The sequence below is a fragment of the Sciurus vulgaris genome, assembly GCF_902686455.1.
Source record: "Sciurus vulgaris genome assembly, chromosome: X".
NCBI lineage: Eukaryota > Metazoa > Chordata > Mammalia > Rodentia > Sciuridae > Sciurus > Sciurus vulgaris.
The window spans coordinates 10,974,223-11,118,401 of record NC_136471.1 but is presented as its reverse complement, the minus strand read 5'-3'; positions in this window follow the sequence as shown (position 1 = coordinate 11,118,401).

The window sequence follows — 144,179 nt, the reverse complement described above, 5'->3', positions numbered from 1 at the left end:
CGTTCATCAAATGCCATTATTATTATTAAATAAGAACATCTTTTTATATTGTTAAGGTATCAAGTTAACTGTGATCTAATGTGTAAGAGGATGTTGCTTTTCCCCAATGGAAGAGATGTGGCTGTAATGGCCAATGGTGTTAAAGCTCCCTAGACTATTATTAACATATACATTTTGAGCTTTTTATTTAACTATGACTACTGCCTATCTATCCAAGCTATTTGGCTTTGGGAACTAAATTTTTGTGAGACTCCCTATGAATTTAAGCAGAATTCTTCCCGTATAGTCTGCTTTTCCAACTCTGCCCTTTCTAAACACAGAGAAGCAGCAGTGCATAACAATGGCAGTATTGTTGCACTTACACAGCAATTGGAGACAAAGTGACTTTCTCCAAGTTTGGTGCCTACCTAGTGTCAGAATATAGTTCAGTTTCTCTATTGTACTGACTCTCAGACTTTAATATGCATACAAATATCACTGAGATCAGAATATAGTGCAGATTCTGACTCATTAAGTCTGGGGTAAAACCTAATAATCTGCATCGCTGGTTAGCTCCCAGATTCTACTGGTGCTGTTGGTCCATGTGCAACATCTCACCTACTTATTATCTCCTATTTTATGACTTTATTCCTGGACTCTGTGTGGGTTCCCAAATTTCTCAGGCAGTTCAAGTTTTGCAAGTACTTGTTTTCTCAACACGTTTTTTTATGTGTACAGGCTCAGGCTGTATGATAGTCACTTTAAGTGTCTCGTAAGTGACTGGTTTTGTAAAAAGAAAAAATGTTTTGTTTTTTGTTTTACATTTACTTTGTGCCACATAATATGGTTAAGTGCTTTGCATACAGTTTCTTGTTCAATGTTCCAGTACATCCTGCTGATCACATAATTTTATTGTTTTACTTTTTATAGATAAGAGAGTAAGATTCCAAGACGTAAAAATTGAAGTATTTGGTAGACAGATCAGTAGTAAATTTGAACTGGCAGAAGAAATAACCAGCAAATTTAGAGATCGATCAATAGAAAATATACAATCTAAAGAACATAGAGGAAAAATAATTAAGACAATGTAATTCAGCCAGAGAGAAATATGGGACACCAATAAACACAACAAATATAGGATGGCGGTATAAGAAGTGTGCAGAGAGAATGGACAAACATTTGAAAAGCATTGGACTTAAAATGTCAGAAATTTGATGAAAAGTATTAATTTAATGTATATTTAAAAACTCAGCAAACTCTAATTAGATCCACATATAGACACATCATAGGAAAAATGCTGAAAGGCAAAAAGATTTGAAGGCAACAAGAGACAGTGAGTCATTATGTAAAAGGGAACCTCAACTTGATTTTCACCTAACTTCTTATTGGAAACAACAAAGACCAGAAAACAGTGGGATGGTATTCAAAATGATGAAACAAAAATTATCTGTCACCTAAGGCATTTTACAGCCAAAAAAATTATCTTCCAAAAAGGAAGATGGAATATGAGCAAGCCCGTATGAAAACAATATGTTGCTAGAAGACCCAACTTAAAGAAATGCTAAAGGAGGTTCTGTGCTGAAAGCAAGTGATCCCAGATGGTGAATGAAATTGGTTCAATCATGTTAAAATAGAATTCTAGTAAACAAAAAAGTGTCATTATGTAACTATAAAACACAATACAAATATACATTTCTTCTTATCATAACTGGTTTAAAGTGTGTGTGCATATATGTGTGTGTGTGTGTGTGTGTGTGTGTGTGTGTGTATCTCCACACAAAAACTTGTGCTTTGATGGTTACAGAAACTTTTTCACAATAGTCAAATAGCTGAAATCATCTATCATAATATCACTTAACAATAAGATGAAATAGTGAAAACATTATAGTAAATGAAAGAAGAAAATCATGAGTATGAAAGGTCCCAACAATACAAATCATAAACGTTGAGGATATGGAAGTATTTATTACTTATTTTATCATTACACACTGTATACATGTATAGGATTATCTGTACTCCATAAGGATACACAAGTATTATATGTCACTAAAAGAACTGAATCTAGGTAACCCGTGAAGTTCTCAGTTTCAGGGGCATGCACACTACACTTTTTTTATAACCCCCAAACTTTACCTTCATTTTTCAGAGGAATTCTATTCTGTTCTGTTCAAGCTCATGTCATGAATGGGTTTAGAAAGACTAAGAAGGACTAGGAAGGGCTAGCTTGTGACATCAGGAGATACAGTGGTAGGTGGTAGCAACTAGGGAATAGGGTTTAGTAGAGTCAAGATTAAATTATGTATTATGTACAAGACATTAGGTTTTTACAGGAGAAAATGCACTGGATTTGCTGTTCATAATGGTTGGGGAGATGAAAGTATCCTAGGTTTAAATCAATGTCCTTGGTTTAAATTTAAATGCCTATCCTGACTTGCTATGAAACAAAGGATGTAATTGTGTTTTGATTAGAAGAGAAGGATCTGGAACAGACTACTTAAAGTGAAAATGTTTGCTGTATAAATTGTTGATTTGGTCAAGTTACATGGGTATATGGGCCTCTATCACTCCATCTGTCAAAGGGGAATGATGATTGTAATTGGACTTAATTTTAATAATGTTAGGAGGAATATATGGGATAACATACCCAGAACATAAAGATCAGTGCTCAGAAAATTCTTAATCATTGTTAGCTCTAATTATTACTACATTCCTTTAGAACTGGAATAAGATCTACCCTATTCATAGATTGTTGTCAGGATTAAATGATTTGATGCTTACACTTTCACATGTCTATATCTATTATGCAACTAGTATCAAGAATATGTGAAGCTTCTAAACTAATAGCAGAAATTAAAACAAGTATATAAAATAAACTAGTAGAATGCATGGTAGAAAGTGACCATGTGCTAAAACAGGAACAGATAAAATACTTAAAGAGTTCAAGGAAGCAATGATCATTTTACAATAGAGTCTTAAAAGGGACTGGGTGGACATAGTAACATTCACTTCAGGGTCTTAAAAGGAAGCTAGAATTTGGAACTGAAACATCTGGAGGGAAGGGTAAGGTCATTCAGGGTGTTCAGGTAAGGTGAGAAAACAAATCTGAAGGTACAAAAAACAGACTGCCCCTAAAACCATCACATAAAGCACTCACTGCCACATTGTAAAGACTTGGAACGCTTGGATCTCAAAGGGGGACATTCATGAACATGACTGCTTTCTAAGACAAATAGGAAATGAGGATATTGCATACTGATTTTGTAAGACAGCTTAGACTTGTGGTTCATGAAGCATACTCAAATAGTAACACTATTTTGTCAACCCAGACCTTAACCCAGTTTGCCTTTGTTAACTGGGCCAATTCCCACAGTAGAGAGCGGGAGGAGAATCTGCTGACCTGCATGCTACCCATCGCCCACTCAGGCACATTAAAGGATGGGCATCCATTTTCAGTATTCCTAGCTGAGCTGCAGTTCACATTAAAGAGGAGAGAAAACTGCAGCCACTGTATTTCTTGGCAAGCTGCTTGAATAAAAATAGAGATCTGCTGACTAAGTATTTGCTATATCTGCAGACATTTCCCAGCTGGGGAGTTAGACTTTCTTCCCCTAATTTTTTCCCTTTGTATGTTTACCTAAATTAGCCCCTCAACCTTATCCCCTCCATCAAAAAAGATAATGTTTTGGAAATGGTATTTTTAAAATACTTTCAAACTTATATTTTTAAAATTCTGTATTTGTTCCAACTGTTCTTAACTGGTAATCCTAAAATATCTGCTTTCTCTTTTGAGATAAAATAAGGCATCCATGTATTAGTCCTTGAATCTACATGTCAAATCACTTTTTATTGGAGAAAGAGAATCTGAGCCCATAACATCATTACTTAATAAATGCATGCTGGAACCTTGAAGATTTAGAAACATCTAGGGGGATTTTTGAGAGCAGGTATATTTTATTCATTCAACAAACACTGCTTAAGCACTTGCTCCATTCAAGCTCCTTCTAAGCACTCTGAATATATTAAATTCCTTCATCCTCAAAACAGTTGTAGGTGAAATTGGAGAATATCATGCTAAGTGAGATAAGCCAATCTCAAAAAGCCAAAGGAAGAATGATATCGCTAATAAGTGGATGATGACACATAATGGGGGGAGGGAAGGGTTAGAGTTAGGGCTAGGGAGGGGGCCAAGTATGGAGGAAGGAAGCTCTGTATAGAAGGAAAAGAGGGGTGGGAAGGGTGGGGGGAAGGGAAAAAATAACAGAATGAATCAAACAACATTACCCTATGTAAATTTATGATTACACAAATGGTATGCCTTTACGCCATGTACAAACAGAGAAACAACATGTATCCCATTTGTTTACAATAAAATAAAAATAAATAAATAAAAAAAAAACAGTTGTAGGAAGCTGGTGCTATTATCATCCTTATTTTGCTCCTAAGGAAATTGAGGCACAGAGTGAGTACATAACTTTCCCAAGGTTACACAGCTAGTAAAGGCAAGGAGAGTGTCACACCTAGGGAAAGTACAGGTCCAGGTGCTGTGCTCTTAACCAACATACTAAGCTACTTCTCTGTACAATATTGGTTTTAAGAACTGATATATTTTCACACATTTGAAAAAAAAAGAAACATCCAATTCTAAACGGGACCATAATCTTAGATTTTCTACATTTTTTTCCTGTCCTAATTCATGAAAAATCCACTGACCTTTCTGCTTAGTGATAATATCATGCCCCAAAGGAGAAATATGAAATGGCCTTGCTTCCATGTGACAGCACTATTAACACACTCGAGGGTAACATATGTCCCCAAACTGATGTAGCTAAGGCATGGGGTTGTTGAACACATCGAATGAGCTAGTACAAGTGGACTTTCTTCTCATAAAGAAAGCAATCCATTCACATTAGCTCAATTGAAAGAAATTACAATACATGGTTTTCAAGTCCCTTCCATCTAAAATATTCTTTATTTGCTTTAAAAAAAAATAAGCAACCAACAAACAAAACATACCTTCTTTCATCCAAACACATATACTTGAATGTAATATGTTTAAGTTACTTTTTTTAGGAATGGTAGAATACTGGCCATATTGAGCTCATTAATTACAAATATACTTCATTTGTTGATCAATGAGAACTGTTATGATTATAGCTTGCAGAAAAATTATAATCTAGTACTTAAAGTGCATGGAGTCTTGAACTCAATGGCGTAGGTCCAAATCCAATTTTTATACACTGTGGAATCTAGGAAAAATTACTCAACTCTTTGTACCTCAGGTCCCTTGTTTGTATAATGGAAATGATAATAACGCCTACTTCATTGGTTTGTCTTAAAGATTAAGTGTCCTAGTTCATGTGAAATGCTTAGAACATTGTCTGGTATATAGTAGCCCTTTTTATCTAGTACAATTGCTATACACATATGGTGTCTATTTCCCGAAATAAATGTGAAGAGCATGATTCTATAAACCATACTCAACTGAAAGAATAATATTTGATTTTGTGCTGATATATGCCAGGCATGGTCCTAAGCAGTGAGACAAAAAATAAAAAATAAAAATGGAGTACAATTTATATTCTTTGGTAGTCTATAACCCTTGAGGGTGGTGAGGAAGTAAAATGGAGGGGGAGACTATTTACTGTTGTTTTAAGAAAACAGGACTTTAAAAAATGAAATTTCTTTACATAAAGCCACTAATGGGGTATATTACAGTCGATTGAAAGGAGAGTGTATAATTAAAGCTGATGAAAACTTTCTTATTCTATACTACACAGAAGGAAAGATGTGTGGATCTAAGGAATGCAAGAGGGAAATCAAGGGGAGAAGACAGAACTCAAGTTAAGGATGATAGATTGGGCCTGGAGCTGTGGCTCAGTGGCAGAGCACTTGCCTAGCATGTGTGAGGCGTTGGGTTCAATTCTCAGTACCACATATAAATAAATAAAAAGAAAGGTCCATCAACATCTACAAAAAAATATTTTAAAAAAAGAATGGTGGATGAACTTTTCTTAAGAACACTGATAAATAATATTTTAGGTTATCTCCATACCTGAAAGGTAAATATTTTCACCTTTCACAACCTTCAGTAAAGATTGGCATGCACACCCAAATGCTGTGAATGAGAGTGTGTGAGAATGTATTTTCATTGCTCATTTTGAAGAAATTATGGAAAGGGCTGTCCTCCATATCCACGATGCTTTGTCATGGGACAGAGACAACAAAGCAACCCTGGGTTGAATTAATTCAGTGGAAAGAAGGTGGCAAAACCAAGATATAGCCCAGGAGTTTGTAGAAATATGGAGAATATATTGAACTTTCCTCAATCGTGGAAGTAAATTTTATTCATTCTTCACAACCACCCTGAGAGTTGGTAATATTTTTATTTTACAGAGGCAGAAACTAACACAAGTGAGGCTAAATAACTTGCCCAAAGTTACGTAGATTATTATTCAGCCTCTTCATTTTATATTTGATGAAAATGAGAGCCAGAAAAAAATAAGGGTAGCACAGCTAATGTGTTAGCTGTTAATAGACTAAGTAGTGGTCTTAAAGTTCTTGACACTTCTCAGTGCCCCATAGTGTGTCCTCTTGGAGAAAAACTTTTCATAATGAATGAGGTTCTCAAAATAAAAGTTTTGGGGCCAATTCTGAACATTGTGAAATGCATAAGGTTGTTCATAGATTTCTTAAAACACATAATAGAAAAAGTTATGGGAAAATAATGTGCATTCATTTATAGCACAACCTTCCCCAAAGTCCAGCTAGCTAACTTATAGATAATTCTATAATGATATAGATATTTGTTTCTTTGCTTTCCTTAACAATAACAGAAGTTCATCTAACTGCAATTTTTCAAGGTAACCAGTCAGTCAGGTTACCTTTTTAAATTTTTATTTATTTTGACACACACTCACATACCACACACACATGCACATGCACGCAGTTATTTGTTAAAACTCAAGTAAATATCACTTTGTTGGAGATGTATATATACATATAAAACTAAAATTGTGTATATATATATATTATATATATATAACTAAAATTGCATGCCTGATGTGTATATGAAAAATTGTACTTTATGCCTCACTTCATAGATTGTTTCATGAAATATGTGGACACATTTTCTGCAGGATTAGAACAATAAAACCATTGTTTATAGGTGAATCATACAGTGTGGACCGTCAATTTCCTGTTCCATGTCCTTCCTTAACACAGACATTAAGTCAGAAAGACAATGAAATTCTTGACCATACATAGTAGGCCCTGAATAGATTTTTAATTGCCTGGCTGAATGAATGAGTCAATAAATAAAATTTATTTGGCAAGCAGAATCCTGAATCAAGTATTGTCTACTATTTTAGATACTTAAACAAAATATCTAGAGACGGCGAATCAGAAACATGACTCTAGAACACAAATGTGAATTCTGCTTTAGGAAACATTTGGCAATTTTCCAATACAAGAACATCTTATTTTCAGTTTATATTTCAAGAATAAAAAATGTCTTCAAGCAGTTTATAAATTCTAACATTTTCTTGGGTGTTCTCACACACACATGCATACAACAACAAAAAGGAAGCTGAAACACATTTCTCCAAGCCATCATGCTGGGGTTGTCTACCCTTGAAAGTTGCCAAACCAACACAGAATAGTGAATTACTTGGGTCAGGTCACAGTAAAAACTCAGCAGGGGGCTGAAATGGTAGTTTAAGTATTTAAGTGTTTGGCAACTGTTTTAGTTAGTTTTTGCATTTTTTGATCAAAATAACTGACACAAACAACTTAAAGGGAAAGTTTATCTTGGGCTCATGGTTTCAGAGGTCTCAGTCCATAGACAGCCGGCTCCATTGGTCTAGGCCAAAGGTGAGGCAGCATAATATGGGCAAAGGCCACTGTGGAAGGAAGCAGCTCCTCTCATGGCAGAGTCAAAAAGGGTGGGGTCAGGGGCTGGGAAGTCCTCAGAGAAGATGTGCCCTTCCAGGACACACCCCCAGAGATCCCCCTTTGCTCCCTATACCCTGCCTGCCTACAATTACCTCCAAGTCAGTCCATTCTAACTAGAATAGACTGATTTGAGTATAGTTCTCACCATCCAATCACTTCACTTCTGAACATTCCTGTATTAACACAGGAGTTTTTTGGGGGGATGCCTCATATCCAAACCATAATAGCAACCAATTTAGATGGGTGTAGATCTGAATATGACTTTTATTCTGAATTCATGAAAGCAGATTGGGTTAACGAAGATTCCAAACTGATTAATTCACTGAATAAATAAATCAGGCAAATAAGGTATTTTACTAAGCTATTGAAATGTGTCAAAATATGAGATCCATGAAGACATGGCAACATGTACTAATAGAAAAGGCACTAAATTGAAATTGGACAAGCCAGAGTTAACATCCTGATTCTACTACCTACTAGCTGCATAAACTCTGGAGAAATACTTCAATACCTTCTTCATTTCTTTATCTGATAAAAGTACAAATTCATAAACATGTCTCAGAGGTTATGATGCTTCTATCATGCTCTGCTTTACCTAAAATGACATAAGAAAAGACTAAGAAGTATTGAATTGAGAAGCTTTCAGAGAATGGGTTTGTATCCTCAGTTCAACACATGCTAACCCTATCACTGTGAATAATATACGCAAAGTAAAAAAAAAATTTTTTGGAAAGGGATCAGTGAATTTCTATGTATCATTCATATTATATATATGTGTGTGAATTTTTAATTTTAGAAAATCCTTATTACCTACTTCTTCAAGCTGCAGTAGCAGTAAAATGATGTTTTGTTTTATATTTCACTTATTTTATTATTTTTTAAAATTTTTATTTATTTTATTTTTTTTATTATTTAAACAGATGGGATACATGTTGTTTCTCTATTTGTACATGGAGTCAAGGCATACCATTTGTGTAATCATAAATTTACATAGGGCAATGTTGTTTGATTCATTCTGTTATTTTTTTCCCTTTCCCCCCACCTCTCCCACCCTTCTTTTCCCTCTATACAGTCCTTCCTTCATCCATTCTTACCACCCTCCTTATCCCTAACCATAAACCTAACCCTAACCCTAACGCTAACCCCTCCTACCCCCATTATATGTCATCATCCACTTATCAGTGAGATCATTCATCCTTTAGTTTTTTGAGATTGGCTTATCTTACTTAGCATGATATTCTCCAATTTCATCCATTTGCCTGCAAATGCCATAATTTTATCATTCTTTATGGTGGACAAATATTCCATTGTATATATATGCCACAGTTTCTTTATCCATTCATCAATACGGCATCTAGGTTGGTTCCACAATCTGGCTATGGTGAATTGAGCAGCTATGAACATTGATGTGGCTGTATCTCTGTAGTATGCTGATTTTAAGTCCTTTGGGTATAGGCCAAGGAGTGGGATAGCTGGGTCAAATGGTGGTTCCATTCCAAGCTTTCTGAGGAATCTCCATACTGCTTTCCAGAGTGGCTGCACTAATTTGCAACCCCACCAACAATGTATGAGCGTACCTTGTTCCCCATATCCTCGCCAACATCTATTGTTGCTTATGCTCTTGATAATCGCCATTGTAATTGGGGTGAGATGAAATCTTAGGGTAGTTTTGATTTGCATTTCTCTTATTACTAGAGATGTTGAACATTTTTTCATATATCTGTTGATTGCTTGTATATCTTCTTCTGTGAAGTGTCTGTTCATTTCCTTAGCCCATTTGTTGATTGGATTATTTGTATTCTTGGTGTAGAGTTTTTTGAGTTCTTTATAGATTCTGGAAATTAGGGCTGTATCTGAAGTATGAGTGCCAAAGATATTCTCCTATTCCATAGGCTCTCTCTTCACATTACTGAGTTTCCTTTGCTGAGAGAAAGCTTTTTAGTTTGAATCTATTCCACTTGTTGATTCTTGCTTTTATTTCTTGTGCTATGGGAGTCCTGTTAAGGAAGTCTGATCCTAAGCCAACAAGTTGAAGGTTTGGGCCTACTTTTTCTCCTATAAGATGCAGAGTCTCTGATCTGATTTGGAGGTCCTTGATCCATTTTGAGTTGAGTTTTGTGCAGGGTGAGAGATACGGGGTTTAATTTCATTCTGTTGCATATGGATTTCCAGTTTTCCCAGCACCATTTGTTGAAGAGGCTATCGTTTCTCCATTGCATATTTTTGGCACCTTTGCCTAGTATTAGAAAATTGTATTTATTTGGGATTGTGTCCATGTCCTCTATTCTGAAACATTGATCTACCTGTCTATTTTGGTACCAATACCATGCCGTTTTTGTTACTATTGCTTTGTAATAGTGTTGAAGATCTGGTATTGCGATACCCCCTGCTTCGCTCTATCTACTGAGGATTGCTTTAGCTATTCTGGGTTTTTTTATTCTTCCAGATGAATTTCATAATTGATTGTGCTATTTCTGTAAGGTACATCATTGGGATTTTAATTGGAATTGCATTGAATCTGTATAGTACTTTTGGTAGTATGGCCATTTTGACAATATTAATTCTGCCTATCCAAGAATATGGGAGATCTTTCCATCTTCTAAGGTTTTCTTTAATTTCTTTCTTTAGTGTTCTGTAGTTCTCATTGTAGAGGTCTTTCACCTCTTTTGTGAGATTGATTCCCAAGTATTTAATTTTTTTCGATGCTATTGTGAATGGGGTAGATTTCCTAGTTTCTCTTTCTGAAGATTCATCACTTATGTATAAAAATGCATTGGATTTATGAGCATTGATCTTGTAACCTGCTACTTTACTGAATTCACTTATGAGTTCTAAGAGTTTTCTGGTAGAATTTCCAGGTTCCTCTAAATATATGATCATGTCATCAGTGAACAGGGATACTTTGAATTCTTCTTTTCCAATTCGTTTCCCTTTAATTTCTTTGGTTTGTCTAATTGCTCTGGCTAGTGTCTCAAGGATGATGTTGAATAGAAGTGGTGAAAGAGGGCATCCCTGCCTTGTTCCAGGTTTTAGGTGGAATGCTTTCAGTTTTTCACCATTTAGAATGATATTGGCCATGGGCTTAGTGTAGATGGCCTTTTCAATGGTAAGGAATGTTCCCACTACCCCAATTTTTTCTAGTGTTTTGAGCATGAAGGGATGCTGTATTTTATCAAATGCTTTTTCTGTATCTATTGAAATAATCATGTGATTCTTAACTTTAAGTCTGTTTATATGGTGAATGACATTTATTGATTTCCAGATGCTGAACCAAACTTGCATCCCTGGGATAAAACCCACTTGATCGTGGTGCACTATCTTTTCAATATATTTTTGGATGTGATTTGCTAAAATTTTGTTGAGAATATTTGCATTGATGTTCATTAAGGATTTTGTTCTGAATTTTTCTTTCCCCGATGTGTCTCTGTGTGGTTTAGCTATCAGAGTGATATTGGCTTCATAGAATGAGTTTGGGAAGGTTCCCTCCTCTTCTATTTCATGGAATACTTTGAGGAGTATTGGAATGAGCTCTTCTTTAAAGGTTTTGTAGAACTCAGCTGAGAACCCATCTGGTCCTGGACTTTTCTTTGTTGGTAGGCTTCTGATGACCTCTTCTATTTCATTGCTTGAAACTGATTTATTTAATTTGTGTATGTCCTCCTCGTTCAGTTTAGGTAATTCATATGTCTCTAGAAACTTGTTGATGTCTTCGAGGTTTTCTATTATGTTGGAGTATAGATTTTCAAAATAGATTCTAATTATGTTTTGTATTTCACTCCTGTCTGTTGTGATATTTCCTTGTTCATTCCAAATTTTAGTAATTTGAGTTTTCTCCCTCTTTCTCCTTGTTAGTGTGGCTAAAGGTTTATCAATTTTGTTTATTTTTTCAAGAACCAACTATTTATTTTGTTAATTTTTCCGATTGTTTCTTTTGTTTCAATTTCGTTGATTTTGGCTCTGATTTGAACTATTTTGTGTCTTCTACTACTTTTGGTGTTGGTCTCCTCTTCTTTTTCTAGGGCTTTGAGCTGTAGTGTTAAGTCGTTTATTTGCTGATTTCTACTTCTTTTGTTAAATGCGCCCCATGAAATAAATCTTCCTCTAAGTACTGCTTTCATAGTGTCCCAGAGATTTTGATATGATGTGTATTTGTTCTCGTTTACTTCTAAGAATTTTTTTATTTCCCTCCTGATATCTTCTGTTATCCATTCATCATATAATAGTGTATTTTTTTATCTCCAGGTATTGGAGAAGTTTCTGTTTTTTTATTCTGTCATTTATTTCTAATTTCAATCCATTATGATCTGATAGAGTACAAGGTAGTATCTCTATCTTCTTGTATTTGCTAACAGTAGCTTTCTGGCATAAAATATGGTCTCTTTTAGAGAAGGATCCATGTGCTGCTGAGAATAAAGTGTATTTCTTCTTTGTTGGATGGTATATTCTATATACGTCCGTTCAGTCTAAATTGTTGATTGTGTTATTGAGATCTATGGTTTCTTTATTCAATTTTTGCTTGGAAGATCTATCCAGTGGTAAGAGAGGTGTGTTAAAATCACCTAGTATTATTTTGTTGTGGTCTATTTGATTTCTGGAATTGAGAAGGATTTGTTTGACGTACATTGATGAGCCAATGTTTGGGGCATAGATATTTATGATTGTTATGTCTTGCTGATTTTAAGCAGTATGTAATGTCCTTCTTTATCCCTTCTGACTAGTTTTGGCTTGAAGTCCACATTACCTGAAATGAGGATGGATACTCCAGCTTTTTTGCTGTGTCCGTGTGCATGGTATGTTTTTTCCCATCCTTTCACCTTTAGTCTATGGGTATCTCTTTCTATGAGATGAGTCTCTTGCAGGCAGCAAATTGTTGGATTTTTCTTTTTAATCCAATCTGCCAGTCTATGTCTTTTGATTGATGAGTTCAGGCCATTAACATTCAGGGTTATAATTGTGATACGATTTGTATTCCCAGTCATTTGACTCATTTTTGTTTTTTGACATGATTTGGTTTCTCCTTTATTTGGCTATTCCTTTAGGCTATTGCTGATTTGCATCGTTGTTTTTCATCTTTTCCTCATGAAATATTTTGCTGAGAATGTTCTGTAATGCCGGCTTTCTTTTTGTAAATTCCTTTAGCTTTTGTTTATCATGGAAGGATCTTATTTTTTTGTCAAATCTGAAAATAAGTTTTGCTGGGTATAAGATTTTTGGTTGGCATCCGTTTTCATTCAGAGCTTGGTAAATGTTGTTCCAGGCCCTTCTAGCTTTTAGGGTCTGGATTGAAAAATCTGCTGATATTTTTATTGGTTTCCCCCTGAATGTAATTTGATTCTTTTCTCTCGCAGTCTTTAAAATTCTGTCTTTATTTTGTATGTTAGGTATTTTCATAATAATGTGCCTTGGTGGGGGTCTGTTGTAATTTTGTATATTTGGAGTCCTATAAGCCTCTTGAACCTGGTTTTACATTTCATTCTTCAGATTTGGGAAATTTTCTGATATTATTTCATTGAATAGATTTATTCATTCCTTTGATTTGTTTCTCTAAGCCTTCCTCAACCCCAATAATTCTTAAATTTGGCCTTTTCATGATATCCCATAGTTCTTGTAGATTCTGTTCATGATTTCTTACCATCTTCTCTGTTTGGTCAACTTTGATTTCAAGGTTAAATATTTTGTCTTCAATATCTGAGGTTCTGTCTTCCAGGTGTTCTATCCTATTGGTTATGCTTTCTATGGGGTTTGTAACTTGGTTTATTGTTTCCTTCATTTCAAGGATTTCTGTTTTTTTTTTTTTTTCAGTATCTCTAACTCTTTATCGAAATGATCTCTTGCTTCCCGTATTTGCTCTTTTAACTGTTGATTGGTGCGATCATTTAATGCCTGCATTTACTCTTTCATCTCCTCCTTCAATGCCTGCATTTTCTCTTTCATCCTCTCGCTTGCTTCCCTGATTGTTTTAATTATGTACATTCTGAACTCCCTTTCTGACATTTCTTCTGCTGTGCTGTCATTGGATTTTATTGATATAGTGTCTAGGTTTGTTTGGGACATTTTCTTCCCTTGTTTTCTCATATTGGTCAGATGTCAGTGGGACATTTTGATATTGCAGAATTCTTCTATTGGCTTATAGTGTCCCTGTAGATTTCCAGTGTATCACGTCCCAGCCTTCAGTAGCCTGAAATCTTGGAGTAACTTGATAATGCAGTGCTTCCGAAGAAAGCTGCCCCTAGCCCACTACTGGTTTCAGGACTTGGAGCTGGCTCTGTGTGGAAAGGCTCTCACTGGGGGGCCTGCTCCGAAAATCTGGCCGTGTGGGAGGAGCCCACCGCCGGAGTGTGCAGGGCTACCTGGGGAAGACTCTAGCTGCCCTGCCCTGTCTGATAAGCCACCCCTATCCAGGCCTGCCATCCAGCCCGAGCTTCACCGGGTGGGGGAGACTCACCCCGTGGCTCTATTTTAGTCCGAGTCTCTCAATGCCTCCCCTTCATGAATCCTGGGTTCTGGACCAACTGGAGATGCAGTCACCCTCTGGTCCGCCATCTTGAATCGCCCTGTGGAAAGAGTCTGCAGCCGGAGGAGTCAGGGCCACCTGGAGAGGTCTCTGGCTGCCCTGCCCTGGTCCTAGAGGCTGCTTGCGGGTCGGAGGTCTCCGCTGGCTTGGGGACTTGTGGCTGGCTCTGTGTCGAAAGGCTCTCACTGGGCGGTCTGCTCTGAGAAGCTAGCCTTGAAAGGCGCTTCCCACCGGAGGGGGCTGGGCTGCTTGGGGAAGTCTCTGGCTGCCCTGTCCTAGTCCCTGAAGCTACCTGAGGGCCGGAGCTCGCCGCACTGGCTCAGGGACTTGGAGCTAGTAAAATGATTTTGATTCTGTATCTTTTGACTTGCATGCAAGGCATACAACATGCTGTCAATTGATTCCATTAATAGCTAATGACAGGTAGACATTAGCCAAAGTTTACTTTATAGCCTTATGAGGCAAAAATTATAAACAGTAAAGGAACTACTGAAATGATTTAATTATAAACAATTTATAGCACATTATTTTTCAAACTTGACTTTGTTCACCTTCTTTCCAAGTTTTCTGTTTTGCTTTCCAAATAGAAAACCAAAACCAGTTCCTACATGCTGCATTTGGAAATAAGTATAAATCAGCCCCAGGAACTGCATGAAAATTAAATTTCTTGCATATTAATTTCTCTCATTCAGTTTAAATATTTGGTATCTATGCAAAATTATTTTAATATTGTTAGTTTTCATGATTTTTCTATTCACTTTCCAATTAATCAAACATCATGATATGAAATGATGCAATAATTATATAATTAGATAGCATATAAGTTGGGGATCTCATATATGTATGGTCTAACTTAAGGCCTCTGATTTCTAACAAGGACACCAGATGATGTTAGTTTCTTGACCATCTGGTTTTATCTGAAGACCATCGTTGTTTTTCTTCTTTCTCAGAATGCAACTCAAGGAACTAAAACCATTCTCACTTTATACTTAATTCCAAACACTAACATATCATAGCTTTGATAACTTATATAAGATACTACCATGGACAAGGTTATCAAGCAAAAATATAACAATTTGTATACACCAACACATAGTATACAGATAACATTCAGATTATTTTTTAAGGATTATTCCAGTGTAATTCACAGAGAAATTTTGCCCATGTTAAATTCTCCATTACAATACACATAAAGAAGAAGAAAAGAAGAAAAGAACCTGAAAGATCTATTTCAACTCTTTTGTTTTGCCATTCAATAAACTTTGGCCAGGAGCTACAACTGGTCTTCTTTTCAGCAAAACCACCAGTGCTAATTTCCACGTTGGTTTGTAGAAAAAGTACTCCAGAAACACTGGGCATAAGAAATCTTCAATGAAATATTTTTGAACTTTCAAATATAAAGAAAGAAGCGCTGACTAAAACAAACAATTCTCTTCATTTTTAAGTCATTGTTTGAAGCTATCTTATACCCTGCCATGTCCTCCCAAGAATGTTGGTTCTGAGAAGCAAATATAAAGACCTGAGAACAAACTATTTTTTCCTGTGGAATTTGCAAAACAAAAGGAGATCTACACAGTAAAAGTGTCTCATGGGTGTGGTTTTTAGAGTCAAATCCATGTGTAACAGTTCATTTTCCATTGCTATAACAAAATATCAGAGGCTGAGTACTTATAATGAAAAGAGGTTCATTTAGCTCACAGTTTTGGAGGCTGCCAATCCGAGGTCAGGTGCCTTTTCAGTTTAGCCTCTGGTAAATTCCCCACTTGGCTGCTGTCGGCACATGGCAGATGACATTATGGCAGGAGCATGTTCATTAAGGACAGATCACATGGTGAAACAGGAAGCCAGAAAGTGGGGAGGTGCCAGCCTTAGTCTTTTGTAATAGCCCTTTTAAGAGAACTAACAAGGGTACCAGGATAACTGCAGTAATCCTTTCCGAGTGCAATGCCTTTAATGTCTTAATTACCTTGCCTAAGCCACACCTTTTAAAAGCTTAACCTTTTCTTAACATTGCCCTACTGAAGACCAAGTTCCCCACACATGAATCTTTTGTGTATACACTCAAACCATATCCAAACAATAGCCCCATATTTTAAAAATATAGAAAAGCACTCCTACATCTTCTTGATTCATGTCAATCAGCCTCACTGTAGGCACACAAATTTCACACTAATGTCCAACAGCCTTTCCTATAGTAAGAGAAAACCTGTGGCTGATTGTGGATTAGTGCAAATAAGCAAAAGATGAAATCTATATAGAATATTTTACAGGTAAGAACTTTAGAGGTTAGGGAAAATTTCACTCAGGGAATATCTGATCTAAAATTAATTGTTGAGCCCTGAATTGCTGGCAGTACTTTAAAGTTCTGTTAATTTCAGTAAATTTTATCTGCATTTGGCAGAGTTACTGTTGCTACCCAGTTGATGGTTATAGTTGCTGTGGGTGATGCTAGCCCATTGCCACCATAACAGCTGTTCAGCTGCCTGAGTATGTTGTCATTTTATTGGAAACAGATCCCTCATTACAAAGCAAGGAAGAAAACATAGATTTTGCTCTATTCAGCTTCTGATTATGAGAGACTAACATTCCCCAGAGTGCTAACAGAACAGCCAACACAGAGGCTTCATAGTACTTCTGCAGAGGAAGTATTAAAATCCATCTGAAGGAGGAGAATGTCCACCCACAGTGGTCTATGACCATGCCTGCCAGGTTGCAGCAGGAAGTCTAATTGTTGCTCCTACGTCGGAGTTTTGGGTTCACTGACAGAAAGTCATGAATAATGTAGATCAATACAAGGATCTATAGTGTTTTTTGCCCTTGGGAATATTATGACCTTGGAAATAAATAATCAAAACTGGTGAGTAATAGAATTAAGTTCTCCATGAGCAAATAAAATAAGAGGAATCTCTAAGGGTTAGGTTAGTTAGGGAAAATTTCCCAGAAATGCTGATATTTTGAGGACAAGTAGGAATTCCATAAGCCTAGCAGAACAGGAAAGAGTCCAAGGTAGGGAAAGCAGCATAAGCAAGGGCAGTGATGATGGGCATGTGCTATGTATCTAAGCCTACAGTGAGTGTACTTGGTTATCAGAAATGGAGGATTCATAAGGAGAACAGTGGGAACCAGCTGAAGAAAGGAGCTTCATGCTGGATTACGGGAGGTCTGAATTGTGAGACAGTTTTGGAATAAGGAATTGTGGAAATATATTTCACAGCTATGGGTTCTGCATGCATAGTATTTCTTTAGTCCCATCAGAAGGATGAATTAGAGGTGAGAATAAAGAGAACACCTCTAAAGGCAGAAATTATGTTAACTCTGTTTAGAAGGGTTCCTTTTTTTGAGGGCGGGGGGGGGGGGGTGGCAGGTAGCAGGGATTGAACTCAGGGGCACTCAACCACTGAGTCACATCCCCAGCTGTATTTCATATTTTATTTAGAGACAGGGTCTCAAAGTTGCTTAGCTCCTCACTGTTGCTGAGGCTGGCTTTGAACTCTTGATCCTCCTGCCTCAGCCTCCTGAGCTGCTGGGATTACAGGCATGTGCCACTGTACCAGGTCAGAAGGGATTTTATTAACTCTGAAAATGTGACTAGCTATTGACCTAACAATTTTTTTTTTCCAGAATGAATTCATCTAGCTTGTGTAACATGTTTTCTTCAAACACTTACTAAATCATCATTTGTTTTAAGAAACCAGCCAAAGTACAAACACTGAAGGAAAAGTTGGTAGGTGTTTAGATTCTCAGTAAAACCATTCAAAAGTTTCTTTAAGTGGGTGTACTTAGGGACAAAACAGCCAATTAGAAAGTGGAAAAATCCGTCATTTTAAAAAATAGTTTCAGGGCTGGGGCTGGGGCTCAGTGGTAGAGCACTTGCCTGGCATGTGTGAGGCACTGGTTCAATTCTCAGCACCACATGTAAATAAATAAAATAAAGGTCCATTGACAACTAAAACAAATATTAAAAAAAGATAAAAAAAATACAAAATAGTTTTAGAGACTGGGAAAATGGAAACATGATATAAATGTATATGAAAATGCAGCAATGAAAATGATACATTTAAAATAGTGTACAAATTTTGACATAACAAATACAAGAAAGAAGGACAAGTTTTGTTGTAAACATAGGTTTTTGTTACCCTTTATATAATTTAAAATGATGAATCAAGAAAAATAGGGTGATTATTTCAATCACATTGGAAAATGGAAAAAGGGGCTGGACTAGCTTTGAGCATAGACAGTAGATTGAGAAAATTCAGCTGCTCTGGCAGGTACCTGGTCTGTGAGCCATGATTCCTAAGGATCTGCAGGACAGACATCAATATACAAACTTGGCCTTCTTTCCTTATCTTCAGAGTATTCCCAGGAGCCACTATCAATAACTCAGAATCTTCACACAATATGCCATCCACAGTGAATAAACAGCTCTTTGTAGCAGATACTTGCTGCAGAAAATCTCCCCTAAAAAAAATAAAGGCAGCAGATATCAAAATTCCATTTCTCTCTGAACCCAGAACTTCATTTCCTTTAGGCCATGGCTCTTCTGAAATGTATCTGTTAAGTTCAAATCTGGGCATAATTAAGCTGAGCAAGATTTTGGCAACTACAAGTCTATTTTCATTTTAACCATTTTGAAGTAAATATAAAAATATAGAAAGCAGAATTAAGACTGCTCAATAAATTCTATATTTCATTTGCTTTCTCTGTATAGCTTCCACGACTTTGGTGGCCAATTCATTGAGATAAAATATGTATTTATAGTTAGCATAGACATGTATTTAAGGAGCATTTGAAAATTGTTCCCAATGTCAAAACAACTACTAATGTGCTCTCCTTCAATGTAGGATTAGAGAAACCTTCTCTTTTGAAATGTGTACATGTGTGTGTGCATGTGTGTGTGTGCATGTGGGGTGTGTTTTAATCTTAAAACACTGTGGTGGGGGCTAGGGCTGTGACTCAGGGGCAGAGTACTTGCCTGGCATGTTTGAGGCACTGGGTTCAATTCTCAGCACCACATATAAACAAACATATAAATAAAAATAAATTTCCAGTGACAACTAAAAAATATTTTAAAAAATAAACACTGAGGCATATTTTCTATTTTTTAACCCCTTGAGTTGATTTTCTATCCTAGAGCTGAAAACCTCATCTAGGAACACAGGAGATGAAGGTTTTCTTATTTCATGGCCAAGACACATATTTTTTAGTAAAAATGTGTTGATTATGCTCTGATCATTGCCACCTCCACACTCATACCCACTCCACCGTGTAGTCATGTTCTAGCACCGTGCCTGGATATTCTGTTCTCCATCAACAAGCATAAAGGCAAGGAGTACCTGCAGACCAACGGAAAGCAGATCAACTTGGACAGCAATCCTTGATGAATTTAAATGTCTCTTTACAACTGAAATACTGAATGAAAAAAACAGTCAGTGCTGAAAAGTGACATCATCTTTCTAAACCTCAAACCTGCCTTTGTATCTGTGTATTGGTTCTTCTCAAGGCCTGAGATGAGTGGCCATGTTGGGTAGGTTAATCAGACATGAACAGGGGAGAAGGGCAAGGACCATGAAGAGCAGTACCTTGAAGAGAGTCCATAGGTCACAGGAATGGGGACAATAGAGAATTTTATCAAAGCAAGCAAGAACGACAACAACAACAAAAAACACCTATTACCTAGAAGCTCTAATACTGACTTGGGGATAAGCAATAATTCTCTCTAGAGATATTTAAAGTCCATTTGGTAGGAAAGTAGGATTTATTCAAAACCAGCTTTGGAAGAAGATGGAAAAAAACCTTCACTGTTTCAAAAGTTCTGTCTCTAAAAGGTCCAGAAGGAAGAGAGCTTTTAAAAGGGGGAGGGGATTATTAGGGCAAAACAGAAAATGTCACAGGTTTCAAACAAGTTTTCGCTTCTAGGAATTTCATTATCATGTCAAAGGGTGCAGGATTTTCTTGGGCTCTGTCGGTATCTTCCAATTTCAGAGGGAGAGGGCCTCCAAGTTCAGTCTTTAAAAAACCTGGACTTTATAAGGCCCACATCAAACTCGAAACACAAATAGTTCTGTTCTTTAATCTCTTCACATGTTGGTGTTTACCTCTGATATAACACTTATTTCATTTCATAAATCACTACTATGCTGATTCCTTGAGGTTATACAATGTTTTTTTAGTAATTATTATAATCCCAGCATACTCAATAATGCTTAGGGTATATTACATATTCAACATATTTTTTCATATTGGTTAAATAATTACAATCCTGGGTCATATTTAAAAATTGGCAGGGCTCCTTGAGTAAGATACAGTGAAAGAATGGACATTTTTTTAAGCTGTCTGTTTTATCTTAACTCCCTAAGGTCACCCTCCCAGTTATCTTAACTCCCTAAGGTCGCCCTCCCAGTAATGGGAACAAAGCCCCTAAAGCTGTTCCAAGAAACAGCCCCAAACAGAGAGTAAAAGAGTAATTGGAGCAAGATAGTATTCAGGCAGTTAAGACACCAGAATCTACACCCTGTTGTGAAACATTGTGAAACATGTTCTATGTTGTCAGCAAACCCAGACCCCCTTTGAAATTTCCTGGCAGCTTTGTTCCCCTTTTCCCTTTCATGTGCGACCCCTCCCGATGTGTGGTCTCTGCCTTTATAAACCTACAAGATTTTCTGCTAGGGACTCGACTCCTCGAGTTGGGTCCCAGCGCACTAGAATAAACACCTCTTGCGGTTTGCATCAAGTGACGCCTCCTGCGGTTGATTGGGGTTGCCATCCATCCATGGGACAGAGTTGGGGTTTCCTTTTGGGGGGACTTACAACAGGTTCCAGTATATATTAGGCCATGTTTCTCCAAATATTTGTGTTCAGGTGAAATCAAAACTATTGAGGAATATCAAGGCAATAAGTAGTGACACAGACTTCCTCTGAAATTAAGGGCAGCTTCCTTATACTGCAAATTAAAGCTTCAAATTGCCTTAACTTCTAAAATTTCTTTTGCTGAAAATAGAAACTACCCTTGCCCCTGCCAGTACTACCGACATGTTCACTAACACAGCCTACCTAAACCCATATGTCTATTTCCTGCTATTTGTCCCCCTATGCATTCTCTTCTCTTATAAAATCTTTCCTTGCCCTTGAGATTTTGAAGATGATAATTTGAAACAAGCAAAAAATGTTTCCTTTAGTTTTCCTCACAGCTGGCTTGGAATAAAGCTTATTTTCATACCTCAAGTATCTGTGTATCATTACAAACAGTAGAATCTAACCTCTTGCTCCTGTGTGGTAACAGTTCTGTCCAGTAACAGTAGTAGACACTGTTTTTCAAAAAGTATTGAGATATACATTTGACCAGTTAGACATATAGGATACAGAAAGAGGGTGTGATGATACTTGTAACAAGCTGCTATGATTTTGTGTGTGTGTGTGTGTGTGTGTGTGTGTGTGTGTGTGTGTGTGTGTACAAGTGCCTGTAAGACTGGGGATGAAGGGGGAAATTGGATACCAAATTAAGAAACTTATAATTATTTTTATGGATAATGAAGGCATATGAAAATTTTTGATTTGGAGAGTAATAGGCCCAGGTTACACTTCAGACCACTGGAGATGATTTCCTCCTCTTATCCAGGGACACTTGAAAAGTCTACAGATATTTTTGATTGTCTCAAGTAGGGACCTTTATTCTATTGGCAACTAGAAAGTACAGGGCAACAAGGTTGCTAACCGATGTTTCATAGAAAATACCTCAACACACACTGTTCCTTTGAGTTATAATTTGATTAAAAAAACTCATATTTAAGTAAAAGTGGATAAGACTGTTCACAGTATACCTATCTTTCATTCATTCATTTATTTAAAATGTATTTTTGAGCATCTACTACTTTATGAACACCATGTCCCTATTCCAGAGATATAACAATGAGAGAGACAAAAAAAATTCTTGCCTTCATGGGATTAAAATTTATATGGAAGTTTCATAATATAATTAACATGCTACAGGCTCTGAAAAGTCCTGCAACAAAGGAATGTGATTTAGTTTGTTTTGCTCAGCATTTCCTACTAAAATTTGATAACACCCTTTGAAAAACATGTTCCCTATTAACATTGCTTACAGTGTTCAATATTTGAAACAGATTTAAGGCTCTGCGGTATCAGTGGACAGGATGATGGGACACCTTGAAGTCTAGATTTGGAGATGTAAGCTAGAGTATTGTAGTAGTCATAAAAAATAATGGCAATGACCTGCAACAAGGCATTAGTGGTGGAAATGAAAAGGAGAAGATGGATAGAAAAAATATTTCAGAAGTAGAAGCAACAGAATTGAAGAGATGGGAGGCAAGGTAGGGGGATGAATAAAAGATGACTCTGACACTTTGAGCCTGGGAAGATGAGTTCTCTTTTCAACATTTTGAAATTAAAAAAATACACAGGCAGTGAAAATACAGGCCTAGAGATTAGGACTGGAGATGGGAATATTAAGCACTGGCTTTAAATCTGATTTTTCAGGGTAGCCAAGCAGAGGATTAGAGACAAGTCAGAACTTTGTGGGGCCCTGATATTTGGGGAGTAGGTGAATGAAAAAAAATGTCCCCGAAGAAACAGAAACAGGAGGGAGAGATGGGGAAAGTTGATCCATCATAGTCAAAGGAGCCTGTTGGCAGATTTCTGACCATTAGTTCAACATGATGATATCATAGGAGAAAGGCACATGGCGAATTATATCAGTTGAACAAAGTAGTCACTGAGGCCATACACTGTTTTCAAAATACACCCCTCAGTCCCACATGGCTCTTCACCATGCTATTTGCCTATCACTCTTTATTCAGATTTGTCTTTTATTTATTTAAAAAATCAGCTTTTATATTAATAGTATTTTTAATCAAAAAAATCACAAGCATATACATTTAGGATACAGTGTGATGTTTTCATAAACGTACACAATATGGAATGACTAAATTCAGCTAACTGATGTATGCATTACCTAATACATCTATCATTTTTATAGTGACAACTATTAAAATCTGCTCTCTTCACAACTGTCAAGACCATAATGCATTGTTATTAACTATAGTCATTATGTTGTATAATATATTGAACTTTTTCCTCTTATCTAACTGAAATTTTGTTTTTTTTGGCAAACATTTTGCCCACCCAACCCTACCTCGTAGCCACTATTCTATTCTTCTATGAGTTCAACTTTTTCGTTTCCCCATATGAGATCACGCAGTATTTGTTTTTCTGTGTTTAACTAATTTTAACATAATTCTCTCCAATTTCTTCTATGTTATTCCAAATAAAAGAATTTCCTTTTTAAAGGCTGAATAATATTTCATTGTACATAATACCACCTTTGCTTTATCCATTCCTTTAAGATGAACACTTAGGGTCTTCTTTTTTCTTGATGTGTCAATACGAGCTGCCCCACTTGACTTCAGCCTGCTGACACACGCTCAGGCACTCATAATTTCCCTCACTGTGCTATACTTTTGAGATCTTATTTCATTCCCTCTTTCATTGTCTGCAATTTTGGACCTTCAATTTTCCCCTAGTCAATTCCGTTCTAAAGGAATTATCTCTGGTTTATCAGATTAAAGCATAATCTATCATCTCAGCCTACATCTAGGAACAAAAATTAAGTACAAATATTAGCTTTGGCCTCTGTTGAAAGGTTATAATTATCTAGGTCTTGCTAGAGCTCTCAAGGCCAGTCGTTTGATTTTATAGAAATTCTTGGTAGTTATCGTCATTGCTGAGGTCCTGGGTCACATCTACACTTCTTTTAAAGTAGGTTATTATTGTTGCTACTCTTTTAAAAATATCAAATTTAAATTTGTATTTGACCATCTAAGAACCCCAATGACCTCCTCTGTAAAATGCAGACGGGGTTTGATATAAGCACCTACTTCCAAGAGTTGTGGGAGGATCAAACCAAACAACACATGACAAAATGTTTTACAAACAGAAAAGTATCGTGAGGCATCACTCAGTGATAGCATGGTCATTATTATTATTGCCATCATCACCCATTTTTCTTAACTGTGATCAATTCAAATACTGATTATAGCTCCATAAGTGAAAAGCCATTTCAGGAAGTTCACGCAGCACTTATTGTGTAAACATCTGGCAAACCTGGTTATTTGGTTAATGAATACTCTATTTTTGGTAGAGTGCCCCAATAGCAAATGGTATGCTGTTACTCCATGTACAAACAGAAACGACATGTATCCCATTTGTTTACAATAAAAATAAATTAAAATTAAAAAAAAACTCAAAATGAATTAATGATAAACTATAGGACCTAAAACTATGAACTTCTAAAGGAAGTCCAGAGGAAAAGCTTCATGACATTTGATATGGCAGTTATTTTTTGGATATGACACAAAAAGTATGGGAAAGAAATGCTAAGATAAGCAAACAGGATTGCTTCAAAGTGCAAAGCTTCCATATGACAAAGGAAAGAATCCACAAAGTGAAAGGGCAACCTATGAGATGGGAGATCATATTTGCAAACAATAAATCTGGTAAAGGGCTAAAATTCAGAATATATAAAGAACTCCTATTACTCAAAACAACAATGATCAGAACAAAAATATTATATAACCCAATCAAAAATAGGCAAAGGACTTTGATGGACATTTGTCCAAACAAAAGATACCAAAATCCAGCAAAGAACTTGAAAAGTTACTCAACATCACTAAGTACCTGGGAAATGCAAATCAAAATAACGAGATTATCACCTCATACCCATTAGGATGGTTACTCACAAAAAATAAATTAAATAAAAAGTGCTGGCAAGGATGGGCAGAAATTACAGCTCTTGAAAAAAAAAAAAAAAAAGCCAAAAAAACAAAAACAAATCAATGTGTGCTTACTGACTTGCACCTTATCACCAAGGACTGCTACATAGCTGCAAACTAGTTCTGGCCTCCTAGGAAACTAAGAGAATGTTTTCTTTCTGTTTAATCTATGAATTTCTCATCTTCTAAATACAAAATAAGCACATACTTGTTCTTTATCCCTCAGTCCCAAATTTGGGGAACCAGAGACCAGGATTAGAAATGAAAGAGAAAGTATTCTTCCAAAGGTCAGGCGTGATGAAACATGCCTGTAATCCCTGTGGCTCTGGAGGCTGAGGCACGAGGATCAAGAGTTCAAAACCAGCCTCAGCTTTGAACTTAATGAGTCCCTAAGCAATTCAGTGAGACCCTGTCTCTAAATAAAATACAAAAAAGGGCTGGGGATGGGGCTCAGTGGTTGAGTGCACCTGTGTTCAATCCCTGGTACGCTCCCCAAAAAAGAAAAAAATTCTACCATATACTGGTTGAGTGACCTTAAACAAATATCTTAAATTCTGTCCCCTTCAATTTCCTCATCTATATCATGAGCATGAATCCATATCTCCACGGGTCATTGGGAAGACCAAATCCTTCTCTATCAAGCATGTAGCACGATTTCTAGCCAGTGTTGACAATTTTATACTTGGTCATAATGATGATTACCATTATTTAAAACTATATTTGACTGAAAGCCCCCTTCTCTCATTACTAGGTTAAAAATACTTAAAAGAGTTTTATTTTTATCTTTGTCACATTCACTTTCCCTTTCCTTCTACCATTTATCAAATCCTTCCAGGCTGAGTCTCCATCATTATATACATACTTGATTCATATCTGACCCACAGCCTGTCTCCCTACCTTATTAATAAGCACAGCATACTTCCTGGATAAAAGTGTCTAAACTTTTGATCTATTGTACACAACTTTCTCAAATGTTTTGCTTCTCTCAAATAGAGTTAAGATTATTTTTCTTTTTTATTCTTTCACCAATTTATTGGTACCCATCAACAGAAAGGGCATATATTACAAAAAGGCAACTTCAGTATTGGAATGAAATTGATATTTCTGCCCACTAACTTTGTGAGTATGATCACAAAAGACAAGTTAGCAAGACTTTTATTTAGTAACTGTCACTCTAAGAACTAGAAGCACATTTTACACCTTCAGAAATATTCACCACTGGGAACTGCATGGGGTGTATCCAAGAGGAGAATTTTTGTGTGTTTTAAATGTTCTCCTGAGGCTGAAGAAAGAGAAAGATTCTTTTCTGAATTCAGTTTTTATACAAAGGAATAAACAGCTAAAGACATTGAATGTACCTTACAGAAAAGTCAAAATGTTAAATAAAAAGCCAACAATGGATAAAATATTAAAGCACATCATTGCAAGATAGTCAACCATACAATTCTGATATGTTTTTCCAAAATAAGAAAAGGGATATATAACCATAACATTTTCATTTCTGTATCCTATAGGCATCTTCTGAATTGTCAGTGGTAAACTAAGTACTAAAATCAAGTTTATCTATTTAATGAATAAGTCACCTGCTATATATTATCATTTGATAACTCAAGGAAAATGTCCTTTAAGATATACATATTTGAATGTACCAAGCTGCAGTATGGTAATGCAATGAATGAATGCCTAACTTTTAAATAAGAAGGTGAATAGTTGATTTTATAGATGTTTATGTATATGAAATAGTAGCCACCCATAAAAGCGAATTGCAACAGAATCCACAAGTATTATATTCACAATTCAAAGTATACTTTTTCACTTGAGTAAAGATTGGAAGATTATGCAGGAGAAGTTTTGCATCTGATACTAGCAGTTCTTTTGATAGACTGCTGTTTCGCCACACAGTGTATAAGTGAAAAAAATAGTTTATCTTTGTATAAAAGTGTAAAATCACTATGTTAAAAGGAACTTATAAGTACATCAACTCAGATATAACTTTATCCTTAACACTATTGACTTTCCATTCTAATATCTCAAGTGGCTTGGGTTGTCACTGCATGTAAGCGAAGAGATACATATACTACATGAAAAAATTCATTTGGACTCCTATGACAGTAGATGGAATCATTTATGTAATATTCTCAGCAAAAAGGAGATACAGGTTCATTTGAGGGGCGATACAAGAAAAAAGAATCCCTAAAATCAGGGACATTGTGTGGCTGCAGGAATTTACTTAAGAGATCAAAGAAGAGATAATAGGTGCATTTGACTAAATAATGACTGAGGAGTTGCTGTGCAAACTGTCTATAGGTATTTGAAAATCGTAGTAAGAGATGGAAATTATAGGGGTGATTTGAATGGTATAATTATCAATAATGGGATTAAATTGAGAAAAGGGAAATGTAGTTGGAATAGAGAATAAGCCCCCAATTTTCACTGGATGAAATCTATTAGACTGTGAAGTAATCTTTTTAGGGAAGCAGTAAAATCTTTTAATGACCAGCACATAGTCACACCATAGAGGTCAAAGTCCCAGAAAGAAGCAGCACTATTCAGATTCAAGTGTGAAAATATGGCCCAGGATGGATTTGATATCCCTTTTCTCGAATTTTCTCTCTCGAATGACCCATTTGTCCAAAGTCATCAGAGCTATTTTTCCTTCTTTTCTTTCATTTCATAACCTTTATGGAAAGGGCTAATGCTCTTCTCTGAGTAAATAAGAGGAAACAGAAAACAGAGGTGAAAATATATCATAGAAATCAAAGGATAATTTAAATAAAGCTTTGAATTCTTTCTAAATCTGATTGTTCCTTACTCTGCTCTAGGAGTTATTTTCTTCATGCCATCTAAAGAAAATGCTGTTATATTATATCATCCTTATTCAAAGCAAATGGGGACAATAACCCAAAGAATAGGAAAAGGCAGAAAATTAAAGGAACAATTTTCCTTTTCCTCAGAGGCAATCATGTATGTATATATGTGTATATATGTATGAGTGTATATGTGTATATATATATAGTGTATATATATATCAATATCATGTATACATATATTTTAGTTATAGATGGACATAACACCTTTATTTTATTTATTTCTTTATTTTTATGCCATGCTGAAGATCAAACCCAGTGCCTCACACATACTAGGCAAGTGCTCTACGGCTGAGCCACAACCCCAGCTCCAGAGGTAACCATATTTTAACCATTTATGGTTTTAGATGGTGGTTGTCTCTAAAACTCTAAGTGATTTTCTCATCCCTGTATTTTTGGACTAACAAAATTTAAACAGAAGTGAAGTAACTGCTAACTTTCCTTCAGTATCCATTCCCCTCTTCCACAGTGAAAGCATTTTCAACTGATGTAGGGCTGCTTACTGAAGATTACATTTTCCAGTTTTTCCTAAAGAGACCTGTGGTCATGAGACTTGTACTGTGATTAATAGAATGTGAAGAGTGATGTGCAAATACTTTCATGCTATAATCTTAGAATTGGTGAATATGTCTTCTCCTTTCTGCTTTTCCTTTTTCCATGGACTGGTATGAATTTATGATAATTTTGAGGCTTTTCTTCAAACTTTATATTGATTTTTTTTTTATTTTAGTGATCTTGTCTTTGATTATTCTTTCAACCTAGATGCCTGTTTTTAAATTGTAGGAACATAGCCAATCTCTCTGAAAGAACAAACTAGATATTTTTGAGTTATTTTGTTCCCCGAAATATATGTTTCATCTAGAATCAGATGACATGTTTATCTTGGTCCCTCTCATCTGTTAGTTACCTAAACTTTTGATGATTCTTTGTTTTCTGTTTGTTTTCCAAAGACAAGTTGGTTAATTCAGAAGATATGGACCCTCTCGACTGTCATCAGTCATCACGATGAATGAATGAACTAATGTCCAACTCTACCAAAGTATATGTGCCGACTAGTTCTCTGGCCTGGAAGCAGAGTGGATTAGACAAACAGGTTGTTTCCACTGGCAACCGCTCTCCACTGAGACCCTGAGCTTCTGCCAAGCCAGCTGAAGGACATCCTTGGGGAGTACTTCAGCTTTACCTGAGGGCAAATGTCATCACTTGGGAAGGCGGAAGGTGCTGAGAAAAGGTTTAATAGATTAAAAAGCAGTTCTTGAATCAAAATCTTTGGTTTATACTCCTCTCCTCACCTCTGTTTTACACACCTGCTGATTCTGGAGAATTCCACTGGGTAGAAGAGTCTCCTCCTTTCCTGGAATCTTCTTTTGTGGGTGTTCTCAGCTGTGGCTCTTCCTGTTCAGAATCATCTGTCAATATGACCCTCTGACTTTTCTACCTTCCAGAGATTAAACACATATCTGTCTACTGATTCCTCATCTCTATTCAAATGCCTTCCATCATGTGCTTACCTTTTTATGCTTTTGTTACTTTTTCCTGTCATTTCAAACTGTTTAAGGGAGGGAGAGTGCCAGTAAAGATGTCTTCCATCTTGAATTGGAAGTCACATGTATCTGCTTTAATACATTTTCTTAATATTATCTTTTTTTGGGGGGGTGGGTACCAGGGATTGAACTTGGGGTGCTTAACCACTGAGCCACATCCCCAGCCTTTTTAAATTTTTTATTTAGAGACAGGGTCACACTCAGTTGTTTAGGGCCTCACTAAGTTGCTGAGGCTGGCTTTGAATTGGCAGTCCTCTTGCCTCAGCCTCCTGAGCTCCTGGGATTTCAGGCATGTGCTACCACACCCAGCTTAATATTATCGTACTTTTAGACTTAATACGATAGACAAAATCTATAATTTTCAAATATATCAGAAAACATATCTGAGTGAATTTTATGATTCTATTAAAGAAATTCAAATGTTACATTATATTAGATCTAGATATTTATTTAAAATATCAATATTTGTATAAATCTTTGTATGAAACACAATATTTTTAAGTTTTATATTACATTTAAATATTCATTCCCACAGAAACATTTTGACATAGCTTTTCAAGAGTGACCAACAAATTCTCTACACAGCAGCCTACATAAAATCTCAAAAATAGCAGAAAAGCTGAAAATCAGACTGAATGCTAAAATTGACAGAGGCATTTTCTCTAACATTTCCCTTGTTAGCTCTAAACTTCATTGAAGAATAAATCAGTCTAGAAACCTCAGTGAACAGCTATTAAAGCTGCTGCCATGGACACATTAATTGGTCAGGTTAGCCCTCTGAACTTAAATGTCAAACAGAAAAAGGAATTTTTTAATTGTAGCTACCACATATTTAGTGAGCGAGGCAACAGGTAATCATTTCCTGGTTTCCAGAATTCAGGATCCTGTAAGAAAAACTTAAAACTATCCTATTCTTTCATTCTTGAAATGAAGAATTTTCCTAAATGACAGGTGGTTCTGAAAAAACCCTAGCTGAATTCAGTGAGATGTCCGTGTGTTTTTATGATGCCATATATTCCATCTTTACCTTGAGTGATGATTCTATCACCTTGCATAGGTTAAGGTTAGATCCTGTCCTAAAAGCCAATTATCTGGAGAATGATGCATTAACAATGTGAATATTAGGAAGGAAGGAAGACACCAAATCCCATAAATCATCAGATATTATCGAAATATGACTTTTACTTTAATGTGTTTAGTAAAAGAAGGAAGATGGATCTTTGAAAATGTCATGGTTCAGGTGAATACGGTTAAATTCTAAGAATAGTGAGAGTGAGTCTGAACCACTTAGAAATACAGGAGAGAAAACTGAAATATGAACATTTCAAGGAGTAGTTTTAAGGACATCTTGGGTATGCTGCAAGCATTCTATTCTTATCTCATAAAAGAGGAGGGAGCCTAAAGACTAGCCACATTAACCTTTACTACAAGCAAACCTGATTGCCTGGGTTTGTATCTTATTGTGATGTTCCCTGGCTCTGGGTGAAGGCTTTAAAGTTTTAAATATCAGCATACCTACAGGAAGAGGATATTGTTTTTAGTCATTTTCTTTCTCATAAATGTGTAGCAATTACCAGTAAAGTGAATCGATTCATCATACTGTTATATTAAATTAATTAGACACCACGGAAGAACTTCAGATCCATTTCCATTATTGAAAGAAAATCTAATCTTAAGTTATATATTCCAATCATATTCTCTTTGGGGGTCTACTCAGTATACCTAATAAGACAGCAATTATCGCTGATGATAATAGCCAAAACACTTCCAATAATCATGAAATATACCAAATGCATTGACACATATGGCATTTAGAAAATTTTCTGTTAAAGATTACTATAGCTCCATTAATCAACTGCCATGTAAATAAGGTTAATGAGAAAAAGCAAAAATGACAACAACAAAAACATTTTTTAGCCTAGACAAAGCAATTCTGTGAAAGAAGACAACAAAGATTAAATATCAGATCTCAAAGAAAGGAAAGGATTCTATTTGTGGAATCATATTCTCCATTCATTGATACTGAAAGAAAGTGAAATGTTTTGAAATATAAGAACAAATTTAGGTGAGATGTTATTCAATTCCATTGATATTTGGTAGGTCCCATGTAGGAAAGACAAGTAATCTTGTCTCTGAGGTACTTGGTATTTTCAGTGTAGAAGAACAAACCAAAGCACCTTTGCTTGACATACTTAAATAATGAAGGAAGATAATTTGTGTGTGTGTGTGTGTGTGTGTGTGTGTGTGTGCCAAACACTAAGGAATTGTCAGACAAAACTTACACAGTTAAATGGGCATAATGAAACTTACATTTGTGAAGAGAAGAATGAACAATTCAGGAAGAATATACATAACTATAAGAAAAGGTCTTGATGGAGGATTGATTACAACCTAAATGGGGATTCTTCTTGGGGTATAATGGAAGGCATGATATTGTAGTAAAACTCCTTATATTTTTGCAGGATCTTCATTGCTTATGGAAACAGTTTCACATAAGTAGTCTCATTTTGCCTTCAAACTAGAATAATTTCTACTGGGTAGATGAGGAAGAGATATTTCAGAGAAGATAAATTTGTCAGAGGCCTCATGGTCAGAATGTGACAGAACTAAGATTCAAACTCATCCTTCTCTAATAGGATATAATTCTGTTATGGAAGTTCTAAAACATAGGGATAGGAAATTGATCTGCATAATCATGTATATCTTTTCACAAATGCAAAATGATTATGTAGGAAAATGAAGACTTAATGGCATCCGTAATCTGTCTCATCTACTTGCCTAGAGATATTTAACCATTAGCCAACTTTTTTAATTGCAACTTTTGGAAGTCAGATTATTGGAAAATTAAATCTTTTGGGAATTGAACTTGTTATCTTTTCTCTAAATTCTTACCCTTCCAAAAGAATCCAATCCAGTCCAATCCATAATACTGCAATCTTGTTGCTCACTCAGTTACCTAGAGTCACTTTGATTCTTTTGCCTATGCCCAATGCATCTATTCCATTATGGGATTTCATTGTCTATCCTACCATAGGTCACATACATCTGCAAACATCTATCTTTAGACCTGCAGCTATTACAGTAGCCCAGGGTTCTCACAAACAAGTGCTTGAAATATCCTACTGCTTCTGACTGGTTTTTGTTTATTTTCAGTCTATATTTCTTCCAGCTGTTACATCTACAGTGGGAAGTAAATCTTCCTAGAGAATAATTAAATCCTCTACCTTACCTCTGAATGTTGTGTTAAATAATAGTAATGATAATGGAATCTTGTAACTCAACATTACTTTTGAATTTCCAATTGGGAAACAGTTAATTGTGGTGATTAACAACATGGTTCTGTAGCCAAACAGACCTAAAAAGTTTTGATATTGTCATTTTATTAGCTATATAATCTGGGGCAAGTTAGTTAACCTTTCTAAAACTCACCCTTATCATGAATAAAATTAAAGTATTAATATTTTATATGCTGGACTGCTGGGTGGATTAACTGAGATAATGAAGGTAAAGCATCTACCCTAATATTATTGTATTAAATTTTCAAAGGACACACAATATAACTTGATCTTCATAAAACTATGAGATAGGCTGCTTATTATTATTATCTTAGTTTGAAAGATGAACAATAAGAAAAACAGAGATGTTTAGTGTCTTGCCAAGGGTTTTTTGGAAAGTACTGGATAATGGAGTAGGATGAAAAAGCTGTTTTTGAGCAAAAATCCCAGGCTTACCAAATGGAGAAAAGAGTATGAGCTGTGAAGAACTGTGTACAGCCAGGCACAGTGGCACACGCCTGTAATGTTAGTGACTCAGAAGGTTGAGGTAGGAGGATCATGAGTTCAAAGCCAACCTCAGCAACTTAGTGAGGCCCTAAACACCTCAGTGAGATCCTGTCTCTAAATAAAATAGAAAAAAGGGCTGGGGATGTGGCTCAGTGGTTAAGCACCACAGGGTTCAATCCCTGTTATCAAAAAAATAAATAAATAAAATAAATTTTAAAAACCTGTGTATATAATAGTTTATCATTACTCTGAAAATGGCAGTTCTTATTTAGCATTAATTGTAGTCAATCTGCACACATATATCATTAAATCCTCTAACTGATGTTTTCAATGTGGGATTATTTGTCTATTTTTTAATGGGAAACTGAACTTCAGAAACATTGATAAGTTTGGCCAATGCACACAGCTTTTAAGTTGTAGAAGTAGATTTGAGCTCGGGTTTTCTCAGCTATGGACCATAAACAAATACTAAAGCATGAAGTGTTGATATATTCTGTGGTGCCACATGCTTATGGTATAATTCTCATATATAGAATTATTTGTTCAAAACTCTTTGTGCTGATATAAATGAGGATGTACTAATAAACTGTGGCCATGAAACTTATGAAGAAGCTCCTAAAGAAGTTATTATAGGGCTTGGGTTGTGGCTCAGTGGCAGAGCACTCACCTAGCACACATGAGGCACTGAGTTTGATTTTCAGCACCACATAAAAATAAATAAAATAAACATATTGTGTCCATCTGTAACTAAAAAAAAAAATACTTAAAAAAAGTTGTTATATCCAAAGTGTTCTCATACAAGGAGGCAAAGATCCACAAATCAAGAATTCCTCATCCCTCAAATTGCTGCTGAAAACATAGACAAAAGGCAATCTAATAAGTAATATATTGGCCATACCACTCCTACAGGCTTAAACAAACCAACTGAAATAGATAAATATTTGTCCAAATGATATTGCTTTACCAAAAAGAAAAAAAAAGTGAAGAGTCATTTTCTGTAATCCAAAAGTCCCTTAACTAGTGGACTAAGAACTCCCCAACATGAGGTTTTATCCTATGACACTGCTACAAACTTGAGACCCACATGAAAAGGTGTATCTTTCATTATCCTCAAATGTCCTTTTTACGAGGACAGAGAAACTTATTTAAGACGTTACCCTTACTGAAGTATCCCTTCACACTTGAGAGTATGCATCGCATAAGTGGTGGTTTATTCCTCAATTTCCTGTGCATGCATGATTTTATAGAAGAGTCGTTTCTGTACTAAAACTGTGCTTTCTGTACAAAACGTCCAAACAGAAGGTGTAAGCTGCTACCAAAAGTCCTTGATGGCTTGGATAAGTAATCCCATCTCAAGTGGTACTTGTCCTCATGTCCTCACAATGTCCCTGTGAAGAATTACAGCTACAAGATCAGGAAGTAATTTGTCTCTAAACTGTATCTGTACATATGATATGACTTGAAAACACTAAATGAGGACTTATTTATACTCTTAATTTTTGTGTAACTTGGTAAAGCAACCAAAACTAAGATCAAGATTATCCTCATGTCACTCAATCCTTGAAAAATGTACTTGAAATCCATAACTGTTGTGCCCCAATCACGTGATCATAGTCTTCTACAAACAACACCATGTACTACCATAATTTCCCCCAGAACATCCCTGTTCAAATGAAAAAAATGACCTAAGTAAGGGCTTATACATCCTATATTAGTAAATCCCTAGAGAATTCATTAATCCCAAATGAGTAATCTGCCCACAAACATACCTACCTACACAGAGAAACCTTTTTAAAGAAATGCCAATATTTAAAACATTGCCATACACATAGCCAGGGAAATCAGCATGAGTAATATTTTATTTCCTAAGTTCATCCTAAACAGGCAGATTTAAGAGTTATTAGTCTCTGCAAATCCACACATTTGCAGTCATCTGATCCTAGACAAAGGTGCCAAAAAATGTACATTGGAGAAAAGGCATTCTTTTAAATAAATGGTGCTGGACAAGCTGGTTAAACCCCATAGAGAAGAATGAAACTGGACCCTTACCTCTTGCTCTGCACAAAAATCAAATCAAAATGGATCAAAGACCTGGGAATTAGAACAGAAAATATGCAACCCTAGAAAAAGTGGGGTCAACACTCCAGCATATACACACAGGCAATGATTTCCCCAATAGAACACTTAAAGCTTCAGAAATAATGTCTCAAGTTAATAAATGGGATGATGGCAAATTAAAAAGCTTCTGCACAGCAAAGGAAACAATTAGGAATATGAAGAGAGAACCTACAGAACAGGAGAAAATTTTTGCTAGCTACTCTTCTGTTTTAGTCAGGTTTTTCACTGCTGTGACTAAAAGACCCAATCAGAACAACTACAGAGGAGGAAAAGTTTGAGAACTCACAGTTTTAAAGATCTCAGTCCATAGAAGGCCAGCTCTATTCCTCAGGGCTCAAGGTGAGGCAGAACATCATGGTGGAAGAGTGTGGCAGAGGGAAGCAGCTCACATGAGGATCAGCAAGCAGAGAGAGAGAGACTCCACTCTCCGAATACAAATATATACCCCATAGCCATGCCCCCAATGCCCCACCTCCTCCAGCCACGCCCCACCTGCCTCCAATTACCAGTTAATCCCATCAGGGACTAATTCACTGCTTAGGTTAAGGCTCTTACAACCTAGTTATTTCTTCTCCAAACCTTCTTGCATCATCTCACATGCGAGCTTTAGGGGGACATCTCACAAACCATAACATCTTCTGACAGAAGATTAATATCTAGAATATCTAAACAACTCAAAAATTTAACACCAACCCCCCCCAATAACCCAATTAAATGGGCAAATGAATTAAACAACCACTCCTCAAAAGAAGTACAAATGCCAACAAAAACATGAAAAATGTTCCTCATTAGCAATTAGGAAAATATAAATCAAAGCTATACTGAGAGTTCATCCCACAATAGTTAGAATGGTAGTCATCAAGAATATAAATAATAATAAATGCTGGAGAGAACGTGGGTAAAAGGAACACTTTTACACTCTTGGTGGGACCATGAATTGGTACAACCACTATGGAAATCAGTATGGAGGTTCCTCAAAAGACTAGGCATGGAACCACCATATGACCCAGCTATACCCCTCCTCAGTATTTACCTTAAAGAATTAAAGTTATCATACTATAGTGTTATATGCACACCCATGTATATAGCAGCACAATTCATAAGAGCGGAACTATAAAACTAGCCTAGGTTTTCATCAGTGGATGAATGGATAAAGAAAACGTGTTATATATACACAATGGAGTTTTTATTCATCCATAAAGAAAAATGAAATTATGTAATTTGCAGGAAAACAAATGGAACTCAAGACTATTATGTTAAGTAAAATAAACCAAGCTCAGAAGGTCAAGGACCCAAGGGATGTATGTTTTCTCATATGTGGAAGCTAGAGAGGAAAAAGGGAAAGAAAGGTGGGAGGGAGCAGGGATCTAATGAAAAATCAAAGGGAGATTAATAGAGGAAAGGGATGAGGTGGAAAGAATGAAGGGAGGGGAACTGCTGGGGAGTGATATTGGCCACATTATATTCTTATATTGTGTACATGTATGAATAAGTAACAACAAACCCCATCAGTATGTACAATTATAATGCACCAATAAAAAATGTAGAAGAAAAAAACCAGAATTATTATTCTCTAGAACGTCAAATTCTGGATTAGCAAAATCCCAATTAAGATCAACTCATTTACAAATTATCTCTGAACATGTAGAAATGTATGGCTTCATAATATTTTTTTCTTGGGCTGGGGTTGTGGCTGAGTGGTAGAGTGCTTGCCTAGCATGTGTGAGACACTGGGTTCAATTCTCAGCACCACATAAAAATAAATAAAAATAAAGGTCCATTGACAACTAAAACAATATTTTTAACAAAGATTTTTTTCTTGAGAAGCATAGACTTTCAAACTGCTCTCATAGTCTAGGAAAAAGTACCCTAAATAAGAAACTATCCCCCCAAAATTCTTTATGCAATAGCAAATTGCCAGAGAGTCCATTTTCCATAAAGCACAACAATAAGGCTCAAAATAGGACACTTCTATCCATGATGTGTATTGGTTGACATACATGCATTTATTTGTTACTCCTATCCATCTAAATTATTTTTCCTTGTCCATATAAAAGCTTGTTTTTCTTCTGCATTTTGATTCATTGTACACAAATGGAGTACATCTTTGTGTTTCTATGGTTGTGCACAATGTAGATTTACACCATTCATGTAATCATACATGTACATAGGGTAATGATGTCTGTCTCATTCCACCATTTTTCATACTCCCCCTCATTTCCCTCTACATAATCTAAAGTTCCTCCATTCTTCTCTGAACCCCCATCCCCAACTTCATTATATATCATCATCCACTTATCAGGGAAAACATTTGGCCTTTCATTTTTTTGGACTGGCCACATCGATGTGGCTGTATCACTGTAGTATTCTAATTTTAAGTCCTTTGGGTATAACTCAAGGAGTGGGATAACTGGGTCAAAAGGTGGGTCCATTCCAAGTGGCTGCAACAATTTGCAACTCCACCAGCAATGTAAAAGTATGCCTTTTTCCCCACATCCATGCCAACATCTATTTCAATTCTTTAAAGTTAGTTATTACTTCTGAAGTTCGAGGTGGAGGGTCAAGATCCTCCCTCAAGACTTTTATAACAAAATTTTCTTTCAACATAATATTCTCATAAAACCTCCCCAGGATGATGTTATATAACCTACTTACATAATGTATATTGCATAAATCCATCTATTTTAAACATGAGTCAAGAATCATCCCAATTAATATAATATCTGATACCTACTGATTTAACTTGTCTGCCATGAAAATTCCTACTCCAATGATCAAAGAAATATCAAATTAAGAGAATTATGTATTTTCTATAACATATTTTATAGGTGCAACTAGGCTACAGGATGGGCTACATTGCAACCCCAAACTCTGCCTAAGGAGTAAGTAGAGAAACAGTCCACCAACACCCCCAGATTCTAATTGGCAAATACTGTGACCAAAAGTAAGATGAGGAACTGTTGTGGCAGGCAAAATCCTAGACCCATAAGCATGTCACAAAGTGTAAATGTGTGATATTGAGAGAAGAAAGTTACAAGGCTTACTCATATCTTGGGATCTTTGCTAGTATCCCAAATAAAGCTAGGGACAATTTCATTGCTGCTCTTTGGCAGGTCACTGTTGGTTGAAGGCTAAAGGCAAATTAAATGAAGAAACTCTTTAACCAAAACAGAAAGCATAATGCTTCATGACTTCCTTTAACCTTCAGTTGCCTTTCCTCTTTGGTGAAAGGCCTGTGTTTTATTCAGTAGTTTTGCTGCTGTGACTAAAAGATCCAACCAGAGCAATTGTAGAGGAGGAAGAGTTTATTTGGTGCTCACGTTTCAGAGGTGTTAGTCCATAGAAGGCTGGCTCCATTCCTCTGGGCTCCAGGTGAGGCAGAACATCATGGCTGGAGAGTGTGGCAGAGGAAGCAGTTCACATGATGATCAGAAAGCAGTGAGAGAGAGACTCCACTCTCCAGATACAAAATATATACCCCAAAGCCACGCCCCCAATGAACCACCTCCTCCAGCCACACCCCACCTGCCTCCAGTTACCACTCAGTTAATCCCATCAGGGATTAATTCACTTATTAGGTTAAGTCTATGACCCAGTCATTTCTCCTCCAAACCTTGTACTGTCTCACCTGTGCACTTTTGGTGGTCACCTCACAGCCAAATCATAATAGCCTGGAACCAAATTCTTACTTTTTCACTTTCCAATTCTGGAATTTGGGCAAGTAACTTTACTTTCCTATGCCTCAGTCTCCTCCGCTGTAAAAGTGGTATAATCATAGTTTTTTTTTTTATTTCATATGGTTCTTATGAGAATTCAACAAGATAAAATGTTTGAAACATTCCAAATGTTGTGTTTAATGTGTCAGTAATAATTACTCTCCACTGAAAATGAAGACAGAAATCGTCAAAATCGAACTTAAAAACTGATGGTCAAGGAGAAAGAATTTTCTAAGGACCTACAATGACACATAGTTTTAGTGGGAGTTTCTGTATTCTGGAGATTTGGATGTCACTTCCAGTGTTAAATTGGGCACAATGGCACATGACTGTAATCCCTGGGACTTCAGAGGCTGAGGCAGGAGAATTACAAGTTCAAGGCTAGTTTCAGCAACTAACTTAGTGAGATCCTTCCTCAAAATAAAAGATAAATAGGGTTGGGGTTGTAGCTCAGTAGTAGAGTGCCCCTGGGTTCAATTCCCAGTACCAAAACAAAACAAAAAGAAGCAGAAAATCAAAAAACCTTCTAACCTTAAGCAACGGAGATCCCGTTCTTATATTTGCTCCTTGGTCTTCCCATTGTGAACTTACTTGTGATCCCTGCACCTCTCCCCTCTTATTTATGTCATCATATCATAAAAAATATGAAGTAAAATATACCCACAATGTATTACTTAAGATGTGAATAGTTACAATAAAGAAAACCCTAACTCATTTTACAAATGTTCCTTCTCACAATTAAGAAGTCTCCAGATAATGTGATTACATATTGCTTAGTTTGTCAACTCAACATAATAAATAACTTAATATCTTACATATTATGCTATAACATCTTCAGTTTACCAACTTGTCCACAGTTTAGTATCCTAAAACTCCAAGATTGCTGCTACAATTCCAAGTGTCACATGCAGATATAACACACAGTGAATGAGGAGAAATCGTATCTTATTTCTTAAGTGGAGCAAAACTTTTCCCAGAAGTCCTTCCTTTCATGGGGCATACCTTCAATTCTTGTTGTTAGGAAACAGATGTGAGTGGTGGGAACTTGAGGTTAAGGGAATAATCCTATAAACTGGGCCCACTCTGCTGCCCCCCATATGCTTTCTTTTCCAAGAAGCAATTTACCTGCAGCTCTTCCTGAACTAAGTGGACAGGACGTGTCACATCCCTCAGCAAACTTCCTGTTCACTGCGGAAATAATACAGACCCCAAATAATATTGATAAGAGGTACCCAAGCTACCCAAAGGAGGAGACTTTTGTGACCAGATCTTGAAACCCTGGAGGTAAGGATAGTTCCTCCTAACCATAAAACCTGTAAGAATGTTGGTTAAGAATCCAATTAGAACCGGTCAGCATGGGCTAAGGTGACCTAGAGTTTCCATGGCAGTGGGCACTTGAAAGTCTGATGTCACCCTGTTGTCAGTCAAAAGTCAAGAGGTGGACCTGGTCAGGACCCTCTGGAAACTTCTCTGGGATCCCCAAAAAAACTGGACTGCAGGGCTGGGGTTGTGGCTCAGTGGCAGAGCACTTGCCTAGCATGTGTGAGGCAGTGGGTTTGATCCTCAGCACCACATGGAAATAAATAAAGGCATTGTGTCCATCTAAAACTAAAAAAAAAAAAAAAAAAAAAAAAACTTTTTTTTTTTTTTAAACTGGAGTGCAGGAGAGGCACACTGTCCCTTTCCTCTCTGAGAGGACCCATTCTCTCCCTTGAGAGTGTCCCCTTTCTCTTTTCCTATCCCTTCAATAAACTCATGCCTGTTACTCAGAGCAACATGTCTGAAAATTTTCTGACTTGATCACAAGAATTGGGGTTTGAAGGGCGGGTCTTCACACTGCCTCGGTTTCCCAGAAGGCCCAGCTCTGTGACATTATTTTCTGTAATTGGATAAAATATTTATGCCTAGATAAGTTTCTGGCAAGGGAAATGGAACTGCCACAATTGACTTAATTCAAGCAGGAATTATCTTCTAAGGCTGAAAATGGGTTCCTCTGGCCTCTTGTGAAGCATATGGCTACAAGGAAGAAGTTGGCAAAGTGAAAAAAAAAAAAATACATTGGGGAAACACACTTGAAAATTACTTATCAGATAAAATACGTATATCTGGAAAGCATAAAGGAAAACCTCAATACTAAGAAAACAAATTTTAAAGTGGGCATAAGATTTGAACAGATACTTCACCAAAGTAGATGCAAATGACTAGTAAGCAATTGACAAACTCCCAACTAAATGAGTCATCAGGGAAATGCAAATAAAAACCACAGTGATATGCCATTGCACAACTTTAGGAATAGCCCAATTTTTTCGACTGACTCTGTTGCCAAAAGCTTGGTCCTTGTCCCTGATGCCAATTCAATAATGAGGACATGGTTTTGAGAAAAATGAAAAAGATTTATTGCTTTGCAAGCAAAGGAGAAACACAGGGGACTCCTGTCCCAAAGGCTCTGATTCTGCCCATCAGCAGGAACAGGGGGATTTCAAAGAAGCCCTTTGAAGGCTACATTCCAGAGGTGTGCCCTCAAAGGGTGTCCCAGGGCACTCTGAAGGTGTGTTAACTTGTTAACTTGGGACATAGTCATCTCCCAGATCCTCAGCAGGCATCTCCTTCCTGTGGAGCACAGATAATTTTGTTCCCTGCCCCCAGGTAAGGGAGGGAGAGGGAGAAGAGAAAAAGGAAAATTCGTCCCTTTTAAAAATAAGCCTCAGAGCTCTATTCAAAAGGAGAAGTGGACCACTGTTAGAACTTGGCCAAGGTTGAAAAGCACGTGAAAGGTGTGAACTGATGCACGGGCTAGAGGGACCTAGAATGCTATAACTATTTTGGAAAACAGTTTGAGAACTGTAATGTACAAAGCTGTTCTCCCCACCCTCTCCATTGCAGCCATTTCCCCGCCTCCCAACTACTGTCAATCTGTGAACATCCTAGCTAGCTATTGGTTCATCGGTCAGCTTGCAAGTATCCTTCTCCGTTATTGGTCCCTGTTAGCCGGGTGGGATTCAACTGCTTCACGGTAGCTACCCCGCCATCTTTTCTCTTGCTTTTCTCTCCTACACACTTGCTTACTTTCTCCTCCTCGCTTTTCACACTCTTTCTTGCGCATGTCCTTTCTCTTTCCCTTTCTTTTCCTCTCATTTTCTCTCTTACCCTGCAGGGAGACTCTGCTTGCTTAATAAACACCCTTATATGATTTCCCGTGTCCTGCGTGGTTTTTGTGGGATTCCTTACAACAACTTTAAAAACTAAACATAAACCAACCATATGCCCCAGACATCCTACTCCTTGGTATTTATCTAGGAGAAAAGTAAGCATACTTCACACAGTCTTGTGCAGAGTTCACAGCAGCTTAATTGGTAATAATCCAAACTAAAAACCACTCAATTGTCCATAAATGGGTGAATGGGTAAACTGAGTATGATAAGATACTAAAGAATAACAATACTGCTCAATTTATATTTGTTTCCAACTTCTCTACTATTGAAAATTATGCCACCTTAAAAAATAGCAATATTTTATTGACAGAAAAGGGTAAACATGGATACCACCATTTACCAGTGACGAGTTCTGCTCCTTCTAATGTTAAAGATTGAACACTAGAGAAGCACACCAAGGCAAGCAGATGAAGGAGGTTTTATTTAAAGGTAATAATACAGACTTCTCCCTGGAGGGAGAAGGGGGCCGTGGCTGATGTTCTAGAATCCCAAGAAGTGAGCGCACCCTCCATCTTTTATAGGTTAAAGTCTCTTTTGTTCTCCAGTTCTCTCCCCACTTATCTCTCCTTCCTGCCTATGTGACTAGGCTTAGTTTTGCAGATGAGATGCATAAAGTGAGAAGGGAATGGGCAAGGGAAGAGCCAAAGTGATTCAGCCAGGTAAGAGCCCAGGGGGCATTAATTAGCAGCTCCTTGCCTGCAGGCCTTGATAAAGGCAGGTAAATGTGGTAATCAACAGGCTCTGGAGATCCTTGACATTCCATTCTCCCAGGGGCAGATGGCTTCATTTCCTCAATTTGACCCAATCCCCTATTTCTACATTAACTACATGTCCTTAATTCTGGCTTCAACATGACAATCGTTAGGTAGAAATGTGCTTCGAATTCTACTCTGTGGACACACACACACACACATACACACTTGGAACATCTGCATGGGTACAGACACTTCACAGAAGATGTACAAGCAATCAACAGATATATGAAAAAATGTTCGACATCTCTAGTAATACGAGGAATGCAAATCAAAACTACCCTAAGATTTCATCTCACCCCAATTAGAATGGCGATTATCAAGAACATAAGCAACAATAGGTGTTGGCGAGGATGTGGGGAAAAAGGTACACTCATACATTGCTGGTGGGGTTGCAAATTAGTGCAGCCACTCTGGAAAGCAGTATGGAGATTCCTCAGAAAGCTTGGAATGGAACCACCATTTGACCCAGCTATCCTACTCCTTGGCCTATACCCAAAGGACTTAAAATCAGCATACTACAGAGATACAGCCACATCAATGTTCACAGCTGCTCAATTCACCATAGCCAGATTGGGGAACCAACCTAGATGCCCTTCAGTTGATGAATGGATAAAGAAACTGTGGCATATATATACAATGGAATATTACTCCGCCATGAAGAATGATAAAATTATGGCATTTGCAGGCAAATGGATGAAATTGGAGGATATCATGCTAAGTGAGATAAGCCAATCTCAAAAAACTAAAGGACGAATGATCTCGCTGATAATCGGATGAAGACATATAAGGGGGGGGTAGGAGGGGTTAGTGTTAGGGTTAGGGTTAGGTTTAGGGTTAGGGATAAGGAGGGTGGTAAGACTGGAGGAAGAAAAGACTGTATAGAGGGAAAAGAGGGGTGGGGGGGAAGGGGAAAAATAACAGAATGAATCAAACAACACTGCCCTATGTAAATTTATGATTTTTAATTAAAATAAAAAAAAAAGAAGGAACCCATGGAAAAGGCTTTGAATTTACCATTTCCTCTACGGTGTCATTTGTTTGTGATCTTCCTTTACTAACACAGCTCTAATCTCATTGATCTCCTTGTTTTATGTCAGTCATATTGAAACCAGTGTTTTGAGATGAGACTAGATTCCCAGCTTTGCCAGATCTGGGTTTTTGTCTCGCAAATTTGAAGAATAATATCCATGGACAATAACGAACGGAAGGGAAAAGTAAAGGGAGTAGGATTTATTTAAGCTAGGAGAGAACTCCTGCCATGCGGGAAGGGGTCTGATAGCAGAAAAACCCATGGAATTGTAGCCAGAATTGGGAACAAGCAGTTCTTGTGGAAATAGGAGATCGGTTAAATTGAGGAAATGGAGGCCATGAAAGCCATCTGCCTCTAGAAGTTGGAGACCACCCTGGGAGAATGGAATGTCAAGGACCTGCAGAGCCCATTGACTACCAGGTTTACCTGCCCTTATCAAGGACTTCAGGCAAGGAGCTGCTAATTAATGCCCCCTGGGCCCTTGCCTGGCTGAATCACTTTGGCCCTCCCCCTGCCCCATCTGCTTCTCACTTTTTGCATCTCACCTGCAAAATCAGGCCTAGTCACATAGGCAGGAAGGAGAGATAAGGAGGGAGAGAGCTGGAGAACAAAAGAGACCTTAACCTATAAAAGATGGAGGGTGCGCTCACTTCTTGGGATTCTAGAACATCAGCCACGGCCCCCTTCTCCCTCCAGGGAGAAGTCTGTATTATTACTTTTAAATAAAACCTGCTTAATATGCTTGCCTTGGCGTGCTTCTCTAGTGTTCAAACTTCAACATTAGAGGGAGCAGAACTCGCCACTAGTAAGTGGAGGTATCAGTATTTGGTTCTGGGTAGAGCATGAGCAAAATCTATGTTAAACAGGCATTGAAAAGGTATTGAGGCTTATGTCCTTTAGCCTGAATTTTAATCCTTCCTAAAACTCCCATCCTGGTTCATTGCCACCTCCCATTTTCTTGCTTCTGGAACACAGAAGCTGGTCAGGAATGTTGCCACAGGTGAGCCTCAAGGTCTTTTACATTTGAAATAAGCTTTGGCGGTGCCATTAATATTTTCAAAGATTAGCCTGCAGGTGTGGTTTCTGCATTTGAACAAAACCTCAATTGGGACCCATCACTTCTGATTGCTGACCACTGGCTATTATTATTCAATATTTGCATCTCAAAGCATTTGCAATTGCAGTTCCCACTGTTTGGAATTTTCTTCCCTCATAAATCTATCTGGCTTATTCCATATTTTTCTTCAATTATTTGTCCATATATTATTACCTAACTAGAGAAATCTTCCCTGACCATGTAAAGTAAAATAGCAGCCTGTCTTTTCTTACTCCCTTTACTCTGCCCCGTTTTTCTGTGTAGCATTTATCACCACCTGTCTCAGCATGTATTTTATTTATTTCTCTGTTTCTATCCACTCTCTCTCCTGCTAAAATGTAATTTTCAAAAGGGCAAGGACTTTATGGATAGTGTTCACTGCTAGAATATTGGCTGGTATACCATAAGTGCTCTACATTTTTAAGATAAAAACAAAGTTTCCATTTTATCATAGAAGATATAAGTATGGAGATATATGGTTATAAGAAAAAAAGACTAAGATATTAACAGTGATCATTCTCTGGATAGTAAAATTAATTGTGTTTTTTCTTTTCTCATTTTTGCTTATCTATCTTTTCTAAGTTATCTACACCATGTGTCCTATTTTGGAAACAGGAGGAAACAGTAAATTATAATTGTGAAAGAAACATTACTGAATTGTGTCTGATTGTATTCCACCACACTGCATCTTGCAAAGAACAAAAATGTTATTCTTGTCACAACTCTTCGGATTTTTTACATATGTTGAGAAAAAGGACACTTCGTTATCATGTCTTTTTTTTCAACTGTCAAATAAAAGCCAGAGCTGGACAGTAGTTAAAATGGTAAAAATAGATATATTCAGGAACCATAGCAAAAGGTGAAGAGAGATCTCAGTTTAGAACTGGGCTCAAATCCAAATACAAAATGGACAAATGGGATTTACAGCCAAGCACAGGTTGGTGGGAGAGGTCACTGGGATGGAAAATTACAAAGAGGAAACTTCAGGGGTTGGAGGAGTGGGATTCTGGCCAAACATACCTAACAGGATTCTTGCTAAGGGCAGGACAGTGTGATCAGATGTAACTCAGGAGATGGTAGGGGTTGAGGATATAATCTTATCAGATATTCAGAGTGATCAGATGTTGAGGGTGGTGAATTCTCACCAAACTGACTTAGCAAGGTTTTTGCTACAACTTAGTGATGCAGACCTAGCAAAAATAGATGCCAAGATCTTATAGGGGACTTAGAGGGGCCCAAGTAGAGGTTTGTCATGGAGCACATCTTTATCAAACCCCAGTATCTCATTTTTTCCACAGAAGTGATGGAAAGAGGAATGTGCAATGCATTAAGGAGTCATGTCTGTGGAATATATCAATTTTGTATTTCTTTTCAGCAAATTGCCACAAACTTAGAGATAAAAAAGAACACAAATTATCTCATGGTTTCTATGAGCTGAGTCCAGAAGGCTTTAGCTTAGTTCTCTACACAGGACCTCACAAGGCTAAAATCAAATGTTAACCAGTATGTCTTCCTCTTGAGACTTGAGTGGAGAAATACAAGCTTCCAGTTATTTCCAGAGTAGCCATTTAACTGAATTAACAGTATTCTTGCTGGTGGTAGGTTAGAGTCTACCCTTAGTTCCTGGTACACTCAACGATCTTTTCTATGTGGTACCTTCAGTATGCTCTCTCACTTCCAGTCTCTCACCAGGAAGAGGCCAGAACATTTTAAGAATGCTTGTGATTAGATCGGACCCATCTAGATAAGATCCACGTCTTAAGTAATTCTGTACTTACATTTTATCTGTAAATTAAATTTATAGCAGTATCGATATTGTTAGTGTCTGACCAAATAACTGCAAGAAAGTATTTTTACAACAGAAGACCGACTCTTGCAACTCATTTAAAAATTCTTCTAATTTCCCCAAAGTAAGGTCATGGTCAGGGCCTACTCTTGTGAAGAGTGGCTCAAACTAAAGTACTATCTTTTTTTTGTTTCTGTTACCAGGGATTGAACTCAGGGGCATTCGACCACTGAGCCACATCCCCACTCCTTTTTTGTATTTTATTTACAGACAGGGTCTCGCTGAGTTGCTTAGCACCTTGTTGTTGCTGAGGCTGGCTTTGAACTTGTGATCCTCCTGCCTCAGCTGCTGGGATTACAGGTGTGTGCCACCAAACTCGACCTAAAATACTACTTTTGAAAGTGAGTGGGTATTCCTTTTTCACTATTATATATGCTTTCTCAATGGAAGCAATATTACCCCTCAGAGGGGAAAGATTACATTTAGGGTGCAGGGGGAAAATCTTAGATATTCCAATGGTCTGGGCCCTCCAAACCACTACCTGACAAAATTGTATTCTTTAGTGTTTAATTTCACTCATTGGTGGAAATGAAATTTAATTTAAATATATTCCATTAATTAATTAGTTTTATTAGTTTAGGTTGAATTAAAATTTGATTGATTTTTCTCTGGGTTGGCAGAATAGTGAAGGAAAGGTTGAGAAACAGCCTTTAAGGATCCCCCAGAATCCGTATATTTAGATGACTCTGGATACTGATTTCTTAAATTTTCACAGTTGCTTCTATATTTGTAATGGGGGAAAGTCAGTTGCTGCTATGATTATGAAAAGTAGGTATCATTATAAACTCAAATAATATTCTGTTAGCTTTCTGATCAGCTGAAATCTTCAATTATAGTATCAGCAGAAGAATCTCATAATGTATATCGATACTACTAGAAGCCAAAAGCATCTGATATATCTTTCAGTAGTCAATAAAGCAAAAACATTTCCTTAACCTCCAAATAATAAACTGTTTGACTAGGAAGACTAAGATTTAGGTGCCGCATACATATGTATCATGAAACTTAAAATTGGATATTTCTTTAACCAGTCCAGTAAGTTTGATTCTGATAATTTATTTTAACAAAATTTTCAGACCCCAAAAGATTTTTGAAAAAGGATATTTATTTCAACCTCACGATAGAAAAATATACAGCAATGAGGAAATGGTTCAATAAATTATTCTATATCCATACTATGATACATAATACTAAAAATGGTGTTTATAACAATACATAAAGATAGGGGAAAATGCTCAAATGCTAAGGTTTGGATGCGACTTGAATGTGTACCCCAAAGGTTTGAGCGTTGAAACTTAATCCCATTTGTGAGGTATTAAGAGAGTAGAAACTTAATCCAACAATGGCGTTTAGAGATACTTTGGAAGGCAATTAAGATAAGGTCTTTGGGGTGGAACTCCATATGGTTGAATCCTGGTGGTTTTATGAGAAAAGGGAGAAAGATAAGAAGATACACACATATACGCACAAGCTCCCTGTCTTTTGCAGTGCGATGGCCTGAAGGATCTCAGGACTCTGCCAGTGAGAAGACCATCCCTAGATGTGGTCATTAACCTTGAGCCTCCAGAACTGCAAGCCAAAATAAACCTCAATAATGGTAGGATTATGAAAAAATTTCATTTTCATTCATTTATTGTGTATATTTGTAGTTTTGAAATTTCTTATAATCCAAATATCTTACTTATATACTTAGTAACAAAAACCTGAGCAAAATATGAGAAGACCTAAGAACCAATATATCTTCAGCACTCCAGTTAAATATAAAAGCTCATGTTCCCTGTCACCATCTTCTGCTCTTCAGGGCTGTCATTAACCAACTCCTATTTGGTCATAGAAACTTATGGCTCCTGGGTCACTATCTCCCTCTTCTTTCAAAAGAAAGAAAGTGTCAAGAAAATGCAATCAATATTCAAGATGATAATCATGCAGTGTCTTAGACTCTCAGTTCTTTTACCTCCTTAGCTCCAGCTATCTTTACCTCGGACCTCCTGCAGTGGTCCCCTCTCATGACCATATTCTGAGTTCAGTTATACCTGGGAACTGCCCCACTTTTGGAAATGCAATTTCAAGAACCCCCTCCTTGACTTCCAGTACTTTCTGAACTCTTATTCTAAGTAACCCAGTGTGATGATACGTTTTACTTAATCTAAACCTCAAAATTATTGATGCCATACATTTTTGCTCAAATCTTATTTATGGATGAAGCCAAAAATGTCTCTTCATACTTGTACTTAGCTAGATAAATGGTACTGAAGAAAATTGCACATATTTATGGACTGTTTCATATAAATTTCACATTTAAAATGTCAAAATGACATTTAGCAGTGCCTAGAAATCCTAGTTTTTTTCTTTCCTAAGTTCACTTTGTCATCCTCTTCAACAAATACATGCTTTCTTCCCAAATCACTCCACCCGACCCCCCACTCTCAACGGATATTCTTCCCTCCTTGAAAAAATAGATATCATCAGATATAAACTCCCTCTTCTTACCAATATTTAATTCACAAAACTACTTGCATCTAATTCCTGGCTACTTGCCTCCCACCAAGCTTAGGCTCTGACTCCCATCTCCTTATATCTCATCAGCTTTATTCTGTCTGTGTACCATCATTGACCTCTACTTCTTTACTGCGTATTTTCATTATGATTTAAAGACATTTTAGTATTTCCCATGTTAGAAAAAATAGCAGCCATCATTCTTGAGGCCACCAGTACCTCAAGTTGTGGCAGAATTTCTCTGTTCCTATCCATAGCCAAATTGGTTTAAAAAAGGTTTTCTCATAATTAAAAAAAAAAAAAAATTCCCTAACATCATACTGCAGTTTGTTCAGACCAAAGGTTTTCAAAACACATTCCAGTACCCTCTGGAGGTCACTGAGCATTTTAAAGAAGATCTGATTGGTCAAACAATTTTCATAATAATACTAAGATTTTATACATATCTTTTCCATTGTGTTGAAATTTAGCACTGATGTTGAAAAAGCAATTATGAAAATAAACTGTACTAATAAGCATTGCGTTCTCTACTAGTACACACACAGTAAAAAGAAAGAAAAGAAGAGGAAAAAGAAGAGGAGCCAGTTTCACTTCAGATTTTTAAATGGTATTGATTGTTGGACTTGACCCTTGAATACATGGCTTTTTAAATCATATATAACAATGTGGGAACTCTCCATAGAATCTATCTTCTATATTCTGAAGAGTAATGGCTATCCGGAGGAAAAGTACTGAGCAATTGAGTTCTGTGAACTAAATTAAGTCAGTTTTTTTCATGAAAATCTATTTTCACTTGAAACAACGACTGATAGACAAGCTATGACCTCTGGAATTTAGCAGATATTGCCCTGAAAATGAGCAAAGTGAGTTTATCATGTCCAGGAAAACAAATGACAGGGTTCCAACAATAAGAATCCAGTTTTCGAGCAAAAATTAGAATGTTGGAAAACTTTATCTGACATCATGATCTTGACAGCTTCTCAATTTGCAAAAATTTTCTTCATGGAATTGATGTTGATGTAAATGAATATGCTTTTTGTTATCATGTAATAAAGTGAATATCTACAAAACTTTGCAAACCATTACTTCCCAAATGAACACCAGTACATGATGGTCAAAATCATGTGCATGTGTAAAAGATTGATTCAAAGTGAAAACACGGATTTTAGTATAATCAAATGTAAAGAATTATCAACATTTCAAATTCCACATTGCAACTAATCCATTAGAAATTACCCCTTGTCAAATTTTGGTGTACTATTAAAGAAAATAACCAGTTGCTTGAAAATGCTTTTTATATGCTCTTTCCCAAAATGAAACTATGATATTTGCTGGTATATGTATGGAACTAGAGACTATCATGGTAAGTGAAATAAACTAGGCTCAGAAAGTCAAGGTCAAATGTTTTCTCTGAGATGTGGAAGCTAAAAGATTCGTAGACTAGATGAAGTAGATTGAGGGTAAAGGAAAAGGGTCCAGATAAGGGAAAGGGCAGAACAGTAGAATAAACTGACCTAACTTTACTGTGTACATATATGAATATAGCATACATATCTCACCATCATGTACATCCACAAGACACTAACTAAAAAAAAAAACAAAACAAAACCCTTTCTTCATATAGTTTAGTCAACTAATATGTTAAATGCAGAAGCAGATCTGAAAATTCAACTGCATTCTAGTAAGCCATACATTAAAGATACTTGAAAAAATACAAAATAAAACCAATTTTATCCCTAAATATTTTCCCTGGAAAATAAATTTTCATTAAATACATTATTTATATAAGCATGCAATAGAGTTCATTATTGTTATTCTAAAATGAATTTATAAATCTTTAAAAATTATCACATGTTTAAGTTTTAATAGGGTAAATACCTGTAGATAAAACTCACCAACAAAAGCCCATTGGGGTCTTTGAGAATTTTTAAGAATGTGAAGTGGGAGCGAGATCAAAGTGTTGGAGACTACCATGTAGTCTTCCCCTTGTCTATAGTTTCATTTTTCACAGTTTCAGTAACTCATAGTCAATCATGGTCTGAAAATATGAAGTGGGAAACTCCAGAAATAAAATCAAATGTTTGAAATTGTATGTGAGTCTGAATAGAATGATGAATCTTATGCTGTCTCACCATCCTGCCTGGGATATGAATTGTCCCTTTGTCAGTATATTCACACCCTACCTGTCCCTTCGTAGCCATCTCAGTTGTCAGATCAACTCCCACAATATCACAGTGTTTTAAGAAACCCTTATTTTACTTAATTATGGCCCCCAAAGCATAAGAGTAATATTGCTAGCAATGTTATAGTATATTTCTATTATTTTTCTATTTTATCATTAGTTATTTTTGTTAATCTCTTATAATATCTAATAAACTGAACATCATGTTTGTATAGGAAAAACATAGTATACATAGAATTTGTCACTCTCTGTGGTTTCAGGCATCTACTAGGAATCTTGGAACATGTCCCTCATGGATAAGGGGGTACTACTTTACTGGGTTAAATAAACCCATAAACTCTCCACCCAAATACATCAGAGTGCAGCCTTGTTCTGCAGAGGAAGAAGAATGATTGTTGAAGAAGCAAGCAAGAGTGTCTAATACACCTGGGTCTTTCCAGATACTTTCTAAAACCCATTCTCCCCATGCCCATTCTTTTTTAGCCTCTATCCCCACCCGGTTCTCCACATATCAGCCAGAAATGCCATCTTAAAATAGGTTAGATGTTGCCATTAAGAACTATTTAATGGGCATATCTTACATTGATAATCCAATTCAAATCCTATATGGTAGCCTATGCCATCTGACCATTGCCTGTGAGGTCACAATGTGTTTTTATTTAAAACTTGTACTCTGAAGTCAAACTACAAGGATTAGTGTCTTGAGAATACTTTCTGTTGTTGGTGTTTCTGGGGATTGAACCCAGGGTGCTTAACTACTGAGCCACATCCCCAGCCCTTTTTATTCTTTTCTTTTGAGACAGGGTCTCACTAAATTGCTTCTGGCCTCACTAAGTTGCTGAGGCTGGCTCTGAATTTGCAATCCTCTTGCCTCAGCCTCCAGAGCTGCTGGGATTTTAAGTACATGCTCCTGCATCTGGCTCAAGGTCATTCATTACCAACTGTGTGTTCTCCTGCAAGTTACTCACACTCTTTATTCCTTTCTTTATCTGTAAAGTGAGGAATAGTAATACTGGATTCAATAGGTTGAGTATCTGTGGAGATGATCTATATTAAGTGCTAAGAAGCTTTTGGTCAATGCTAACTGCTGCCTATTTCTCCAACCTTATCTTATGCTACTTGCCCCTTTAGTTGCTATTTTCTAATCATACCTATGCATTGCAAATTCTTTCCTATTTCAAAAACTCTTCACATACTTTTCCCTCTCTAATAACATTCCCACTGTCTCACGCATAACTGGCTTCTCCTTTCATGTCAGTTCTTAGGAATGCTTTCAACTACCACTCTTTCTCAATCAGTTCTCTTCTCATCCCCTTCCCACCTATATATTACAATAGTCTGTTTCTCCCCGGCATTCATCATGGTTTTTAATATTTATTGTTCACTTATTTTCTGCCTCCACCATTGGACTCTCTGCTCCATGATGGCAGCCTATCTTTAGTGTCTTGATTAGAGGCTGGTGGGTCATAGATACTATGAAAACATTGGCTGAATGAATGAATGAACGTATGGATTAATGAATGAGAAATTAGCAATAAGATGCAGTTCATAGGCTTGATTAGATGGATTGCTGATTATAAGAGTCCTGAAAACTGAGAACAAATCTAATCAATGTAAAACTAACAAAAAATACATATAAATTCTTGCCAGATGTGATGGCACACACCTGTAATTCCAGCAGCTCGGGAGGCTGAGGCAGGAGGATTGAAAGTTCAAAGTCAGCCTCAGCAACTTAGTGAGGACCTAAGCAGCTTGGTAAGACCCTGACTCTATATAATATGTAAAAAATGGCTGGGGATGTGGTTCAGTGAATAAGGGCCCCTGGGTTCAATCCCAGGTACCCAAAAAAAAAAAAAAAAAAAAAAAAAAAATCCCGAAAAATCTAAATGCCAGTGTTCATGATCCATAACAAGGCATAATGAAAATGAAAGCATGAACTATGACGACTATATTCTTTCTTTCTTCAAGTAAACTCATACATTATTTATATATGAGTACTTGAGAGTGTTGATGCATTTTATTTGTTGCTTGTTTGAGAGGCAGGATATATCAAATTCAAATGTCTGCAAATTTGGAAATTTATAACCATAGAATTTTCGACCTGGATAGAGCCTTTATATCATTCAATCCAATGCTTCATTTTGTAAGAAACAATTTCTAGATGGGTAAAGTATAACTTGTCCAAAAGAATACCAATAGTATTGGAACCCTATTCTCCTGAACCTTAATCCAGGTTCAGAAATTCTCTAATTACTATCCCTAGGTAAATGCAAATTTTCATGTAATGCCCAGTAAAAGTCATTAACAAGGAGATAAATTTATTAGAAGAAATAATTTTTGAATAAATGCTGAAATAGGAACATAATTTGTGATTCCAGCTGTGCACTGAAAGAAAGCTAAGGATTATCCCAGTATTATGAAATATGGGCAGTAGTTACAGATAAAGTTTCCTGGTATAAATGAATTTTACATTTTTAGTTTTTTTTCTATGAAGATTAATCTGGCAATAGTTTGAATGTAAGCCTTTGAGGAATAAAATACAACATTAGCTTGGTATTAAAGGTTGTACATCAAATCAATACATGTTTTATAGCTAAATGGAGACTTCAGGATAACTGTATGGATCTTAGAAGAAGAAAAAACTGTGCCTTCTTTCTGAACATGTCAGTATTTCAGTACTTAAAAGGGTAAATCAAAACTGATTGTTGAAAACTAGAGGAAATTGACATCTTCTGAACCTCCGAGTTACTGTGTGAGAGATGTTTGGTTGTATTTGTGCATGTATTTCACATATTTCAGTCTGGTGCCAGTTCTCGGTTCTATATGTGTGTACAGATTTTCACTCTCTCGTCTTTAAGAGTAATTTTAATTCTTTTTTTTCCTTACAGACTACATTTTGGTTCATCTTACACAAATAGGGTACATCTTTCATTTTTATGGTTGTGCACAATGTGGATTCATACCGTTCATGTATGATTACATAGGGTAATGAAGAAATTATATGTCAGAAATTACAAAAGTACAATTGGAGTTTACCAGTTTAAGAAGAAACAGCATTATTGGTACTAGGAATGATAATGCTTTTGGTTCTAGACTTTTATTATTCCTTCATTCTATTATACTTGATTTTATGGCATGTTTTTCTCTATGGAAAAATGCTACCATAATTAAATCACAAATTTCACACATGGACAACTTCTTAGTTTTTGTCCCTTTTTAAAATTTCATTTGAAAAAATATGCAATGATATTATCACTTATATTCAATAGGTCTATTATAAAGATTTTATGAGGAGATATTCATAAGTGTTGAGTACAATGCCAAGCATACAGAAAGTGTCCAATAAATATCATCTGTTACACTACTGGTAATGGTAGTAGTAATAGACAATTGCAAGACTAGCAAGTCACTGGTTATCTCTTCTTCCCTACACATGTGGGCTGAGGACATTTCTTTGTATTCAGGAACAGAAATGGACACAGGGCAAACTTGCTTATGCTCTGTTCGTCGAAACATGTAAAAGGCAGAAGATGATTAGATTCTGACTGTTCTGAGACAGGTGGATGAAGCCAAAGCCTCTCTTGCTTTTCAGTATAATGAATCAAAAGAACCAAATTCCCTAAAAAGTTAATGTGACAGGAGGTTATCAGCTTCTATTCATTTTCACTAAAGCTTTCATCTGGAGGGCTGAAGCTCAAACTATTTTGTGGGTCTAATGCCTGGGCAAAGCTAATGTGTAGTGGGCACAATCTATGACCCTCTGCCAGATTTCCAGGGTAGATATCAAATTAGGAGAAAAACACCTCCCTTTTGTGACTAACAAAAAATTATTTTTAGAAGGATGAAGGTGAGAAATCTTCAAAGCTACTGCTGTGTCTCAAATTTGGGATGCTGAGAGCCTTGAATTAATACAGTGAGACTTCAGGATATGAACAGCTTTATCGAGTACGTCCTGTTGAGCTAAATGTCTACATAGGCCTAAGTCAAACTCTCCCCGAGTCCTTTTTCAAGTAATGCAGGAATAAGCATGTGCAAAACTTGGTGTGTATTCCAGGTAATGTGTCATGCTTCAGTAGGGAGCAGTGAGATTGCAGACCTTGTGTGAGCAGAGGATAGATATTGGACAGGCAGGACGAGAGTGCTGGAAGAAAAAGGGGAAAGATAGGAAGACTTAGAAGGAAGAGTGCATAAGAGCCTAAGAAAGCTATTCTTGCCATCTCAACATAGGAAAATTGGTGGGGGATGCCATTTAGTAATACTTCCTATGAAAAAAACAAGTGTTTTGTCAAATCTGTTAGTTTACTAACATCAGTAAGAGGTAAATTTAAAAAATACCCCGATGCTGATCTTGCAGAATATTAATGCTGCTAAAGGGGTTCTGCTGGGCTAGAAATTTTGCTTTTTTAATATTCTTCATCCTGGAAAAAATTAATTGCATTCTGAGTCCGACTTTATAGTTGGAGGGATTTGAATAAGATAAGGGTACAAGTGTCTCCAGAAGAGGGGTGCTGTAAGATTTTTTTGAAAGAGAATTTAGTCAAAAATGCCTCTTGACAACACATAAGACTTCAAAAACCCACTTGCTTTTCTGAATTACTCCATTAACAATTAACTAAGTCAGTTTGCAGGAAGGTAAGCCTTATTCCAAGAGAAGACTATATCAATTCCATTATACATCTTGTAAATATTCCATTATAAATCTTGTAAAGGAAAAAAAAAAGAGACCTTCTTTGGTCTTATATTTCTTTCAGTGGCTTTCCATGTGATTCATTAAAGATATTTTTAACTTTTTTTTCCCTCAGTTGAAAAATTACATATATAAATCCTGACTTTCAAATTGCACAAACATGCACAGCTGCTGGTTTAAACTTATAAAAACACCAAACAAAACAAAACACAACTTGGCACAGAGCCATGTTTAAACCTTTTGTAACTGAATTTGAGGGGGATGGAGAGAGAAACCCATTTCACACAGAAGAAACAATTTTATTGTAGTAATATAGAAAAATGTTATATTCCATGTCATACTGAGAGAGCATGTTATTAGTCTCATATGACAGGATAGAAGTTTGATACATTTTTAGAACCCATAGCCTCCATGTAGGTATTTGCTACTCAAAAAATTATCTTCTTCACATTGATCAGTGATACTTTGGGAGGTTCTTTGTTGTTTGTATTCTGGTACGTCTTCAAATTTATTAATCAGTTGTCTTGTAAAAGACCAACTAGCTAGATCAAACTTTGGAAAGAGAAAAATAATTGTCTAAAGTTCTAGATAGAGACAAGTAGAAACATCAAGTTTCTGAATTATAACTTAGTAATAGGCTATAGCATGACACATTCATTCATCATGGGTAAGGCACCAACATCTGGTTTTCTTTTCAATTAGATTTGCTGAAGCAATTTAGTTTCATCTGTTATGGTGGGGGGTCAATGATCTAAATGTCCCACATGTATCTATATAAAAGAAGGCAAGAATTTTGTGTGGGGTTGAGTGGACAAGTGGCATAAGAGGGGTCTAATAGAAATGATTGCCCCCCAAAATTTTTAGCAAGCACTCCTACATTTATTATATATCTGTTCATAATAGGACAGTCATACTTTTCGAAACGTTTAAAAGGTATTTTCCAGTCACATGGAAAAAAAAATACATTAAGACGTGCAGTTCAATGCTTTCTACCACTTACAAACCCTGGCAAAAAGGGTGGGGGTTAGGGACTGGGAATTTTCATCAAAGAAATTTACTTTGGAAATTACAAAGGGAAACATATGTAGCAAATCACAAGTGTGATAAGATATCTGTAATTATTAGATTCAATCATGTCTCAGCATTCATGCAAAATTTCCAATGGGCAAACTCTTAGATTCCACATAAGTTTTAATCTTAGTCCTTTTTCTTAAACCTAATTCACAGTGACTCATCACTGCTCTCATCCTTAAATTGTTGTTTAGTATGCACCATTGTATGTCATATTTATTTGTACATGAGCCTCTTCTCTTCTCTAGAAAACAAAGTTCCTTGAAGTAGGCACCTTCTCTAAGTAGTCAGCAAGTAGAACAATAAACTATTTTATTTTCTTTCTGGTATCAAGCTTTTTTATCATCTCAGTCTTTCACATACTGTTACTACTCTTTGGAATGTCCTTGTCGATCAATTTTTACTTTCCAAACCTGACCTTATACTTTAGGACACAGCTCAACTGTTACCTTCTCATGGCACTAGCTGTGTGCCTCCATCTTAGCACCCGTCATAGGGTAATATATTTCATGGTTAACTAACCCTGTCTCCCAACTCTACAAGGAACTCCTTGGGGACCATGTTTTATTTTAATGGGTTCCTCCAGTTTCCATGTCACAGATGCTGCTGTTATCAACTTTATCATCTTCCATTAAGTTGGTCTTTGTATAACAGCAAAGACATTATTTTTTTCCACTTTGAAAAAATGTACTAAAGACCATTTGGCCTACATCAAGAGGATAATTTTGATGCTTACAGATAAAACTTTTTCATGTCCCTATAAAAGTTATTTTTAAGGACAAAAGGAATTTAAAGAGGTGAATAAAACTCTTTCAGGATCCCCTAACATAAGCCAAGCATCACCTACTTGTACATGTCATCACAAAGTACACAGGAACACATGCACACAACCAAGGTAACAACAAAAATGCAATGTTTATCCTATTAACTGCCATTTACAGATATAAAAAATAAGATGTAGAAGACTCAGGATCACTTGACTAATGAGTGGTGAAGCATTTGAGCCCATCTCTGATTCTAATGGCCATGGTCATTTCGATTTGCTGGAAATAGCAAGTAGGGAAAGAAGAAGGCACAAAAGGCAAAGCGCTCAACTAAATAAAAGAGAAATGAAAAGAGGATAAATAGATATATTGTTTGTCAAGTCAAAGAAAAATAAGAGAAGACATACTCAGTGGAAAGTGGAAAACACAAATCGGAATAAATACCTTCCATCATCATTACCACCTTTCAGAACCAGACCAAACCAAACAAGCAAACAAATTCATACAGAGGAAACAAAGATTAAGAACCATCAGATTTTGAAGCTAGAAGCTACCTTAAAGGATATTTAGTGACCTAGCTCACTTTCTCAGTGGTAGAAAAGCCTTAGAGAAAGAGACCAAAGAGTGAAACCAGTTGGTGCCACCACGGTACCCAAATTCCAGTGAGCCTGGAAAGCACTGCAGACCTTGCTAAGCATGCATAGTCATGGACTATCTTCCCAGAAATTCATACTTGACAGGTGTAAGAGTTGGGACCTGGGCATCTGCTTTTTTCATAAGCTATTCATGTCTTCTGATTAAGATGATATTAAAATGGTCCTTTTTCATGTCACCTATTTGTGAACGTGAGTACCATTGCACAAATGGATGGAGGGAAACACGAAAGTTAACCTACCACAATATGCACACTCTCACACAATCATAATTAGATCTTCCTAGGAAACAGTCACTGTCAGGGACTATACATAAATATGTTCGCACACACACAAACACACATATGGACAGAGAGAGAGAGATCATTTTCAAGGAATTGGCTTACATAGTGTAGGGCTGGCAGTTCTTCTAAGTCTGAAATCTACAGGGAGTGCTGGCAAGCCAGAGACTCAGGGAAGAGTTGATGTGGCCAGTCAAGCCTGAAGGCAGTCTGGAGGCAAAGTTCCTTCTTCCTCAGGGGATCTCAATCTTTTTCTCTTAAGGCCTTCAACTGAATGGATAAGTCCTATTCCCATTATGTAAGCCAATCTACTTGACTCAAAGTTCAATGACTGAAAAGTTATTCTCATCTAAAACATCCCTTCACAACAACATTTATGTGCCGAGCATCTGGGTACCTTGACTTAGCCAAGTAGAAACATAAAATTAACCACTATACTGAGAAAGATCAAAGGTTCAATCTCAAAATCCTGTTTTTAATACATTTTTTTCGGTACCATGTTTATTTTCTGACTTTACAAAAAAAAATTTTGTGAAATGAACATACAGAATTTTTATCTTCCCTGGCACTAAGACAAGGGATCTCTCACTCACGATAAGAAGAGGAAAAGAGACACAAGATGAGACCTCCATGTCTTGGAGTTAGCCATGGGACGGGATAGCACTTCATACACACACACATATACATGAATGCCTACAAATTCCTCTTTTCTGGGCCTCTTCCTCCTCGCTTTCCTTGCCCTGCCCAAGGGTCAACTGAACTTCCCTAGTAGTGTGTGTTTTGAATGCCCCTTAATAGCAAATATCTAATGGCTGCAGAATTGTCTAACAGTTCCATAATCTGTCTAGTCATCACAAAACTTTTTTTGTACATGGACATAAATTTATTTTTATGTGGCACTGAGGATAGAACCCAGTGCCTCCCATGTGCTAGGCAAGCGCTCCACCTCAGCCCCGCCAAACTTTTAAATTACGTACTTGTTTTGTCCTCCCTGTCAGAATTCTGATTCATCTTCTGCTCCTATCAATTGGGCTAAGAGAAAGTAACGTTGTTCCTAAAGAGCATTAAAATACCCCTACTATCCTTCTCTCCCTCCAATGCCACGGTTTACCATTTGGATAGATCTTTTATATTCATCATCTCATGTGGTACTCAAAAATTTAGATAGGCAATGTAAGGTTTACTGCTATTCTTTTCTTTAACACTTCATATAACTTTAACACTTCAAACTTTTAAGAGAAAGTTGAATATATCATATACATATGTACACCTATATTCATTTTATTCCATTTTATATTTAAAGAAGGAGGCATAGTTTTTGTTTTGCTTTTGTGGTGCTGGGGATTGAACCCAGGGCGCTGTGCATGCAAGGCATGCTCTCTGCCAACTGAGCTATATTCTCAGCCCATAATGTTTTGGTATATGTACACATGGTGAAATGATTGCTCCAGGTAAGCAAATTAGCATATTCATTATCTTCCACACACACTTTTCTCATGTGTGGTAAGACCATCTAAGAGATACTATCTTAGAATATTATCCAGTATATTATTAACTATAAACCACTTGCTGTACATTATGGGTTTAGACTAATTCATCCGACGTGAAATACACGTCGTAGGCCTCTGACCTACATCTTCCAATTTTCCCCCCATCTGCCCTGCTAACCACTCCTCTATTGTTTCTATGTATTTCAGCTGTCTCTGAAGTTCTACATATAGGTGAGATCATGTAGTATTTTTCTTTCAAGTTTTGACTTCTGTTGCTTGACATAATGCCCTCCAGGGTTATCCATGTTGTTACAAATGGTAGTGTCTCCTTTAATTAAAACTGAATAATATTCAGTATATATGTATATTATATATACATGTATATGTGTGTGTGTGTGTGTGTGTGTGATTTTTACCCATTCATCCATCAAGGGGCCGTTACAATGTTTCCACATCTTTCCTGACTCTTGTGAATAATACAACAAACAGGGGACTTTGGTTATCTTTGATTTTCTTTCCTTTGGACATATGCTCAGTACATAGTAGAGAGCGTGATTGCTGTGTCCCATGGTTCTATAGTTCTATTTTTAGTTTTGTTGGGAACCTCCCTGTCATTTTCTATAATGACTGTGCCAGTTTAAATTTCCACTAATAGTGTACAAGGATTAACTTATCCACATTTTGTTCTACTCTTATTATTTCATATTTTTATAATATGCATTTAAAAAGATGCGATATAATTCATTTTGGTTTTGATGTTGAGAATCTTTTAATATACCTATTGACTAGTTTTATACATTCATTAGGAAATATAACTGTAGAAATCTTTTGTCCATTTTTTTTTTTTCTTGGTACCAAAGATTGAACCAAGGAGCGCTGAACCACTGAGCAATGTCCCCAATCCTTTTATTTTAAACAGGACCTCACTAAGTTACTGAGGCTGACTTTGAATTTGCAATCCTCTTGCCTCAGTCTCCCAAGCCACTGGGATTATAGGCATGCGCCACCATGCCTGGTTTTGCCCATTTTATTTATTTATTTTAAATTTGAATAATGTATTTTATTTAATCCAATATATCTAAAATTTTATTCTTTCAGCTTGTAATTGGCATTTTTTTTTCTTGCACTACTGGGATAGAACCCAGGGCCTTACACACGCTAGGCAAGTGCTCTACCACAGAGCGACATCCCCAACACTACGTAACAATTTTATTAGAGCTTTATAGTTATACATAGTAGTTGTGTTCATCCAACAAACTCATACATGCACAGAAATCTATTTCAATTCATGATCTTCCCTTTCCCTCCATTCTCCCTCTCCTCTTCCATCTCCTTCCTCTACCTTCCTTGACTTCCTTTCACTTGTCTATTAATTTACTTCTGATTGACTCTTTGTGTCATTCTATCCTTCTCTCTGTTTCCTTTATTTTGCTTTACCTTCCACATTTTAAATTGAGTTATTTGGTTACTCTTTCTTTTGTTTTGCTTTTGAGTTCTTTATATAATCTGGATATCAACCCCTTTTTCAAATGTATGTTTCGCCAACATTTTTCTCCAATCTATAAGATGGCTTTTACATTCTGTTGACTTTTCCTTTCCTGTGCAGAAGCTTTTTGGTTTGGTGTAGTCTCACTTTATTTTTGCTTTTGTTGCCTGTACATTTGGTGTGACATCCAAAAACAAAAGGAAGACAAAGAAACAAAAACAAAATCCATTGCCAAGGCCAATATAAGAATCTTTTCCCCAGTGGGGCTATGCCTGTAATCCCAGCCTCTTGCGAGACTGAGGTAGGAGGGTCTCAAGTTTGAGGCCAGCCTCAGGAACTTAGTGATGAGTATATCATGTGTCATAATAAAAAAATAAAAAGGGCTGGGGATGTAAATCAGTGGTAGAGTGCCTGTGGGCTCAATTCTCAACACCAAAAAAAAAAAAAGCAGCTTTTCTGCTTTTCCCTTTCTAGAAGTTTTTTATTTTCAGCTTTAGATTTTGTTTTTAATTGATTTTGAATTCATTTTTATGTAGGTTGTAACATAAGTTTCCAGATTCATCCCGTGCAAGGAGAGAGCCAGTTTCCCCCCAAAATTTTATTAAACAGATTATGCTTTTCCCGTTGTATTTTTTGGAGGCTCTTTTGAAAACTAGTTGACTGTATATGCTTGGGTTCATTTCTGCATTCTCTATACTATTATATTGATGTTTCTATTTTTATGTTGGTACCATACTGTCTTGACTAATAGCTTTGTATATAATTTGAAATTAGAAAGTGTTATGCTTCCAACTTTTTTTTCTTTGTGGAGATTGTTGTGATTATTGTTTTTTGAGGTTTTATGTGAATTATAGCATTGCTTTTTCTGTTTCTGTAGAAAATGCCTTTGGAATTTTGACAAAAGTTGTATTGAATCTGTAGATCACCTTGGGTGCTATGGATATCTTAACATTAATACTTCCAATCCATGTACATCATATGTTTCCATTTATTCGTATCTTCTTCAATGTTTTTTGGTTTTCAATTTACAGATTCTTCACTTTCGTGACTAAATTTATTCCTAAGTATTTTATTCTTATTAATGCTAACATAAATGTATATTTTTTTCTTCTTTTTAAGATACATCATGGCTAGAATAAAAAAATGTGATTTTTGCATGTTGTTTTTGTATCCTGCTACTTTACTAAATTCAACATTTAGAGTCTTGAGAGTTTTCTACATACAAGAACATGTCAACTGCAAACAAAATAGCTTTACTTCTTTCTTTCCAGTTCCCATGCTTTTTATTTTTTGTACTTTTCTGATTGCCCTTGCAGATACCTACAATATTCTGCTTTGGAATAGAGGTGGTGACAATGGGCATCCTTGCATTGCCCCAGATCTTAGAGGAAAAGATTTTAGATTTTCTCCATGTTATGTTAGCTACAGACTTCTCAAAAAAATCTTTTACTCTGTTGAGGAAATTTTCTCCTGCACCTATTTTGTTCATATTTTAACATAAAAGGGTGTTAAAATTTTTTCAAATACTTACTCTGCATCTGTTGAGATGATTGTGAGTTTATCTTTCATTCTGTTAATGTGGTGTATCACAGTAATTGATTTACATATCTTAAGTCAACCTGGCAATAAATACCACTTGGTCTGTTATTGAATTTGGTTTGCAAGTATGTTACTCACAATATTTACATCTGTGTTCATCATAGATCTTGGCCTACAGTTTTCTTCTGCTGACCTTCACTTTGGTATCAGAGTAATTCTAGTCTCATAAAATGAGTTAAGTATTTGTGTGTGTGTGTGTGTGTGTGTGTGTGTGTGTGTGTTGGAAGAGTTTAAAGAGTATTTATATTAGTTCTTCCTTAAATGTTTGCTAGAATTTAGCCCTGAAGACATCTGTTCCTGGGCATTTATTTGGTGGGAGGTTTTTAAATTACTACTTCAATTTCTTTATTTGTAATTTATTTGCTCAGGCTTTCTATTCCTTTTTGACTCAGATTTGGTAAGTTGTATATTTCTAGGAATTTATCTACTTGCTCTATGTTATCCAATTCATAGGCATATAACTGATGCTAATAGTGCCTTCTGATCATTTTTATTTTTCAGGCATCTACTGTTATGTCTCCTCTTTCCTTTCTGATTTTGAGTTTTCTCTCCTTTTTTGTGAGTCTAGCTAAGTGTGTGTCTATTCTGTTTGTTTTCCAACAACTTTCTCTTAGGTTTGTTGACTGCTTTCTATAATTTTGTTTCTATTTGATTAATTTATTTTCCGATCTTTACCCTTCCTTTTGATAACTTTGGTTTTAATTTTTTTTTTTAAACATTCCTTGGGGTTCAAGTGGTTTATTTGAGACTTTCCTTCTTCTAAATTTTTATTGAAGCATAACATTTGTATATCTTTATGGAGAACATTATGCTAATTTGATAAATGTATACAATGTGTAATAATTAAATCAGGGTCATAATCATTTCCATCTCTTCAAACCTTGTTTTTAGATGTTGGAATATTCAAACTCTTCTAGTCATTTTGAAAGTTATCATTTATTGGTATCAATGTTTTATTAGTGCATTATAGCTATGCATAACAGTGGGGTTCATTGTGATATAATCATACGTGCATGGAATATAATTTGCTCCATTTCAGTCCCCAGTGTTTCCTCTTTCCTTCCCTTCCTTCCTCATAGTATTCTCCTTCTTTGGATCTACTCATCTTCCTTCTATTTATTTGCTTTTAATAGGGGCTTTATATATGTACATAAAGGTAGATTCACTGTGGTATATTCATATAGGTACATAGCATAGTTTGGTCAATTTCATTCCACATTTCATTCTTTTTCCCATCCCTTCTCCCTCCCACTCAATTGCTTTTCTTTCCCCCATCGATCTCTCCTCTATTTCTGAAGGATCCGCACCCTTCCCCATTTTTTCTTTACTGTGCTCTGGCTTCTACATGAGACAAAACATTTGACCTTGACTTTGAGTTGGGCTTATTTCACTCAATATGATGTTCTCCATTTCCATTCATTAACCAGTAACTGCCATGATTTCATTTTTAAAAAAATTTTTCATGGCCCAGTGGAACTCCATTGTGTATATGTACATTCTCTTTATCCATTCATCTGTTGACGGACTTCTCAGCTGGTTTCATAACTTGACCATTGTGAATTGTGCTGCTATAAACCTTAATGGGGCTGTATCACTACAGTATGTTGACTCTAGTTCTTTTGAATAATATCAAGGAGTGGTATAACTGGATCACATGGTGGTTCCACTCCTAGTCTTTTGAGGAATTTCCGTACTGCTTTCCAGAGTGTTTGTACTAATCTGCAATCTCACCAACAATGTGCAAGTGTACCTTATTCCCCACATCCTCACCAGCATTTATTATTTGTATTGATGATTGCCATTCTAATTGGAGTGAGATAAAATCTCAATGTAAGTTTTGATTTAACCAACATTTACCCGACTCTGGTACAGGAAAATCAGAACTAATTCTTCCCTTCTGTGTTTTGGTGCTCCTCATTGGATTTCTTTCCATTCCCCTGCCCCTACTCGCCCTTCCCATTTTCTAGTGATCACCCTTCCATTCTGCTCTTCTACAAATACTTTTGTATTTGTGTTCTTGTGTGTGTTTAAGACACAGTCTCCTTATGTTGCTCAGGCTGGCCTCACATTATCAAGCTCAAGTGATCCTCCTGCCTCAGCCTCCCAAGTAGTTGAGCGTACAGGCATATGGCACAGCCCTTAGCTTGTTCTTCTAATTTAGGGGTTTATCACCATGAACTTCCCTCTCATTACTGCTTTTGCTGCATTCCATAAGTTTTGGTAAGTTTTGTTAAAGTTTTTTTTATCATATCAAAATAATTTTGAAATTCTTTTTTGATTTCTTGTTATGACTCAGTGATTGCTCTAGAATATGTTGTTTTCCACATATCTGTGGTTTTCCCCATCATCTTGCTTTCATTGATTTCTAGTTTCTTTGCATTGTGGTCAGAAAAGATCCTTGATGTGATTTCAATCATCTTAACTTTGTTAAGACATTATTCTTGTGACTGAACATGATCTATCTTAGACAATGTTTTGAGTGTGCTTTAGAAGAATGTGTATTCTGATGTTGGGTGAAAAATTCCATAAATATCTGGAGTTAATCTTACATTCTCTACACTAAGCCAGGAGAATATTTGGGGCAAACACCTGTATTCTTGTTCTGACTCCACATTTGAGGCTGGGGAATAACTACCTGAAATGGTTTCTGTAGTCTGGGGAGACTCAGGAAGGTAGAGATCTGTCAAATCCCAGAGATAGATGATTTCAGTGTCAGGTTTTTGGGTGGGAGCCACAGATGCTGGAATACTTGAGGAGTGCACAAGCTCCTTCCAGGAGAATCTGCACTTCTGGATTTATTGTCCGAGTGAGCAGGAAGAGAAAACACAGGAAGTAGCCACACTCCTTTCTAATCTTGCAGCGATCTATTGTTTATCTGTCCCTTGGCTCCCAGGTGTACCGGAGCCAGAAGCTCAAGCCTCTAACAGCGGCTGGAAAAGTGTGCAGACAAATCTTTTCCAGGGGCAACCTGGAAGCTGGACATTTTAACTCATTCACTCTAACCTCATCCCAGAGACTACAGCTGCTGGAAACCTCACATGCCCATTCAGTCATCTCTATTATCTGTTGCACAGGGAAATTCAGGAATATAGAATCCTGACCACTCCCAAGGGTAGATCGTTTAAGAATCAAACACTCCAGGAAGACCTACAAAAGTTAACTTTATGTACTTTAAATCCTTCACTGTTCAGAGAGAATTTGGGGGCTGGGGAATAGATTATTTATTTTCTCCTTAAAAGTATATAATGCAAGTTTCATTTTTGGCATCAGAGTATTCAGGGATATTTTTATTCTCTGAATCATAGGCCTATACTAGACACAAATTTGGATGACTGCCTAGGTCACGACAATTTCCCTAGGAGCTATGCTTTTGTTGGAGGAGCAATTTCTTTTCCCTTGTCCAATCGTATAGGTGACCCAAATGGGAACTCCTTGATCTCATCTCCATAATATCAATGATTGGCTAATGAATGGGCACTTTGCCATATCCCTAACACAGGAATTAGTCAAGGGGATAGATGAATGCCTCCACATGTATTGGCTAAGAAATTATAAATTAAAGAAAAAAAAAGTTTCATTTGTGTTACAAATGCTCAAACCCAGAAGCTAATATCGGAAAAAGTTTCAACCATAAAACAATAGCCTGCCTGAGTGAATAGTTAACACTCACACACTAGAAAAGACATGAGATAGCCAGAGAGGCTAAAAGTCACAATAATGAGTGAATCTGTATTCTAGCTACTGCTTAATTTAGTCTTATTAACTTTGAACCTAAACCAGAAACCAAAGTAGTCTCAACTCGTTTGCTAGAAAGACAAATTTTCATACAATTTATGTACATAATAGGCTAAGCAATTGAACTTTAATTGAGATTGCATAGATGTAAGCAGATTTTAATCCTGAAACTGTATTTGTAGAGTTATGTTTTCTTACCCCTTCCTACTTAAAATATGAAAGTACCCATAAAAATTCCAATTTTGTCACAAAAGAATGTTTTAACTCTGTAGATAATTTCTTAATAAAAACTGATTTATAAAGTACCAAAATATTTAGTTAATGTAATATTTTTTAAAATAGTAAATTCTGAAGGAAAGGATATAACTAATAATGTGACATAAGAAAAATAAAAGATAACCTTTTTTCTTTAATAGATTGCTTTGGTGTCATTAATGTAATATTTTCATGTGATAATAAAACTCTAAAGTTGCTGGAGAACTGGTAATTAGAGGGACTGATGGTATGACATTAGAAATAATTGTCAATGACTTACAGGAAAGATTTCTTAGTCTACCTAGACATTTATTTTCATTTTAACAAAATGTCATCAAAAGCAATATTCCCCCACACCATTATACCACTGAGCAATGAGGATAAGTAGAGAAACATTAGCAAGAATAAAAGAAAAATGATTTTAGAGTGCTTTTTAGAACGTGGCTTGGTGAAGAGTACATACTCTTCTGAGATAACATTTTATATACAATTGTTTAAAGAACTAAAGGTATAGAAATATATCTGAATAATTGTACAAAGAGACTAAGAATCTTCTGCAACATCAGTTCTGGTTCATGAGAGCCCAAGATATGTCCATCAGCACAGGATGCAGAATATCACGTAACCCAGAAGAACATTAGCAGACAACACAAAGAATAAGTTAATTGTATAGACTGTATACAATTCTCATTTCAAAAGAATACTTTAGAAATAGCTTTGTGGTTTCTGTAAAGTTTCAATTTAAGAAATCCATCAGGTAATGTTAAGGATAAAAACATGAAATGGGTGTATCCAAATTTAAGAAGAGTTAAGGCTTTGATGTCTAGGGCGGACAGACTTGGTACTCAGCAAGGCAATATAGATTTTTGGAATCGGCATGGTCCAAACCACAGGATCCCCATGTCACTACTTATAATGTAGTAAAACAAATATTTAAGGTGAAATTAAATATCACTTAATGTATATTGTTTTCATAAAGATTCCAACAGTTTAATTGACTTTTTGTGGGAATTCCCAACAGCAAAGGACCTATATATAATTCTAGTTTTGTTGTTTAATAGGCTCATGGGAATTGAAGAAAATCTCCAAAAAGCTAGAAAAGAGTAAAAGGAAAAAAATAGGTGAGCTGAAACTTTGCTTAGAGAACAATGGGCAAACAAAAAAGGTCCTGGTATACAGCAAGGGCAGTTAGGAAGGACGATTACATCTGAGGCTCCCTGATTAAATTGGGGCTTAGAGTGGTGCTAATTTTAGAGGGGTCCACGGTGACTGACAGAGGCAATGCAAATCTTATCAGGATAAAAAGCATTGCCACCACTGATGAAAGAAATCAATGATCTAAATAAATAGAGACACTATGTTCATAGTTTGGAAGACCAATAAAAATGTTGATACTCCCAAATTTGATATAAAGTTTTAATGCAATTCCTATCAAATCTCAGCAATGTTTTTGTTGCTTTAAACTAGACTATTTAAAAGTTCATATGGAAATCAAAGTGTTTTAGTCAGCTTTTTTGCTGTTTTGACCAAAAGACCTGACAAGAACAATTAGGTGGAAAAGTTTATTTGGGGGTTCAGAGTTTCAGAGATCTTGGTCCATACATGGCTGACCCCATTCCCTTGGGCTTGAGGTAAGAATGAACATTATGGCAGCAGAGTGTGGTGAAGGAAAGCTATGCAGGACATCACATCAGGAAGTAGAGAGAGACTAAGCTCAGCTCATCAGATATGTAACCCAAAGGCATGACCCCAATGACCCACCTCCTTCAGTCACTCCCTACCCACCTGCAGTTACCACCCAGTTAATCCCAATAGGGGATTAATTCATTGATTAGGTTAAGGCTCTCGTGACCTAATCATATCACCTCTAAACCCTCTTGCACTGACTCACACATGAGATTTTGGGGGACGCCTCACATCCAAACCATAGCATGAAGAAACTAGAATAGCTTGAACAATTCTGAAAAAAGTGAAATGAATTAATGTATCAAATTTAAAGGCAATAACTAACTATAATAACCAAGAGTATATGGTATTGGTTAAGAAATAGGTACACAGATCAGTGAAACACATCTGAGAACTTGGAAACTGACCCCCACACAGATATATCCTGCTGTTGTAGGACAATGGAATACAATGGAGATTTTTCCCATTTTTATCTAAATAAAATGTATTTTAACTGACACATAGAACCATAAAGACCATGTGCCAGAAATTACATGGAGTACCATGTACTTTTTTGCTACATATACATTTTATAATTTTCAAGTCAGGTTAAATGTGTGTGTGTGTGTGTGTATTTATACACACATATATATATTTCCAGACATTTATCACAATTAAATGTATGTGTATATATACATACGTGTATAAATATATATATATTTCTAGACATTCATCACATTTATCATTTCATGATGAAAACTCTCAAAATGATTTCTTCCAGCCTTTAAAAACATACATTATTGTTATATACAGTCACACTATTGTGCAATACCATACCAGATCTTCTTGCTTCCGTGTAACTGCAGCCATTCCTCCCTTCCTCGCTAGTCTCTGGTACGCACCATTCTACTCTTCTATGAGATCAACTTTTTAGATTCCTTATACGAATGAGATCATGGGGTACTTGTCTTTTTATGCCTGACTTATTTCAGTTGGCATAACGATTTCCACTTACATACATGTTGTCATGAATGAAAGGATTTCATTACTTTTATGGCTGAATAGCATCAATCAGGAACACTTTTTTTGCAAATGGTTTTGGAGCAATTGGAAACATCCAGGTAAAAATTAAACTTCAACCTAAATATCACAACTCACAAAATGAACTCCTAATAAAGTGTAAAAAGGAAATATATTAAACTTCAGAAAAATAGAAGAAAACCTAAGGATGTAGAGATAGCTTTGAAGTTTGACATCTAATGCACTATCCATAACATAAAGAAATGATAAATTAGACTCCACTGACATTTTTAAAATCCTTTATTTTGAAAAATAAGCTGCTAAGAGATTGAAGAGAAGTAAGGGACTCTCAGTTTCAACTCGCACATGTAAAGCACTTTGAAGGCACCAATCCCATCCTCACAACATGAAAAAGTTGAACAAACTGAAAATAACACTTCTTAGATCCTTCCGAGAATTAAACTAATAGGGTAAATTGTCACCACGAAAGCTAATGAAACAAATGAATACAGAGAATCATGGCTTACCAAGGAGTAGACACTCCCACAAGCAATAATGTGATAGGAAATCTGAAATGGTAACTCAAACATTGTTCATGGTTGCATGATGACTAACATGAAAGTTAAGAACTCATGGGTACCCAGTGTCTGAAGAGACTATAATTTCATGAGCTGCACCTCCAGGACCCTACCAGGTTCTCATGGTGAAAATCAAAAAATCCTCTTATGTTTCTAGAAGGGGCTAACTACTCCAAATGCAGTATTCTGTTCTTAGTCATAAAAGCTTTCTCTCAAGGGCACATTACCAGAGACTTTTTGATATAGGAGAATGTCAATTAGACAACTGCCTTCATAGCTTGCGTAAGGAGAGAAAAAAGCCAAACTCTTCTTAAGATTACAGGTCAGGAACTCAGGCCTACTAGAAGAACTCTCAGATTTAATCATAAGATGATAGACCAATTCCCTCTTCAGCACCTTACCACCACATCAACAGGGATCCAGTATAATTACAAGATTACACCAGAGAGATCTAGAGAATGATGTATTTAACAACTAGTTTCTAAGGAAACTCAAAGATAAAAAAGATGATAATAAGGACACCATAGGAAATTGAAGGCTTTGACACATACAGCCACACTGAATATTAAATACAGCTTAAACTGCTAGCTGAATGAACAGAAAACCACACACTAAAGGTCTGTTTACCTCAGTTCCTACTACTTGATATGTCATGTTTGTGTTTCAGTAAAAACTTACCAGGCATATTGAAATGCAAGAAAAAAATGTCTGAGGAGATAAAGCAAGGATCTGAACCAGAGCAATTATGGCAGGGATATTTAAATTATCACAACAGGAATTTAAAATAGCTATGATTAATATGCTAAAGGCTCTAATAGAAAAAATAAACATTATGTAGGAAAAAGTAGTCATTATAAACAGAGTGCTTAAATTCTAAGAAAGACTCAAAAATGAATGCCAGAAATTAAAAAAAGAAAAAGAATATGTGTGTGTGTGTGTGTGTATAAAACGGAAATGAAGAATGCCTTTGATGTGCTCACGAGTAGAATGAATTCAGCTGAGCAAAGATTCAAGACAATTCAAGATGTGTCAGTAGAAATCTCCCAACTGAAAAGCAAAAATAAAATAGAATTTTAAAAATGACAGAATACTCAAGAACTGTGAGACAATTTCAAAGATGCAACATGTGTAATTAAAATAGCAAAAGAAAAAAAATCAAGCTAGATAGTAACAGAAGAAATATTTCAAGTAATAAAGGCTTAGATTTTTCCAAAATTACTGACAGACACAACGTCACAGATTCCAAACAACTGCACCTAAGAATATTATAGTTAAACTAGAGAAAACCAAAGATAAAAAGGAAGTGTGGAGAGAAGCTGGGGTGAGGTGGGACTTTATTTGTAAACAGACAAAAATAATAATTACACTGGAATTCTCTTCAAAAATATCCAATCAAAAAGGGAGTGAAATATTTAATGGATTGAAAGAAAAGAACTCACTGATCTAAAATTATGGTATCTAAGGAAATTTTCACTAAAAGGTGAGGAAGAAATACAGATTTTCTGAGATAAACAAAAAGTGAATAAATATGTTGCTAGTAGATGTGCCTCACAAGAACTGTTGAAATAGTTCTTCAGGAAAAAAAGAAACTATTATAGGTCTGAAATCAAGATCAACAAAGTAAGGAGGAGAATTAGAGAAGAAAAACATGAAAGGAAAATAAGGTTTCTATTGGTCTACTTGGTCTGATAAATGATTGCTCTAAATAATGAAGTTTCAAAGTGTTGGGTGATTACAGTTTGTGGGTAAGCAAAATGACAATATTATGAGGGAAAACAAGGAGAAAGAAGATAAATTCTGTGAGAAGGTACCAGTATTCCCTCTAAGGAGATATAGTGCTATTTGAATGTGGACTTGAACTAGTTTCAAATGTATATTAAAATCTCTAAAAAAGTTTTTAATGTACCCTTGGTAGACCAAGAAAAAGTAGTAGAGTATAAAAGAAAATTCTCAATTGAAAGTAAACACAGAAAAGGAGGAGGAACAAAGAACAAGTGTAAAATATAGAAGTTTATAAATACTCAGATAGGTAATATTTAAATAGCAATTTTTTAAAAAAATTTTTATTGATTTCTTTTTAGTTGCAGATGAACATAGTACCTTTATTTATTTATTTTTATGTGGTGCTGAGGATTGAACCCAGTGCCTCACACATGCCAGGCAAGCACTCTACCACTGAGCCACAACCCCAGCCCTGAGCTGCAACCCCAACCCAGCAATCATTTTTAATGTAAACTATCTAAATAAATGAGTTCAAAGAGCAAGACTGACAGTAGGTTAAAAAATGAGACTCAGGGCTGTTGAATGGCGAAAGCTTTACTGTTCCCTTCAGGCAGGAGTGTTCGTGTCCTCTATGGCGCTGTCAATAAAGAACGGCAGTTTGAATCAGTGCTGAACAGGCGTTTGTCATCCGCCATTTGCCTGCCTCTCGCCTGTCCATCGCCTGCCTTGCCCCTATCCATCACCCAAAGCTGGAGGTTCACCTCCCGATCGTCGGACAGCTGCCAGCAGATTGACAGCAGACCGCCAGTGGAGAACCAGCTGCCTGCTGCTGCCTGAGTTCACTGTTACAGCACCCGCAGGTTTGATTACACATGGCTGCTGCCATTTTGAGACAACAGCCAGGCCCTGTAGGACCCCTGGCCGGACTGACTGAGTCCGTCTCCAGGATCCCTCAGCCCGACCGATCACTCCCTGCCTCTGGGGCCCTCACATCAACTGACTGCTCCCTGCTGCCAGGATCCCCAGACCAACTCACTGTGCCCTATCACCGGGAACCCAGACCAACTGATTGCACCCAGCCTCCTGGATCCCACAACCACACCAAACACACCCGACCTCCAGGACCACTGCCGGACCAACTGCATCCTGTCTCCAGGACCTCCAGCTGACCACGTCCACTCCTGAGCTGCAGCTCCCCATTTGCCTACACATTTGGAAGCCAGAGCAGCCATCTTGGATAATCCTGGAAGCCATAGCTCCGATCTTTGGGTGGGGCAAATCCCATCTTGCGACGCCTGCTGGAGGCTTGAAGCCCATTGTCAGGTACCTCTCGTGCATCAGGAGGTTTATTTAGTATATGACTGTTATACAGTAGATTTTCTTTTTTCTCCTTTTTAAAAAAATATTTGTTTTTATTTATGTTTCTTGCTTTCTTTTCCTTCTGTTTACCTGTTCCCTCAGAGTCACTTTCTCCCTTATTTACATGATGTTATTGTCCCCATAGGGGCTATTTGGTCTAGGATTGCATAGTGTTTGATTTGGGTACTGCTAATATTGATCTCCCCTTAAAGAAAGGGTTTTGGACTCCTACAGGGCCAAAATAAGACTATAGGGGGAAACCTGCACTACTCCAGATCTGCAGCACTAGAGGGGAAGATACATGAACAACATGAAAAAACAAGGGAAGAAAATGATCCAAACAAATAGATTCTATAGTAATAGAATCCAACGACAGTATGTTAGAAGAAATGTCAGAAAAGGACTTCAGATTATACATGATTAAGATGATTCAAGAAGCAAAGGATGAGATAAGAGAGCAAATGCAGGCAATGAATGATAATACCAATAAGCTGAAAGAGCACCTGCAGGAAGCAAAAGATCATTTCAAAAAAGAGATAGAGATTCTCAAAAAAAACCAAACGGTAATCCTTGAAATGAAGGAGACAATAAACCAAATAAAAAACTCAATGGAAAGCATCACCAACAGACTAGACCACTTGGAAGACAGAACCTCAGACAATGAAGACAAAATATTTAATATTGAAAATAAAGTCGCCCAAACAGAGAAGATGGTAAGAAGTCATGAACAGAATCTCCAAGAACTATGGGACATCATGAAAAGACCAAATTTAAGAATTATTGGGATTGAGAAAAGCACAGAGATACAAACTAAAGGAATGAACAACCTATTCAATGAAATAATATCAGAAAATTTCCCAAACCTGAAGAATGAAATGGAAAATCAAATACAAGATGCTTACAGAACACCAAATGCACAGAATCACAACAGATCCACACCAAGGCACATTATAATGAAAATGCCTAACATTCAAAATAAAGATAGGATTTTGAAGGCCATGAAAGAAAAGCATCAGATTACATATAGGGGGAGACCAATACGGATAGCAGCCGACTTCTCGACCCAGACTCTAAAAGCTAGAAGGGCCTGGAACAACATATTTCAAGCTCTGAAAGAACATGGTTGCCAACCAAGAATCCTATACCCAGCAAAACTAACCTTCAGATTTGAAGAGGAAATAAAATCCTTCCATGATAAACAAAAGTTAAAAGAATTTACAAATAGAAAGCCTGCACTACAGAATGTTCTCAACAAAATATTCCATGAGGAGGAAATGAAAAACAACAATGGAGGTCAGCAAAGGGAGGAACTACCTTAGAAAAAAACCACTCAGTGGAGAAACCAAGCCAACTTAAAAACCAAAAATAAGCCAAATGTCTGCGAATACAAATCATTTCTCAATAATAACCCTGAATGTTAATGGCCTAAACTCATCAATCAAAAGACATAGACTGGCAGAATGGATTAAAAAGAAAGACCCAACAATATGCTGCCTGCAAGAGACTCATCTCATAGAAAAAGACATCCACAGACTAAAGGTGAAAAGATGGGAAAAAACCTACCACGCACATGGACCCAGTAAAAAAGCGGGGGTTTTCATCCTTATATCAGATAAAGTGGACTTCAAGCCAAAGTTAGTCAGAAGGGATAAAGAAGGACATTTCATACTGCTTAAGGGAACCATAAATCAGGAAGAAATAACGATAGTAAATATTTATGCCCCAAACAATGGTGCATCCCTGTACATCAAACAAATCCTTCTCAACACACAACACAATAATTCTGGGTGACTTTAACGCACCACTGTCACCACTGGATAGATCTTCCAAACAAAATCTAACCAAAGAAACCATAGAACTCAATAACACAATCAATAACCGAGACTTAATAGACATATATAGAATATTCCATCCATCAATGAGCGGATACACTTTCTTCTCAGCAGCACATGGAACCTTCTCGAAAATAGACCATATGTTATGCCACAAAGCAGCCCTTAGGAAATGCAAAGAAATAGAGATACTGCCTTGTGTTCTATCAGATCATAATGGACTGAGAGTAGAAATCAATGACAAAGTAAAAAAAGGAAATTACTCCAACAGTTGGAGACTAAATAATATGCTATTGAATGAAACATGGATAACAAAAAACATCAGGGAGGAGATTAAAAAATTCTTAGAGGTCAATGAGAATGATGATACAACATATCAAAATCTCTGGGACACTATGAAAGCAGTAATAAGAGGAAAATTCATTGCATGGAGCGCATTCCAGAAAAGAATGAAAAGTCAACAATTAAATGACCTAACATTACAGCTCAAAGTCCTAGAAAAAGAAGAACACAATAACAGCAAAAGTAGTAGAAGACAGGAATAATTAAAATCAGAGCTGAAATCAATGAAATTGAAACAAAAGAAACTATTCAAAAAATTGACATAACAAAAAGTTGGTTCTTTGAGAAAGTAAACAAAATAGATAAACCCTAAGCCACACTAACAAACAGAAGGAGAGAGAAGACTCAAATTACTACAATACATGATGCAAAAGGAAATATCACAACAGACACCACTGAGATACAGAACATAATGAGAAGCTACTTTGAAAATCTGTATTCCAACAAAATAGAAAGTACTGAAGACATTGACAAATTTCTAGAGATATATGCTCCTCCCAAACTGAACCAGGAGGACATACACGATTTAAACAGATCAATATCAAGCAATGAAATAGAAGAAGCCATTAAAAATCTACCATCCAAGAAAAGCCCAGGACCAGACAGATTCTCAGCCGAGTTCTACAAGACCTTCAAAGAAGAACTCATTCCAATACTTCTCAAAGTATTCCAGGAAATAGAAAAGGAGGGTACCCTACTGAACTCATTCTATGAAGCTAATATCACCCTCATACCCAAACCAGGAAAAGACATATCAAGGAAAGAAAATTTTAGACCAAAATCCTTGATGAATATAGATGCTAAGATCCTTAACAAAATATTGGCAAACCGTATCCAAAAACATATTAAGAAAATTGTGCACCACGATCAAGTGGGGTTCATTCCTGGAATGCAAGGATGGTTTAACATCCGTAAATCAATCAATGTAATCCATCATGTCAATAGACTTAAGGATAAGAATCATATGGTTATTTCAATTGACACAGAAAAAGCATTTGACAATATACAACACCCCTTCATGCTGAAAACACTAGAAAAAATAGGGATAGTAGGAACATACCTGAACATTGTAAAGGCTATTTATGCTAAGCCCATGGCCAACATCACTCTTAATGGAGAAAAACTGAAACCATTCCCTTTAAAAATGGGAACAAGACAGGGATGTCCTCTTTCACCACTTCTATTCAACATTGTCTCCGAAACTCTAGCCAGAGCAATTAGGCAGACCAAAGAAATTAAAGGGATACAAATAGGAAAAGAGGAACTTAAGCTGTCACTATTTGCGGATGACATGATTCTATATTTAGAGGATCCAAAAACCTCCTCCAGAAAACTTCTAGACCTTATCAACGAATTCAGAAAAATAGCAGGCTATAAAATCAACACGCATAAATCTACAGCATTTTTATACACAAGCTATGAAACAGCTGAAAGTGAAATGAGGAAAACAACTCCATTTGCAATAGCCTCAAAAAAAATAAAATACTTGGGTATCGATCTAACCAAAGAGGTAAAAGATCTCTACAATGAAAACTATAAAACACTGAAGAAAGAAATTAAAGAAGACCTTAGAAGATGGAAAGATCTCCCATGTTCTTGGATAGGCAGAATTAATATTGTCAAAATGGCCATACTACCAAAAGTGCTATACAGATTCAATGCAATTCCAATTAAAATCCCAATGACGTACCTCACAGAAATAGAGCAAGAAATCATGAAATTCATCTGGAAGAATAAGAAACCCAGAATAGCTAAAGCAATCCTTAGCAGGAAGAATGAAACAGGGGGTATCGCAATACCAGAACTTCAACTATACTACAAAGCAATAGTAACAAAAACAGCATGGTATTGGCACCAAAATCGACAGGTAGATCAATGGTACAGAATAGAGGACACAGACACAAACCCAAATAAATACAATTTTCTAATACTAGACGAAGGTGCGAAAAATATGCAATGGAGAAAAGATAGCCTCTTCAACAAATGGTGCTGGGAAAACTGGAAATCCATATGCAACAGAATGAAATTAAACCCCTATCTCTCACCCTGCACAAAACTCAACTCACAATTGATCAAGGACCTTGAAATCAGACCAGAGACCCTGCATCTTATAGAAGAAAAAGTAGATCCAATTCTTCACCTTGTTAGCTTAGGATCAGACTTCCTTAATAGGACTCCCATAGCACAAGAAATAAAAGCAAGAATCAATAACTGGGATAGATTCAAACTAAATAGCTTTCTCTCAGCAAAGGAAACTATCAGTAATGTGCAGAGAGAGCCTACAGAGTGGGAGAATATCTTTGCCACTCATACTTCAGATGGAGCACTAATTTCCAGAATATATAAAGAACTCAAAAAACTCTACACTAAGAATACAAATAACCCAATCAACAAATGGGCTAAGGAAATGAACAGACACTTCACAGAAGAAGATATACAAGCAATCAACAGATATATGAAAAAATGTTCAACATCCCTAGTAATAAGAGAAATGCAAATCAAAACCACCCTAAGATTCCATCTCACCCCAATTAGAATGGGGAATATCAAGAATACAAGCAACAATAGTTGTTGGTGAGGATGTGGGGAAAAAGGTACACTCATACATTGCTGGTGAGGTTGCAAATTGGTGCCGCCACTCTGGAAAGCAGTGTAGAGATTCCTTAGAAAACTTGGAATGGACCTACCATTTGACCCAGCTATCCTACTCCTTGGCCTATACCCAAAGGACTTAAAATCAGCACACTACAGAGATACAGCCACATCAATGTTCATAGCGGCTCAATTCACAATAGCCAGATTGTGGAACCAACCTAGATGCCCTTCAGTTGATGAATGGATAAAGAAACTGTGGTATATATATACAATGGAATATTACTTAGCTATAAAGAATAATAAAATTATGGCATTTCAGGCAAATGGATGAAATTGGAGAATATCATGTTAAGTGAAATAAGCTAATCTCAAAAATCCAAAAGAGGAATGATCTCACTGATAAGCGGATGATGACACTTAATGGGGGGTGGGAGTGGGAGAAGAATGGAGGAAGGAGGGACTGTATAGAGGGAAAAGAGATGTGGGAGGGTGGGGGGGAAGGAAAAAATAATGGAATGAATCAAACATCATTACTCTATGTAAATTTATGAATATGCAAATGGTGTGCTGTTACTCCATGTACAAACAGAAACAATACGTATCCCATTTGTTTACAATAAAAATAAAAAACCAAAAAACAAACAAACAAACAAAAAAAAATGAGACTCAGCTATATGTGACCCACAAGAAACCCACTCTTTTAGTGAGCTATTTTGCTGTTGCGACTAAAAGACCCGACCGGCACAACTATAGAGGAAGAAAAGTTTGTTTGAGGACTCACAATTTCAGAGGTCTTAGTCCATAGAAGGTTGGCTCCATTCCTTGGGGCTCCAGGTGAGGCAGAAGATCATGGTGGAAGAGTGTGGCAGAGGGAAGCAGCTCACATGATGATCAGAAAGGGGGGGGGGGAAGAGAGGGGGGGAGAGGGGGAGAGGGAGGGGGAGGGGGAGGGGGAGGGGGAGGGGGAGGGGAGGGGGGAGGGGGAGAGGGAGGGAGAGAGGGAGGGAGGGAGGGAGGGAGAGGGAGAAGGAGAGAGGGAGAGGGAGAGGGAGAGGGAGAGGGAGAGGGAGAGGGAGAGGGAGAGGGAGAGGGAGAGGGGAGAGGGAGAGGGAGAGGGAGAGGGAGAGGGAGAGGGAGAGGGAGAGGGAGAGGGAGAGGGAGAGGGAGAGGGAGAGGGAGAGGGAGAGAGAGAGGGAGAGGAGAGGGAGAGGGAGAGGGAGAGGGAGAGGGAGAGGGAGAGGGAGAGGGAGAGGGAGAGGGAGAGGGAGAGGGAGAGAGAGAGAGAGACTGAGCTTTCCGGATACAAATATATACCCCATAACCACGCCCCCAATGCCACCTCCTCCAGCCACACCCCACCTGCCTCCAGTTACCACTCAGTTAATCCCATCAGGGATCAATTTGCTGATTGTGTTAAGACTCTCAAACCCAATCATTCCTCCTCTGAACCTTCTTGTATTGTCTCACACATGAGCTTTACAAAGCCTACTTCATTGCAAGGATTGTGATCAGAGATAAAATGGGGCATTATAAAAATATAAAGGGATCTATTCTCCTAGAAGATATGGGGCAAAACTTATAGAAATAGATAAAACTACTATTATAATTAGACTTGAACACATCTCTCTCAGGAATTCTCAGATGCAGCGGTCAGATAATCAGTAAGGGTATAGTTGAATGGAAGAGCATCATCAATAAGTTGGATCTAATTGACATTTGTAGAGTTCTTCCAGTGACAGTAAAATATGCTTTCTTCTCAAACTCACATGATACAATTCACTCAAGTACACCCCATTACTGTCTAAAACCAGATATAAATAATTTTGAAAGAATAGACATAACAAAAAGTTTGCTCTTGGACCACAACTGAGTAAAACTAGAAAAGAATAATGGAAAGATAGCTGGAAAATAACAAAATATTTGAAGATTAAATAAGACACTTCCAAATAATACATGGGTGAAAGTGTGCTTCAGAAATCAAAAATTATATTGAACTAAATGGAAACAGGTCTTTTAAAAAATTTGGGTGATGTGGAAAAGAAGTGATTAGAGGGAAAATAAGGGCATTTAAGGCACTGAATTTGTATTTTATAAAAAAAAAAGAATGAAATCATGACCTAATTTTCCATATTAGGAAACAGGAGAAAGAAGTTCATTGTAAACAAAATAAAGATAATTGTAACAATCACAGGAGAAATCAATGAAATTGGAAACTGGAAAACAATAGAGAAAAATTGACCAAATTAAAATCTAGATATTAGAAAAGATCAATAAAATTTATCAACCTCTAGCCAGGCTAAAAGTAAAAGAAAGAGGACATAAGTTACTAATATCAGATATGAAAGAAGGATCATTACCACTGATACTATGGACTTCATTAAAGGAACATTATGTGTAACTGTATGTCCTCTATAATTAAAGCTTACACGAAATATTCAAATTCCTTGAAGGACATAATTTAAGAAAACTTACTTAAAATTCTGTCATTTATAACTCAAAAGAACCAATACCAAAGAGAAAAATCTAAAAAAAAGTGCATGATCTGAATAAGCTTATATACCTATTAAAGAAATTGAATCTGTAATCTATAAGTAAATACTTTTCAAAACAAGGCGGTCTAGTTTCACTTGTGGAGTTTTATCAAACATTTAAGAAAGAAATTATACCAATACTCTTCAATCTCTTCCAGAAAATAGAAGCCTTATGAGTTCAACATTACACTAATCTCAAAACTAGATAAAGATATTATAATAAAGGTAAATTATAAACCAGTATCTTTCATGAACATAAATGCAAAATCTCTTTAAAATATTAGCAAATCAAATGCAAAAATATGTCAAAATAATTATACAACATGACCAACTGGATTTTCTCCCAAGTATATAAGGGTTATTTTGACATTCAAATAGCAATTAATATAATCTATCACATTAAGAAGCTAAAGAAGAAAATACATGATTTTATCAATAGCTGCAGAAAATCATAGGACAGAATCCAACAACAATCATTTATTTAAAAGCTCAGAGGGGAATATTATTAACCTAAAGTAAAACATCTACAAAACACCACACTTGATAATGAGAGAAAAAAGCAATTTCTCTCTAGGTTTACAAATAAGACAGATATGTTCTCTCTTTAGACACAGATCTCACACACACTCCTACCCAACACACACACATATTCTTCAAAACAAAACATAGACCTAAATATACACTGTATAAAATTTCTAAAAAATATTATAGAAAAAATTCTAGGAGAACTTGGGCTTTAGCAATGTCTTTTTAGCCACAATACCAAAAGCATGAACTATAAAATAAAATTGATAAGATGGACAGCATTAAAATTAAAAAAAAAAACTTCTACAAAAGATGCTATTAAGATAATGAAAAGACAAATCACTGAATGAAAGAAAATATTTGCAAAACACCTATCAGATAAGGGACTTGTATCCAAAATATTCACAACACTCAACACTCAAAAGTTAGGGAAGAAACAAATTTAAAAGCGACACTGAGTTGATGATCTGTAAACAGAACTGAAGAGATTGAGAATGATGTATAGAAATATAAGATTAAAAAAATGAAGAACTACTAGATAGGAGAATAAAGGAGAACTAACAAATGTCTATATGTACTTGCTGGGCACATAATGAATATAGACCAAGATAATTAAAAGAACTCCACAGACCTTGAAACATTATAGTGAAACTTAAGAGACTCAAAGGCAAAGAGAGGATCTTTAAAGCAGTTGAGAGTAAAAAGGAGTCAGTGAGATTAGATACAGAAGGAACACATTAGGTAGTTTCCACAATATTGGATGGTGGTTTTTTGGTTATGCTTCATAATTTTTATACATCATCAGTGCTCTTGTTCTATCTGGGAAGGCGTAATGAAAGTCATTTTATATTGTTATGATTTAGATATGAGGTATCCCACAGAAGCTCATGTATGAGACAGTGCTAGAAGGTTCAGAGGTGAAATGATTGGGTAATGAGAGTCTTAACATATCAGTGCATTAATCCCCTGATAGGTACCTGGGTGGTAACTGAAGGCAGGTAGGGTGTGGCTGGAGGAGGTGGGTCATTGGGGGCGAGCCATTGGGATTTATATTTTGCTCTTGTTGAACAGAGCTCTCTCTGCTTCCTGGTGTCATGTCCTGAGCTATTTCCCTCCACCACACTCTTCCACCATGATGTTCTGACTCATCTCAAGTCCCCAGAGCAATGGAGCTGGCTGTCTACAGACTGAGACCTCTAAAATTGTGAGTCAATAAAATAAACTTTTCCTCCTCTCATTTTTCTTATCAGATCTTTTGGTCATAGCAGCTATAAAGCTGATTGAAACATACTTCTTTCCACATATCATTTTATTTGATTCTTACATATCAGTAAAATTTTTTGCACTTTATGATGAGAAAATTTAGCCAACTGATTTTTCCAATGTCATACATTAGATAAATAAGAATGTAGATACTTTTTTTTTTTTTGGTACTGGGAACTGAACCCAGGGGTGCTCTACCACTAAGCCATATCCCCAGTCCTTTTCATATTTTAGAGACAGGGTCTCCCTAAGTTACTTAGGGCCTCACTAAGTTGTTGAGGCTGGCTTTGAACTTAGGATCCTGAGCAGCTGGGATTACAGGTGCGTACCATCACGCCAGGCTTGAACTTCTTACACGGTACATTATCCATCCTAATTATGTCCTGGACCAGAACATAACAGGTTATTAGACCACATTGCCTCCCAGAGAGATATCATGTGAAAGAGATAATGCTTTACCTTCTTCATTTATAGTCATATCTCCAACAAGCACACATTTACAAACACATGGTTTAAGAAAAGATAATCAGCCCGGCTAAATCCTGACATATATTCTCCATCCACAAGATTGAATAAAGTGAAGTAGTGAACCCTATTAAAATAAATTATGTTAAACATGCTGACATTGTGATAACTATATCAACTATATCTCTAATTTGAATGTTATTCCAATTTGACTAAGAATTAATGGATTGTGATAAATCAATTAAAATCTAATAATGTTACATTTGAAAGTCTGAAGAAAAATGTAGAATCATTTTTATAAACAACACTTCAAAATTAGATTTATAAAAAACAATACTATCTTTATGCAATTTTCTCATTCTTAATTCTCTGAAGTGTTTATAGAGGTTACTTACATATCTTTCATTTGTATCCACAATTTAGTGAATGACAGAGCACTGTGGATTGGTTCCCAGTTAGGAAATTTTCTTTGGTGATTTTCCACTAAGAAACAGCTTATGTTTTTTTCTTTTATTAGTGGTGGTTTTTTGCAGTGATTTTTCATTATGCTTATCATTGAAAACAACTGTCTTAATCTCCTATCTGATAAAAGCAAAGGCATTTTGAGAATCCTAGGACAAAGGAAAGTTAAGTTTGAAAATTCTTAAATTACCTCCAAATCCTGATTTTTTTAATAGAACCTGAGTTTACAGCTGTCAATACAAAGAGTCTGACTATAAAAATAAAGCAACTTAAATTGTAATTCTGAAACCAATTCATTGAATTGCCTTAATCAATTGATGGCCACCTATTCAAGAAATCTATATTTTGCGTAAAACTAATTAGTGAATGTAAAAGTCAGTAAGGAAATTTGGCATTATTATTAATCCTTCTTTTTCTCAGAATAGAGAAGATAGCAAACATTGAGTTATATAATAGGCCAAGTGGCTCCATGAAACACACACACACACACACACACACACACACACACACACACACACAAACATGCCACACAAGCTCTACAATAGGAGATTGCTTACTTTAAAATTTTTAATCTGAGTAGATATGCTTAAATTTTTAAAAGATTAAAAACAAAATTTTGTTTGTATTTGAGGCTTGAGAATTTTAAGCTTGCCATATAAGAGATGATTACTTAACTGTAGTTATAAAACAAGTTTATTCCTTTAGGCAGTTCTGTTCTAGTCCCAGGCTCTAAAAATAAGCCAAAGTAGAGAGAGTTTATAAATTAAAAGGTGGCTTTGAGGCAACATTCAACCAGAAGCCGGGGTGCCTCGGATACAACTGGATTCTATAAAAACTGCTAGATAAAAGCAAAACATTCAACTGCAATAAGTTAATTTACATTCCAATGAGTTCAATATATAAAGAATGCACCGATTTTCTAAAAACCTTTTTCTTATTTAAGATAACACTGCATTTTAGCATTTGTTTTTGGAAGAGTTGTTAACTGGTATCATGGCCTATCTAGTCAGGTAGTAAAACAACCTCATTAACAGGATGCCATGAATATATAGTAAACATTTACCACTAACCTTTCTCAACAAATATTCCTATAGCAATCTGCATTTGATTTAATCAAGGTGAATTGCTTACAGGCATGGAACTATCAAGTTAAAAGACCCAAGTTCAGGTTCTGAATGCATTTCTTACCTTCTTTGTATGACTTGGGAAAGTTATATAACATCTGTATCTCAATTCCCTCACCGGTAAAATTGGGGTAACAGCTGCCCATATATTTTGCATAGAATGCCATGAAAATGAAAATACTTTGATAAATGGAAAAGTTATATTCAAATGTAAGGCATTTCAATATCAGTTATGGTGTCTACTTATGCTACGTTGACTTTATTTTTAGATAATTTATGGGGTTTCAGCAACAGCATAATGAACTTTGGGTGCCATGCATGAGAGATTATATGGGGACAAAAAAAGACCACTACTGTGTTTTGAATATGGTAGGAGTGTGTCCTTCAAGGGTTTGTGTGTTGAAATCTAATCCCCATTGAGAGGTATTAAAGGGATAGATACTTAATCCAATTATTTAAACTGTTAATCATTCATCCAGAAACTGTATAAAGGTAGGACCTTTGCGAGGTGATTAGGATTAAATAAAGTCATCAGAGTAGAGTTTCTATCATTTGATATTGATAGCTTTTTAAGGAGAGAAAGAGAGGGAACAGAAGAGTCACCCATGTGTTCCTTGTCTCTTACTTTGTGGTGCCCTGTGCTGCCTTGGGACTCTACCAGATAAGGGTGCTTGAACCTCCAGAACTGTGAGCTAAATCAATCTCTTTTCTACAGAGTTACCTAGTTTCAGGTATTTTGTTATATAATGAAAAACAAACTAGCATAGCCACTATTACTTTCTTCGCTCTAATCTTCCCTCTTGCAGCATAAATTTCCAGCTCCTCTAAATCAAGAAGTAGAGTCAATTTTCCCACTCTTTCTATCTGGATCCAATTTTCTTTTAACTTACTTTGGCCAATAGCCAGTGGTGTACAGGTGCATAGCAAATAACCCACTCTCCTCAAAATTCTCAGTTTGTACATTTGCTGATTTATGAAGTATAAATATCCCCTAAGGCAACTCTCAAGGTTTCTATGTCCTTACTGGATGCGTAGTAGAGAAAAGTGAGTAATGACTGCTCTCATGATCTGGTACAGGGTGGCTCCAGCGTGGCAGTGCAAATAGAATGTGGTAGAAATGATAGTGTTCTACTCTGATCCTAAGTCTCCGAGGTATTGCCTGCTACTATATTTCACTTGGAACCCTGCCCAGCTGTCTTGTCAGTTCAGGACAATCTATTGGAGGAAGAAAAGACAGCTGACTCAACTACCCTTATTGCCCCAGGCAACTACTCCTGAGGAGTCTCCAATGCAGACACCTAGCTAATTTACAGATGCTGCACATATGAGGGAGATCAAATGAGATAGGAGAACCACTGACCTAAGTCCATTCCAACATGTCAATCCACATACTGGTTTGCTAAATAAATATTTTTATCGGCATCACTGAAATTTGGTGTGGTTTGTTACAAGTTGATAGATATCCACGCTTATGGGTGTTATTCCATAGCAATGTGAACCAGCTTCTTTTACTCCTTGATTTTGGAAATTTTAAAAGTATATATGCATATAGCTTAAGCTGAGGGCATATTTTGGGTACTGACGTTTACATTTAAATCTAATGTTCATCTTTCAGTTAGAACACATAGATAACAGAGTACTTCCCAGTTATTGATTTCTGTTGATTGTTTTGATAGAATGTATAAATGACTAGACAACACTGAAGATCAAATAAAGTATGCTAGCCAAAGGAGTCATTTAGGAAGTATCACTTCTGATTTTCTGTATCTTTTTTCCAACTCCAAGTGTTGACAACTGAATGTGAGAATCACTTTACTCAAAGGTATAAATGATTACATGCAACTTTGTAAAAGAATAAATAATCAAAAACTAACTCCATAACCAAACCAAGCATATGTCTCTGGAGCATTCCAACAGCTAGTGCCTAAAAAGAAAATGTTCACTTCCCCTCTGTAGAGTATAAATTAAAAAACAGATAAAAGTCTACTTTTGCTTTTTATTCCTGGAGGTGCAGGATTTACAAAAATGTTTAGAAAGATTTTTAATTGTGCTGCCAAGCCATTTTCAGAACTTCAAAGTTTAGTGTACTTTAGTTCCAAAGGGGGGAATTACCTGATATATAATTTTAATTTGTAATTTTTTTGTTTTACATCTCTAAGATAATGTTTTTTTTCTTTGTTTTGGTGAGAACTTTTTTGAAAATGACAAAGATAGTTTTGTTCCTACATATTAGAAATGTTAAGTGATACTGCCACGTAAGAGCAAATGGTTTAAATTAAATGAACTGGTTTTATATATCCAACAAATTGTGACTCTGCTTAGAGATCTAATGGAGTCATATGGAATTAAGAACTTGACACTGAGTAAGCTATTTAGGGTTACATTGCCTATAATTACTTATTTGCTAATAAAGTATCAACTGAGTGACAAGATAGTAGCCGTAAGCAATAAAATATATAATTATATTATGACTTTGATGAGTTATATTAGTTATTATTTATCATTTATATCACCAGGTCAGGTCATCTGGACATCTAGAGAAGTAGGTTATACCAGAACTTCTCTATTGTGTTCATGGATAAGTGATATGCTCTGTGCAATACACTTTAATATGACTTCCCATGTACCAGGGAAGCTTAAATATTAGCAGAAGTTCCCAGAAGAGACTTATGGACCCCTGGTGAAGATAAATGGAATCGTCAATCAAAGATTTCTAGACACGGCCTGAATAATATTTATATTTACTTTGAAGTCCCTACTATATGCCAGGTATTATACAGTGTGTCTTCACATATTCAATTTCATGGCAATTCTGTGTGACATTTTATGAATGAAAAAATTGAGATTTAAATAGTTAAATGTCCTTGAAGTTAACTGTGTACACATTTTTAAATCCTAGAATCTGGCCTAATTGATATTTTTGCATACATTTTTTTCTCCTACTTAACTACTATGTATTCTGCAGAGGGAACATTTCCAATGAATATGTAGGTACCAATAATTTTCAAGCTAGAAAACAAATGGGCCTAAGCAAAGATACATGGTAGAAATATAACACAGGAACCTTTCTTCTTTACAGAAGCCTATACTATTGAATTTTTTGTATATCTATAATGCATATACTCCCCTATTCCATGTTTCATCATTGGGAAACCACTGAAACAGCAAAATGTTAAATTGACATTGATAACTGCCTTCAGAACAGGGTTTTGTGGAAAATTATGTCTTTTTTAAAGAAACACATCAGGGAATTATGAAAGATTGATAGTTTTGATGGACAAAATTTTTAGCATATTCACCAAAGTTGCAAAAAGATTTGTATATTTCTTGGAGCTCTCCTTAAAAACAAGTTATTTTATGATTCTGTTATCATGTTTCATTAAGAGGTGGATTAATGATTCAATAACATGTCATTAATATCACTATTTGTTCCTCAGGTTAGATATGTATATTTGAGTAATCAAAAAATGGTTAAGTCAAGTGAAAAGAACTTCCCCCATCTCAGGGATCTGTGGGCATCACCACCGCTGGATTAATGCGACTATAGCTATTGACATTGATTTTGAGAATAGCTGCAAAGTCTTGATAGATGTGTCTGAGTGGCTACGTGTAGGTTATGTTTGTGATACCATATTCAGGTTGAAAGTTGAAAACTTTGAAAATTATAGAGATGATTTGCTGTACTGTATCAAAATTCACAAAACTTTTAATTGCTTATATTATTAGTCACCTTAGTTTCATAATCTATCTTGTACAAGAGAAAGGCAGAAACCCAGTTTGATTGCCCAGAACCATATAACCATAATACTAGATGTACATAGATACAGGTTTCCTTCAGGATGCTTAAGTTGTAGACAACCCTCAGTAGGGAAGAGCAGATCTTTGTCTTTATACAGAAACCAGTGTGCGATGGATACATAGTATGAAAAACATACTTGCATAATAAATACAAAAGTTTTTTAATCAGTAGCCTTAGTTCTGAATTTCAGGACTTCAGCAGGGAGGTCGTGCTTTTAGATGCCAATTGAAATGAATTGACTAGTAGAACTCTGATTTTTTTTTTATTTGTTGGTAAGTCATCTGACACACATTGATATAAGCTCATTGATTCTGAATAGATTTTAGTGTATTATAACTGACTTGGTTTGACCCAAAAAAATGGGTGGATCTACTTAAGTCAGGTGTATTCAGGAAACTATCTATGCCTTCTTTTAATGTTCATGTGCTCTCTCTTTAAGGGTGGAATGGTTGATACAAATATTTTAATGATGAAAGATTCTCATAGAGGAAACTGACTTTTCATTGCTCTTATAATAAAACCCAAACTCCTTACTGTGTGTTACTGGTCCTGTGTAATGTGGTCTCTGCCCACATCTTTAGACTCAATTTTTGTCATTCCCTCTCCCCCTCCATCTACTCACAGCCATTAAAGAAGCCCTTTTTAGATTCCCAGGATCCTATCTCTTATAATTAAACTGTCCTGCATGACTTTGAACTTCGTCTATACTAATGTTACCTGATTCATTTAACACGATGTCCTCTACTAGAATGCAAATTAAGATCAGAGATGACATCTCAGTTACTGATGCTTGAATTCTAGTAGCTCTTTGAGAAATATTTATTGAATTCATGAACTAATGAAGGAATCAATGAAGAAATGAATGAGTGGAACTAAGTTCTACTTTATTTTGAGAAAAAAACAAAACAGGATGAAAAAAACATCCTTGTTTGCCTGACACTGAGAGGGATCCTAAAATGTAACTTCAAACTTGCAACAGTCCCAAGTCATCTGAGATGATTTGGTCGCTCCTGAAATGACCTTAGCCTTCTTAGGACAGAAATGTTGAATAACCACTCGGAATTATAGATACAGTTTTCATATATTATTCTTGATTGCTTGCCCACACAAAACTACACTAACCAAGCAGACAACTACAACGAAAATGTTTTTCAACAGCTGATATTTCAAGGCTTGAGTTTTCCACATAATTGCAAATCAAGAAATCTTTCCTTCTTTAACTCAGCCAAATTATCATGAATATTTATGATTATCTGCTTCATAAGGGATTCATCTCCATGTTCCTACTGCAGAAATCTGGGTTTGGGACCAGTTGTTTTGCATCTCAACATTGACCAACCTCCTAAAATATTGAAAAATTTAAAAATAATCTTAAAAATATATAATAAAGATAATAGTTTTTGATACTAGAAAAAGTAAATTATATGGATCAATATACAAAATTACTTTCTAAAGTCATCTTTTGAGAGGAAAGAAGGCAAAAATATATGGTAATCTTCACTTCAAGGTCTTTTTCTATCTCTACAAGTTCTCGTAGGATGATAATAATTACCCTGAAGTATACTTTCTAAAATTGGCTAATTAGTCTTGACCCATAATATGGGTCTTCATGGATTCCTTCATTAATTCATGGTTTCAATATGTCTTTACCAAGGGGCTACTATGGTCCAAGCACTGAGCTAGCTGCAAAAGAAATAGTGGTAACTAAGACATTATTTTAAAGATGCTTTCAAATACCTTTGTTTTACTAGGAAAATTAATACTTGAGGCGATTGTATGAATTTTAACTTTCTCCCATAAATGGAGTGTATGATACATTTGGTAGCTGTTTTGGTTTTGGTTGAAGATTTGGATTAATTACATTAGTTAAAATAGGGCAATGTAATTCTACAGCATTTGTAAAAAAATCTCCCATATAGAAAATCAACAGTAGCAATTTACACAGTGAAAACACATAAACGATCTTATTTTTACCTACCAAATTAAGCCGTTAAGGATAAATTACAATATGTTTCAGTTTACATAGTAATTCTAAAAGTCTTAAGTTGTCATTGAAAAAAATCAATGGTAATATGACCTAATAAACTTCCAAAGAGTTATATTTATGGTCTTCGTATTTACTATCGTAAACCCAAAACTTCATGAGGAAAATATCTATAATTTTTCAGTTGTCTGTTTTGGAGCAATAATTCCAGCAGATTTAAAGCCACAGGGGTAAGATTAAGTAATATATCATCAGACTTAAAAAAGAAAAAACTGAATATATTACAATGCGTAGGTAAGAAAATGTCTCCTTCAAATAAAAGACGCCAAATAATTATTTTTATAGCACATTTAAGAATAAAGGCAAACAGCTGCTAATTTTCCAGCAGCTAATCCCAATATTTGGTACAAGACAGAATTATGTGGAAAACATGTTGAAAACGCATATGCTTTGTTCCATCCCAGAACTTCTGAATCAAAATCCTTGGGGCTGCTGCTTATGTGCATCCCTGGTTAAGCAACATTGCTCACTATTGCAAACTCTTGGCCTCTGGGGGGGAAAAAAACAAAGCAATCAAAAAACAAAACAGTGAAAAGACAAAGGAAAACAACTGAAAAAGCAGGTTAGTAATGCATTTAAACAACCAAGTTACTAGCCCATTCTTCTCTGCTCAGTGGTCTTTGTTGATCACCCTGAGCAAAGAAGTCCAGGATGATGAGAACTAAGAATCCACCAGAAGATGTGTAATTAAGAACTTTTTGTGACCTTAAAGGGAACAACTTTAGAAATTGGCGAAGGCTGATTTCCAACTGCAGAGGGCAAGGAATGGAAATAGGAGAAATTAGAATATACCTTTAAGAAAAATGAAGCGCAAGGAAATAAGCATAGAAAGTTAGCAGGGCTGAGCAAAGTGATTTTTTAGGGTGATGAAAACCCAACTTAAATGTCTTTGTAGAAATAAGGAAGAAAACACTGGCAGTTAGGCAGAAAGGAAAGAAGGAAGGAGGGAAGGTGGGAGGGAATGAAGAAGGAGGGAGATCTTGTCCATTTGAAAGGTACTTTGGAGTCAGGTAACATCACTCGTGACCATTAGCTTTGTGACTTTTAATAATTTACTTAACCTCTGAATAAATATGAGATGAATAAATGATGTGAGCAAACAGCCCCATAATCTATCTCCTTTCCCTTTTGCAACAAAGGAATATTGAGAGCTGGTGACTTAAAGGAATGTGGTGAAAATGGAATATGATTGTGTACAGTTGAGAGATCGAAGTGTTCACTGTGATGGACTCTTCCTATTATGACCCCAACTTCTCCAGCCTATCCTAATGATTGCTTCGAAAACTGCTTGGAAACCTCTTAATAGTAGCTATATTTGTGTCTGCTCTTCCTCTCAGTAATACTAACATACAAATAATTCCTATAATTATCAGTATGATCTGAATATTCACACATGCACGTGCATATATATAGGCCATTACATGGAGGTGAAGAAATGAATATATGCATAAATTTCTTAAGGTTAATAGTTCTCAAACTTGAGCACACGTGAGAACAATTTGAAGAATTTATGAAAATATAGAACTTCCTCAACATGACTTCCAAGGCACAAGAAATAAAAGCAAGAATCAACAACTGGGACAGATTCAAACTAAGTTTTTTCTCAGCAAAGGAAGCAATCAGCAATGTGAAGAGAGAACCTACAGAGTGGGAGAAAATCTTTGCCACACACACTTCGGATAGAACACTAATCTCCAGAATCTATAAAGAACTTGAAAAAACTTTACACCAAAAATACAAATAAACCAATCAATAAATGGGCTAAGAAACTGAGCAGACACTTCACAGAAGATCTATAAGCAATTAACAGATACATGAAAAAATGTTCAACATCTCTAGTAAAAAGAGAAATGCAAATCAAAACTACCCTAAGATTCCATCTCACCTCAATTAGAATGGCAATTATCAAGAATACAAGCAACAATAGGTGTTGGCAAGGATGTGGGGAAAAAAGTACACTCATACATTGCTGGTGGGATTGCAAATTGGTGCATCCACTGTGGAAAGCAGTATGGAGATTCCTTAGAAAACTTGGAATGGACCCACCATTTGACCCAACTATCCCACTCCTTGGCATATACCCAAAGGACTTAAAATCAGCATACTACAGAGATACAGCCACATCAATGTTCATTAGCAGTTCAATTCACAATAGCTAGATTGTGGAACCAACCTAGATGCCCTTCAACAGATGAATGGGTAAAGAAACTGTTATATATACACAAAGGAATATTATTCAGCCATAAAGAAGAATAAAATTATGGCATTTGCAGGTAAAGGGAATATCATGCTAAGTGAAATAAGCCAATCCCCAAAAACCAAAGGCCAAGTGATTTCTCTGATGAGTGGATGATGATACATAATGGGGGCTGGGAGTAAGGCAAGAATGGAAGAAGGATTGATTGTGTAGAGGGAAATGAGGGGTGGGGAGGGGGTGGGGGGAAGGAAAGATAATAGATGGGACAAACATTACCCTATGTACATGTATGATTACACAAACGGTGTGACTCTACTTTGTGTACAACTGGAGAAACAAGTTGTACCCCATTTGTGTACAATGAATGAAAAAAATATAGAATGTCTGAAACAATGCTTTCATAAGTCCAAAGACCAATGGAATAAGCAGCATCTAATTGATTGAATCTTAAAATCATTCTTCCCTTAGTTTACTCAAATTCCTTTTGTTTCCCCAAGGAAAGTTATATGTATCATGTAAATTCTAGAGATATGACTCTTATTTCATGAACCAGTTCCATAGATTACAAATAGCCTAAAAACCTTTTGAAAACATTGCCAAAATACCGTTTTGTATCTTGTAACATACTGCCCTGCATAATATGTTACAAGAACCTCTAAAAACAAAAGCAGGTTACCTGGACTTTTAAGACTCTGTATGGTCCTTGCATTGTTTATTGAGGTGCTCTTCTATGATGGTTAATTCATAATTTGAACGTTAATGACATTTGGCATAAATTCCTGAACTTGGTAATAGATGTCACTTTTTCTTCTGTATTCTCATGAAAATGCATTCTTGCTTCTTGTGCTTCAAATTGTAAGGGGAAATGTGCCTCGAAGCACTCAGAAATATATCAAAACTGAACTCGCTTGACAGTTGAATCATAAAATAATAAGAAACTCGATGTTTCACAAAATGATTTAGTTGGTGGGCATTGTTTACCACTACAAAATGTATCCTACTGCATATGTTTAGCTACCTCACTTATTCCCAGAAGATTCTCAAAAATACCTTCTCATTTAAACCAATTTTCTGGTTTTTTCCATGATGTGACCCCAAAAAAACAAAATAGAAAAAAAAGCCTTATTTTGGAATTATATTACATTTTAGACTTTATATACCCAGTATATCCTGATGTCCTCCAACGAACACCCCAATCCCTCTAACTTTGGGAAACTAGAACAATGAAAAATGTTTGCTACAGGACATAGGAATGAAGAAGGCAGTTTGTAGTTTCTGGGCTTCAGAAGCAAGTCACTGAACTAGATAAAGGATTTGGGTAGACATCTCTTTGTATTGTCCATCTGCCTATACCCTTTAAGTGATTCAAAAGGTAAGATTCAAAGAAAACTTAGAGTGGCAGAGGATTCAGACAGACTCAAGGCCTACAGAACTAGTGGGATTGAAATATCCATGGAAACAGGAAAAAGGACAACTGACAAATAGACTTGAGGATGTGTCATTAGATGCCACCATGCATATCAATCTGTCAGCCCTAATCCCAGGGACATTTTGCAGAATTGGGGCTCATAATCAAAAATGAGTTAAAGAAAATTGAGGAAAGCTTACCTCATTTTGTGGAATTGAGACTATCATCCATTCAAATTCAATTGTGGGAAATAATTTAAAACTTCTTATATTAAAACTACACAGAAGCATGCAGACCAAGAGTTCTAAGTCTTCTTTGATAGTGGGCATTAAGAATGATTTTCGATAAGTGTTTTGTTTACAAGTTGTAAATCTTTAAAAGATGGAAAGTAGGCCAGATTCCATCATATTTCATGTATCTTTCAAACTTGAATTCATGACTTAAGAATTTGTAAATAAGATAGTACTGTGCTAGTTACAAAGAAAATGTGTACTCATTAAAAAAAAAAAAACTAACTACAAAATAGTTTGAGTTCACTACAGAATTGTTAACTGAGGTTTTAAAAATCTGTTCTGTGAAAAAAAAAAAAAATCTGTTCTGTGGATTTGCCTGACTAACAAAAGTTTATTTTTCTAAAGGATGTCTCTGGTTCCAAAATCCTTTATTCCCAGTCTTTCTGCTTTCCCAGAAGTTCACTATATGCATTTATTTTTATTAAGTGCCAAGGGGATGAATTGTGACTAATAAATTATTCTGCAGTAAATATGACATTTAAATGGTACTTAACATAAACCTGGGTCAGATGAAAATGATTAAATTCTCTTCCTTGTGGCCATCAGTTCTATAAGTCACCTTTCCTGTTCACTTCCTTAATGAGACTCAGTGGATCTCCTGGGGCTATATAGAACACATCTTAAAAACTATTATTCTAAATCACACTTTAAAAAAATAGGAGACTGTTATTTTTAGGTTCATATCATAAGTCAAATAATAAAAGCATAGTGTTGCCTTGTATTGGTCTCCTGCTGAATACGTACAGTTTTATGTAATAATCTTAGGTGGATGACTTTATGTATAGAGCCACTCTGAGAGTGACCAAGGACACTGGCAGCAATCTGGGGGTTTAAATACCACCCCTTCTGGCCAATTTCTAAGCTAATCTTTTTATAGTTAAATAACCTCCACCCAAACTTTTTTTTTTTTAATGATAACTGTTTTTATAGCCCAAAGAGACATTTTTCTACGCTTGTATTTAGAATTGGACTTGCATTTTGAACTAGGTTGCATTAGTAACTGTACTTAATGTAGCTTAAATTGCCGCTCTTTCAAGATCTGTCCATTAATACTTAACTAATTCTAAGATTAGTATCCTCACAGTCTAGTAATTGTACTCCACTTAGAATTCACTGATATTTTCCTGGGTAAAATCAAACACAAAAACTTATCTGGTTCAAAACTTACTATATAGTTGTCTGGTTAAAGGTGCCTACAGGAATTGGCTGATTTTCCCTTTGGGAAAAAAGGTGCAGAAATTCCCCTAGAGGCTGACCATCTTTAACAAGGAAGTAACAATGGTGTGGGTGACCGACTTGAATTACTTGATGAATAAAAACTAGTACAGAAGAAGACATACAGGTGATTAATATATGAAAAAGTCTTCAACATCTCTAATAATTAGAGAAATGCAAATTAAAAACACTCTAAGATTTCATCTTACTCCAATTAGAATGACTATTATCAAGAACACAAATAATAATAGATGCTTGAGAGGATGTGAGGAAAAAGGCACACTCATACATTGCTGGTGGGGTTGCAAATTGGTGAAGTCACTCTGGAAAGCAATGTGAAGCATCCTCAGAAAACTTGGAATGGATGCACCTTTTGACCCAGTTATCCCACTCCTTGGTTTATATCCAAAGTACTTAAAATCAGCATACTACAGTAACACAACTATGTCAATGTTTATAGCAGCTCAATTCACAGTAGCTAGATTGTGGAACTAACCTAGATGCCCTTCATTAGATGAATGGATAAAGAAAATGTGGTATACATATACAATGGAATGTTATTCAGCCACAAAGAAGAATAAAATTATGGCATTTGCAGGTAAATGGATGGAGTTGGAGAATATCATGCTAAGTGAGATAAGCCAATCCCAAAAAACCAAAGACCTAATGATTTCTCTGATAAGTGGATGATACATAATGGGGATGGAGGGGTGGGGAGTGGAGGAACTTTAGATTATGTAGAAGGAAATGAGAGGGAGGGGGGTATGAAAGATGGTGGACTGAGGCAGACATCATTACCCTATGTACATGTATGATTACACGAATGGTGTGAATCTACATTGTGTACAACCATAGAAATGAAATGATGTACCCCATTTGTATATAATGAATCAAAATGCAGCCTGTAAAAATAAAAATAAATAAAAAAATTTTAAAAAGGAAAAAAAAAAAAAAAAACCCAGTACCTATTTTGGAACCCAGTGGACTATCAGAACAATGCAATATGGCATCCATCCTTTCTCTGGAAATTGGGAAAATATCATCTCTGTACTCCTGTCTCACATTGGCCACCATTTCCTTCCCTTTGCTGTCCCTCACTTATCCTTCCCAGCCCTACCATCTCCTGATATTCTTCTCTTAGAAAAGACCACTTTGATTCATGACTCTACATAGCTCGCCCTGGCAACATGTGCATTTTTACTGTTGCTCTCATTTAAACCAATCTGTCTTTTGTATGATCATTAGCAATTTCTAATTTGACATTCAGTCACATGGCACCACTTTTCTCACAAACTTTGCCATTTCCCCCTTCTGAATTTTTAAGGCATAATTTGACTCTGCAGAACGAAACAAATCTTATTTGAAGTGACTAAGAAAGAATAGTGGCTCCTCAAGTTTCCAAATCATAGCCAATCCCAAATTAATGGAAGGCAACTAAGGAAGGTATAATGTTTGCGTGGCAAGCAACACAAATAGTCAGCCAAGGAAGCCAGGGAAGCCCAGGGTGTCACAACCCTATTTCCCCAGAGCAGGACAACAAGTTCAAGAGCACCTGAGAGAAGAGCTGTTGTCCCTCCAGAAAGATTTTAAGATGGAGCTAAATACTTCCTAATTAATATACAACAATCGGTTACAGTCTGTAGGGCCTCAATGAATGATCCTCAGTGGTCTGCCCTTTGTTTTTCAAATAAAAAACCATTATCACTTTCTGCCAAAACTTTCTTTGGATACAAGGCAATGACAAAGCCCTATGGTGACTAAGGCAAAGTGCTGTCTTTTGCTAAAAATGTAAAGTTTTATACATATCACCTAATCTAACTTTTCATCATTTATTACTTCTTTATTAATGATGAGAAACACTTTGCTGATATTATATGAGATTATTTTAATGTAAATATGAGTTTATCTTTGAATGCCAGTATTTCACAGTCTTGAAGACTTAGTAATTCTAAACCTGGTAGCTGAAAGCTTATTGCTTTGAACATGAATACTTTGATTTATTCATTTAACATATACAGATTTATGAAATAGATATTTTTCTTCCCTGGCTTAATAAAACGAGAAGAGTGGGTGTTAGCCATTGCTATTGCCTTAATGTATTGACTATGGGATGTCAGTTGTGATGTAATTTGGGCTCCTGGAGGTTATCTATACATAATATAGGATTATGTATTATGTATATATTATGTATCATAATATAGGATTATGTATCCTATATTATGTATATTATCCTATGTATAGGATAATATATAGTATTATATTATGTATAATATCTTTGAGGTTTTGGATACTAACTCATACGAATTCATTATATCTACTCTCCCATATGTTAGCTGCTTGATTTTATGCAGATTGTGTGATCTCTCCCAGCTTCATGTTTGAATCACCTGTAAGATGAGAATGATACAAACATTGGAAGATCATTGGGAAGATTAGAAGTGATATGTCACAAGAAGACAGTTAATATATAGTAATTCTTATGGGGCTCATCATTGTTTTGCTTAACCTGGAAGCCAGATAAAACTCAACTCAAAGCTCAACCATTTCTTTCACTACCTGTGTGATCTGGGACATGTTAAACTGAACATTTCTGAACCTAGGTTTCATCACCTGTAAAAAGTAGATTATGCTTACCTTTTAGTGTCATTTTGAATATTAACCAAGATAATGTTGATAAAGTGCTCATTATGGTCCCTCATTCTGGTTTAGCTCTCTGAAATAGCTTCTTTCTACTCACCCACTGAAGAGCAGATGACAGAGGGATTAAGAATGCACACTAACTGAAGCTTTATTGTCATTGTATGCCTCGCAATGATGCAAGTCAATGTCCTTGAAGCCTCCCGTTATCTTACAAGGAAAATGAGGATACAGTGGGACATAGGATGAGGATGGAAAAATATCCTGGGTAGACAAACTGAGCAGTATATTCACTTACTACAATACTCAGAAATAATTGATGACATCTACCATATGCAAAATGCTTAGTGCCTCTTCAAACTGCAATGTTTAATTAAAAAATTTTATTCAAATTAATATGAGTTTTCAAAATATATGTTAATTACATTTCTGCTGTCATATACTCAACCCTTGGCAACTCTTTGTTTCACACCAATGAATTTGGTCATCTGGTCACAAACAGAAGAGACCAGTGCCCAACATGATATTAACTTTTTCAGTTTAGTTTAGATAATCCTGTCTTTTAGATAGAAAGGTTTATATTTCCTAAAGTTAAATTTTATGTTATTAAGTGATGGTATGTGAATAGGACTCCAATGAAATGGTTATAAATTCAGAGTATTAAAAGTATGTTGTGAAACTTATCTGGCACATAACCTTCCATTGCTCCTGATAGACAGTATTATATTTTCCTGTAGAGTCTTTGAGAGAACCTTAAAGTTTGATCTTCATTCTTTATATTTCTCTCTCCTCTATTTCCTAAAACTAGTATGCAATGAACAGACAGAATGACTTGTGCATCTTGCCCAAGGAGAAGTCAGGGAGATGGTAGATGCTACTATAGAAATGTATTTACCATCATTATACTTATATCAAATGATAAAACCAACAAAGAACCTTTTTTAGAGAAATGGTCTTTGGATGCATCTGAGATTTCCCTAGTGAGAGGCCTCAAGAAATTAAAATGAACTCTATGGCTATGTTATATAGCATTCTAGGACATCCCAGAATAAATGAGTCAGTAGCAAATACGCTGTAGAAAGTAGACATTCTCCCAGAGAAGACATTTACGTTGAACTCAAATACTCTTGTGTTCATTCGTTTAAAGAAAGTTTGAATTTCTCTCAGTAAATCCATTTGAAGTTATCTACTCAACTCTACGTGCACTCGAAAACTTGTGGTATTCATGTCTTTTCAAAATTAGACTTTGGCCAATAGAATCATGCGAAACAAACTGTCTCCTATAACCATTCTTCCTTTCCGAGGTTATTTCATTGCTATAAACTGTGTAACATAATTAAAGTTTTAGGTAACTTAAGAAATTGAAATGTATTCTTTGGAGTCAGAAAAAATGAACTCAAGTTTGGCTCCTTTACACATCAGATGAATCTCATTAATTCTCAATTTTCTTTCTGTAAAATAAGGATACAAATACCTATGTGCGGGATTGTGGCTTGGCATAAAGGAAACAAACACTGGAAAACATTTTAAAAATAAATAACATAATTTTCCTGTGTACACATATGAAAATACCTAAGTGAACCCCACCACTGTGTCCACCCACAAGAATGGGGTCCTAATTAGAACAAGATATATTCCATGCTTGTATAATTTTATCAAAATGGATTCTACCTTCATGTATAACTAAGAAGAACAAATAAAAATAACTAAATAGTACTAGAAAGCACTCAAAAATGAAAACATTATTATTTTAATTACGAAAAACAAATGAGCACTTGGTTTGAGTGCATTTCAGAAAGTAGAAGTGGAGACATGCTGTACTTAGGAAAACATATTATGGTGACTCTCAGTTCCTCAGAACTAACTGGCTGGAGTACATTAGCTGCAAATTGAGCAACTCAAAAATGAGAGGAATTTCAATGTGGGGTGGCTAGTAGTGCATTTAGCAACATGGATGATTTTACCATGGTAACAAGGGAATGCTGAATGAGGTGAAATATGTACTAGAGTTTTGGGGAAACTTTATTTTCAGCATTTGCCCATATTTCTCTATATATTACCTTTAGCAAATCATGCCTTCAGTTAGGTTCCCTGCAGAATCACAATAACCTCCAACCCCTTTCCAAATAAGAACCTTTCAATACCTGCTGTTTTGTGAGTCTCTGACACTGAAGATTTTTTTAAAAAATGATGGTATTGGACTCGTGCAAAAAAAAAAAAAAAAGTTAATGTTTCAATGTAAATGGTACAGTACCTAGTAGGCAAATGAGTATAAAACCCATCAATCAAGGGGTCCCTGTCCTATAGGCTCAACCTATTGTCTTTATGCTACATTCTCCCACAGTGGCCCAGAGATTTTTCAGTAACTGCAAGTGAAAATGGCATACTGTGTTTCAAAATGTGTATCCTCAGTGGGTACAGGGTGAAGTCAGGAGTGAAAACTTCTAATGTTCTATAGCACAGTAAGGTAACTGTGGATGACAACAATTAATTGTAAAGTAGCTAATAGAATAGGGAAGATGTTGAATGTCTCCAACACAAAGAAATGATAAGTGCTTGAGGGTGGATTCATTAAGTATCCTTATTTGATCATTACACATTGCATATACAGGTATTGAAATATCACACTGTACCCTGTGCTTTCTAAATACATACAATAATTCTATGTCAAATGCATATATATTTAAAAGTTGACGTCTTCTTCATTCACTTAATAAAACCTGTTGAGCAGTTTGAAAATCCAGGGGAGACATTTTTGTTTTGTATGGCATGAGAAGTCACTCTTCATAAAGCCCTTTGTAAGTACAAACTAGTTTTGCCTTGTCTCAAGTGAAGACAGACCCAATCAAAGTGGCTTCACTTTCCCATTGACCTTTTCCCCCAGTTTAATCAAAACAGCATCTGACTTGTGACAATAACAGTGTGATAATTAGTCTTTGAAATGGCTTTTCCATAGATTGCACTTTTAAAAGATGTACTCCTTTTTGCTCCGTTCCTTCGAAAGATTTTTGAACTGGAGATTGGGTAATAAAAGAGGTTGCTTTACCTTTAAATGCGAGAGCTTTAGTTATACTGTTATACTTTTTGTTGAGTATAGAAGATATCTTTGCTGACCTAGTACTTTATGATTTTGTTTCATGAGAATTGGAGTACTTTAAATATATATTCAGTGGTGTTCAGGAGCTGGCTCTTACTGATTTAAGAGACCTGATTGTATTTTTTTCCAACTCAACATTCAATTTAGATTGGGAGCTTGAAATTAGCCATGCCCAAAATATTTATACCATGAAAATCAGCAAATACAATGAATTGGAATGTCCTAAAATTCCCAAAACTAGTTGTTAAACATTTACCAACATATTATTCATTGCTTACTTTATAAATTTGTGATGAAATAGCACATCGAAATCCACTAGACAGTGGATATTTTGCCAATTTAGAATGAGCTTTGTAACATATCTCCCAGGGATCCCTAATGCCCTATATGCAAGAGGTAGGTGATTATTGTATAGAAGCAGTTAATCTCCAGTCTTCTGTAGCACTCTAGCTGCTATTTTTGTCTCCAACATAATACACCTGTAAAAATATTTGGCTGATGTAAATGTGAGGTGAGTGGTAATAGTCTTTATTTGGTATTGTCCAGAGCAGAGCATGATTTTCACATTATTGAGTAATGTGCACAGAACCACATTATTTGTGTTCAAATTGCACAACTGGAAATTAGAAAATCTGCAGAAAACAGACTCCCCAAACATCAGTAAGAATTCAGAGAAAAATTAAGGGAGAACAGAATCTGAGCCAAAAGAAAAGTTCAAAAAAAAATGAGAAAAATTGTTTGGCATTAGTCAATATTTACTAAGCTGCTAATTGGTTATCTGAGACGGTGTGGGGGATAGGACATTAGGTGGGATATGAAGAGTCTATCAAAATACTTTAGGTTTTACAAAAATCTTAATTCCTAAGTCATTAAAATATGCAATCAATTCACCAAAGAAGTTTCAAATCTGGAATAATTTTCCAACTATCAGTCAATTATAAGTTGGCATAGATGATTAAGAACTATGAAGTAATTTTCAAAAGAGCAAAAATTAAAAGGTTAATCAAGTTTTAGGACAAAATCTCAGGAAAAAATAACAATAAAGAAAATCTCACAGGGTACAAAAGCTCTTATGTCCAGAAAACCAAAACCCAAATCAAGAAGCACTTCTTACTTTAGTACGTTGGGAGTTTATTAAGATAAGACTATTTGTGAAGTAAATCAGCAGTAAATCAAATGATGATACAGCTCCTCAAGTTCATTTAAGTGCATATAAAATTCAGTGGAAACAATAAAGCATATCAAAAGTTAGACAAAGTGAAAATTTCAGACAGTTACATGGTCAGGTTGAATAAAACACTTGCATTTTTTAAATAGAGCTAGAAAATGATATTATATCAAAATTGTGAATTTGTGTGTGTACAAAACTAGCGATTACCATGTACTGTATGGGGACCTGTGCTACCTCGAATTGAGTTATATGCTGAGTAGTAGGTACTTAGTACATTGTCATTATGTCGTGTGGCTCTCATAAGAAATATAAGCCAGACCCAGATAATCGAACGTCAAATGTTTTTTTCTGATATGTAAAAGCTAGTCTAAAATGAGACAGAGAGAGAGAGAGAGAGAGAGAGAGAGAGAGAGAGAGAGAGAAGTGGGGGAGGAGGAATTCCATCAAAATAAAGAAAGAGCAGTAGACTAGATGAAGAAGATTAAGAGGGCGGGAGGAGGGATGGAATAAGAAAAGAACAGTGGAATGAGTCTGACCTCACTTTCCTATATACTTTATGTGAATATACCACAGTGAATCTCACCATCGTGTGTAGTCTGCAAAACACTAATTTTTAAAAAATGTTAGAAAAAAAGAAATATAACTCAGGAGGCATTTTTTTCAATTTTATAAGTAGGAAATTTAAAGCCCAGAGAGGTTAAAAAATCTTCCTCAAGGTCACACAGCTGGCAAAGATAAATGAACTGCTCATGTTATGCTCTTTCAAGTTTACCGACAACTTAAGCCCTTTTAAATAGATCCCATTTTTCATTAAGTATTTATATAAACAGAAATAAATCACAAATTAAGATAGTTCTTTATAGAGCTCAAAAAAACCACAGAGTAGAAACAAAACGTGACTTGTTTTGAGAAAAGAGTCCTAGTTTCACAACAGACTAAGTAGGATGGAGTAGTGAATGCTTTACCTCTTCTGCTGTGTGCAGCACCCAATCCCCCAGTATCTGCAACCTGTGTGCCATGTCACATTTGCCTTGCCTCCTAATTTTAAAACCAAAGTGGAGCAGTGTTGCTTTTTTCATTTTCTGGCAGTGGTTTTGGGTACATGATAAGGAAGGGTCAGTAGGACACTTCCATCTAATACTTTGAGTCTGAAATAAATGACAGATAAAAGTTCTCTTAGGCCTTTTCATAGGAAATGTTGTGTTGTCTCTTTGGCAGTAGCAATAATGACCAAGGGTGAGAGAGTTCCATGTAGCTGTACTTGCTGCTTCTGGGCTCTTTCCTAATTGCCTTTCCTACCTGCCATTTCCCAAGCCTTGTTTTCCCAGATATTTGTTTAATTCTATGAGTCCCTGATTTCATTCCAATGGCTCTCTTTGTTTTACTTGGCAAGAGTCAGTTTCCATTGCTTGTAATCAAGGAACCTAACAAGTGTATTATGCTTGAAGTATAAAATTGAGGCTTTGAGGATAATCGTAGTCATCAAAAAAGGTCATTATTATTCCTCCTGGTTTCTAATCATAGAAACTTCTTGTGATTCAGATAATTTTAAAGATACTCCAGAGATTATAGCCCAAATATCACTGGTCCTGACCCAAACCACAAATTAAAGCTGGGTGATTTGAAAAACACAGAAATCTTTGTAGGGCAGAGAGTTTGAGACTGGTTGTTTTTAAAAACTGAAATACACATAAGAAAAATAAAGCACTCTTAATGTACTCTATATTTGAGCTACTACATTACTTGACTTCATAATTGTGAAACTTTGAACCTTAGGTGTGGTATCAAGGAAGTTCCATTCAAGTGTTCAATGTCACTCATATAATAACTGTAAGTAACAATAGTGCATAGTTTATAAAGTGACAGTACTTATTGAATGCAAGAACCCATGGCTGACAGCCAACAGATGGTCTGTCAAAGTGAAACTGATGAAAAACACCCCAACCACGTTACCTGAAAACAGCTTTGCCTGAGAAATCAGCTTCTTGAAAATCAGAAGACATATATAGTAACTGGTCTAAATATGGATCATATTCCACAATACTTTTTAAAGAAATTCATTCAGATTCTTTCTAATTTGTTTTTTTGTTTGTTTGTTTGTTTAGGAAAAATCATTTGATTCAAAAATTAATGTTTAGTAGATGCACATAAAGTGGGTACATGGGACGTGGCTCCTACAACTGAAACAAATGCGTGCAGGAAAAAGAAAGTGCGTTTCACTCCAAGTAGACGATTATGGTCAAGTCCTCTCCTCTGCCTCTTTTTGGGGCTTAAAACCCTGACTGAGGGAAGCAGACTCAAAAAGCAATGTTTGAGAAAGCAGGAACCTTTTTCTCAAAGGCCTGCAATAAATTTGATATATAGGCCATTATTCTAGGATTCCTCATCCTGGTCCTACTAAGCTATCCCAGGTCATGAGGGAAGAAAGTATCAGGAGGACCCAGAGACAGATTTCATGCATATAGATATGAATGAACAATCAGAGTGCTAAATGATACAGACAAAAAAGAAATGACTCAAAAAATAAACAAAAGCTGAGGTATGAAATAGTTTAGATATTAAGAGTACAAGTTCACAAGTCAGTAGGCCTGGATTTCTACCTTTTTTCATCTGTAGAAGGTAAATAGTCATAGTATCAACTGATATTAAATTAAATAACAGAAAAAAAATCTGAGAATAGTGTCTGAGGCAAAATAAGAACATCTCTGAACCTCAGATTCCCCATCTATATAAACTGGTATGAATTAACGGCACCCAGGTCCTTAGGAATTTGAGCTTCATCTGTTCTAAAATTTTTCTTACACCTGAAAGAAAAGCAAGGGACCAGGAAACAAAGGGTATATTCACCAGTTCCATTTGGAAAGGAATTAGAAGAAAATAAGACTGTACTCAGAACGTGAGGGCCTAGAACACAAGCTGTGGAAGTTGTACTTTATTCAAATATTTTGAGCAGCCATGTTCAGCAAAGCTAAGGTTAAAAGGACGTTTCCACTACGTTTTCAGTTGTACAATGTTGTCAACATGTCTGAAGAAAAGGTAAAGAATATAAAATCCGTGATACAACTTCCTTGTTGATGTTGATGGACATTAGTATGTACTGCAAAGCCATAACTTTTCCTATACTGCAAACATTTCATTAAACTCAATTGGGACCTGGGTCCTTGGTGGTCATGCTTGATATTTTCAAACTAGCAAACATTTGATCTGAGAAATGCTTCACATAATGCACTCCCAAATATTTCACCAACCATCATATGTAAAAGCTTCTTGCATTTTCCTTAGGTATTATGTGCATTCTGCCTCAGGAATTCTAGATTCATTTTGTACCTTGGTTTCAGTCTAGGATTGAAATCCTACCACCTTGTCAGAGTAGTCCCTAGGATTCTCTTAAAAATATTTTTTAAATGGGAAACTGCATATTTAGAATGACAAATTGAAATACTAAATTTACTCTTTGAAAATGTAGTATTTTGGTAAAACTACAAAACAAGACTTAATGTTTAGCAATCTTAATCATAAAACAGAACAAACATTCATTTCTAATAGCCTGGGAAAAATATTTTCCAAATAAATATCCTAAAGTCATCCTCCTCAATTCCACTCAAACCTAGGGTCATTTTTATTTATCAGGTTTTAATCTGAGGGAATATGTAAGGCTAAGTTGGAAAACCTTCAAATAGCCCTTAAAATGTGGACAGAGTCTTAATTATGGCAATAGTATAAAGTAGAAATGTGCCCTAAGACTATATCTTACTTTTTACAAATGCTTATAATGAACTCCTTTATAGAACCAAGCCATTGAAGAGCTAATTTAACTTGGTTTTCAATTAAAACTGAAGAGAACTATAATCTATTGCCTACAATCCCTCTCTCAAATACAATGCAACCAACTTTCATTTTAATTATCTGGTAGTTTATACAGAAGAATGGTGCTAACATTAGGGAAGAATTAAATAATCTGCAACTTCATGTTATCAGCAATTTCTTATAAGATTCAGGTTACAATAGCTATTAAGGAAGGCATCTTAGTAATGGTTTAATTCCATTGAAAAAATTGTGTATGTGAGAGAGAGAGAGATGTGAATGCATATGCAATCAAATCATAGTATAGAGAAAAATTTGGCAAACTATGGCACTTCAACCAAATTCAAAGTGATATTTGCTTTTATAAAAAAAGTTTTATTGGAACAAAACTATACCTATTCATTTATGCATTGTCTATGATTACTTTTGCAATATAATGACAGCGTTGAGTAGTTTTAACAGAGACTGTATACCCCTCCAGCCCTAAAATACTATCTGGCTCTTTACAAAGGAAGTCTGTAGACCTCTGGTTTTAAAAAATCAGATACCACCTACTGGAAAAGTCTGCCCTCTATCTAAAATATATACATGCAAGTAAAACAAAGACATTGGGCAAGTAATCTCTCTGGCAAGGGATTATAGTTAAAATCATAAGCAATTACTAGTACTACATAGGCACACTGATAATAGATAATATGTACCAACTCAGAGTAGCATATTTATCATCTCTTGTATTTATGTAGACTAGGAGAATTCAAAAATCACCTTCGTTTTCCTCCATAGTGTTCTCTGGATCTATAAACAAAAGAGCTACATCCATACAATGTACAAATATTTTTACAGAAAAACTCACTCACCTGGTCACTTAGTGTATAAATTAAATGTGCCTAATTTTTATTGCCCTTATAGCATACTTTGTCATCTATTGACGTATGACAGTATATTCTTGAACAAAAGGTCAGCAGTCAATCCATTGAAGCTTTATAGAAAATTTAATGATTCAGTCTACCTTATTTAATAAATAATATTCACAGATTGACTGAGAGAGACCAAATCTCAATTTCTTATTATGCTTCTTTGTAGTTCTGTAACCTTGAGCTCTCTAAGCATGTTTCTTCACTTGCTGATAATATTACCTGCTTCCCAAGATTGATATAAGAGTAAACGAGACACTGAATAAATAATACCTATCACAACACCTGACATATAGCCAGCTTTCCTTAAAAAGTCACATCCTTCCTTTATAAATAACCTTTATTTTCACAATCATTCACATATATAACAAATGATTGAAACCTATGTGAGTCTACTTTGACAATTACGACTACATAAAAATATAATCCAGATAGCTGGGTAAAACTGATATAAATGGTAAGTCCAAGGGGCAGAGGACAGGGGACAATCACTGCTGCTGGAAGTGTTTACTCAAGTAAGCAGAACTTTCACATTACAGTCAGCCCTCTCAATCTGCTGGTTCTACATCCATGATTCAATCACTGCAGATCAAAAATATCTAGGAAAAAAGTTGTGTTTGTACCGAGAATGTACAGACTTTTTTTTTCCTTACCATTATTCCCTAAACCATAGAGTTTAGAGCATAACAATGATTTGTATCACATTTACATCACAATAGGTATTATAAGTAATCTTGAGATGTTTATATATGTATATATGTGTATACCTATATGTATATAAGAATATGTATAGGTTTATATGCAAATATTATGCCATTTCTACATAAGAAATTTGAGCATCTTCAGATTGGGTACCTGAAGGGGGTCCTGGAACCAATCTCCCTGGGATACCAAGGGATGACTGCATTAATTGTTTTATCAATGATACATCATAAACAGGATGTTTTTGATTTTTGTTTGTTTGTCCATATATGTCATTGAAACTGAGACCAGTCTTGTCCTATGATTGGCAGAAACCCAAGTGAAATCACTTTTTTAAATGGAATCAGGTTTAAACAGCAAGAAGAGCTATCCCGAATAATGGAGATAATTCTAGGAATAATTTCGTTAATGGTAGACTACTGAAAACTTGACATATACTTTAATAATATATACAGTTGCAGAATTGCAAATTTTGAAAAGTACTGTAGAGAATCAGAAAGAACACAATAGCTCTCACGTCATTATTTTGAAACTTTAAAAATACCACCCTAGGACACAGATTATTTTGAATGAATAGAAACATCAAAATGATGAGGAGAAAAGAATCCCCAAAGGTATACACTTACAGCAACATCTCTTGAGAGAATTATTTCCATATCTACTTTAAAATACAGATTAATATATTTTTCGATTGGTGAATTGGAGATGCAAAAGAAGGGGAGTTTTCACTCATTTCATTCAATTATTTGAGGAAAACAAAAATAACATCTTTGGGAACTGAATAATTTGATGATTATGAAGGCAATTCCAATTTACTGTTCACAACCATATTCATTTCATATCCATTAAAGACAAATTATACCATCCTATTTAGCAGAAAAATTAAGATTTGGAGATGCTTTTAGAAAAATAGTAGCTCTTATGTGTGACCCCTTTTATTCAAGTATAGTCAACTGCATCTGTTTGTGGAAGAAACAGCAAATATGTGAAATCATTTTTAAGGCAGAAATAATAAAGGTTAAAATACAAAACAAATTCCTTTATCTTGGACATGGATAGCCAACACTCCATTTTCAAATGAATGTTCACCTGGGGCATTATTTTTGAGATCTTGTTTATAAAAAAAGTTTACATGTGTCTATACAAATGGCATTTTCACAAATTAGATATTTGGAAGCATAACTATTTTTATAACAACATGAGGAAGAAAAAGTCTGTCACAAATTAAAATCAAACTTGAGATTCTATTTTTGAAATCTGGGAATACTTTCTTTTCCCTTGTTCCTTGTTTAAAATATCCCTATGGGGAACATTTTAATGAAACAATGTACTTATTCTCCTGGCTCACGTTGCAAAAAGATGCTGTTAGAACACAAGTGGTTAAAAGTACAGACTTCTCAGTGGAATGAAATCACCTTTGCCTCCTTTTTGGCTGTGTGAGCCTTGACAAGATCCTTTACCTCTCTGAACCATGATTTCTTACTCTGTAAAATAGGACTATGACATGAGTGATTATGAAGGAAATTGTGCATGTAAAATTGTAATGATAAATGCATGTAAATACATTGGTAAATGAATTCACAAATATAATGTAAAATGTTATGTATAAATACTAAAACTATATGCAAAATCAACTAATATTTTCTATTGATGTTCAAACAGCAAAGGCATAATATACATATACCATTAAATACACATAATATGTGTGTGTTTGCTAGTGCACATATATGGTTTGAATAGGATTTGGCAAATCCCGGTGTTATGGTTTGGATCTGAAATGTCCCCCAAGAACTTATGTGTTGAAGCCTTGGTTTGCCCATGCAGCAACATTCAGAGGTGGGACTCTTGGAAAGTGATTGAATCATGAGGACTCTGACTTTAGCAATGAATTAATATATTGATAGATTAATATTTTTTGGTAACGGAAATTGAACCCAAGGGTGCTTAACCACTGAGCCACATCCCCAGCCCTTTTAAAAAATTTATTCTTTTTACTTATGACAGTAGAATGTATTTTGACATATCCTACACACATGGAGTATAACTTCCCATTCTTGTGGTTGTACGTGATGTGGAGTTTCACTGATCATATATTCATATATGAACATAGGAAGTGATGTCTGATTCATCCCACTGTCTTTCCTATTCCCATTCCTTTCCCTTCCCTTCATTCCTCTTTGTCTAATCCAATGAACTTCTGTTCTCCCTACCCCTTATTGTGAATTAGCTTCTGCAAGTCAGAGAAAACATTTGGCCTTTGGTTTTGGGGGATTGGCTTATTTCACTTAGCATGATGTTCTTCAGTTCCATCCATTTATTGGCAAGAGCTATAATGCCCCCAGTTCTTTTTTATATTTTATTTTGAGACAGAGTCTGCCTAAGTTGCTCAGGACCTACCCAAGTTGCTGAGGTTGGCTTTGAATTTGAGATCTTCCTGCCTCAGCCTCTGGAGTTCCTGGGATTACAAGCGTGAGCTACCATGCCCCATTAGATTAATAATTTGATGGCCTTATTTGCAGGTGGTGAAAACTGTAAGAGGGAAGCCATAGTTACAGGAAGTAGATCGCTGGGTACATCCCCTGGAAGGGTATATCTTGTCCCTGACCCTTTCCTCACTCTCTCTGCCTCCCACATGCCATGAAGTCAGCAGCTCTGCTCCAGCACACCCTGTCTGCCATCACGCTCTGACTTCACCATAAGCCCACAGCAATGGAACCAGCGAACCATGAACTGAAACCTCTGAAACCATGAACCAAAATGAATCTTTTTTCCTTTAAGTTGTTTTTCTCAGGTATTTAGTTGATTTTATACTTTTTTTAGTATGCATAAATAACATTATAACAACAAAAGTCTGAAGAACATAGCCCAAATTAACAAATAAAAATACAGTTGCACAGATAAATTTGAATTTCAGGAAATCGGCAATTTATTGGGCACCTTTATTTAATCTTCTATTTTCCTTTGGGTAAAACTACAATATTTTATTGACATAGGACTTTAAAATGTCACCACAAGTAATAGTTATCAAGTCTACTTTCATTTGGCAAGTTCAATAAGAATAAGAATCAGTTTGTTGGAATAGCCTGGAATACTCTCATCCTAACTCCAATCAGTTTCTCAACATCTTTGTGGCATCTCTTTCAGATGCCACAGCTCACTGGTCATCACTTATAACTGGTCAAATTTTTACATATTGGGATCTCTTTAAGATGGCTCAAATTTACCTCCAAATGATCCACCTGACAAAACTAAAAGGCACCCATTAGTTACAAAGATAGTTACAAGCTTTAAAAAAATCCAAGGAACATTGGCTCTTGTCTCTCAATAAATTTGTCCCCAGTGGTCACCTTGGTGGTGCAAGGTGTCTGCAGAGTTTCTGCTGCTCATCAGCCCTCAGATGGGAAAAGCGTGAACTGCTTTTCCTAAAGGCACCCCCAACCTCAGGAACCATCTTACTTTTGTTAAAGCCCAGTTTATTTCTATGAATTTCCTCCAAACAATATCTTTTGAATTTCTTGACGTCCCTAAAATAAACTGCAGGTGGATAGTGATGGTTGAACGAACTGTTTCTTTAAGCATATTCTACATGAACTTGTGTAACCCTGTTCTATAGAATGTGTGGGTGCTATTTTACATTGTTTTCAGCTTAAGGTCTTTAGCCAAAATTTTGAGACAATAGGGAAAATATCATTTAATATCCTCATGCATTATTTAATTCACACTAATAGAACTAATTTCATTACAAAATGCCAGAATTTTTTAGCCTTATTAATAATAACCATGCATAATGTTTATTGACAACTTAAAAATTAAATTAAATGTAGACCCTGTGATCACTTGATTTCAGTGAAAGCAGAATTTAAAAGCAATCCACTTTGGGGCCTGGGGCTGTAGCTCAGTGGCAGAACTCTTGCCTAGCATGTGTGAGGCACTGGGTTCAACCCTCAGCAGAACCACATAAAAAAAATAAAAAGTATTCTGTACATTTACAACATCTAAAAAAATGCACAATCCACTTTGAATGATGATCTTCTGATTTGAAACTTCTAAAGGAAAGATTCTAATAACCTTGGGATTTATACATTATTTCCTCTCTTTACAGTTAATTTATCTCTCAATTCCTTCTCTGGAAAGTCTTTATTTTAGGGTTAACACAAACCTGTCTGAAGAGGTTTCATTTTTATTGCTTACTAGTTCTATTATTTTCATCCCTTTTTGCATAGTTATGTCTATTCTTCCTCCCCACTCCCGCTTTAGGACCAGGGATTGAACTCAGGGGCACTTCAACATTTAGTCACGTCCCCAGCCATATTTTTATATTTTATTTAGAAACAGAATCTTGCTGAGTTGCTTAGTGCCTTGCTAAGTTGCTGAGGCTGGTTTTGAATTTGTAATCCTCCTACGTGGGCCTCCCTTGCCACTGGGATTACAGGCATGAGCCACTGTGCTCAACCATAGTTATGTCTATTCTTATGGTTGAGAATTCACTTTAAAAGTTTTAAAATGTGTCTGTTATCCCAATCTTGGGTACTTATCCTAACACACCATTCTTAAGCATGGAATAAAAGTTATATATGATGACAGCCACTGTGAAATTATTTAAAATATAAAACAACTGTGAAAAGTGGTTGCAGAATAGAAAATTTGTACAGTAAATCATGGCACATATACTGAAAATTTTGTGTCCATTTCAGTGATATTTATAAATAACTTAAGAACATGGGGAAATATATATATAATTTCAGGTTATGTGAAATATAAAATATACATATATATGCTATATGAGCATAAAATATAAAATATTTAAAGTAACAATAATAATAAAAGAACAGAAAGAAATATACCATGTAAACCAAGGTTGCTTTGGGGGTAAACTATGAATGATATTTTTCCTTCTGAACATTCTAATTTTCTTCTATTTCCATTTTTTTCTGTAATGAGCATGTCTGATGATAGAATAGATAAAAAATTGAAAATTAATTTTCCAATAAGCTATTAGAGGACTCATTTCTTTTCCACAATCCAAATAAATGAAACAACTTTTCTTCCTACTCCTTTCTTCTCATCTTCTTTCCTTTGGGTAGACATTAAATTTAATTTGATTTCAATTAAAAGCTACAAATAGTTGAACAAACGTATCCTATTATGTTATTTTTTTATCTGATGACTAAAATTTAAACTTTCCCACCAGCTATTTTGGTATAGCACTGGCAAAGCTATTATATACCCAAAGATGCAGGAGCTGCTTTGTGCTGTCATAGATTTTTTATTCTACAATACTGAGTTCTTAGTTTTTGTGTTACATTTTAAAATTTAGTCTTTTTTGTCTTTTATAAAAGACAACTTATACAGCCAATAATAGCTGGCATTTAGTGAGAACCATCACCCTCCTCACCTATGATTTCTGGAGTAGTTTCTTAAGGAAACTGCTATAGTTCCTTCTACCCAGCCTACCTACTCTTCTCTTGCCATGTAACAGTTCATTTTCACCAAGTATCCCAGGTGATTCTCTGACATGTCTTAAAGCATGTCACGTCAGGTCATACCTCTCCTTCAAAACTTCTCAATGATGTTCCATCTCATTCAGAGTAAAAGTGACTTTTTAATATAATTGGCATTTAGGTTTGGTCTTTATAGGAGATCATACTCAGTAAAAATGATGGTAAATGAGACCCCTTTGTAAAATTGTATCTTTTTTTCTCAGTAAAAGGAATGCTTTATAATGTTCTCATATCTTAAGATTTTTATTGGTTCTTTTTAGTTATCCATAACTAAAATTCATTTGGATGTAATTATAAAAGCATGGAATATAATTTGCTCTATATCAGTCCCAGTCACAATAACCTCAAAAAATGAAAATAAAATACTTGGGAATTAATCTAATGAAGGAGGTTGAGGACCTCTACAGTGAAAATTATAGAACACTGAGGAAAGAAATTGGAGAAGACCTTAGAAGATGAAAATACCTCCCATGTTGTTAGATATCCAGAAGTAATATCTTAAAAATGGCCATATTACCAAAAGTGTTATACAGATTCAATGTAATCCCCATTAAAATACCAATGTCATTCTTCATAGAATTAGAAAAAACAGTCCTAAAATTCATTTGGAAAAAAAAAAGAGGCCCAGAATAGTCAAAGCAATCCTTAATGAGGCCTCAACTTATACTACAGAAAAATGGCATGGTATTGGCACCAAAGTGGGTAGATAGACAAAAGGTATAGAAGACACAGAGAGACAAACCCACATCAATACAGTTTTCTCATAATAGACAAAAGTGCCAAAAACATACATTGGAGAAAAGATAGCCTCTTCAACAAATGGTGCTGGGAAAACTGTGAAACCATATGCAACAGAATGAAATTAAACCCCTATCTCAATGCTCAACTCAATGTGATCAAGGACCTCAGAATTAGACCAGAGATCCTGCACCTAATAGAATAAATGTAGGCTTAATACTCAACATGTAGATTCAGGAACTGCCTTCCTTAACAAGACTCCTAAAGTACAAGAAATAAAAATCAGTTTCTACAGCAGACCACCAAGCACTTAATGACCAAATTCCATTATCCTCTTTTGACCTCATCTCCTACCTTTCTTCCCTCCACCAAGGTCATTCAGATGTAGCCAGTGTGGCTTCCTTGAGCTTCCTGAAAACCTCAAACTCGTTGCCTCAGAGTCATTACATGTACTGTTTCCTCTGCCTGGTATGCTCCACCCAGCACACATGGCCTGCCCCCTCATATTCTTTAAGGTTTTTATCCAATTATCATAGAGTCAACACAGTCATCTCTGAACACTCCATATAATTAGGATGCCCTCTCCCATGTACCACTTTTGTTTGATCTCTACCTCTTCCCTTACTTATTGGTCCTATAGTGTATCACTCGCCAACATACTACCCATTTTACCTGTTTTAGTGCTGTCTTCACTATTACAATGCAAGCTACATGAAGTGAGGATTTGTTTGGTCTACTGCTGTATTCCCCAACACCTAGAATTATACCTCTATGCAGCAGGTGCCTGGTAAATTCTTGCTAAAGAAAAGAAGATGGATGGAAGAAACAGTTCACATAGAGAATCCCACTTAAATCTCCCAGTGCAGCTACAAGGTAGATGGTATTATTATTCCTATGCTACACATGAGAATATAAAAGTCTACCGATTTAGCCAACTCAATCAAGATCATGCAATTTGCAAATGGTGGAGGTAGGATCAAAACCCAAATTTGTTTGTAGACATTGTCCATTTTCTTAACCTTCACACTTTGCAGATTACATTAACAAATGATAAAGGAGGCCAATATTTGACATTAACCTCAGCTAGGGTTGTGCTACTAAATTGAATTATGGAGCTCAAAATATGTTGGGAAAACTCCTATGAGGCCAGAGCCAGAAAGAACACACTCTGGGACTTTGAAAACATCTCTGACCATCATTCTCCTAGTTATGGTTTGGATATTAGCTGTCCTCAAAAGTGCATGTGATAGACAATGTAGGGATGTTCAGAGGTGAAATGATTAGATTATGAACACTGTAACCTCATCAATGGATTAATCCATTTAGGGGATTAATAATTTATGTGAGTGGCTGAAGGAGGCTGAGGTAAGAGGATTGCAAGTTTGAGGCCAACCTTAGCAATTTAGCAAGACCCTCGACTCTCAACAATCTAGTGAGACCCTATCTCAAAATAAAATATAAAAAGGGCTGGGGATGTGGCTCAGTGGTTAAGTGCCCCTGAGTTCAATCCCTGGTATCAAAAAATAAAAATAAATAAAATAAAAATTAAGTTGATTACTGGGTGGTGAGAGGAGGGCATGGCTGTAGGGAGTAAGTCACTGGGAGTGTGCCCTTGGGGATTGCAGTTTTCGTGGCTCCTTGCACTCAGGTTCTCTCTGCTTCATGGCTGCTGTCAGATTCCTTCTACCACATCCTTCTGCTATGGTGTTGTTCCTTACCTCAGGCCCACGGTTGTAGAGCTGGCCGACCATGAACTGAACCTCTGAAAACATAAACCAAAATAAACTTTTCCTTCTCTAAGTCATTTTTGTCAGGTCTTTTAGTCACAGCAAAACACTGACTAACACAAACCTTATCTATAAAATGTGGAAATCGCCAAGCTCCCTGTCTCTCTAACATTTTAGATTTACGTTTATATGACAGGCTGCTGTTGTCTTGTCCACGCACAAAACACCAAAAGGGAAGTTCCTTTAATAGTCCATGAACTACAGAGTAGTTAAAATCTGACACCAAATCAGGTTTCGAATAGCAACAAAAAATGACAGTGAATAATAATGATAATTGTGGATATTCTGATAGGGACTATGCAGCTTCAAGAAGGAAGTGGTTTTAGCCTCCTTTGAGAGTTTTCAAAAGGAAAGAATTAAACTAAGCTAAGATACAGACTATGTGAATGCAGGGTTTACAGGATTGAATCTTTGCTTTAGTTAAAGAGCATTATTGAGCACTCACTGGGCAGGTGTCTGGGAGAGAAAAATCAAAGAAGATCTGATTCTTGCCCTTGATTCATTCACAACCAGGAAAGAGGGGAGGATCTTCTGTGTGTCCTGCTAATGTGTAAATATTTTGTAACTTTGGGTAGCATGTGTATTTTGTTGTATATTGTTTTATTTATATTACTAAAACTAAGGAGAAATGATGAAACCCATCTAAGGAAATTCAGTTTTATGTCCATACACTAACATGTCTCTTACAAATCAGTTGTTGGGAAGAATATTCTTTTGTATCCTTAATTTTACAAGGACTCAATACCTTAGGTATATCATTAACCCCATAGAATTTCTTTGTCAACAGTCTTCAAAGAAAATCACTCCTACTATTGGGTCTCAGAGATGCTCAGTATAAAGATGCTCTGCCCGGTATCAGGTACCAGCAGAAGTCTCCATTACTTTTTCTTCCTTCAAACTCAATCTCAATGGAGGTCTAACCTTTACCAAGCTGCTGCAGCTTCTCCTTGCTCCCTCATCTCTTCTACTTTAAAGTCTACATAAAGATGCCTGGACCTGCCTGTTGCTGTCACCATGGCAACCCTCCCCTGCAGTTCATCTGTGAGAATATTTCCAGGTTTCAGTTAAGTCTACAGTGGTGTTACCTGGGTCAGTTAGCTCTGTGGAATCTACAATTAGACAAGCTCATTAATAGTAAAGCATTGGCTTCAAACGATCAATTGCCTAATTATGTCCCTAAAATAAATCACATTACTCATTGTTCAGATGGAGTAAATAGATGCCAATGTTGACAAAGTTCATGTAACTTTTTGAAATTGTAACAGAGAAAGTCGTGAGTCTGCATTATTTATAAACCAGTTTAAAACTGTGCTTGGTGTATAGACAGTAGCATTTAATAGTTCTTGAGAATGTCAGAAAATACAACAACTCTTTCCAAATAGTATAGCTGATAGCTAAGAAAAACGAACATCCAGATGACTGACTGAATTTCTTGCTTTTCTTCCTTGTATTTGACAGTGTGTAAGTAAATAATTTTCAGAGATGCTCACTAACTCTGGAACACAGGACCGATTGACTTCTAGCAAAAGTTCTTTGGACTTCTCCCTTTAAAAATATCAACAGTGCTATGTTTATAACCAATTAACTAGAGCCTGTGAGAACATTGCTAGTTCAAATTTAATTACAGATTTTAACTGCTAATCAAGTGTTCTTCATTTAATTATTCACTGTTGACATATTTGCACTAAAATACTCAATTTTAAAATAATTGGTCAACTACAATAGTAGATTGAATCGTACATAACAGAACAGTCATTTTGTTTGTTTTCATGGCAGCAGAACAGTCAGATCAAAGGGTTACCTTAAAGTTGTGCCTTAACACACAATTAGGTTAGTCATCTGGACTATGACAACTTAGATCGTTCAGCATGATGTCCCTTATTCATCGTTCATCTTGATTTTCAATAATGCCTGAAATCCTTGGAATAGGGTTTTTTCCAGGCATGCGATTGCTATTGTCTGATATTATGTCCTAGATGTTTAAGCCAGGGCAGTTGACCTTGGTGTGGTTACAATCTAAGAAAATTTTTATGAACTTTCCACACTGTTCACACCAATCTAGTGCTGTGTAGACCTATAATGAAGCCTGAGGCAAATGGAAAAATCAGCAACACTAATTCTGTCCTTATTGAACATTTTAATATTTTGTTCATTGTGGGTTTTTTGGATTAATTTGGATTTTTTAAGCATTGAGTTAATATGTTGTTTACCTTGATTGCTGAGTGTTTTTTGGCTCTTCTTTAAGTTTTGCATCCCGGGCAACTGCCTCACTCACTCTGCCCTGCTTTAGGTCAGGCACCGGTGAATACAAATGTGAATCCTTAGCCTTAGGATCACTGACTCAAGAAGCACCTCTGGGGCATTTGACCGCAGTTTGATTTGCAGCCACTAGATGGAGACCTTTTCATTAGGTAGCACAGACCCCTCCTCTTAATGTCTTGAGTTAAAGGGGATGGCAGTTAGAGATAAAAGAACTAAAGAAAATTAAGTTTTGGTTTAATTCAGAACAGGAGTTGGGACAAAAAATAGTTGTAAGCAGTAAAGGCAGCTGGTATGGTTATTGCCAGAGTCCAAGTGGAGGAGTTTGGGTTTATCTTCCAGATCTATTGCTTTCAATTCCAAATGTGTTCACCTCCCTGAGTCTCAGTTTTCTCATGTGTAAAATTTGAGTAATCAAAGCACCTACCAATTTAGGGTTTCTTTACATGCACATAAAATATCTTTAAGTGACTTTCACCAATAAATATTAGTTTTCTTTCCTTTTCCTTCTCTTACAGAAAATATGAAATAGAACAGTATAGCAGTACCAAAGGAGCTGCAGTCAACATTCTGCCCTTTTCCAGTAACTGCTAGTTTAAAGAAGGTTTAGGATGACAGAGCTTCACAAGCCCATGACAGCTTCCACCGTGGCTAAGTTCAGTTCAGAGACCAGCTCCGGTCTTTTCTTATAAGTTGACCTTCTGTTTGTGGAAGTTGACAAATTCATTGTGATTCAGAAATGCTTGGTCAGCACCAGAATTTTGTGTCCAGGAATTTGCTAGGTGTTGAGGTTATGGAAATTAGATAAAACACTGTAACTGGGAACTCACAGTATTTAAATTAGGTGTGAGGTTAAATGGCGTGGACATTAAAACATATGATTTTATTCTATAAATATTTACTGAAATTTTATCATATGCACATCACTGTCTCAGCACTGACAGATGTGTCAATACCTAGTAGAATCAGAAAAACAGAGATCTGGCAAAGGAAGAGATCAGCATTCAGATCTCAACTCTTGCTTCTTTCTGACTTTGTGGCCATTCACAAGTTCCCAACTTTTCTGAATGTCATTTACTCGTAACTGTAGAATGCAGCTAATTATCTCATGTGATTATTGTGAGGATAGCACATTATTCTATATACTGCATACTGCTTCAGTCAGGTACAGGACCTGGCACATACTAAAAACTGAAAAAGTGCCAGCCATGAGTAATAATAGTAATTTGGAATCCACTAACAAACTGTGTACTCTGCAGCTTCCTGTATAGAGGCTTTAACACAATTACTTCTAGCTCATTTCCTCTTGGTACATTCTTCTCACCAGTTGAGAGAATAAGAAGAGATTGTGCTATTTTCTAATAAGCTTATGGAAGATCTTCGAAAGAAGAGTTCCAGGACAATTTTCCTTATAGCTGGGTATGATGAAGAAAACAGGAGCATATTAGCAGACAGGTTGGGGGTATTTTGTTACTTATGTGGATTTCCTTGGTGGGTATAAATAGCACCATCATAGCAGATGATGCTATGAAGCTATCAAAGGTTTAAGAATCAGCTTGTACAATTCCTGAAAAATTTAAAAATCAATTCTCCTAGGCCAATAGGCTCACAGCTGGCAGAAACCCTTTGGATGCCATGAGGTCCTTTGAATTTCCATTTTTTCTTTCTTATTTATTTATTTAGTGTTTTTTGTCTTGTTTTGTTTTTTGCTTTTCTTTGGTACTAGGGATTGAACCCAAGGGTGCTTAACCACTAAACCACAACTCCAATCCTTTTTTAAAAAAAATATTTTATTGAGAAACAGGGTCTTGCTAAGTTGCTAAGTGTCTCACTAAGTTGCTGAGGCTGGCTTTGAATTCAGGATCCTCCTGCTTCGACCTTCCGAGCAGCTGGGAATACAGGTGTGTGCTATCACACCAGGTTTATTTAGTTATTTTTAATTGAAAAATAATAATTGTGTGTATTTATTGAGGACAATGTGATTGGATCGATATATACATTGTAGAAGAATTATATCAAGCTAATTAACATATCTATGATATTCCTGATGTTTTGTGGTAAGAACATTAAAAATCTATTCTTTCACCAGTTCAAAGCACACAATACATCATTCTTAACTGTGGTCACCATGCAGGGTAATAAATCTCTGAAGCTATTTCTTTTGTGTAACTGAAACCTCATACCCTTTGATCAAACTCCCCTTTCCCCATCCCTTCCTGTCTCCCTAGCAGCATCAGATAACCACTTTTCTGCTCTTTTTTCTGGGCCAACTGATTGTATTTTGAATGACTAGTCCTAAACCCTTGACTTAAGATAATGTCTACCTTCTCCAAACATAGCTTGTTTGTATATTGAAAATATACATTCTTACGTTCTTGCTACCCTACCCAAGAAGAGAACAGAGATGGCACCATACTATATTCCAGATTGCCCAAATCTCTCCTTTAGAGAAGCCAATTCAAGTTGGGTGGTCCTTGCACCTAAAGCCAGGAGGATTTGACTACATTTTCATAGGCAAGGAAGTACTTTCCTAGTTTTAATGCTGCCTCCCAAGTGTAAAGGAAACCCAAATCAAATTTCTTACGATTGCAATTGAGCAAGTCTCCATGGCCGAAGTTTAACTGGTGGGAAATTAATCACTTTAATGACTGTTTTTCTGTTACATTTACCATCATGCTGCCTTTGCTGATAAGTACTTAAAGGGAGAAAACTGTCTATGATGGGGCTAATGAGTGCTACTGGTTGCTCACTGCCATACATTGACTAATTATAATTTACCAGGAACAACATATATATTCATTTCACTCAACCCTGATAAGATTCTGCATGTTTCATAGGTATTCATATCCCATTTTTACCATGAGGAAATTGAGGTACAGAAAAACAAATTGCTCCCCAAAATCATGCAACAAAGAAATATAAATTGAATAGGAATCAAAATTGGATTTAAATTCAGGTCTGTTTGATTTCAAAGTCCATACTATCAGTATTCTAGACACAGTGCAAGTCTTTGGGTATTCCAAGCAAAGTAAGAAATGATCTTACCTATAAGAAGCTTACAGTCCATTGAATCTTCATGTACCAAGGGCAACCAGAACCCTATGAGCCAAACTGCCTGCAACACAGTGTAGGAAAGTGGTCATCTTCAAACATCTGCTTTTAAACTTTCTTATTAACATGTATTAATCCTACGTATTCATGGGGTTCAGTGAGATGTTTTCATACACATGTATAGATGGCACTGATTTAATACCTAAAATATAGAGTAACAAATCCATCTGGCCATGACCTCAAGAATCTCAAATGTCTATAAACTTAAGTAAGACTGAAATGTCTCAAATTGGACTTTGAGATAAAATATAGGAGACTTGGTTAAATTTCAAATTCTACTAAAAACAAATATTTATAGCATAAATACCTGACAAATATGGATTATACTTAAAGAATATGTATACTTATGCTGAAGTACTTATATTAAAAAATCACCCAGTTATCTGAAATTAAATTTGAACTGAGTGCCTTGACTCTTTTCTTACTAAATTAACAACCCTGGTCTCAAGGGAATATGGGTAATAATTCAATAGCCTCATAGCACTCTCTCACCTTTGTCCCAAGCTCTGGAGTAGCCTAGCATGCTGTATTTCAAGCTACTGAGACATGTGTAAAAATTAGCTCCTGACATCTCCCAGGCAGAGGAAAAAAAAATAAGATTTTACTATTTACCCAATTCCTATACTCACTTCTCACAATTGTACTGCTTTAAGACCTGGTATGTCCCAGGTATGCTTACTTTTAGATGTCTCATCTCATGTCATACCAAACATATTTAAATGTATTCACATTAATATTTTATATCTAGGTATTGAAGTTGAGTTCAGTTATAAGTGATTAGGTATCTATTGTAGTCAGCATTTTTGCTGCTCTGACTTAAGGACCAAGCCAGAACAATTGTACAGGAGGAAAAGTTTATTTGAGGACCCAGGGTTTCAGAAGTCTTAGTCCATAGAAGGTCAAGTCCATTCCTTGGGGCTTGAGGTAAGGCTGAAAATCATGGCAGAAGAGTGTGGTAGAGGGAAGCAGCTCACATGATGATCAGGAAGCAGAGAGTCTACTTGCCAGATACAAATATAAACCCCAAAGCCAAGCCCCAATCCCCACCTCTTTCAGCCACACCCTACCACTTCAGTTATCACTCAGTTAATCCCATCAGGAGTTAATTCACTGATTGGGTTAAGATTCTCAACCCAATCATTTCTCCTCTGAACCTTCTTGCATTGTCTCACATATGACCTTTTGGGGGACACCTCATCTAAACCATAGAAGTATCATAATATTAATGTCACTCAAATATGCATTCATTTTGATTTATTTACTTCTTTTTCCTACTCTGGAGCCAATATTTTGTCCATGATTCAACTATTTTTATCATCCCACATAGAGCTCAGAGGTCTATGTCTGGGACTTCCATATCATATGTATAAAATGAATTTTTCTGAAGCCCCTTCATCTAGAAGGGATAGTGGAGCATGAATATTCAGTCATGCTTGATTAAATCCTATAGGTGTTCCTGGAAACATCAATAGACAATGTTGATTCAACTGAATCCTTTTCATATGCACTGGACAAGGAATCATGATACTTGACTAGGAATAAAATCTTGGGGTTCATCTTGTCCTGACTTATCCATATATAAAACCAATGATACAGATACTTCCCTGAGACTCAAACAAATAAAATAGTAGATCTTGCCTTACTTCTTCATATGATTGTTTTAAAGATCAAAGTAGATCAGTTCTAAGAAAGTGCTTTGGAAACTCAAAAATACTTAAAGGTAGTCACAATGACCCTGTGTGTTTATATCAACAGAATTTCAGGGTAATAAAATATGTTAAAAACACAAGTACCCCATATTTCTAAGCTATAAATCTAAATTTTATAACAGGTTTCCTTAAAGGAAGGCCTCTCTGTTTATATTACAGTCCCACAAAGAGAAAGTTTCTCTTAAATCAGTGAAAATATCAGTGTCTCCATGTAGATATGTAAGTCAGTTAGTAGGGTATTTTGGTTAGATTTGACTCATTTTGAAAGTTGTTTGTGAAATATATTTAATTGGTTTGTCTGTTTTGATTTTGAGTGTGAGTCTCTGTAGCTATCCATGTAATTATGGCAGTTTTGCAACACACCACAGAAAAAAACAGTTGTTCAGTCTGAAGGCAAGACAGAGTTTCTGTGTGTACATTGTATATAAAGCCTTCTGGCTGTGAGTATTAAACTCTGGTATAATGAAGACCTTGTATTTCTTGTATATGAGGCCAGAACTCTTCTTATACTGCCAGGGATCCGGCAGCCTCTAAAGACTGGGAGTAGCTGCTGCCAAAAATGACTGAGTATTGTGAAAGCCCTTGCACTGTACAGTATGATTATGGAGGGGGTCCATGGAAACAATCTGAGTTTGCAAATAGAATATTTACAGTTTGAGTTAACTAAGTAGTTCTTGGGAGCACGTGCACACACACACACACACACAGGTGTGCTCATTTTGATACTGTGTAGATGCCAATCTAAGTGAAATGCAGTATCTCTGTAATTTATATTGATCAATCCCATCAGAGAATTGAGACAAGTGAAATCTTTGAAGGCCCTGTTGACTGCCAATAATGGATACTGCATCTTAATGCTACTGTTTTATTTAAAACACATGACATTTGGTCGTTCTATTTTCAATTTCTTTTCTGTTGTCTCAACAGGTTTTTTAGGTTAAACTACTTGAAATATGCTCACAGCTTTAAATTTTCCCCATCACTGAATGTGAATTTTCTTTGGTTTTTTTTTTTGTTTGTTTGTTTGTTTGTTTCATTCCTAAAAATTCATTTGCCATTTTCATTTTTCCAAATGAAATTTCAGGGAAGGTATACTAACATTTTTGAACATGTACCATGTTATTAGCAAGTATGTGTTAGATGACTTTTATGTACACCATTTAATTCCATTTAGAAAACTGTGAGGCAAGAATAATCATTACCTTCAATTTATAGGTGAGAGGCTTGGGTTTGAAGTTCAGAACAGATGATTGGGCATTCTGTATTTCTAACAGTCAATCCATTTTTAATTTTATTTTATATAGAAAAACTATTGTTCTTCTCTTTCTTTATGCCAGCTGCTGTTTTTATCCCTAAAAGCCATTATGTTCTTGGAGATATAATTAAAGAAAATTGAAATCAGAAGAATCTTTTAATTGGAGACAGATTTAGGTGTGGCCCTAACTAAAGACCAGGGACTGACCGAAATGTCCACTTTGGCAGATTTACAGTCCCCAAATCCAGACCACTGAGCCACCTGCACTTTCTGAGCTCTGGCTCACTCACCTCCTCACTCAGCATTAAGCATTTGCTGAGCTTGTTGTCTGGGGAATCACTCTGGAGATGCAGAGGACAGAATGTAAACAACAGGGCCAGATTTACTTTCCTCATTGCTACACCATGCTACTGATGCCCACCTCACAGGGTGGTCATAAGGTCTCAATTAGAAAATATCTCAAGAGTGTGAGTCCCTAAGTGGAAAATTAGAAAGTTTCAGTGTGGCAGCAGTTAACTCAGCCACGGTGATTTATATAAAGGCCTCATCTTGACACTTGATTTTTGATTTTTGTTTTTTGTTTTTATTTTCAAAATGCCTCCATGATGTTTTAAAACAAATCCAAATGACTTCTTAAGATAAATGTTGAAAATAACAGCTTCATAATAAAGTAAAAGCAGATTTTATAGTTAGGCAGTTATGATAAAAATCAAGAGAGCAATAAATACAATATACTTTTATACTATAAAATTATTCTCCATATTCAATTTGGAAAGAAATATAGTATTGAACATATGGAATCTAATGATCTCTGATTTTTTGATAAATTTGATGCTCTTGTTCAAGCAAACTCTCTATTCAAATTATTCTTCGTTGCCTTATATCTTCTAAAATGATTACTGAATAATACATTAGTATGGTTATTTTCATTAATAGAGTACTTACTATTTGCCAGGTACTGTTCTAAGAACTGTATATTATTTAACTTAGTCCTCAAATAATTCACTTCAACTTGGATAATTATTTCTACTATACAGAGGAGAATAAGGAGGTTTAGAGTAAGGTAGTTCAGCCAAAATGTCAGACCTGAAAGTCTATATTATTACCTTTCAGAACCCATTGATTAACTACTAGACCACAAGTAACTTAGGCTCAGTTAGAACTGGCGAGTGTGCTCACCCTTGAGTATACAGTAGTCTCCTACCTTTCAAGAAGGTCATTATTTTTAACCTATCAATTGAAGTAGAGTGATTTGTTAAAGACCAAATAATATGATAACATCTTTCCAGACATCTGTGGAGAAAAAAAAAATAAAGCAGTGAGAATTCCTTAATGTAGGTAGGATGAGGGATATGTGGCCAAGGAATACACGTAGCCCATATGTGATCAAGGAGAAGTGGGTATGTGATCCTTGCTGCGATATTTAGCCCAAAAGGAACATCTGGATCAAGTATGCTCAGTTTATTTCCAGTCTCAGGTCTATGGTTGATATTCCACTGTGACTGTATACTTTTCCTTGCTGATTCTTCACTTACCCTCAAAATCTTTCTAAGCATAGTGCCTAACATTTGTTTACTAATTTATAGGGACTGCAAAATACAGGGATTCCCTTTCAGAGTTAGCATGTAAAATGAAACTATTTTCTCATCCCTGACAAAAAATTCAAATTTGACTAAAGCAATGTATGTTTCTAAACTACACTGTTCTAAGTTACAAAGTGCTAAGGAAACCTTTGCTTAAGTTATGAAGATAGAACTGCAACAACTTCTCAAGGAGAAACAGAACTTGATTCTTTTAAGCAAAACTTGTTCTTAAGTTCTTGTTATTTTTCACAAGCATATGAATAATTTTGTTTGGTCACTTTGTTCTCTCTCTAGGTTTCAACCCCTTTAGACATTGAAAGAACACTTGTCACCAATAAGTACGGGGATTTATCTGGTTTTAAGAACTTTCTAGGGCTGGGGCTGTGGATCAGTGGTACAGCAGTTGGTTGGCATGTGTGAGGCACTGGGTTTGATTCCCAGCACTACATATATATAAATAAGAAAATAAAATAGAGATTCATCAACAACTAAAAAAGTTTTTTTTTAAAAGAACTTTCTGGCTCCATAAAGCTAAGTCTATAACAGGTCTACAAATGATATTGAAGGTATGGTCCATGAAGTTTGCAATCTATGTTAAAATGTCTGTGGAGGGGATTCATACCTTCTCAAAGAGCCTTATACTATTTTGGCCCAATCTTTCATGAAATCCCCAGTATTGACTGAGGAGATATTGAATACTAGGCACTGTAATAAAATCTAGGCATAGAGATGGTTGCAAAATCATCATTAGCCTAATTGAACTCACTGATATCCAACTTTCTGCTCTGAAGGCACTGGTTCTCCATTGGCAATACATTGTTGAGTTCCATGAAGTTAGTGTTCCCTGGCATCCAGTGAGTTTCCCAGCACAGCTCCCTAGTCAGGCCAGCAGAGACAGTCTGCTGAGAGTTGCTGGTTGCATCCCTCTTAGAACACACAGCCCTACCTACTCCTCCTGGGAGATGGAAAATGCCTTTTATCCCTTCCAGATGAGTTGCAGAAGAGGGAAACAAAGCAATAGGTAATTTCTCAATAGGTTGCCCTGCTATATGAAATTCTCAATAAATCACACTGCTACATTTATAAAGATCACAGTTTGAAAAATGGTTTGGAATGAGAAGGTATTTGAAGCTGAGAAACCAGTTAAGAGGTATTGTAGTAATCCAGGGGAGAGATTATTATGGCCTGCGATAGGGGAGTAGCACTGGGGATGGAGAGAAATAGAAGGATTTCGAAAGCTATTTTTGTAGGTAGAACCGACAGGAGCTACAAGAAACAAGGCTCAAACGTAGGCCTGAAAGTGTTCATGAAGGACTTTGTTTACCACATTAAGCGACTCAGATTTTATCCTAGAGGATAGATGTCACAGACTAGTCGCTCACTGTCCCAGGAGCCTGCAAATCTATTTTGTTTTCCCTACCCCCAGTGGTTTAAGAAAAATGAATTACTTGCCAACATTTAACTGGAGATGAATTGTGTTTGCCTTCTTTAAATAGTCTGTGGACTCTCCAGTTTGCCATCGTCTTCCCCTGAGGCCAGATCTACTTAATTTCGATTGTCTGCCTGGCCCCTACAGACACTTGATATCCCTTCTCTTACTACTGTAGGTAATGTACAGCAGGAGGTAGTGGCAGGAGAATTTTTAAAAGACACATCACACTGGTATCATGAGTATAAATTGGACAGAGATAAGATCAGAGACAGGAAGACCATTTAGGAGACTGGCAGTCTTATATCTGAGAGAAGAGGAGGCCGGAAGGAGGATACTGAATAGTCCAGATGGCATGGAGAGGGCAGTTTCTAGAAGTATTTAAGGAGCTGAACCAACAGGGCTTAGTGATTGATTGAGGATGCAGAGGATGGGGGAAAGTAGTCATGGATGACTGTCTCTCAGGTCTCTGACTATGAGTATCTGAGTTTAGTTTAAAAATACAGAAGAAAATACAGAAGAAGAGTTGAAAAATACAAATTCCTTTCTTAATTTTCAATTCGCAGGGTATTTTCTGAGGAGAAATTATAACTACTCAGTGAATCATGGATTATATGGAAAACGAAGCCATGGTGTTAATTATCAGTCTAGAAAATCAACTTCAGGAAACAAAATCTGGATTCAGATGCAATTGGATGCATAATGGATCCCTTCTCCCATGTGGCCACAGATCCTGTCATACTGTGGCCAAGATAAGCAGAATTCAAAAGCAAAGTGAAAGAGAACAAGATAAGCAAGGATAAAGTGAGAACACAAATACATTCTATTATTTCCATTATTTATTGTTTACTGAAGAAGCAGCTGTGTACCATCTATAAGATGCCTGTAGACGTTTATTAAAAGATTACTACTACAAGTTGACACATAAATTTAATTCCATTTTCTTCTATGTTAGCTAGGTCTGCCAGTGATAATGAATGTTTCCTGTGGGGGAAGATGAGAGATTAAGGCAAATGAAATTGCTGTGAAGTAATTTCTTTCCACACGCACGATAATATGTAGTGCTATAAGGATGAGCATTCACAGATATTACAGAAGTGTAAATATTTACCAATATTGAGTTGAAATGACTTTGAATTATGTGTCAATGGAGAGTCTTCAATTGTTTATCAGAAAAGGTTGAATCCTGATTTGCATTTTTATCATTATTTACTATCAATGGTAGACCCACTGTTAGGGGGGAAAATGCTGATCTAAAACTGGAAGATTTTGTGAAGCTGACTTAAAGTGAAATAAAATATCCACTTTATCATGACCTAGTTTTCCCTTTGTTTCCCCTCTCAAAGGAAGAGATGAATGGAGGTGGAATTGAAAGAAATAAGCATATGAAAGTGACTTGTGGGCAAGTTACAGACATCAACCTTTGATCATTTTTATTAAAAACTAACACTTATCAAATTCTCTTTCCAAGTCAAATAAGCAACCAGAAAGAGGTACTGCTAATTTGTCAAGCATACTTCAGACTGAATTATTGTATGTAGCATGAATTGAGAATCTTATTATGCTAAATTTGCAGCTGATGTCTCCAAATCAAATTTGTCTCTTTTCTACTAGAAATGATGTATTCTTATCTAATAGTTATTTTTCAAAATTATCTATATCTAGATGCTATTCTTCCATTTATATATCATGTTGCATGTCAACAGTTTACATTTCCAGAAATCTATCCCTTTGTATCACCACCATGATCAACATAATCACACTAATTATATTGCTGTTAGACTCCATGGCATCAGACTAAGGTGATGTGATTATGGCTTCCAAGCAATGACTTTTATAGTTATTTTTTCCTTTCTATGTACTGCATATCAAAAGAATATGTTCAAGTGGAGATAGTAAAATGATACCTGTGTGCTAACCTTAATCCCTAACCCTAATTTAAGATAGGCTTGTTTTAGCTCCAACAGAAGTTATGTTCCTTGTGACTCTATTGTGTTGTTATTATTTTCATCCAACACTTCCATCTGATCCACTTCTATGTGCTTGGAGCCCTCATACTTTCCCTCGGTTCTCTTCACTGTAATGTCATCAGATGTTCCCACTCTAACCACAGCTTTACCTTGGCAGGACCACAAGCAATTCAGCTAAAATTCTTGGAAGAACTGCTGTACAGCACAGATATCCTTGTAATGTTCTTCAATTCTACTTCTAACCCCAAACACAAAATCAAATTGGAACATGAAGTTATTTGAATACAAATCACATGAAAGACTCCTCATTTTTTTCTTTCATTCTATTCTATACCATACGTTAAACCCAATAAATATGACTTGAGACATTTGGGGAAAATATTCTCTGGATCTGAAACAAATGTATTTATCTTCAGCCAGGATGAGAGGAGTCTGCTGCATGTCATCTGAAAGTTTGCCGACTTCAGTGATTTCACTCTGACCAACACTAGTTCCTTGTTTTTAATTTATGAACAACATTCCAAGGAGCTTTTCTCCATAAAAAGAACAGTTATATATAGATAGACTCAATGAATGCTTTCTTCATAGAGTTCCATTTACTAAGGACAACAGATGGACATTCTAAGCTGTTAATAAATGCAGACGAAAGATGATATGCTAGCTGGCTGGCTGGCTGGTATGTTAGCAGTTTTCCCAAGATGAAACGATGACTTCAGCAAACATGAATGCTCTCTGGTTGCTTAAATAGATGGGTCAACACTTGTTTTACTATGTAGTAAACACATGTAGTGTTAAATGATAAGTTATAAGCATTTAATAATCATATATATGTATTATGCACTGATTTCATTATTGGACAGTTTATTGTCATTCTCAATAAAGGGTTTTGGAGGCAGAACACATAATTATTTTGTAATTCCATTTAAAAGGGTATTGGGCTAATCAAGCATGTTGCTAATAAGAAACAATCAAATGAAGAGATCGCACAGCTGCTAATTTCCATAATCTATACTGCATATTCTGGCTGCAATTCTAGAACACAACTCTATTCTGAACTCTTATATCCTTGTGGCTTCATACAATCTCACACGTCTGTCTCCTTTTTTCAGAAATACAGTTAAGGCAAAAATGTAATATACGCACAGACATAGACTTGAATCAATATGGTTTATGTAAGAAGGTTAACAAATTTAGGCATGTCTACAGTAGCTGGATACTTGAATGCCAAATTAGTGTAGCTATTTTCAAATAAGCTTGAGAATTAGGTTCTGAAATGTTTGACAGTGCCTAATGAGCCATCATCATAAGCAATAGAGTGTTAAAATGGAAAAAGGGAAATACTATTTGAGATGCAGTTTTCCTGATTATTTTTAGATTTTCCACAGTATTATTTCCCTAATGCAAATGGCATGCGAATGACTACTTCTTCCTAGTTTAGATCTGAAACTGATGAACTGTGACCAAATAACCAGACATCACATTTTAATCCAGATTCTTTGATCCCAAACACACTTAGGAGTTTTCATATTCTTCTTTATTTAATAGGACTGATCATCTGGCATGCATAAAGGCCATCCCAAGAAAGCCCTGTGATCCCATTTGACACATGTAGGTAAATGTTGAGAGTCGCATGAAAGAGGCTTTTATTTTTTATAGAAACCGATGACAGTTATAAGAATTTCACTGATATTTTCAATCTGACTTGAATTATTCAAAATAATCCATACCCGTCTTTGTAGTTAAAAGAGTGGGATCTGGGGAGGAGGCTCAGTCTGCACAAGGTTACTTCAGTGGGAATAGTACTTGCAGCAGATGGCAAGAGACCCCACCCCAGAACTGCAATGAGTAATTCGCATCCTTGCCTAGGGGGCCATTTCAGGGACCTCCAAGGGAACGGGAAGTCGGAACTGTTTCAACACAGCCTGGCTTAGCAGGCCAGGCTGGCTGTCCACAGTAGGTCAGGGTTGCAGACTCCATTTTGTTTGGTTACTTCCCACAATTATCCTTGGGTGGGAGTTCTCCCTTTTGTTCCTTGTTCCAAGAAATAGCCACTTCTCTGTCAGATTGACTTTCATGAATATCTTCTTTCTTTTGGTTTGTTTGTTTTAAGTCATTTTCTTACTCCCTGCAGACCATCAGTCTAAAAATCTATCTGGCTGAAGTGTGCCAACATTAACAAAACAAGGGATAATGCTGTCAGGTTCAGTGACCTCAGACCTCTGACCTCCACTGTTCAGCTGCTTGTTTATCAAACTTTTGATCTCCCTCCCTCCAGGATTGGCCAAGTTTATCTTTCATTAGAATTCATTTTCAATTGCATGTCCTTTCCTTTTTCCTGGATAAGATGTTCCTCTTCCCATAACTTTGAAAATATCCATCTGATACTTTGTTTTCTTTTTCCCTAGATCCCTGAAAACATCTGCTTTGGCTCAAAATCAAAAAGGATTGGTTAGCAGGGTTAATTCTAAACCAAACAGGCTTTGGTTAGGTAAATATCGCATAGGTAAACAGAATGTATTTTCCATGTTAATCCTTTTTGAATCCTACAAGAGGGCATTTTGCACAAGCATGTCAATCAATTAAAAAGGCAAATATCAGGGAACTATAGAATGCCAGAGCTGGAAGAGAGGGCACTAGGAGGTCATCTAAAACAATCCACTCATCTTTTCATATTAGGAAACCAAAGCCTAGTGAGGGCGAGATGCTGAAGGTTTCACTGAGTTAAGAACAGAACTGAATGTAAACTGTTTAGCAGGAAATGTAATGATGTCTGTAACTTAGTTTGAAATATGCCTCAAAATAAGATGGGTAGAGGGATGGATGGAAGAATGGATATGGGACAAATCAAGTACAGTAAAATGTTAATCATATGATCTCAGTGGTGTGTTGAAGATCTTTCAACTGTTGTGTATGTTTGAAAAGTTTCATAATAAAACGCAGAGGATTTGAGCATTAAAACCACTTTATAAAGCTAGTAAGTCGATAAAATTGGGAATGGATGCCTCATAATATGCCTAGTTTATGCATGAGTGAATGCTGGTGTCAATAGTCAAGGTAGAGAATCTGATGCGGACTCTTATGCAGACAGTATGCTTTTTAAGTTTGGAGGAATTTAGACATAAAATAGTTTTGATTTAGTTAGGATTTTGAGATTCCAGGTAAAAGAAACTCACTGCAGACTGGCTTAATTAAATAAGGGCACTGCTTTGTTTTTCATAACTGAAAAGTCTAGGGGTAACCCTAGTTTGAAATTACCCATACCCAGACTCACTCCATCTCCTGGCTCTGCCTTATTTTGCAACAATTTTGTTCTCCTTCAGCCTCTGCCTTCCTTACTAACCACAAGACCCTCCACACCTCCTCGTTTGTGTTCATAGATGCAAACCCAAAGGAAATGTGAGCATGTCTCTCTTAACAGTAGAAGCCAAAGTTCAAACAGTATCTTTCATTTACTTGGCCTGAACTGGGAGCTCATCCTGGAACCAAAAACCATGGTTAGGGACTCTAATACTTTGAACATTTCAAAGCTGACATGTTCACGTGAACTTTGAGGGAAGGATATCTTAAGGGACATTCTAATTTGTGTTCCAAAAATTCTGGAGATGGTTACCAAACCATTAACGTGAAATATCATCATACTACAGGTTTACTATCAGAATATTTGCTGATTACTGAGGAAATCATCTTAAGGTCTGATATGGCAGCAAGGACTATAGGCCCTAAATATGACCTATCTTCTAGTAGATTCTCTTGCTTCTTTCTTAGTTGAGGAATATCTTCCCAAAGAATCACAAATGCAAAGACTGAAAACTGTTTATATGAAGCATAGGTGCACATAGCAGATTTTAGAACTAGAAGAGCTCTTTGGAGAATAATCTAGGACTTGGTGAAATCTTAGGATAATCTAAGAGCTGGAGCTTTTGGGACATCTGAATTTTCCATGGAGGGAGAAAAATGATGTATTTCAGATATTAAACAGAATCCTTAAGGCAGAGCCACTCTTGGAGCCACTTTCTTGGATACCTTAGCTATTTTTATAAATCAAATTGAAAGGTAATGTATTGACAGTTCTTATCTCTGGCTTATATAAATTAATCTCCAAATAGATTTAAGTGTGTTTATTAAAATCAGATATTTCATTAAATAAGTTTACATTACTTGCTGGACTACTTATTCTGATTTGTCGATTATATCATCAAATGCACTGCTCAATCAACACCATTTTTATCTTCACGATCATAAATTACATTAGGCAAAGTTGTGAATGCTATAAAAATGCAACAGCTATCTACCCATTCACCTTCCCAGGGTAGAACTGCTGGCCCCGGTAATGATAGTCAGCAGAGCCAAGTTGCCACAAGCAAGCCAGAGTCTTGCCCACAGTTGTCGTGTGTGGAGCCAGAAGGCAACAGCCACATAGCCTCCAGGCTTACACCAGAGGAATAGATTTCCAGTGGGTTATGAGAATGTGCAAGGCCAGAAGCTAAAGTCAGAACCGCAGTATGGAGCCAAAGGTTTCAGATTGCCTGAGAAGATTAGAGCACGAGATAGCAAGTCATGACTGGACACATCCTGGAGATAATGCTTCTGGCAATACATTAGGTGAACTAGTTAATGTGCTCAGGGTGGGGGAAAATTACCGACTAGTTTCCAGTAATGTCTGGCAGCATGCTCAGAAATCTAATTTGACCCATTTAAAAATACACCTCCAGACCAAATTTGATCTAAGAAGAATAGGGTGATAGCATAGAAAAGGTCTTGAAGAAAATAGTATGTAAAATTGGGGTTTTAAAGGAGTTTCAATTCAAATATGGCCCCTGCCCCTTACTCCTTTCTGTAAATTGATAAATTTTCTTCTTTCTACATTTTTTCTTAATTATCCAGGAAGAAGTGTCCATCTTTCATTTCAATGTGACCACCAGGTTGACAAGCACTGTGAATGCATAAATTGCAAAAAACAGTACTTATTTTCATTCATTCTAGAACTATTTGCAGAGCATATTCTATGTACCTAGCCTCATGAGTGCAATGGTGCATAAAAACAGACACAACGACAGGAAGTGTCTGGAGGTGATGCTGACAGGTTAGGCAAGGTCAAGGATCCAGAGCATCTTTCCACCTATTATAGTAAAACATATTCAATTAAGGAGGTAGTCTTTATTGGAAGATCAGTAGAAAATCTTTGCAAGATCTGAAATTGCAAAAGAGATTGTGATGACATGGCCATATCTGTTTTCAAAAGGTAACTCTGGCTGCTGTGTATAGGCTGTGTTAGTGGGGAGAGGGCTAAGTGGGGAACTTGGAAGATCAGCCAGGAAAGGGATGACTGCAGTAGTCCCCATGAGATATGATGACACTTTCTAGTAAGGTGTTGATTATGGAAAACAAAGTAAGACTTTAGAAGTAGGATTAATAGGATTTGATGGTTAGTAAGATATAGAAGACATTAGCTAGGGACAAAAACTCCGTCTTTTGATCAAAACTTCAGTCAGCTCCCCTGAGTACTCTGCTTGACTAGGCCAAACCATGGTCTTCCATCTCTGTCCTTCTGGAATCAAGTTTGAGCAACGACCCTGCTAGTATCACTCTAGCCTTTCAGCAAGAATTCTGTTGAGTTAGTCTTGCAAGAATCCTTCTTATGCTAATGTTTCCTCTTTGTAATTCTCCATCCATTGACTCCATAATCACTGCTTGTTGAAGTCAGAATTGAGTTCGACTTCTCTTGAGCACTGCAAGACCCCATTGCCCTTGTCCTTATATCTATCTCCATGTCCCCCACTCTTGAATAAGTCTGCCTTACCATCTTTAATAAATGTCATTGAACATGTTTTTCTCTAAAAGGAGAAAGGATATATTAAGGGTATAACTGATGTGTTAAGGCTAACATCCATGGAATAATTTAAACTTTAACAGCCAATTCATCCTCTTTGTAGAGGTTCCTATAAATACAGAATATCCCAATGTCAATTTCCTCTGCACCTTATAAATTAGCCATATATAAGTGTTCACATTACTTTATAAACCCATCAACTTTGAGAGAAGCATTTCTGCATTTTGCGAAGATCAGAAAGGACATTCTGTGCCAACTCTAGAGAAATAAGGAATGTGATATGGAAGAAGATATAGTGGTATCTTTAATTGATGCCATGTTCAATATTCTGGTGGAAATGTAGAAAGTCCAAAGTTCTTGGTCATTAACCATTATAGATTAATTATCCATGGCTTGGTCTCAATTCTTGTTAAACCTATTTCAGAAGCCACAGAGCAGGGAGTGAGAAACTGGCAGGACATTAGAACTGATGTAACATATTCCCATAGAGAAATATTTTATTTTAATTATCTAGGGATGAGTGAGGGAGAAAGAAAAGAGCAGCAACATTAGAGTGAAGCAAAAATAAGTTCAGATCTTGGTTCTGTCACCAAGTGGGTGTGCAGACTCAAAGCACATTACTTCTGAGCACATCTTATCTTACAAATTTGTACAAATATTATGTCAATAAAAACAGATAATAAGTTATCAAGTAATTTGGAAATATTACATACAGGTTGTTTTAAAAGTAGAACTAAACTAAGCTAAACATAGTTTCCCTGAACTCTTATAATGAGTACAGCTATTCCTACTTTTCAGTATATTTTGGGGTCAAAAGATAGAATAATACATGTCAAACTTACAGAGCATAGAAGATAGTAAATAAAACAGACATATTAAGAGGAAAGGAAACCCATGCCTATTCCAGATAAAATAGGAAGAAAAATTCTCATAATTTAAATAAACCCAATATAAAACTAATTAATATCCCTTTGATTAAATTCTAATTTATTTCAAACCAACATTTCAGGCACTTTTAATAATAATTAATAATAAAATTGTTTTCAAGTCTTGGGATTATCTTAACATTACAATGCAAAAATCTAAATTTACCATATTTTAAATAGTACCTTATCATAGACATCTTCTCTGATTATCCTATATAAGTTAGTGCCTCTTCCTCCAGACATAACTCCATCACCATGACTCTCCGCACCCGCTCCATGGCATGATTACCAACACCTGATATGTTGGGTAATTACTTGTTGCCTCATTTGCATATTTTTGAATAAATAGTAATATTTGTGTACACTTACCAAATAAATATGTGTATTAAAGTGAATTAAAATGTTCACAAAGCTTTCGTGCAATCCACACACACTTTAAAGTTTATGTATTCATTTTTTATAACTCAAACTTCATATCACAAGGGTAATGAGGGCATTTTTAACCTAATCTTACAGTTGAGTAAATAGAAACTTGGACAATTTTTGTGATTTTCCCTATATCACACAGGAATGTGTGGTTCTCTCATTGAAACATGATTCTAGAAGAAGCCAGTACAGATGCCGTGCCATAAATGCTTCAAAAGTCACTTTGGAGATGCAAAATAACACAGCATTCAGTGTGTATTTGTCATTAAATGAATTGCTTACTGTCCAACTGAATTTCAAGTTTCTTGTATCAATGTACGTATGCAAATAGTGACTTTTTCCTCACCCCATATGACAAAGGTTAAGGGCAAAAAACAAGCACCTGCTGTGTGATATTGCTTTTGTACAGATAAAGCAAACAGATTTATAAATACCTGCATGATGACAAGGTATGATAAACAAAAATGCCTGACTTCCATCTGACAAAAAGTAGCAATAGTATACTATGCTCCATTGACATCTGTGTTCTTCTTCCTCTTCCTCACAGGAAATATAGTCAAAATCACAAATCCAAATTTGCCTCTGTGACCTGGGCAAGTTATTTCTCCTCTCTGAATCTCAGATTCCTTAGAAAAATGGATATGCTGCCTACTTCACAAGATCAGATTAAGGATTTTTAGTAGCATATAAAACATCTAGAATATTGTCTGTTGCAGATAACTTATGATATTAAATATCATTATTTGCAACTTAAAAGGGAATTTTGTCATATATTAATCTTATTCTAAAATAATCAGTAGGTTAGTGGCCTTGAGGGAGTAGTATGTTTTAGACCTTCAAGTTATCCTTCAAATCAGACCAGCAATAATGACAGAAAATTATGGTTTAATACTTTGTGTGACAGCTTGCATTTCCCAAGGATGGTCACAGCAAGATCTCCTATTTCACATACTCTACTTACCATATGACTTTGATATACCTTCTTTGATAGAAGGATACATGGTCCCTTCTCTTGAACTTGGTTCTTAACAGTTGCCTTGATCACTAGAGATGCTAAGTGACTTCCAAAACTAGGCTTTGAAAATGTCATGCACATCTTGCCTAATTTGGGGGCTGACAGTCACCATGAAAACAATGATGTTGTCCTAAGGCTGCCACGGTGTGAAGAACCCCAAACTTATGCATATAGAGAGAAACTTAAAGAGGCCTTGAGAACATGTGATAAACCCTGAGCTAGAATTGCCCAGTTAAGCCCTTCTCATATTCCTGAAGCTTAGAAATAGTGAAAGATAGTAAAAATCGTTGTTTGAAACCACTAAGCCCTAGAGAGGTTTGTTATGCAATTTTAGATCAAAGATTCACTATGCAGTGGTTTTCTTGTGATTTATTCTGTGGAAACATCTTCTATTATATCTTATTTGACACAACTGCCCCCATGAAATACATATTGTTCTTTTATAGCTAAAGAAATGAAAGGTCTAAGAAAAGTGAACTTTTAAAGGTCACACAGTCAAGAGCAGTGACAGAGCAGGAACTCAAACACAGATTTTAAGTTGAAAGTTGTTGTATCCATATTGCCCACATAAGAGTAAAGGACTTTTTAGAGGACCAATGTAAAACTAGTTGATGGTACATTTTTTCCTTGAGTTCTAAACATCGTTTAGAAACTGAGATTATGTAATCTATTATGTGATTTATTTCAAGTTTTGTCCAGTGTTTGGTTAACAGATTTCCATAGTTCGTCCTATAATTATGAGTTAGTGTTGTTTTTAGCTACTTGAAATGAAAAACTGAAGCATGTTCAATATTTGCATTTCATTTTAGTAGATCTTAGTCATTTTATTGTTATTCAATTTCACGTTGCAGTTTTGTGATTTCTCACTTGCATGAATATTAATCGGAATGGGAAATGTACTCAGTGATTTAAATGCATGGTACTTTTTAAAGTATTTGAGGAAAAAAAAAATCTAATTAGAGTGATATGTCCTGAAAAAAAAACTTTCTACAGAAGTGGAAATTACTGCTATGTCGTTGTGTTCTCTGGAACTGCACAGTGAACAAAGTTAGCCAATTAAGGAGCATGATAACCACTCTTGAAATTCCTACAGGTAATTAAAAATGTCATGCTTTTATTTCATTGTGTATATTTTCAATGTATAAAATGTTTTTTCTCCTCTTGAGGGTTCTGACTACTCTTTGTTTTTGATTGGTCACGCTGACTGGAGACTGTCTCCAGGGCACTTCAAAGTGAGCACCAAGTCTCATCTCTCTTCCACATTTTTCAGGTCTCATTTTAGAGTGATTTGGTTGGGGGCATTGGACCAAGAACTTTATTTGATTTCTCCTCCTCAAAGTCTTCCAATGCATAATTCTATTATTCTGATACCCTCAGTCTCTTTCTCTTCATTGAATGTTTCAAGAAAGAAATATCTTGAGGATGCTATCTGTTGAGATTTTGGTTGTATAGCTATTTTTAGAAATCTCTGATGTGACATTTCCTAAAATTCAGATTGACATTGCCAGCTTGCCTAGGATTATAGAATGTCAGTGTCAGTAGGGCCTCTTAAATTCACATAGTCCACACCACCTTTGACAAACAGGCTAAAAGAAGTTCCGAGAGGAAGGGCATTGTTTACACTCAGAGAGTGAGCTGGTGGCTGGCTGACTTTTCCTACTTCTGGAGATCTACCGGCTGACTCTCCTTTGCTCAGTGAGCCCCTTCATCAACTATGGCCATTGGGAAGTTTAATTTCTGCAGGTTCACATGAATGTATCATATAGCACCTGACGAGAACCACATGTATGATTCTCAACTTCTTGTCTATGTAGTTCATGATCCAATATCCATATTGCCACAAGTATTATAGAGTACACAGTAGTAAGACTGCATGAAACTTGGGACTGGGGTTGTGGCTAAGTTATAGAGAGACTTCCTAGCACAGGTGAGACACTAGGTTTGATCCTCAGCACCACATAAAAGTAAATAAAACAAAGGTATTAAAATAAGAGCTTAATTTAAAAAAAAAAAAGACTGCATGAAACTTACAGATTGAATTCCAGAATGACTGAACTCAAAGATGCACTAGTCCTATGTTATGCAAAACATCTTTTCTGTTCTCTAAAAAACTTTTGCCCATATATGGGTAAGGCTATAGGTACTGTAATGAAATAATTTCTTCTAAGATTAAAGGCCTAAGGAATGTTTCCAGGTTCTTCCTCACCCCTGATTGCCACACACTGGAGAAGATTCATTTCCTATTTGTCCCTTAGGCTATTTTCAGTTGTAGATCAGGAACCTTCAATCTAGATTCTTCCCCTACTTCTGGGCTTCATATTTGATTTGAACCCTCTTTTTGGTTCCCGTACCCATCCTTTGCCTCTGGAATATCTACTGGGAGAATTTTTTTCTTGTCTCAATATCTACTGTCTTGGGTTAGCAGTGAATGACAGTTTCTTGGTCCTACTTACTGTAGAAACATCCAAACAAAAGACACAGTTAATTCAAACAGGTTGATTTCAATATTAAAGATATAAGTAAGTCTTTTTCATACAAGTTAGCCTAGTCTTTGGCATTATCTGTATGGAACAAATAAAATTTGAATAATAATATAGACTGGGTAATTCAAAAAATAAAACTTTGATTTGGGAAGAAGTGAGTACTTGAGTAGAACTGAAATAGTCATACTTCCCTTCCATCTAAAGCAAATTTAATAGATGTTACCTCATTTCTTAATATGCTTGGGTCATTACCCCAGACCAAATGGAATTTGTTCAGTTTAGCAGCAACCATGAATGTGACCCTGAGTGAGGTGTCAAATTTCTCATCATGAACTTCATCCCAGAGATCAACTGTCACAGCTGCAAGTTTAAGCAATGGTCCCAGGCCAGTCATCATGTATAGACATGTCCACAATGCATGTATAATGTGACCTTGTAAAATGGAAACACTTAATTAAAGAAAGCATGAACCCCACACATTACAGAGAAGTCCATCAATGAAAAACCAAACTTGCAAATTTCTCCATATGCCCAACACATAAAAGATACAATAAATACATTATGGTAAAAAATAAGAAGAAAAGAAGAAACAATCATTTCAAGTTTAGCATCCATATATTAGCTTCAATGAATATTGATTATTTTAAAATTTGCACACTAATCCTACAGGATTATAGTCAGTGCTTCACAAATTCAAAGGTACAAAGAAATCACCTGGGAATCTTATAAAAATTGATATTCAGATTCACTTGGCACAAGAATCTGCATTAGAAAACAATCTCCCAGATAATGCTTATGCTGCTCGTTCATACACTATACCTTAAGTGTCAAAGCTCTAGACTAGAAGCACTCAATCAGTTTGATGCAATACTGTACTGAGAATGGAACACTGTGGCCAGAGATATTTATGCCTACGTCCCTTGGTGCAGCTGAGCAAGATCTGAGCCAGGCAGCTCAGGCAGTGAAGTTTATCACCGTTTTTTTGCAAATGTTTTCATTTTCTAAGTGTGCCAGGATAGAGGAAAGGTTTGGAGACACATCACTAAATAACAATAAAGATCTTCCATAATTTTCTTTATTGCAATAACAATTACTCTTAATGAAAGATAATCATCACAATAGTGATCATGTTCTTTATTCTGTGCTGAGAATTGTGTCAAATACATCACATGGGGGTCCCTCTCCCAAGTTTCTTCTATTCAATAGTCAGAAAGCTAGGAGCCTTTTTGTTTTTCATTCCCTCATGCGACATTAGGAAATACTGTCAACTCAACTTTCAAAATATAATCTGAGTCCACTTTGCATCACCTGTGGCAGCATCCTATGACTTGGATCAGTTGAATATCCTCCTGACTGTTCTTTCTCAGTTGTTCTCTTTGAGCAGCTTTAGTTGGTCAGAGGGAGCCTGCATGTTTGAAAGTGGCAGCTGGTGAGGCCCAATCCGAGTCAGATAATAATAGCAAACACTTTGATTGCACCCCATGCTCCAGAAAATTTGCTAAGTGATTTGCACATAAGTAGGGTATTTAAAACTCACAATACCCCCCTGAGCTGTGTTCTATTATTATCCCCATTTTACAGATGAGAAAATGAATGGATAGAGACATCACGTAACTTGTCCAAGTTCTTCCAATGAGTGCATAGTGGAATCAAGATTCAAACCAAGATAGTTTGACTCTCAAGTGTATAATTTGAGCTCCTCTACTGGATGAAAGGCTTTGTATGTCACATTAAGGAAGACACACTATGACCTAAAGTCCAAGCAAAGAAATATTTAAATTAACAAATCCACTAAGTCAGTTGTGTGGGCCTTCTGCCTACAGAGAAACAAAGCCAAGCAAATAATTATTTCATAACTAAAGTGGCCATTTGAGGAATTGAATCCAAATAATCAAGCTGCTTAAGCAAACAGTTTACCTTGGAAACTATATATATTGCTAATTCTGTGGGTCCATTCCCATATCCTCAGGGATATGTCCTTAAGGAACCTCAATTGCTTTAGATAAAGAGCACTAGCTTGGTGCTTCCATATATTTAGACCAGTGTATATTTTTATACTTTTTCTCAATGTATAATTCTAGTTTGAATAAGAAGTAGAAAAGTTGAATACCAATCTCTTTCATGAATGTAACAATACCTTGCCTAGTCTGAAAAATATTTCCCAAGAGACTTGGCTTATACTTAACTCAGCTCTTAGGAAATAAACCTGGAATGTCATTCAGTACATCTCTGGCAGCAATCAGTCAATGCACTACGCTAATAACAATGAAAAAAAGATCTATTCATACCAATCCCTTACCCCTAAGGGTTTGAGAAGAAAGGCATATAACAGAGAAGGAACATATTTCTCTGGTGCCTTACGAATGTGCATCTTTCAGCACTGTCCACACTCGTAGTCGGCTTTCTTGGCCATCTCCTCCACTGAACTGGGAGCTCCTCCAGGGCAAGACCCTTATCTTTTCAACTTTGGATCCCAAGTACCTACAACAGTGCCTAGAAAAGAGTGAGTCTTTAATAATCAATTATTGAATAAATATAGTGACCTTTGACATAGCTGATCACTCCTGCCTTCTTAAACATATGTATTTTTTACTGAGTGTCTGACACACTACTCTTTCCTAACGTCTATACTCACTGGTTATTTCTTTTCAGGCTCCCGAGGTTCTACACATGCCTGCTTTCAAATTTACCCAGGCTCATAACTTAAAATGCCACGTACATGTTGAGAGTTTTAAAATCTTTATCTTTAGCCCACACCTGTCACTTGAACTCTAGACTCATAGTCCACTGCCTACTCTGTAACTACATTTAGATGTCTAAACACAAACCTAATATATCCAATGTCTAACCCTTCAGTTTTATCTTGGAGCCTTTTACTTTAGTCTTCCCCATCTTAGTAAGTGACAGTTTCAAGAAAAAATTTAGGGTCTCATAGAAAGTCCGTTTTGTCATGCAAGTTGCATTGTCTCTGTGTTTGGACTCTCTCTCGAAATCAATCATTTTTCACCAGGCACACTGCTACCATTCTGATTCAAACCACCATTAACATCTTGCCTCATTGTAAGAACCTCTTGCAAAAACCTCTGAACTGATCTCCCTGTTTCCACCCATGTCTCCTTCTGAATATTCTCAACACAGCAGCCAGGGTGATCCTTTCAAAATCTAAAGCAGATTATGTCACTTCTCTGCTCAAAACCATTTCATGCTTTCCAAGCACACTTAGAACAAAATCCATCTTCTTTATTCTCTCTTACAGGCCCCACATAGCCTGCCCTGTCTCTACCTGTCTGACCTCAGCTACAACTGACCACTCTCCCCTGACTCATTCTTCCAGTTGCACTGGCCTACTTACTGTTTGGGGACTATACCAACAACTATTTTGTTGCCTACAGTGTTTTTTATGTCCTATCTTTCATCGTTTCATTTAGGTCTCCTTCTTTCAAAAGAAGCCTTCTCTGACCACCCAATATAACATAGCTTACTCTTCACTTCCACCAAGCT